Genomic DNA, 144,179 nt, shown 5'->3' on the forward strand with positions numbered 1-144,179 from the left:
AATTAGAAATTTGGGAAAAATGCATATAAATACAAAGATTTCCTTTGGTCTTAAGTGGCCTCAGTTGCTCTTCTGTAAGTGTGCTGTGTGTGTGTGTGTGTGAGTGATGAATGTGAAGGGTTAAAATTCAACTGAAATTGCATTAAATCTGGTTGTATTATACTGCAAGATTTCTTATTTTCAACTACATTTAAGTTCCCTGTTATAGGCTATCCTGCAATTTTAGAAATGCCCAGTGTATTCCCATTATTTCCATTATAAATTTCCATGAAAGGTTTCCTGGAAGAACTTTGCAACCCTGGTGGCAAGGTGCGAGAGAGAAACCTTGAGAGGATCCAGACTAAAAAGAGAACGAATAATCACCTCCAATGTCAATTCATTCCACCCAAGTATCTCAGATGAGTCTTGTGTTGAGGTGGTGGTCACACCTACATGGGCTGGATGGAAAAAATATGATGGTAAGAGATGCAAATGATGCACATGATGTCCTCACTGAAGGACATTGTATACTATGTAGAAACAGAGACAGAGGAATGAAGTGCATTTATTATAATTAGACTACTTGTAAATGGAAAAAAGTACGTTTTTGAGTGTGTAGCGAAAGACTACGCAAGTGCATGCGACATAACAAAGCCTGCCATAGTCAGGACAGATAGTAGGTGCACTACAGGTGTCTCTGCCCCAGGTGATCGCGTGTCACGTGGTCGGTGACGCGTTCCTCCGGCAACACAAACCGGAACTAAAAGACGCTCATGCTCAGACGCGATGTAATCCCGTTCAGTTTGCTGTCCGCGCTTCAGCACCTGGTTTCTTTATCCTGAACCTTGTGCTTTGAGTCTAGGATCAGGAGGTTCACTCTGCTCGTGAAAAATAGTGTGGGGGGTTTTTTTGTGGCGATCATGGAGTTTTGATCATGCGCGGCGAGCTGCACGGCGGGGCTCCGGTGCACAGGGATCGGTCGCGCCCGCGCACTACTTTGCTCTGCCATCGCTGCCTCCAGGCTACTTTTTGATTAAAACGAAACAACCAGCATCCTCAACCTCAACCCCAACGGTAATTGGAGTGTTGTTTCGCCATTCTGGCTCGGTTGACGCGGCATCTGTTAGCTAGCAACGCGCTTAGCTGAGTAAGTAGCGTTGGAAACGTAGACACGCTTGCGAAATGGCTCGCGTACAAATCATGCCATCGCGGAAGTCGTGCGCGTTTATGAAATGATGATCGCTGCAGGTACGTTGCTCATTTGTGTCCCAGGAGACTGGGTGTTGGCGAGGTGCATCTCCATAGTTCCGCTGCTTGTATTGTATTTCAGTGTTGTCCTGTATTTTCTTGCATATGCAGTATTCTGTACACGATCTAAGGACACACACACACACACACACACACACACACACACACACACACACACAGAAAGCTGTTGCATTGCGATGTAGGAGTTTGTAAGTTTCTTTGGGTCTCATGATAGAAATTATGCATGCCCCAGATACAAGAGTCTGATTGCTGGTTTTCCTGTAATTGTTTCTTATCTTACAAGTTAGCTCTTCTTCCAGTTCCCAGAAGATCTTGATGGTTTGTAAGATAAGAGGAGGGGAAAAATGTGGACTGTCAGGGATGCTATTCAAAACCGGTTTTGTGAGGACAACCAGTAAACCTTTTTTTTCAGCAAATGATTTTGATGTGTTCATTTCTTACAGGAGACTCAAGAGACACATCATCTGTGCTGTTCACGATCTGCAATCTGGATACCATGAGGCTGGCAGGTGTGTGTACTTTCTATTTGTTCGCTTGTATTCGTAGAGCTTGAGTATTATAGGACAAAGATTGATATGATTGAGTAAACTGTTTGGATTTGAAATAGAAGATCGAGGTGGAATAAGTTTTTTTAAATTATTTATTTATTTATTTTTTTGTTGGGGGAAAAGGGCGAACAGAGATCCAGTTGTCAGACCAGAAACAAAACCAATAGACCTACGATAGATAGATAGATAGATAGATAGATAGATAGATAGATAGATAGATAGATTCTTTGTCATTGCACAGGATACGAAATTAAGTGTCAGTCCTTATGGTTCATACAAATAAAATATTAAAATGAATGAAACATAAGTGAGCCACTAAAATATTATGGTATTGCACATTAAAAAAAGTCTTCATACAGAACACTGTGCATTTCCGAATTTTATTATACAACTCCTGTAATCTGTAATAATAATAACAAAATAAAATAAAAAGACAATTGTCAGCAGCTTACATCTGTGTAACACACATGACCACAACCCAAATTAATATTTCCTTCCACAGACGTCCCAGTCTAGTGGGAGGTGTTGTGATGTTTTAGGAAAATGCCTTGCAAACACAGGAGAAGCAGGAACTTGGACAGTATAGTTTACACACACACAATGCGTATTTTATGTACATCCGGAAGATATGCGGATGTCTTTGCGGGTTTTTTCTCCTTTTTTTTTTTTTTAACACCTCATTCTCGGCTCATTCTTTCTCAAAACGTTCCACGATCCTCATTTCAAAAAAAAAAAAAAAATCATGGTTTTGGTTTAATAAAACATCTGTGTGGGGACATGCCCCTAGTTTGGGCATTTTTGCACTTGTTGAAAGAGCTGTATTTGCTGAAAAACGCAGGAGACTCGATATTCCTGTCTTTAAGGACACGTAAAAAAAACGTGTTTGCCAGATCTTACCATAATAAGAGGGTGTAAAAAGGTAAAGATGTCATTGTGTTCCAGAGTAACAGGCCATCAATCACATCCTGTAGAAGAGTACAGATATGATTGATATCCTTGATTGATATCCTTGATAGATATGTGTAGTATTCAGGTTTACTTTTTTAAGTTGGCAAAACTCGTTCACATATACATGTGTACATCAACAGCATTACACTGGTTAGTGGTGCATTGTCTTGCTCAGCCAATTCCAGGGTCATAGACAGCAATTCATTTAGAATGAGATTCCAGACCATCATGCGAGTGCGCACACACATACACACACACACACACACACACATACAAAACCCATTCACACCCTTATTTTCATCTAGGTGCAGGTTTGAGTAAATCCAATAAAAATACATGCTGGTAGGTTTATACATGTTGAAAATTCATACATACATATATTTTGTGGAATCGTGTGGTAAAAATAGTTTTTCAATGACATGGACCAACTTTCAACAAGTGAAAAATGTAGTTTGTAGTAGATTGTATTTCCGTGTTTATTTATATATAATGAAATCTGGTTAACCCTCTATAGCAGCAACTCTGACATTATTACAGCTGCCAGGCAAATCACAGATATATTTTATTCTACTTTTCATGCAATTTTCATGCAATTCACAAGCTACAGGTGAGCAAATGCTGCACTGCATTTAAAACAGGTATTGTACTTCAATGCAAATCACTGCATAGGCTCACAGACACCTCCATACCTAAATGTTTGTGAATACTGTTTCTTGTGCTGTTCACAAATGCAGCTTAAAGCTCTTAGAGCAAAATATGCTTCCGTTCGGACAGTTTTTTTTTTTTTTTTTTTATAAAGGAGGTCTAATCCACATACTACATCTATTTTAACAGCATGGCTTTGTAGTAGAAGAGTTCTGGTGCTGAGCTGGCCTGACTGAAGTGAGGACTATTTATCAATTGAAAACATTTGGTGCATCATGAAATGAAAAATATGATAAAGAAGACCCTGGACTGTTATGCAGTTCGAATCTTGATTCAGACACATGGGGCAACATTCCTTTAAAAAAAAAAACAATGTATTCCATTGTTGCAACAGTCAAGTTAAAAATGACTGGATTTCTTCTTTAAAATGTTACATTTCCTCAGTTAAAAAAAAATGTTATGGTTGATTTTTTTTTTTTTGTGTTCTATTTCAAAAAAAAAAAAAAAAGTAATAATTGTTCTTTAACAAATTTGATTGTGCAATTGAAAATATGTTGAAACTGTGTGGAAGTAAATATTTATCTAAAAGCGTGCGGTGATGTTTATTTAAGCTTGTCGGATAGAAGTGCTAGGGTGTACACAATTAGCACGAACTTAATTGGTGCCAAATTAAGTAAACCATAAAAAAGAAGGTTCTTTAAGAAAGCATTGTAGTCAAAGGTAAATTGCTGTGGCATAAGTGAACTCATTTGTTACATTGATTACTTTTCTAAAACAAAATGACAAGTTTTAATTCTTATGATGACATGATTATGCCTTTTACATTGTGTAGTGTTCTGTAAAGGATTGAATCTCCTAATAACCTAATTGGTTTCTGCTCAAATATGCAAATGTCCTGGTGAAAGGTGCTGGAAACCTGATATTCCTGTCTCATCTGCCACCCGGATGTGTAATTTTATTTTTTTTTCCCCACACAAAAAATCATGTACCACAGACTTTACCAAAAGAAGCACGAAAACGCACCTCAATAGACACGTTAAGCATTCAGGTGCTTGTGCTTGTGTAGTTGTGTTCAGATATTCCAGGGTCATGCAATCAGAATGGGGTTCCAGTCTACCGCACACATTTACACACATTCACACACTTATTTTCATCTAGGTGTGAGGTCAAGCCTTCACAGTGTCTCTGGGGTTTTCTCCTGGTACTCCAGTTTCCTCCTCACATCCCGGGTGTCATGTGCCCCAAGTTTTCTGGTTTAGGTTACAGGCTTCCCAGAACCCTATATAATATAAATGTTAAGGAAATTGAATGGATGAAACTTTTTGTTTTAAAGCACTAAATAAACTAAAAGAAACCAACCAGTTCTTAAACTTCATTTCGGGTGATACTTTTTTCCAATAGAAGGCACACACTTATGGCGCGAGCTTTGGAAGCGCCTGCAGGTAAAATCTCTGAAATGGAAATAAGCACCCAATGCACCCACGTTGTGTTCAGCTTTCTATGCAAATGAGATGCGACCTGGTGTGGACCCGACCTCCGGCCTGCCTCTCACATTGTTCATGGTTTAATAATTACTTTTATTTCTATTTACCTCACAGGGCCACTGCGTGCCGTCGCCATCGTGTTCATCATAGGCTTGACCTGGCTTCTAGCAAGTTCCATACTGGGAGGAGGTTCTGTTATGAAAATGTTCTTTATGGGTGAGCAGAAGAAAAACATACCCTTATTATTTTTTTTTTTATTGACTATAGTGTTATCTCTTTGGTTTGTTTGGCGATCGCACTGCAGAACAGGAAATGTACTGTATGTTGAAGCACTACAACAAAAAAAGCTCAAATTTAACGAGGCGTGGTTCTTGTATCCAGCACACAAATTTTTATACGACCTCACGCACCAGTGTTGAAACACACCATCAGTTCCTGTTTGCAGCAACACCACAAACCAGGCTGCTTCCATTTCGATGTTCTTTTGAAATTGTGTATAAAAGTGTGATAAAATCAGGTTGGTGTGACATTGCTATAATCAGTGCTTCCTCCATCTTGTATTTTGGCAAGAGGTCACACCAGAAAAATATCGATCGTGTATAGGTCTTCGCATGATAGAAATGTGTAGAGTTTACCAAGCCTGTTAAACTTAAAAACATAGACAACAATGGCAGGTGTATAAAATGAAACTAGAGTTAGGGCAGTGTCACTGTGGCTACTCACACCGTGATAAGATTTGTTTTGCGCATGCACAGAAAACGGTAAAGAATCCATAGCATTAGCCGCTAACCAGGATGCGACTAGCGGCTAACACTAGTGCTGTGGTGCGTTTTTATGTCTAGCTTCAAGAATTTATCTTAAAAGACAATTCCACATATTAAAGGAGTGAATAAATGAAGGATGGAAGGAATAAAGACATTTATTAAAGTATGCTGAAATAAGTAGAACGGTTAAGTAGATCATATCTTAAAAAAAAAAATATATATATATATATATATATATATATATATATATATATATATATATATATATATATATATATTAAAAGTAAAACACACACACTTGCATACACATTTGTATTACCCAAATGTTTTTTTTTAATTAATTTTATTTAATTGATTTAATTTGTTCAAATTTAATTGATAACTCAGTTTTGTATTGCATTAATGAGATTTATTTTATTTTTATCAAATATTATTTTATATATTATTTAACCAAGAATAAATTATTTAAAATTGTTTTTAAAAAAAAAAAGTAAAATGTGCAAATGTTGATTACAAATGTTAGTAATAATATACTGTGTTAATTAAAAAAAAAAAACACAAGCAATTTTATATTTATATGTTTATATTTCTTCCCCTTAACCATAATACCTTAATACCCAACCATTGCTCTTTGACTCCTCGATTTGGTGTAAATCTGACAATCCTAAAACCTCTTTAATGCGCACATAATTTTCCAAATAATAAACCATATTTAGTTTGTGCTGAACTCGCGATGTAATCACACAGATTTCTTATTTCAGATGTTCATACAGTTCTACTAGTGTTAAACCTCTTAATCATTCACTAATCTTTTTCCATCATCCACAGGTACACAAGAGGAGCCCACTCCAGGTACACACATTTTTACCTTTCAGGAACATTGTGTGTTATATTTGTGAGGCTTGGTTTAACAGTGCAAAAATCTCATTTGTCGCAGAACCGTGGCCTCACAGGTACAAGTGTGGCCTCTCAGCCCCATGTCCTCCGAAACACCTTGCGTTCCGTGTGATTTCTGGAGCGGCAAATGTTATTGGACCCAAAATCTGTCTGGAGGACAAAATGTAAATATATTTGTCTGCTTTTCCGTTGTGTATCGTCCGAATGTCTCAACTTTTTGTTTTCAGCTTCTTTCTTACTACTTTATGCCGTTTTTTTTTTTTTGTTTTTTTTTTTTTTTTTTTTTATAAAGAGACTTTTAATATGTATCTTTTATAGAATTTGTGTACATTATTTTTATTTTATTTTTTTATTTTTTTTATTGACTATAGTGTTATCTCTTTGGTTTGTTTGGCGATCGCACTGCAGAACAGGAAATGTACTGTATGTTGAAGCACTACAACAAAAAAAGCTCAAATTTAACGAGGCGTGGTTCTTGTATCCAGCACACAAATTTTTATACGACCTCACGCACCAGTGTTGAAACACACCATCAGTTCCTGTTTGCAGCAACACCACAAACCAGGCTGCTTCCATTTCGATGTTCTTTTGAAATTGTGTATAAAAGTGTGATAAAATCAGGTTGGTGTGACATTGCTATAATCAGTGCTTCCTCCATCTTGTATTTTGGCAAGAGGTCACACCAGAAAAATATCGATCGTGTATAGGTCTTCGCATGATAGAAATGTGTAGAGTTTACCAAGCCTGTTAAACTTAAAAACATAGACAACAATGGCAGGTGTATAAAATGAAACTAGAGTTAGGGCAGTGTCACTGTGGCTACTCACACCGTGATAAGATTTGTTTTGCGCATGCACAGAAAACGGTAAAGAATCCATAGCATTAGCCGCTAACCAGGATGCGACTAGCGGCTAACACTAGTGCTGTGGTGCGTTTTTATGTCTAGCTTCAAGAATTTATCTTAAAAGACAATTCCACATATTAAAGGAGTGAATAAATGAAGGATGGAAGGAATAAAGACATTTATTAAAGTATGCTGAAATAAGTAGAACGGTTAAGTAGATCATATCTTAAAAAAAAATATATATATATATATATATATATATATATATATATATATATATATATATATATATATATATATATATATATATATATATATATTAAAAGTAAAACACACACACTTGCATACACATTTGTATTACCCAAATGTTTTTTTTTAATTAATTTTATTTAATTGATTTAATTTGTTCAAATTTAATTGATAACTCAGTTTTGTATTGCATTAATGAGATTTATTTTATTTTTATCAAATATTATTTTATATATTATTTAACCAAGAATAAATTATTTAAAATTGTTTTTAAAAAAAAAAAGTAAAATGTGCAAATGTTGATTACAAATGTTAGTAATAATATACTGTGTTAATTAAAAAAAAAAACACAAGCAATTTTATATTTATATGTTTATATTTCTTCCCCTTAACCATAATACCTTAATACCCAACCATTGCTCTTTGACTCCTCGATTTGGTGTAAATCTGACAATCCTAAAACCTCTTTAATGCGCACATAATTTTCCAAATAATAAACCATATTTAGTTTGTGCTGAACTCATGTAATCACACAGATTTCTTATTTCAGATGTTCATACAGTTCTACTAGTGTTAAACCTCTTAATCATTCACTAATCTTTTTCCATCATCCACAGGTACACAAGAGGAGCCCACTCCAGGTACACACATTTTTACCTTTCAGGAACATTGTGTGTTATATTTGTGAGGCTTGGTTTAACAGTGCAAAAATCTCATTTGTCGCAGAACCGTGGCCTCACAGGTACAAGTGTGGCCTCTCAGCCCCATGTCCTCCGAAACACCTTGCGTTCCGTGTGATTTCTGGAGCGGCAAATGTTATTGGACCCAAAATCTGTCTGGAGGACAAAATGTAAATATATTTGTCTGCTTTTCCGTTGTGTATCGTCCGAATGTCTCAACTTTTTGTTTTCAGCTTCTTTCTTACTACTTTATGCCGTTTTTTTTTTTTTTTGTTTGTTTGTTTTTTTTTTTTTTTTTTTTATAAAGAGACTTTTAATATGTATCTTTTATAGAATTTGTGTACATTATTTTTTTTATTTTTTATTTTTTTTTATAAGTACTTAAATATTACAGGGTATACCGCTATAGGGAGCATGAGTTTTATTAATGTTTGAACACCCCGATTTGTCAAAACTAATGCCATACTTTTTTTTCAGTTTAAACACTACAACGTTAAACAATTTAGTTTTATAATGGCAGGTATAAACAATCTGTGTCATCAGCATTCTCTTCTTTTTTTAATTTAAAAAATTTTTTTTATTTATTTTTTTAGCTTAGTTAAAAAACAGGAAATGTTGGTTTGTGCTGACACTGACAGTTTTTGCTTGGGAAGTTTTCGCTCCTTGTAAGTGAGCTGTTGGTATAAGAATCATAACTTGAACCTGTTAGAACTTTGGAAACACCTAGAGTTTATGGTTTTTAAAACCATTTGTTTATATGAAACAAACTAAATCAAAGGCAAAAACAGACAGGAATTGGACAGGGAATGTCTGGAAGGAAATGTAGTCGACAGAGGAGTGCAATATTTGACATTTTTGGCTCAAACGGAAGAACTTGCTTAAGAAGGGGAACAGGAGGAAAGATGTCAGCAGACTGCCTCACACCCTCAGTCAAACATGGAGGTGGAAGCTTATGGTATTGGGTTGTTTTGGAGCAGGGAAATTTGGAGACCTATTCTGGGTGAACTTCACCGTACAACAAGACAACGACGCGGAGCATACGTCTAATCTCTGTAACGGTTATTTACAGAGCAAACAGTCAGCTGGAGTGTTATTTATATCATGGTCTGCTCAGTCACTCCACCTTAATCCTCTTGAACTGCCCTGGGAAGAACAGGATCTCAAGATCATTTTTGCAAAGAGGCATAGCAAAGTATTTCTGTTTGATCAAAGTAAATCTTCATAATGTCAATTTTCAGAAATCCTAGGCGTTTCCACACTTTTACCAGGCCGTGCATTTAAAGTAGCATTAACACGGTTGACAAATGCTGTTTGCTTTGCAGTAATGTAATTGGGTGGAAAAAGAAAGCTTTGCTTGTTCAGTATTTGCCAGTTATACAACTATAAATGCATGCATACACAAAGGAGTTGTGAAACTAAAGGTATATTTACCTATATAGCCATCTACACAAAGCAAATGTGCCAGAGTTGAAACCTTTTGAACGCCTACCTAACTTATTATCCTGTTGTAGACAATGCAACTGTTTTATTTATGTTTCCAACCTTTTACCGCCTGCTCGAAGACCTTTCTCAGCCTGGAACTACTGTGTCTGTGGTATATTAGGAAGCACACAGTGAGACCTAATGACTTTGTGTGTTGCTCTTTTAGCCTCATCAGCAGTGTGAAGAATAATGTCGGCAGAGGACTTAACGTCGCCTTGGTAAATGGTAAGACTTCAAGTGCAGCTGTAATCGTACTATAATAATGATTGCGAATACGATCTATACACTATACAGTTTTGGATACCGATTTGTTTTGAACAGGGTCTCAGTCAGTATTTCAATTCGTCCCAAAGGTGTTCAACAGGGTTCAGAGCTCTATAGCAAGTCATTCAAGATTTTCCACTTCAACCTATGTAAACCATATCTTCATGGAATCTCCTGAGTCAAGGGAAGGGAAAATTTAACGTTATGACATTTAAAGACGTCTTAAATAACTGTATCCCTTCAAGTTTGTGATAACAGTTTGGGGAAGAACCATCCATTGCTGGACAAATAGTGTCCCAATACTTTTGTCCATATAGTGTAGTCACAGACAGACAGACAGAGAGACAGATAGATGGATAGATATTTTGTGTGTGTGTGTGTGTGTGTGTGTGTGTGTGTGTGTGTGTGTGTGTGTGTGTGTGTGTGTGTGTGTGTGTGTGTGTGTGTAAATAATTTCCAGTAATAATGCCTGCATATACTGCAGCGCTTGAGAGCCAAATGATCAAACAAATAGCCTGGCTTTGTTCATTTGCCTCAACCATGCACAACAAGCCACATGTACATGCATAAAGTGTGTGTGTGTGTGTGTGTGTGTGTGTGAATTTGTTTGTTTTTTTCATCTTGTATCATGTCAATTCTTTTATTAATTCAAACAGTAAGTCATACGTTTGATCTGTTTATAGTCATTTAATCTTTTGCAATATCTCCAAGACAAGCTAGTTTCTTTTTGTTTTCTATTTTTCTTGACGTTTATAAAATGTATAAAATGTTGCCAAACCTGAGTGTCTTCCGTCCTGAAGAATTTAGTTACAGCTTTAACCTGTTACTGTTTATAAGCACTGAAACTGAAGATACCTTGCAAAAAAACAATGCATACCTCCATAAAGAAACCTTAATCAACCAAAACTAACTGTTTTCCTTTTTTAAATCCTACATCTGTTATTGCTGAAACTATGAAATAGTGTTAGAATTGGTGTTTTTAATATGGACCTGTGCTGGTAACCAAAATGATTTGAAAGATTCCGACCAGTGGTGAACAGTAACTAAGTAAATGTAATTTGTTACTGTACTTGAGCAGCTTTTTTTTTCCGAATGATTTATGTTGATCATCATGATATTAACACTTTGTTCCTTTTGTCAGGGGTCACTGGAGAGCTTTTGGAAACGAGTTCATTTGACATGTGGGAAGGAGGTTGGTTTGGTCAAATCCTATCTGTATTCATCAGAGTCTGAATGCTGGCGTAACCATCCTTCTTGTGGTTTTCACAGACGTATCCGATCTGCTGAAGTTTCTGCGGCCTCTCCATGAAGGAACCCTAGTGTTTGTGGCATCCTTTGACGACCCTGCCACTAAGTAAGCGCACACCTACCGCATCACTGCTCCCTCTCGTGATGCCCAAATCAATCATGTAATATACGGCTATTCCATAGTATCAGGTCCCTACGTGAGCTAATTATTGTGCGGATTTCAGGATGAACGATGAGGCGAGGCGGCTGTTCGAAGAGCTCGGCAGCACGGCGGTAAAAGAGCTGGCATTCAGGGACAGCTGGGTGTTTGTGGGAGCCAAAGGAATAGAAAACAAAAGCCCATTTGAGCAGGTAGGAGCAGCATTTAATATAAAAAATATATATTTTCCTTTTTTTTTTTTAATTGCTAAATATAATGCAATAAATCTACAGAAAGCAGGTACAGAAACTAATTAAGAAAACTACATGGACTGGAATTGTTTTTAATTACCTTTATTTAAATATACCATGTATGTGAATATAAAATTATATCAGAGGTAACGAACATCAATTAACTTAATTTTTTACTTTCTAGTGTTAATTAATTTTTGTGTGTGTGTGTGTGTGTGTGTGTGTGTGTGTGTGTGTGTGTGTGTGTGTGTGTGTGTATACTGTGTATATATAACTACTGTAATTATACGTCATAGCAGGAACCTACATATTCCACAAAATATTAAACCTTAAATTTATTCAGAATGTTGTAAACTGTTTTATTGATTCATAAAATAATTTGTGGTTGTGGTTTAAAGGGAATAAACCATGTCAGGATCTTTTGGTTGCATCACACCACCCTACTGATGATTTCTTTTCTTTATTTTTTCCTTCTATAAAGACACACCCCCTGTTGAATGAATGATGCTGATATGTGTTTATTCCATTTGAGACATTTACTAGATGGAAACACAAGTAGCTGCATAAAGTCTTGCATATTCTTAGAAGAAAATGCTAAATTTCTGACATTGCTGAAGATGAACTTTTTTTATTGCCTGTCAAGTCTGAGGAAAAGTAAAAATGTTCCATGTTAAATCTGTCAATTTAAACCCCTCTGTTTTTCTGTTCGTTTTTCTTTTCCAGCGAATGAAGAACAGCAAAAGCAGTAATAAATACGAGGGGTGGCCTGAGGCTTTGGAGATGGACGGCTGCATTCCTTTACGTGCCCCCCTTGAGACCTAAGCTCTCGATTAAACGAACAAGGAAATGCACAATGAACTTTACCACTGATTCAAACTGCTTCAGTCAGACACTCAATGAACTTACACTACCTAAACCGTTTCAGAATGCTGGAACACTTCGAATCCAATTCCTGGAGATAATTCGGACAAATCTTTCTCTTGTAAAAATGAGCAAACACAAATGTAAGACTTTAAAAGATGGTTAAATATTAAAAGAAGAAAAACTAATCATGTTTGATGAGGTATGCAAAATACCAGATATGTGTGAAAAGACTAAAATATGTCAGTCAGGACTGCTAAACACTTTTATATGTAAAGCGTTAAATTAACGTTACTAATCCATGCCTCTGTTGACAAATGGCGCTTCATAGATAGACTTATAATGTTTTCGAAAAGTTCCTGGTACCTGGTGTTAGGGTGTACTAGTGTTATGAAATAAAGAGTGGCTGTCTTTTTGATACAATTTTACTTAATTTATTTAAACCAAGATGAGTGTGTGCTCTATGTTAAGTAGAATTGGTCAAATAAAAAATGTGATCATATATAAGTTTAAAAGGTATCATGCAAAAAGTTTTTTAAAAATAATAATATTCACCAGCTTCATAACTAGGTGTGTTATTAGGCCATGCCCAGTAGAGGGCGACAAAGATCCAAGAAAGTATACAGCGTGGAAGTGGCAAAAAAGATTTGAACAGAACCCTTCTTAATTTGTACTGAAAACTGTAATGGTTTGTATGGCGTTTCTACTGGTTGTTTGTTGCCTCCTAGTGGTGGTATAGTTATGTCTAGTGGACACCATTAAGGACCAGTACCATTAACTCTGCTTTGAGACAATGTCTGTTGTGAAACGTGCTCCTGCGTCTAGACGCCTGCTCGAAGAAATAAACTTGACGACTTGACCAGTAGAACACCTTTGGCAAACTACTGGACACTTCAAGACCATTAGAATCATGCAATCTAATCCATTCCTAGAATGCTTTCTTTGATTTGATAAATATGATTTAATGATGTGCACAAATAATTTGTTATTGGTATTAATGGTTAACTGTTAATGGTTTGTAATGGTGTATGTAGTGCAAACGATTGGACTGGCTTCCACGTGGGTTTTTTTTCTCAGCAGGGTTATTTTATACAGCACTATTAAGATAGAAAATGATTGTGATTTGTAGAATCCTTACATATACACACACACGTCACATTAAGTTATTTCGCAAAGAGGATAAATGGAATGCATTTAATCGAAGGATGACGATGAGTTTGGTTTATAGTGGAGTAGCTTTCACTTACTACACATGCTCTTCAGATTCCATATTAGTAAAGCTATAGGAATATATATTTAAAAATTCATTGAATTAGTGTCATTGATGTATGAAGACTGTGTATATACTGTATATGCAGTGTTAAGTTTACTCAAGGATTCCAGAGAAACAGGATGTTTTAGACAATGACTTTCATTAGTTGCGCTTGCAAATTGTGGGCTGGGTGGACTTTTCTGTCTCTCTTACACACCTGGATTTGAACAGTTTTCTCATTTGTTTTGGGTTTTTTTCTCATCCTGACAGACTTTTTGAAAATCAGATTGGAATATGGTCTATTTGTAAATCCTTAACTGTCTACACAGCTGTTCTATATGGTTTAAATCTGGGTATAGTGCACTAAAAGAGACCTAATCCACCGTCTAGGATGTATGATTTTGCATAAGGGTAATGATGAAGAGTAACCTCTCAGACTAGTATGACTTTTTATGCACTTCAGAGCAAGGTTTTTTCAAAGACCTCCCTGTATTCGGGTGCGTTTATTTGTTGTTTGATTCTGACCAGTCTCATAGGAGCACTCTCATAGCATGTGCCTACTACTACAGTTTATCATATTCATAAGGATGGTATTGTCAGTTGATGATTAACGTGATGATCTTTTTCACTAGACAAGCTTAGAGTTCAGCCCAAACTTTAGGATAGTTTGTCTCATTAGATGTGTTGATTATAATACTAATACTGTTATCCCTGCTGTGATCTTCTGAAGCTCAGTTTGAAAGGCCTTTAGGATTAAGTCCCTTCTAGTCAAGTCAAGTTTATTTCTATAGCGCTTTTCACAACAGACATTGTCTCAAAGCAGCTTTACAGAAATCAACAGTTAAGGTGAATGATGTGTATTTATCCCTGATGAGCAGCCGTGGCGACTGTGGCAAGGAAAAACTACCTTTAGATGTTATTAGAAAGAAACCTTGAGAGAAACCAGACTCAAAAGTGGAACCCATCTTCATTTTTGGTGACATCAAGAGTGTGATCATAAATCTTTTAACAATACAGAACACTGAAGAGTGAGAACTAACATGAGTACTGGAGTATAAGATTATAAGTCCAGTTACTGAGTTTAAAGAGATGACCAGCTTTAAGAATCCTACCGATCCAAAATCTTTATTTCACAACAGTGGAGCCCAACATTCTCCATTAAACATTAAAAGCTTTAGAAAATATTCTAGCCCCTTGCTGAAAAAATTAAATCCCTGATGTATGTGGAATGTCCTGTCATGACCTGTTTTTGGTCTGACATTATTGTAAATTGTGGGACCTTATGAATGTGGGTGTGTGCCTTTCAAAATTATATCCAGTCGGTTGAATTTGCCGCAGGTGCACCCAGTCAAGTTCTAAAAACATCACAAGGTAATCAAAGCAAATGCAATTTACTTGGAGTTCTTTAGATTAAAAAAAAAACTTCTAAAATCATACAGTCAACTGTCATATTTTGACAAGAAAGGCAAGAAGATGAAGAGGAAAAAACACAAAGATGGAAGAAGAGATAAAAATGACAAAATAAATGGAGAAAGATGGATGAAGGAAGACAAAAAAGACAAGAAATTTAAAACAGATGGAGGAAGTTGATTATTGTATGTCAATTGATGATCAAAATATACATTTAATTCATTTTAAATGAAACCTAGAAGACGGTTATTGTGCAGTGAAGGGGGTCTGAATGCTTTGTGCACACTGTAACTACAACTCGATATCAACCAGAGGTACAGATTTTCCTTTCGAGTCTGCTGCCTCTGAAAGTTCCCTCCTCGTGTCATCTCAGGGAGGTTTCCATCGTACTTGTTGCTGATAACGGATTAGAAATGGATCCTCTTAAATCCTCATTGAAATCTAGTGTGTCAACATACAAAGTACAGGTTGTGATCTCTTTTAATGATGTGGTTCAATCCACAATTCTAATTGTAAGATTTTTATACACATCCTGCTTTGCTTTAGTGAACCTTAAAAAAATGCAATGAAAGAAGAACTCCTCCAACAAAAACAAAAAAAAAAGTTATTTAGAAGTGATCTTTAAAAAGGTCCCCCTTGTTATCCAAAAGGCCACAAAGAATTTATTGCTTTGAGGCTGCATGGTCAGTTTATGTACAATGACTGGATAAAGTTCAAAATCCAGGCTTCCTTAAATGACCGTAAATAGAACACCACCAAATCATCTTGTACACAATCGAAAGGAGATTTTTAAGTACACCAAAACCGGTAGTCTTTAAAGGCAGGAATTTGAAAGTCAGCTGATAAAGGTGGAGCAGAGAACTTCCTGATACCAACTTTAATAGGCATATTGACACTGATATCATTCTGCACTTCCATTCAGTATCGAGTTTAATTTTGCTAATGCTATTTCAGCAGGACATCTTGATCCTTCTTTATCTTCTCACAAGATAACTATAAAATCCCCACTGTACCCCTTTTTTTCTGGCACTAAAGATGGAATGAAATGTCTCCCCCATTTTTTGTACACACACACATACATATTCACATACACACGTACATTTATTGCATTTGGTACATGGACTTATCTAAAGCGACTTACATTTATCACTTTCATGCAACTGTGCAGCTATGGGGTTAAGGCCCTTGCTGAGAGTCCAAGGAGTGGCAGCTTGGTGTGGCTGGGAGTTGAACTCATGACCTTCAGATCCAAAGTCTAATGTCTTGGACTGGTCTGGTCTCTTAGTGTGCAAGTGTTATTTAAATATGTGAAGTCGAGTCCAATTTGTGACTCGACGACACTGCATTTTAGTAACCGTGCCTGAATTAAGAGGGTTTGCAACAGCACCATAACGCTTTTCTACGCGGGTCTAATTATGCGTCTAATTGGCTTGCTTTCCTGCGCGTTCCCGAGCAGGCGTCTAGACGCAGGAGCGCGCACCTTCAGCCCTCCCCTTTCCTAAACACAGTGGCATGAGGAGTGGCACAGTGCGTGACAGCACCGACTACAATACAGATCCCTCTAACGCCTTGTATTGGTTAAATAGGTTAAAAAAAAGACATGCATTACTCTTGGGAAAAATAATAGCAGTTTCTGCTCAACTACATTATGGATTGCACTGTACGAGGCTCAACACCTCCTGATTGTTTTCGTATTACAGCACTTTCAATAGTATAGCTTATAGTATAGTATGCGAAATCACTGCTTTCTTTTCTGCACATTTACAAAAAAAAACCCCGCTTATTTACTCGCGTGCGCGCTCCCGAGCAGGAGCGCGCACATTCAGCCCTCCCCGTGCCCTGTCTCCCGTCTAGAACGCGCATTGAGGAGAGACGCGGTCCGTCACAGCCCTGCCACAGCGCAGACACCATCACCACCATCTCCGGCTTGTGAATTTATGTAAAAAAAAAAAAAAGAATGAATAAGCAAAGGAAATATGAAATTGTGCACATGTAGGCTTTATTCGGCCCGGCATGGAAAGCAGCAGCGGTAGCAGAATTCGTATGGGAATCTGTGTGTGCGCGCTCCCGCTCCTGCGCCCGCGCCCGCGCTCACTGGGGGATTTAACCACGGCGCTCGAATCAGTCTGACGGTAGACGTTTTATAGCCAAGGAATATTCTTTTTTTTAAAAAGAGCACACATATTGAATTCTTTGGTTTCAGGTGTCTAGTGGAATGTCAGCAATTAATTCATTGGGCTGTTTGGTGTTATGAGGAATAAATAGTAAGCAGCTTTTGTTCGCAGCCGCCGGTGTGTACATACAAAACGACAGCACGGCGGCGGAAGATGCCTCATACCGGGTGAGTAGCATATTATAATAATAATAACAACAACAACGAGCTCTATAAATAATAAATGCGCATAAACATGAAATATATTTGACAGGATAAACACATTAATGCACAGGAATCTTTATCTGGGTAATGTGAACGGGGGTTTATATAAACAAGGTGCGTTCAATTGTGGACATCCAGGTTTTCTTCCGTGCTTTTCCGGACTTTTTTTACTGGAGCACAAAATCCGAGTAGTTTTTTAAGTGATATTTAAAGAAAATGACTCAAACGCATTGTTGTTGGTTTTTTTTTTTTTTTTTTGGTTGGTGTAGTAACAGGTTGGCATCATCCATATCTCCAGGTATCCAATCATCACTATCTCAGGTTCAGGTGATTATTTTAATGTCCACTATAGCAATAAAAAAATACTGACTCCGGGAAACGCCATGATGGTGATCATTTGTCTGTTTTCCATCTTTATTATATTAGACAATATTTACCAGCATGCACTCACACCTTAAAGCAAACATTTTGCCTCCTACAAAAGAGGGAATCGTGAACAATATATGAAAAGTTGCTCCATGTGTTGCTTGTGCAATGTTTTTCCTTATAAAAAATATTCAGAACACGATCCACCCAAATAAAAATGAGATAAGGGAACATCTGGACACAAATATTATTTGAAAAGTATTGACTTCCGTCCGGAAATTGTGTTTGTGTTTGCTCTAAAGAGCCGGTGTGGATCCTGGGGGTGGAGCTATAGGAGCATGGGCGGAGATGTGGGAGGGGCTTAGGAGTACAAATCATTCAATTGTTAAGTAATCCAGCTAATCTTGAAAAAAAAGAGATGACAACAAAACAAAATACAAATCACTAATCCGATCTAGTGAATTTGAGATTGTGGTAGATTGGAATGTAGGCAGTATGTAGAGCAATTGTTTCATGCAGTTTTTCAAGTGAAGTAGGTTTTTATTATCATTCCGTATGGGTGTAATAATGCACAAAATTCGGCACAAAATTCACGGTCCGGGACGTACCTCGGTTTTTAAGTCACAGTTCGGTTAATTTCGGTACAGTTAAGGGGAAAGAAATGCAAAACACAAAACTGCTTGTTTTGTTTTTTTTTTGTTGTTAATTATATTAACATTTGTGATCGTCTACATTTGTACAGTTTACATTTTGAAAACAATTTTAAATAAAATAAAAATTATTTTAAATAATATTTTTATTATATTTTATACAAAATAAAATAAATTAAATTAATTCATTAAATTTGTATTATATTCATAATCCGCACGTTCGATTTGGCTCATGTTTTTACGCTGGATTCCCTTCCTAACGCAACCCTCCCCATTTATCCGGGCTTGGGACCGGCACTAAGAGTGGCTGGGGTTGGTTCCCTGACCGGGGATCGAACCCGGGCCACAGCGGTGAGAGTGCCGCATACTAACCACTAGAACACCAGGGAATATTGATAAAATTGAGTAACTAATTAAATTGATTAAATCAAATAAAATAAATGGAAAAATTTAATTTGTTAGACCCCATTTGGGTAATACAGATGTGTATATGTGTGTGTGTGTGTGTGTGTGTGTGTGTGTGTGTGTGTGTGTGTGTGCGCATGTGTGTTTTACATTTAATATTTAATTTTCTAAAGATATGATCTACTTAACTGTTTTACTTATTTCAGCATACTTTACCGAATGTCTTCATTCCTTCCATTCTCGATTCAGTCACTCGCTCGACATGTGGAATTGGTAGGATTTTCTCCCTTTTTTAAGAGAAATTCTTGAAGCTGGACATAAAACGATAAAGAATCGGTAGTGTTAGCCGCTAGCCACTACCAAAATAAATCTTGTTTCCTATATGGAGTTAGTAGCCACAGTGACACTGCGCTAACTCTAGTTTCTTTTGCATTCCCCTGGCATTGTTACGTATGTTTTCAAATTTAATAATAATAGAAAAATGCACTCAAAGTGCAAGGCAGAGTCTACACAAACATCCGGTCCGACATCAAATACGTTCCTGAGAGAACTTAAATCACGTGTACCGAACAGAAAGCCTTATACGAATACATGTACTGTTACACCCCTAAAATACGGTACAGTAAAGCATAAAACAAAATAGCATTCACCCAGAGCAAATTTGCTACACAAGACAACATTAATTAACGAAAACACAAGATGCAGAGCTACACAAAAAAATGTGGGGCAAAAAAACGCAAAATAAGACACTGAGACAGTAGACACAATGACAGTGTAGCACCGAGCAGTACAGAAGATTTGTGTAAATGCACATTAATCGTCTATATAATAAATACTGAAGATGTACATTTAAGGGATGGACAGACGTTATATAAATAAGTTATGCAGGCAAGTAAAAGATGCAACCTGCAGCACATGCTCGTGTTTTAATTCGATCCTAGTTGAACTAATTAAGTTCAACTGAACCTTTTAAGCTATGAGCTGTGGTGTTCTGTCCTTGTGTTAAAGTCTGGCACGGGTCATTATTGTCGTTTCGTGATATCTTGTGTCATGATGCATCAAGCTTGAGCTGTATATGACCGCTTTGTCTCAAGCTTTATCTTCCAGTCAGAATTGAATAGAATTCGGCCGATGTTTGTAGTGCAGCAGATGGTGGTAGCTTTAGCATTTAGCGGCATCTCATTAGTTCACCGTTTCTTTTCCACCTCCTCAAGCTGCAAACCGGCAGAGGATGTGGATCGAGTAGCAACACGCCGCCTCATCCGTAGCATGCACGCGTTAATGTTTTATGTTGCGTACTTGATCCGATATCCTGCATATGCTTGAACTTCTCATGATATCATCCTTCAGTATCCACATATAATCATTTCAGCTGGAAAAAAAAAACATGCAGTATGAGCTTGTGTCAAAATCTAAAAGACTCCAGTGTGTTATTGAGTTTGGTAGTCTGAAATTGCAAACTGCAACAATGATCTCTTTTCCAGGAGGAAATATGAATAATAACCAGTTGTTGGACTTCTGATCAGAAGTTTGATAGTTCAAATCCCACCACCACTAACCTGCCACTGCTGGGCCTTTGAGCAAAGGCTTTTTAAAACCCTTTAACTGCTCAGTTGCATGAATGAGATAATTGTTAGTCGCTCTGGATAAGGGTGTCTGCCAAATGTCATAAACGTAATGCAGCAGTTGAATGCCAGGTCATTCACTTGCAGTTTGCTTTATAAATACAAATCCAATCTCATTTGACCTCTTAAGGGAACAACATAAAGTGCTTTCATATAAATATATATATTTATTTTTGTTATTATTTTTTTTTTTCTTCACGATTACAAATTATAAATATTCTTGCCCCAGTATGGACCTATAAGCTCAATTGGATGCTTTTTAATTATTGTTGTTGTTGTTGTTGTTGTTTTTATAGAAATCATTGATTAAACTAATTAAAAGTAACTAATAAAGAAAATAATAATTATAAAAAAAATGTAAGCACGTAAAAGTTGACGCATTTATACCTAACAGAAGAAGAAAAAAGTCCCAAAATGTTCTTAAATGCAGAAATGAAGGTTTCTTTTTCTCATTACAGTATAATCCTGGCTAATGGGTCATCATGCCATAGTGACAAATCTGTAAATAACTTATAGATTCGTTTCAACTCTAAGTTAAAGTAAAAAGAAAAGAAAATTATGTTCAAAAAGTTCTAGATTGATTTGACAGCATGTGAGTGTTTAGACAGTTGCAGAAAATATCTTCAGATAAAGATTTTGATTTAGCACTCACAGACAACTGTAGGGGGGAAAAAAAGACCAATGCCTGAGCCATCACTTCACTTTTGTATCCAGGGACATCCAAAATAGACTCTGTGGAGCCCTCAGTACGGATATGCAATACAGAACCCACTTTGGGGAGAAAAAAAATACTGCCTGGGCTCCTGATTTGTCCAACACTGATTCTGTGTTTAGGAATCTCAGTGTTAATCCATCACATACACGGTATGGATGAAAGATCTTTGGACACCTGACCATGAGAAGTCAGGTCTTGATGTAAGTAATATGAGAAGGCCTGGGCTTCAGTCAGCATTCCAGTTTTTTCCAAAGGTGTTCAGTAGGGTTGAAGGCACAGCTCAAGCGCACACCACTCGAGATCTTTTCTCTCCAACCTGTGTAGACCATGGCTTCCTAAAATTGGCCATTGTAATGCTTGAACAGGTTTGGGTCTTCTAGTAAGCAGGTAAAAGCAATACTACTGCACCCAACAACTTCCTGTACAATTGTGTGCCTCCATATTTTTTTTTGCGGAAACAGTTTGGAAAAGAACCACACGTGGCTGGTAAAGTCTGGTGTCCCAATACTTTTGCCCATATAGTGTAGCTTTAAAGAAGTGGAAATTGAAATGAGTTCAGAAAAGCATTTGCAAAATTCAGAAATGGTAAATTTAGTAATTTCTTATGGATTTGTATTGTGTACAATTATAATGAATTGACTGACGGCAAAGCTGCTTTGCGTGATTTGCATCCGTCTGTGAGACACTCCACTATTGTGTCAACACACGACTTCCTGTTCTTTAAAATCGCTTTAGGTAAATACCACATTGACACGTGTAGGATATGCCCTATGTAAGACGTCTCCAATAGTCTCCAGTTGTACATTATGCATTTTATATATTCTACTGTTTTAATTGGCAGCCACCAATTATTTATTTATTTATTTTGTATTTGTATGCGACTAGTTCCCAAATGGTAATTGCTTTTATTTTGCCCCCAACCCATTGAGCCATAATCAATGCTTTTATTCACATACAGACCCCCACAGCATATTTTCTCAGGAGAGAACTCTTTTTTCTTTTTTTTGTCTTTGCCAACCCCAACCCTAATGTCATGCTGTTGTTTTCATTCACACAAATGCACACATTTTTCACACCCTCCCCCCTCACCCATACACACACACACACACACATACAAATATCCTGTCAGCCTTTCCTTCTCTGTGTTGATGTCCACTTTCTCTTCCTAACCATCATCCTGTCTTGTTCCTTTTTCATCAAGCTACATTATGTCTCAGACTGTTCTACTGCCTCCTCTTCACCGTCCCAAAACACACACACACACACACACACACACACACACACACACACACACACACACACACACACACACACACAGTGTCCCCCTGGCTGCCTCTTTGTCTGCTTCAGTAAAACAGCACAGCCTGCTCAGGCCTAGGGGATTAACGTGTGTGTATACCCATGAAGTGAGCGATGATTTGAAAGGAAAAAAAGTGGGCAGAAGCAGGGAGGGCTCATCAATGTGTAGCTCCTGTTGTGTTAGGTTTTTTCAGAGCTCTGTGGGAGCGGGCGACACTGTGCGAGAGCGAGATGATACGAGCCACGCTGAGCGCTTTAAAGTGCCAGGGAACATCATGAGCTGAAGAGAGCCTCAGTTGATGAACGTGTGCTGCAGAGGCACCTGTTTTACCTCTTGTAAGAACAAGTTAGAAGAAGTGTCAATCAAACCAATCTGGCCCAGATGTAATCACATTTCAGACACACCCATCATTCCATTCCGTACCTTCCTCTATTGAAAGAGATGAGTTAGGTAGGGGTGTGAATGTCAAGCAAGTCACGCGTGTGTAGATAAAAAAATATTCGGAGTACGACGGTTGTTTCTGATTTTGATTTCGTTTTTCTTTTGCAAATCACACAATCATGGACTTTTGGTGATTTTTCTTTCCTCGTCGAAGTACTCGAGGACAAAATCCAAACACTCTCAACGCAGCTCATTTATTGAATGCGATGTTTAAATAATCTCAAATATTCCTTGTTGTGTTAGGAAGTGTGACGGATGCATTCGTTGGACTGAAAACGAGGCTTAACGTTCGCCACTAACTCTGGCAAGGGCTTTTACGAGATCTCTTTGTCACGAGGGCATAAACAAATCAGCTCCTGTTTAAACACGAACTTCCTTCTCTGTCACGTGTTGTCGTTTGCCTCGTGCCCTTTTACATGGAGGGACGTTTATGTGCTTTCTCGCTTGCGGTTTTCCCCCCAATGGAGACGGTCATAGATATACAGTATAACTAAGACTGATTCGCATTTTCAAAATCTTCATATTGTATCCACAAGTAGGTGCCTTTAAATTTACATAAACGCAACATTCATACCATTTGTGGGCGACACTTAGCTACCTAATAGTCCCCGAGTCCTGACCTTAGGTTACTGGCTATAGAGTTTCTGTGCATCTTTGTTTTCAACATGTAGTGATAGGCTTCCTGACGGTTCTCTGTTTCCCTTCCAATTCCCAAAACCAGTCTAGTAGTTAGTTGTGAACAAGTGCGTCAATGTGTGTGCATGGTGCACTGTGGTAGATTGGCGTCCCATTCAGAGCGTGTCTCTGAGCCTCCCTCTTCATAGTGTTCCCAGAACAGGCTTTAAATCCACCACAACCTCAAGTAGGATAAAACTGTAGAAGAACGAATAAATACCAATTGTTTTTTATTTTTTTACGTTGTAATTGGAAATTGATACAAATGAAATGCTAAGGCATTAAGAGGCAGAGTTATATTTACTGAGTTATATATACAGAGTTATATTTACTGTTTAACTGCACACTGCCATAAGCATTTTTGTGTATGTGTATATATATATATATATATATATATATATCTTTATAAATCTCTATATCCTTATTTATCTGCCTTCTTTTCTTGTTATTATATTATTCTTTTAAAATTTTGTTATTATATTTATAATTTTTATTCTCCTTTTCACCCCATTTTATTCCCTCATGCCAGACCGTCGTTAAAAGCATTTCACTGCATGTCGTACCCTGTATGTATGTGTATGTGACAAATAAAATTTGATTTGATTTGATTTGATTTGATATGATAAAAGGGTGGTCAGATGGATGCTTATATATGCAGCATCTCGCAATATCTGTGGTAACAATAAACAAATCGCTCTACTATACTGTCACGTCGATTGTACAACAATGCAGTAAAGTGCAACAGTCATTAGAGTGCCATTAATGTCATAAAACACTATGAGACAGTAAAGTCTTTCATTCTGACTCATATAGTTAGCATGAGTTATGAGAAGGAGCCCACGGGTTTCACACTTGAAAAAAGGCCAAACTTTTATCAGCTAAAGCACTATGTTTCGATCAAACCTGAACCTGTGTACAGCTGAGTGTTGTTGACTTTGGATCATTTTCACGAGCTGTAATTTAGTCTTCTTAATCACACTCTGCAAAGTCCAGTTTGGAAAACACTGGGCAACATGTTTTGGTTTCTGGTTATCTTTATGAGGATGCTTTAATGTAAAAACTAGCTTTTTTATTTTTTAAGTTATGATCCGAATTTTGAATTTTTTTTTTTACATTTAAGTGCCATTTGATCTGAAGGTGATATCTGAATAAATCAAGGCTTAATCGTTTCTAGTCGAACCAGAATTGCTGCATGTCCCGAAACCTGAAAGCCCACAACAGCGAGTATAGTGCTTGAGAAAGAGAAAGAGAAAGCAAGTGTGCGCTTGATGTGTGGTATGTGTACCATAAGGAACAGCAGTGATACTTGGTAAATGATACTTGGGCATTGTGGTGAGCCTGATGACATAACCGCAGACATACAATATTTAGCCCAGACTGGCTAGAATACTTAAAATATTATAGCTTAATTAATTATAGCTGATAAAACCAACTAAACTACTGACCGCAATTGTGTACAGGGACATCATCACAATCATCATTTATTAATTTTTTTATTTTCGATAGCGGTCGACCGATTAAACGGTTTTGCTGATGTACGGTTCGGCAAATATCCATACCGATAGTTTTTCCGGGTTGCTTCCGTTGTTGCAGTGGCTAAGAAGGTCAGCTGTCATTACGAGAGCAGCCTCTAGAGGCGAATCACCGATGCCAAGTGCCTTTAGATTTTGCACGAGACTGCACGCTGCATAGATTGCACTATATTGTATGTATTAATTATATAATTATATTTATTAAACTTTCTTTCGGCTTCTCCCGTTAGGGGTCACCACAGCGGATCCTCCACATGTTTGATTTGGCATATGTTTTTACGCTGGATGCCCTTTTTAACGCAACCCTCCCCAATTTATCCGGGCTTGGGACCGGCACTGAAAGTGGCTGGGGTTGGTTCCCTGACCGGGGATCGAACCCGGGCCGCAGCGGTGAGAGCACCGCATCCTAACCACTAGACCACCAGGGAATATAATTATATTTATTAATGAATAAAATCATTAAATGCTTATTTCATTTAGCACATTTTCATGATTCAGTACTGGTTTTCATCTTTGTATTAAAGTTCAGTTCTATTTTACATGGATGGATTTATTTTTTTTAATAGATTCTGGATGTATATAAAAAAACAATCAGGTGATTAATTGGTTATCGGCAAGTACGATCCAACCTAGCTATCGGTCACCCTCTAATTATAGGTTTAATGTTACATAATGGACAAAGGTATAGGGGCACCTGCCTTTTCCATCCATATGTGGTTCTCTCCTAAATTGTTACCACAATGTTAGGGGGTGCACAATTGTATAGGACGTATGTCTTTGGATGTGGTAGCAATACATTTGCGCTTCACTTGAAGTTGGAGACCCAAACCTGTTCCAGCATGACAATGCCAGCTTCATAAAGCTATGGTTCACATGGGTTGGAATGGAAGATATTGAGTTATTGAATACCTTTTTTGATTAACGAAACGCTGACTGCACCCCAGGCCTCCTTACTCTACATAAGTACCTGACTTTACTAAAAACCTTGTGGCTGAATGAGCACAAATCTCCACAAGCACCCTCCAATATCCAGTGGAACATCTTCCCAGGATATTCATTATTATCCATATGGAAGATATTATAACAGCAAATGGTGACTAAATGTGGAATGGCTGTGGATGTTTGAAAAGCACATACAAACCTTTTGTCCATATAGTTTATTCTTTTTTTTCCGATAATATCTTGAGCGAACCACACACGGTTCAGCATTATACTTTAATTATATTTGCACATTGGTATCTGCAACCTCACTTGTTTGCAAACATTCTACTCACTTTGGTTAATTTGGACTCTCCATGTTATTGTGCCAGGGTTTCTGAACACAGCCTGGTTGACAGATTTTGGCCAATTGCCTGACTATTTGTTCATCTCTCATTTCTGAGTATTGCCTAACCCACTGGCTTGTTTTGGCTCCATTTTTTTCTTTTTCGTAATAAACAGAAATCTTGCACCAGCATCCATCTGTCCACTTCATGACACACGAGAGAGGCCGTGAGCATTTTCACAACAATAATAAAAATAAATAAAAAAAATAACACAATAATATTTCTCCCAATAGTATCTTAGAAACCACTCCTGGTCCAAATATGTTCTTTCTAAAAAATAATCACACTGCATTATATTATCAGTGCTCCAAGTGAGACCACGAATACATTAATTTATTCATCCATTTCATTCATTTATTTGTTTGCTTGGTAATTGAAAAACTTAACGCAGAGTACAGAAATCATGTTTGTTTAGCTGGGCTAGACAAATGAATTTTGTCTGCAAGTGCGCATTCATTTCGTTTCACGTCTTAGCATTTGAAGATCATGTCTTCTGCGTCACATGGTACAGTCGCTTTAGTTACTTTTCCAATTGAAAGAGAAGGGGAAATCGTGATTATTGTTTTATACCGAAACTGTTTTTACCTTTTAAAATACAAGCGGTGCTCTCAGTCTGAACTCTAGACTTTCCTCTACGAAGGAGGGAAACCGACAGCAGAAAACCGCATGCTGTGTGAAAAGCTTGTCAATCGATAACTTTTGTTTGTCTCACAAATATTATTAAGCCAACGTGACCAAGCGCTCAGACCAAATTCCACTCGCATTAAAAAAAAAAAAACGTGTTGAGCAAAACCCATGCAAATCACACACTGAAACCCTGCATAGGTCATACACTATATCGGCAAAAGTTTGCGGACACCTGGTTATAAGGATGTTATGCGCTTTTTAAACATCGTATTCCACTTTTAATGCCTCTTATAATCCCGTCCACTCTTTTGGGAAGATGTTCCTCTAGATTTTGGAGTGCTTGTGAAGATTTGAGCTCAATTCTCAAAGGTGTTTGTAAAGTCAGATACGGATGTAGGTGAGGTGAGGAGCCCTGGGGTGCAGTCAGAGTTTCAGTTCATCCCAAAGATGTTCAATAGGGTTGAGGTCAAAATTCTAAAACAGGCTCTAAAAAATATGAAATGAAATCTAATTCGGTTATACATTTTTTTGACCAAATAGACACTTTGGGCCATGAGCTTATTCTAATATGTTGATCATCATTTCTTGAAGTCACTCCCTTTCCATTAGGAATCTGTGCTTCTGTTGTTATCTTGCTAGCATCTGACATTTTTCTATATCTTCAGCTGCCTGTCGGTTCCCTATATTTTCACCAGATCTAGCCCCAGTCCCAGAAGAAGAGAAGTAGCCCCAACAGCATAATGCTGTCACCCCTATGCTTCACAATGCTTTTTATTGGACGAAGAGCTGTTTTTTAATTTCATCTCACTTTTTTTATATTTACTGTAGTCAATAATGGCTTTTACTTTATTTTCTTGGTTTGGACATGTGCAGAGGAGGGACATGGGGTATATCGGTAGGAGAATGCTGAGGATGGAGCCGCCAGGAAGTAGGAAAAGAGGAAGGCCAAGGAGGAGGTTTATGGATGTGGTGAGGGAAGACATGCAGGTAGTTGGTTTGAAAGAGGCAGATGTAGAGGATAGGGGGGTCTGAAGACGGATGATCCGCTGTGGGGACTCCTAATGGGAGAACCCGAAAGAAGAAGACTTACATTATTGATGACCACACAGGCATTAGATACGGAGGCACTGGCAGCTGTTTGTTACCTTGTTTTTTGGGTTTTTTTTCTCGAAAACAGCATGGATCTGATTGTAGTTCCAACTGTAAGGCAGATCACAGGTTTATAGCAATCCACTCAATATTACACGTCCTTGTTTCTGTGGTAACAAAACATTTACAGGGATGAAATTCCTGCAGTATAAAGGTTGCACTGCAGAAACAGTCTGTAAGGAGCCATTTATGTGTAAGGAATCGTGTTGAATATACACATTACATCATTTAGCAACGTCACAAGACCTTTGCGCATGCTTTAGCAATTTCTTTTTATTTAAATGAATCACTAAATGGCAGAAATTGATTTGATGGTTATATAGATATTTAAAGATATGTCTTTTATTTTCCTGACCCACACTGACTTGTTATTGTGTTGTTGTGTGTTTAATACAGGCTAAATGTTACGGGTGTCTGTTGCTATAATTAGCCCCTTAGTTGAACAGTCATATGAGGTTGCACACAGGTCAGCCTGATATGTGCTGTCAGTGTGGAGGACAGAGGCACAACTGCCTCGGACAGATGGACAGCAACAGCAGAGAGTTTTCACCAGAGGGGAGAGAGAAAGACACACACACACACACGCACACACATATATGAGGGGTGGAAAAAAAAAAAACGAGACAATAAATAGACTATCAGAGGCAGACAGTAAAACCTAAGATGGATTTACGCTGCTTTTTTATGACCAGCTTATCGCTGAATCAGTTTTTTACAAGAAAATGATGATTCAGTGGAAACAATCATTCAAATACAGTGCAGCAGGTCGTAATGGACGTGGCGAGCGGCACGGATAATGATGTCGACCATTTCTGAGACTGGTGCTAGACAGCACACAAAGTCCCCAGCCTTGCTTCATGTGAGGATTTTACTTTGAATAAGGAGGCTTCCATTATGTCTAAATGGGACTCAAATATTGCTGACCACCTTTAATATTCTTATTTACCTCACGCATTTCCCTGACAACGATCTATTCCTTTTTGCTTCAGGTCAATTTGGCATTTCTGGTGCTTATGAATTATTGACATCTTAAGGGCTTTAACTGCAGCATCCATTTTGCCATTCTTAAAAGGCATCCTCTGTCTTAGTGTCATGAGGTGTTTTAGCTTTGTTTCAAAGCTTGTGGTTCGAATACTACCTAAATGTGGACTATATTTTAAAGCTAAGCTTCTGACATGATATGACTCCTGAACCATTCAGGGGCTTTCTATACATGCCTAAAGTCCATTTATACTGCTGTACATTCAATTGAACTATTGATCTGCATTAGTATCTCTCTCTCTCTCTTTTTTTTTTAATAATTTAATTAAATCGTCAGTGATGTGTCGGGTTGTGAGTAGCAATTGTAAGCCATTAGGAAGTGAAGGCAATGCCAAGGGAAGTGGAAAGCTGTCTCCTGCAGGTGCTTTAAGAGCAGCAAGGCAGTACCTTTTGACTCATAGAACTAAATGCTAATGGGTTAGAGGAACAGTCTGTCTAAATAAGAGAGATACAAAAACAAAGGTTTGTGGATACCTGACTATAAGATTCGTATGTTATTTCTGTGCATCCCATTCCGCATTTAGTCCCCGTTTGTCGTTATGATAACCTCGCCTCTTCTGGGAAGTTGATCCAATAGATTTGTAGAGTACGCTTGTGGAGATTTGTGCTCATTTAGCCACAAGGGTGTTAACCAAGTCAAGTCAAGTCAGGTACCGAAGTAGGGTGTGGAGGCAGTCAGCTTTCCAATTCATTGTTTAATAGGGTTCAGATCAGCTCTATAGCAGGCCACTCCGGATCTTCCACTCCAACCCATGTAAAGCATATCTTCATGAAGCTGGCTTTGTGCACAAGGCTATTATCACGCTGGAACAGATTTGGGTCTCCAAGTTCAAGTAAAGCGAAAATTGAATGCTGCCAAATCCGAAGACCCCCTATACAATCATGTCCCTCTAGCTTTGTGGTAACAGTTTGGGGAAGAACCACATTTGGCTGGAGAAGACAGGTGTCCCAATACTTATTTTTATATAGTGTTGAATTGCTGTGCTCTGATGTTTATATATGGTGAGCTGGTCGTGGTGTGCGGATGAAACGGAAGTATTTGCTAAAGCTGTTTTTAGTCCACAGCACTACTTGATTCGGAACGCTCTGAAAGTGTTCATTAATTTTCCTCGGCAGCAACTGGGACATTGGTGCCAACTGCAAAGTTTATATTAATGCACTCATTTTTTTTAGCAACAGCTTTCACGGGCGCTTGCATTCGCAGACGTTCCACATAAACGAACTAAAAATATTTGTATCCATTCAAGTCGTGTAGTTTTCTCCAAAGTGGTGCTTGTTTAGGAAATTTCAGTGTCAGCGTTATTTGTAACAGTCTGAAACGGTAACTTAAATTCTCCGAATCGGGGAAAGTCTTCAGGAAAGCTGGCTTTGAGGTTTCTAATGACAAACTGTTTGTTCTAATCGATATCTGTTATGTAAGTGATATTATGTGTCAATTTTGGATGTTCGACAATATTAAACATAATAAATTATTTAAAATGATGACGTAATGTTAATTTATTGAAAAAATGACAATAGATGAAATGGTAAATTACTGCGGTATAAAATGAAGCAGTTCAGGATGCACTTCAAACCATGTCTATTTCTAAATAGCTAATTATGTTTGGCGAGCAATTAAGCAGTATTCGTTCACATGGGACCGTTTTTCACCTTCACAAACAACCATATGATTAAGTCCAGATTATTGCATGATCAATATTATAACACAAAGACCTGCATGTACTTGACACCTACTGAATTTGAATGCTTTGTACTTTTTCTTTTTTTAGGTTTTACCTGAAGCTGTTTTTTTCACCTTGAGAGAACGGCTTTTTCACCTGCTGAATCTATATTACAAGACGGTTAAGCAGAGAACAGTTAAATGGAGATGGATAGAAGAAACATACTAACTAAAAACTGACATAATCAAAAGACACCAGCAAGTGTTTTTTTATGTGCCTGTAAACCAGGCCAAAAAAAGGGACCCGAAAGGGGAGTATATTGGTCATGGCAACCGACCCAGGAGAGCCAACCGGCACGGAGGAGTCATCTGGAGAGAAACCTGACGGAGAGAGGGAGAAAGGGGACGAGTGGACAGGGAACCAGTCAGCGAGCCAAAGGGAGAGCCAGACACAGGAGAGAGGGCCTGGACATGAGGAAGTCTCAGGAGCAAGAGCAGCAGAAGTTGTTGGAGAAGAAGGTAAAGTCAGCAAGGCGCAAGAGGAAACATCTAATCCGAAGCGTGAGAACAAACGCTTCTTTCGGAAGAGCGTGGAGCTCTGTGAGAAGGATGAGCCCGTAGAGGAGGATGGCATCCCTCACCCCGATGCTTCAGACTGTGTCTTTGGTGGTGGAGCTCAGCACGGGGCGACTGATGGAACTCACAGAGGTGGCCTAGAACTGGTTAAAGGTGCTTCATCTGTACCCAGACGAAAGAGAAAAGAGGATGAGTCTGAGCAGGAGGAGGAGGCTGAGATGAAAGCTGTGGCTACGTCACCTGGTGGCCGTTTCCTAAAATTCGACATCGAACTTGGCCGGGGAGCTTTTAAGACGGTTTATAAAGGCTTGGACACAGAGACGTGGGTGGAAGTGGCCTGGTGTGAACTACAGGTAAGTGCTGCTTTGGAATAATTTAATCGATTACATTCTTGCACACAATTGAATTTCATGCAGTAGCATGAAATGTTTCCTTCAATTAGGAGACCCAAAACCCTTTCCAGCATGACATTGCCCCTGTGTGTAATGCAAGCTCCATGAAGACATAGTTTACACAAATTTCCAGTGGTCTTGAGTGGCCTGCTGTAGAGGTCTGACCTCAACCCCACTGAACACCTTTGGTTATGAATTAGAACGCTTATCGCACCAAAGCCTCCTCACCTCACCTACATCAGTACCTGACCTTAACACCCTTGTGGCTAAATAAACCCAAATCTCCTCAAGCACGCTCCATCTAGTGGAACCTCCTTCCAGAAGGGTTGAGGTTATTGTAACAGGAAATGGGGACTAAATGTGGAATGGGATGATTAAAAACGGCATACGAACATCATTGTTAGATGCCCACAAACATTCCTCATCTTTTCCAGCAGGTGTTTTATGTGCTCATAATGCTGGCTGCATTGTACAGTGCGTTCTTTTGTTTGTTTTGTTTTTTTTAAAGTAAACCTATCAAAATTGTATATTTGTATTTACTTTTTAATTTCTCTTCTGTTGCTGCCTTCATTCAATTGTATGTTTTGATCTTTGATATTCACACTTCTGTAAGGCTGCTCGGTTTCTAAACGAGAAACGTGTATGTTGCAATCAAATCTGGTGATCTGTTATACTGTGTCTCTTTAAAAATGTCTCAACAGTGCTAGACCTGAAAACAGCTTTGCACAACGTACCATGTGGTTTCTCAGTATTAGCACCGCTGCCCCCACTGTGATACACTGTGGTTTTTCCTACTAGGAATAGATCTCTACAATCCAGTTTGCTATGTTGATCCTGTTTCCATAAACATTATTACTGATTATTCCAATTAGTTTTGCATCCTTAATAAACTCGCTGTCTCCAACCGGAAGCAGTTTTGTAGCTGGAATGAAACCTCACATTTCCCAAAATACACTTTGTTGGATTTTTCTTGGTATTTAAGTATCTTTCTCAATCACTACTCAAGCCAGATTGATTTAATATTTCATTAGGTTTGGTAAGAAGTTTAAGTAGCCAGTTTAGATGTGAGGAACCATCTGTCTAATAAACCAAATGAAAAAACAGATGCATTATACCAGTGTTATACAACGAGTATTCAAATCATAACAAGACACTCTGTCATGTCTGCTACCATGTTTAGTCAAGGGGAAGAAGAAGGTGCTTTATAGTTGTGGCATATCCTTTACAGCACAATGAAATTCTGGGACAAATGCAGAGCAAAGGGTCAGCCATGATACAGCACCCCTGGAACACTGAGGGGTTAAGGGCCTTGCTCATAGGCCTCAAAAATTACAGCTTGGCGATGCCAGAGCTTGATTCTCCAACCTTCCAATCAGTAACCCAGAGCCTTAACCACTGAGCTATTACCATTGGAACGGGGCAAAGATTATTTAAGAATTTTTTTTCTATCATCACATTTCATGGCGAAAAAGAAAAATGGCGAAAATAGTAACCTTCAATGGATATAAAAAGTCTACACACCCCTGTTACAATGGTGGGTTTTGGTGATATAAAAAAAAATCAGAATCAACTAAGATGAATCAGAATAAAAGTTATGGATCAGGAGAAGTGTACAAAGGATTTCCAAAACATTCATTGTAACATATTATGAATGAATTTTCATCGTCACCCAGATGGAGAGCGCATCTCAGGAAGTTTTTCCTTTCCGCTGTCACCACATGCTTGGCCATTAGGGATAAATGGATAGGGACTAATTTATGGGTTTAAAAATTTTTATTTGTAATCTACCATATTTTCCGGACTATAAGCTGCTACTTTTTTCCCACGCTTTGAACCCCGCGGCTTAAACAATGAAGCGGCTAATTTATGGAGTTTTTCCCGGTTTCACAAACTTTAAGCCAAAAAACTGAGCCCCATAACATTAGACCAATGAAATTGCCGAACGGGTTCAGGGGAACCAATGAAATTCTTTATATTAAATCAGATGCGCTCCCACTGAATCGGGCCACACCACATCATAAATATGGATGAGGTTCCTCTGATGTTTGACCTGCCGCTCACTCGGCCTGTTAACAGGAAATGAGAATCATTCGTCACGCTGAAAACAACCGGGCATGAAAAAACACTTCACCTGTGTTCTGAACTGCATGGCATCGGGAGAAAAGCTTCACCGATGGTGATTTTTAAACGCACGATGATGCCAAAAGAAAAACTCGAGAGAGAAAGTATTGTGAAAGGAAGGAGGAAGACAGTGAACAATGACCTTCTTGGTAGGCGACTGTTTAGATACAAGCCGTGTAACAGACACTGTCTTTCATTAAAGCCTGTGTAAAGTTCAATAGTTTTAGTGTAGACAGTGGCTTATTGACTTATTTATGTTCAAAATAAAAATCTTTGTCAAATTCAGTGGGTGCGGCTTATATTTGGGTGCGCTTAATAGTCCGGAAATTACGGTATTTCTTTCTGGAAAAGCTGCTTAGCAGCATTGTTAAAAGCGCTTTAAAATATAATTGAATTGAACCAAAGAAAGCTTGGAGGCCATGGATAAATAATAAAAATGCAGCGTTTGTGTGCACAATCACATTTGAAACTAGGCTATTGTACGTTTCAAATAGTTTTTCAGTCATTTTTACACATTGAGGCAGGAGAAAGTGAAAGGTTTTCCATCACAGAAACCTGCCATTTCAGCAGGGTTGCATAGACTTTTTATATCTATTGTATCTCGATTGTAATTACTTAAATTGCATTACAATAGTGGCTAAAACTAATCCAAGCCGAAGTTCAATTAGTCTGTCCCCTGAGGTTGCTGAGAAAATATAATCCTACTCTTAGATGTTTTTCTGTGTTGCTGTGTACAGCTTCGTTACACAAAATAGACCGCATGGATATTGGAGGCAAAAAACATATCATACAAAATATAGTTTTATTGTCAACTCACTAACGGCTGAACAGTCTGCAAGTAAACAGTATTATAATCTGTCAGCTGTATCATGTTTTTCTTCCCAAGTGCTCTGGTCCAGCCAGAATGAATCAGGATGCTGTTTCTTGGGACTTATCCTGGGCCTTTTGGAGAAATCTTAGCCTCTTGTATTGTTGTTATTCTTTCGAAAACTTTTTTTTTTCTTCACAGTGGGGCGCCCTGAGACGCAAAGAGAAAAGAGCTTCAGAACTCTAGCTGAATGGCTCCATAGTTTACACGTCGAAACTATCCGTGGGAGAGCGGAGTGAATCCCACTCAGCACGCAGTGAAGTGCAGAAATTCTGTGGTCAGCACAGTACAGCGTCTGTCTTTTTAATGTAGCCGTGGTTCTCTGTTTGAAAGCATTGTGGTACACAATACGCTATTTTCCGGGAATACCGTATTGCATAATGGATTCAGAAGACAGAAGCCGTCGTTGCCGTCAGCGCATGCATGCACAAAGCTGTTTGCATAAAAATCTGTATCGCAGTAGCTCATCAAGCGTGACATGGTCAGGACCGTTCAGAGGTCACGTGAACCAATGTTGAGTGGCAAATTAAATGAGGTGTTAAAGCAGCATTCCGAATTTCAGTGGGATTTTACTTATACAATCCACGCATGCATGTCGATTTCGGGTTCCAGGGATTTCGAATGTAGTATGTATAAAGTAAAAAAACGATTTCTCATATTGAAAATGACAAAAGCTACAAAGTACGAATGAAACATTCCACCAAATAAACATAAAGATGTTCGTTTATACATACGCTCGCCCTTTATTTTTATATGAACCCATGTACAACTCCTTGTATACGCATTTACACAATCAGCAAGTAGAGGAAGTCTAAAGTAACTCAAATATGTCCTTTTTTTAAAACCACAGACAAAAAATTTATAATCTAAGAACATATCTTTGAGGTGGGTGGGTTCTGACAGCAAGAAACCACATCATATCAGGCAGGAACAGCAATCTGAGGCTATAATTATTTTATTTTTTTTGATGGGCCTGTGCGTATTATAGCTTTAAATTCGTCTTCCTGGCTGACAGACATGGAGATCAGAGCGTTCATCTGCTGTTGTAGGCAATCTCTTATCTACAAGGAATTTTCACTCTCAGAACTGTCACTCATTTGTTGTTTTTTGTGTTTTATGCAACTTTCTGTCTAAACAGTTATGTGTGCAAAATCCCAGATCAACTGTTTCTGCAATTCTTAGTCCAGTCCATCTGACACCACCAACCAGGCCACAACCAAAATCACAGTTAGGACACCTTTTCTTCATTCTGATATTGCACAGTACCCAGAGCTCTCGACGTGTGTTCGCATGAATTTATGCATTGCACTGCTGCCTTGTGATTAGCTGATTAGATAACTGCATGAATGTGCAGGTGTACAGGTGTTCATGTATATTCGATGTTGTATACAAAAACATGTGTTCAAATATAGACCTTGAATAGAAAACTGGTGGAACACAAACACACCACATTCATGTTTAAAAGTCATTTTCAGAAATGAATGCAGAAGGAGAAGCGATTAAGAGATATGAGGTACAATGTGTATAAGATATGACATACACTTATTATAAGGGTGAAATTATCATTGGAAAGAAAACAGGCATCGATATAACGGTGGCTTTTTGGTCCATAATTAGGAGCTGTAAAATGCTGTTTGTGAGTGAAGGCAAGTAAAGCAATTACTGTGGATTTTGTTTGGTTTCTCAGCAGGTTTGGTTTGCTTTGTGTGCAAGGCGTAGTATGTCATGTGTTTAGAGCTAAATCCACACTGTGGACCTGGCTAATCTCTGCATTCGAGTGCCGTGCCAGGCTCCATCCTCCTTCCCCCTCGCTCAGCCTTGAGCTTAACCAAGTCATAAGGGAGGAAATTAGCCTGTTAAAGTATCTCTTAACATCTATTAAACATTGAAAGCCTGAAAGTGTTCATAATTCAGGTCTTCATAATTTAGTAAGTACGATGTAGTAAAATTAATAGCAAAAGGAATACATTTACAAGAGTAGAGAATGCAAGGTTGGACAGGCTGACTTAGGCCATATAGAAATAATCCTTTATATCCACATGACTTGGATTAGTCACAGTTGTCATAACTATTTCGAATCAAATGTCACTTTCACTATAACAGGAACGGTGGCGTTGTGACACAAACTTCAAGCGAAAATGAACCCTGGCTTGTCAGTCTGTTAGTTTGAATGTACAGGGCTATGGTTTCAGAGACCCATGCAAGTTGCTTTTGTTTATATACAACAAATTAGGTAATTTAATGGTATGGAGATTTACGTAAAGATGTTACACTTTATTTTCATTGAAAAATCCTCCCTAAGCATGAATAATAGCTTTATATTCTTGGCTTTGGGACAGTTCTCCAGACATTCAGCTGAAATTCTTTGCCTCTTGTTAAACTTGCCAAAGGTGAACTTCTCTTATTGGAGATTTGTTTCCCAGAGCAGTTTAATAGGATTTAGGTCCGGGGACTGGGCAGGCCATTCCATGACAGAGAACACTCCCGCCAACTGTTTGCTCTCCAAATAACGATTACAGAACTTGGACATATGCTTCAGGACGTTGTTGGTTTCAGTTAGATGCAGTCCATATGTAGTTTCACAGGGTTGAAGTATGGAATGGTAGCCATGTTTGTTCAGTATTCCTTACACCCAGAATAAGTCTCCAACCTTCCCTGTTCCAAAACAACCGCAACGTTCTTCCAGTCATTCACTTTCCAATTCTTGTCTGTTTTTGTCTTTTACCTGTTTTTTTTTTTTTGATATAGACAAAGTAACTAGGTTTTCTTTTATTTATATAATAGAAAAAAACCCTTACCTTTATTCTGCTGTGTGGGGAAATTCATTCACATCACATCACTTCTCCATGGCACCTTCATGAAATTTACTGTAGCAAACAAGTGAAATCTACCTGATGTATGATGTCGCACAGCCTCCACCAGGAAGAAGCGCAATACTATGTCTTCAGTCCCCTGTTGCAAGAAGTAATGATAAACCGTGACCAATAGATTCGTGATTTTAGGTTATTTGGGTTTTTTTTTTAGTTCCATTTACTCACACACACACACACACACACACACACACAAAGATTAATTATTTATTAATATCTCTTAATGAAAATATAGCATATTTTTTCAAAATATTTACAAATCAGTCGTTTATTCCTATCAGAATAAATCATGGATGACCGATGAATGAAGTCAGTGAATGCAAATACACTGTTATGGTAATGAATGTGGTTCTTCTTTGTGCTAGTTGCTTATTAGATTTCTATCGTGCCTATAAGGAAGTAAAATAAAACACCCTCTAGCTCAGATTATGTACTGGGAGGTTTGATACCCTGAGATTCCATGTGTGCTTTCATATAATATGACTAAATAAATTTTTTAAAGTGCAGGGGAGGTATAATCACTGTGTCAAAGCTGCAGTAAGGGAACCTGCCATGAGCAATAGGGTGTGGAGAGAGAGAAAAGAGAGAGAGAAGGATGAGCCCTACAGAGGATTATCATGGCATCACTTAGTGTGTGGTTAATTCTAACGTTCCACAAAAAACGTTTGTGTTTTCATGCATGCATAAAAAAAAAAATTATTTAGAGTACAGAGTGAGTAGCCACAGTGACACTGCGCTAACTCTAGTTCCTGAGGGAACTCAGATTGTAACTATGTTCCGCACGTAAAAAGGATTGCATTCAGTACCGAACCGAAAGCCCTGTACTGAAAATTTACCAAACAAATACATGTACCGTTACACCCCTAATTTTAAGCCGATTTTCATATTATCATATATCTAAATAAACAGCTAAACTGGCAAAATTCACAAAACTATGGCCAAGTCACCCCACATTAATCTATCGTGTAACAAATACTCCAAATGCTCACATCAAGGACATGTATGAAGTGAATTAAGTAGAGCCGAGGAGGAGGTTAACAGAGGAGAATGCTGACCTACTAGAAACTTCCATTTCGTAGACTCTCCAGCTGAATGAATACATCTAATCCCTGACTGCGGAAGTCTGTTCTCAGTACTCACTATGCATAGCTGTAGGTGTGTGCAATTATTGACAGCAAAAGCAAGCTCTTGAATTTATACACAAGCAGGAGGAAACAGCACTGGGCCTGGTCTCACTGATTATCTTACTTAGTCATGTTCACATTATCGCCTTTTGTCCTTGTCTCATATTATCTACAGCTAATTTACGAGAGACACAGACATGCAGACATCTTGATATTTTAGTATTCGCTCATTATTCAAGTTTAATTAAACTGTGAAGTGTGGGGTGTGTACATAGTAATATATATATATATATATATACACACAGTGGAACTTCGATACTCCTGACCTTGACACTCGCGACCTCGATAGTTTAATTGACACTCGCGACTTTTCATTTGAATCCGGCCCAAGAGTAACTCGCAAAACTCGCGAAAAATCTAATTGTTTTCGAGAAGCCGCGAGTGGCTCGAAAGTTTGGAGTAACATTTTAAAACAGAGTTTGTACTAATAAATCACACACTAATGTTTGAAAAACTATTGTATTATTCATTTAAAGTAGTAAATAAAACATTTATGACAAGTAATCCACATTTTTTGTTGAGTTTACAGTACAGTACATGTACAATTCCCCTTGAAAACCATCAAAAGGATGTAAAACCTTGCCATTTTTTTGTTACTCGTGAGGGTTCATAGAACATATCCCCTGTGAGTATTGAGGTTGCGCTGTATATGTGTAGTACATAAACTTATAGCATTTTTTATTCTATAATTGTGTGTGTGTGTGTATACACACCCCACACTTCACACCTACACACCCCGCTGTGTTATAATTACACCTGAAAAATGAGCAAATACTAAAATATCAAGATGTCTGCATGTCTGTGTCTCTAGCTGTAGATAATATGAGACAAGGACAAAAGGCGATAATGTGAACATGACTAAGTAAGATAATCAGTGAGACCAGGCCCAGTGCTGTTTCCTCCTGCTTGTGTATAAATTCAAGAGCTTGCTTTTGCTGTCAATAATTGCACACACCTACAGCTATGCATAGTGAGTACTGAGAACAGACTTCCGCAGTCAGGGATTAGATGTATTCATTCAGCTGGAGAGTCTACGAAATGGAAGTTTCTAGTAGGTCAGCATTTTCCTCTGTTAACCTCCTCCTTGGCTGTACTTAATTCACTTCATACATGTCCTTGATGTGAGCATTTGAAGTATTTGTGTTACACGATAGATTCATGTGGGGTGACTTGGCCATAGTTTTGTGAATTTTGCCAGTTTAGCTGTTTATTCAGATATATGATAATATGGGCTTAATGGGGCATTGTAACATTTAAAAATGCTGTGCTTTGTTTATATTTGTGCACAAATGCATTAATTTATTTTCTACTCATTGCAATGGCAGACTCTGTTGTCATGTGGGGAATATTTGTGTGTGTGTGCTCATGCAGGTCAGGAGAGGCATGAGTGAAGGTAATTACAGTGGGTGCCTGTCAGGCTGAAACAAAAGGTCTGCATAGACAGCACAACCCATGTAGAAAGACAACTGGCTGAATGCATTCGACCCAGATTAGACTAGTCTGGCCCAGTTCATCCTCTGACACAACATATACACATCCAGGTTTACACACAGAGCACACAGCAGTCAGTGCTCCAGCAACGTGGGCTAGAGGGGTCCAAAGGGGTCCAGCCAGGAGTTAGTGATTTTTGTCATTTTGTAACAGTAGTGGTTCACCATTTAATATTAGTTATGGGTTAGTTCCTATAGATTTTTTTATAATAGCATTTGAATGATCACTTCAAATCAAGTAGGGCTTTAAATAATGGACTAATGGAATAATGGTCAAGATGGACCTGTTTTTTTTGTTGTTGTTGTTGTTTATTATTAGACTTTTTTCGTCCTGTGCACGAAGTTTATTTATATAAAACATGCAATTCTATTAGTTTGGCTATATTCTTATGTCAAGTGTTGCCATTATGCTCCTCATAATACAGTTCAATACAAAGTATTACAAGCAAAGTAAGATCACTAAATATGATCCATGCAATATTTAATTTACATTTTTTTCTAATTTGTTTTTATGTCCTATAAGTGAACTTGACTGCCTTATCGTGCATTTCACACCCAAGTTTCCTAACCGATGAAACGGTTTGAAATAAAGATTATGATAGGTAAATGTGAAGGTGAGCTTCCACGTCAGCATATTGCATCAGTGATTATCAGCAACAGAAAGAAGTTTTATTCAGAATTTTAATACAGTAGTTGTCATTATTAGTTATACCACATGATAGTGGTGCTTTGATGGAGGTGTAAAATGAAGTGTTTCGTTTGGAAAATGTCACACACCACATGCCTATTGACCTTTTTATAATTCGCTTGATCTTCAGTTTGTTTTGCATGAACTTCATTTGGCCTATTTTTCACTTTATTTGGTTGCTTATGTTTCCAGCCCAGCCCACAATGCGGTTTCAGTACCTGCTGATAGCGGTTCAGAGGGACACACACATATCGGCTTGCAAAGTTTCAAGTTTCACGCTTATACCGACATCAACGCCGTCACCCTCAGCATGTCGCAGATTGCTAAGTAACCAAGCCAAGGCACCGACTAGTCAAGCCGTAGATCCGCGCCATAAAGCCGCAATGCATTCTGGAATTTGGTGTTAAAAGATTTGCTGGTTCACCTGCTTTAACTCGGGATTTCGCAGTGTAATCTTGTGACTTCAGCGTACAGATTTGGTAACAATATTAGAAATATTTTACAATAAATGTGTCTGCAGAAACTAGTAACTAGGACGTAGTGGAATGATGCAGGCAAATAACGAAAAATAATATATTGTGTGTGTATTTTGACATTTGTCTTAAATGGAAATTCTGTTGTCATCAATACCATGTTCATTTCTGAACGATATCTAACTAAAAACAAAACAGTCTGGGAGGTAACAAATATAGTACAGCCTTTCTCAACTTGTACCTTGTTTGTCCGATCGCTCATAGATTATGGTAATTTAATCTTGGAAACCAACTATTAAATTGCTAAGGGACTGTATGCACACACACACACACACACACACACACACACAGACACACACGCTTACACGCACATACACACTTTCACTGTGGATGCAAAGTGTAGAGTTGCTCATGCCGGTTGATATTGTGTTGCTTTCACGACTGCAGCTCGGTGCATGTGGTTGTAATGTGAGCTCCATTCACCCCTCCTTCTTTTTTCTGCAAACCCCTGAAGACATAGATATACAGTGATGAAAGGACACAATTAACTCAGTGATCCCTAAGGAGCCAGGCATTCCATTAAGGCCGAGTGTTTACTGTAGAAGTGAAGATACAAGATCATATTTGAGTGAGAGCAGGAAGTGGGCAAAGTTGCAGAATGCACACCACTCCAATTTTCCTCAGGCTCTCCGGCGAGATCAGTGAGCCAGCTCATTTAAAGAGCACCTGACCACCACAGCTCGACTAAATGCTTTTGTTAAATCATGATGCATAGCATGAAGTGCTTGACTTTTTTTTATTTGCATGAGCTGTGGAAAATAGTTCATCTCTCTCTAAGAAGCCATGCATGATTCGGATCTGAAATGGTATCATTAATGGGATCTTGCTCTGCATGCACTAGTGACCGGAGAATTTTTGTTTTCACTATGCACCTTATGGTACTATTTGAACCACACAGCAGCTATTCTTTTTAGTCCATTTCTCAGTGCAGACACAGGATGATTCTCTGTTTCAACCAAGAGCCCACAGGGTGAAACAGGTCACCACCACAACCCACAATCAGACTGCCTTTAGTGTGACCTGCCATTCCACAAGAAGCCGTCTCATCTTCATTAGCTTTGCTATGCTTCAGGCCTTGAGCAAATCCAGAGATTCTTTGTTTGCTTTGTATTCTTTGTTTACAGTTGCACCCATATGCAATGCAGCAATGAGACACCTGACTTTTCCAGCCGTATGTAGTTCTGTTGAAGGTACACAATTGTATAGGATGTCTTTAGATACGGTAGCATTACATGTTACATAAGACATCTATCTCTCTATCTCTCTATCTCTCTATGTATGTATATAGATATAGAAGTGCAAATTATATGGAATGTAATGGCATGACAATAACAAAACCAAAAACAGAACACCTGGGATAAAACGGAAATGGAAATGCTGATTGCACCACAGGATTCCTTACCCTACATCAATACTTGACTTCTTTACTAACACCCTAATGGCTGAATAAACACACAACTCCTCAAGTACGCAAAGCTTTAGTGACGCATCTTCCCAGAATAGTGGAGGTTATAACAGCAAATAGGGACTAAATGTGGAATGGGATTTTTAAAAAGCAAAGCCAAATCTCATGGTCAGGCCACAAACTTTTGTCCATATAGTGTGGAATTTTCTTTTCTCAGCACAAGAAAATGTTTAGAAACTCCATGAGTTTTTGAAATCACACACACAAAAAACAAGTCAGATGAAGCCCTGGTGTGGCTTTTGGTCTTTGAACCTTTTCTTGATCTTGGTCCTTCATGGGTTTTATAATGTGTCACATGGGAAAGCTAAAGCTGGCTTAATGTAAAAAAAAAACCCCAAACAAAACAAGAACCAAATAACACCAAGTAATTACTTTTATATTTCCTTCGAATTTGTTCCCAGGATGCTGTTTTAACGCTATAATTATAATGGTTTCATAGAGGTGAAATTGTCGAGCCATAGACTTCCATTATCTACAGGAACGTGTCTATCTGAAGGAATCCGGCTCTCTGGCTGTAGTTAGCAACCGTAGTTTGTCGATGTGGATTTTTTAATGAGCTACATACATTTGTCGGAGCAATATAAATTAGGCATGTTTACTAGCTAAGCCTGTTACATTTTTTGTTCATAATTGATATGATAGTTAGCTTGGCTAGTTTGTTGGCTTTGAAAGGTCTGATTCAGTAGCATGTGTTTTTAAAAACATGAGCAATCAACCAATTCTGCCGCCCAACAGCACAACATCAGATTTTAGAAAACAGACTCCGCGTTGCATGACGTCTTTGACTCGCGGGCCTACAGGCTCGTCAAAAGCAATTTATGGCTATACGCGATTGCATTCCTTATTCACCCTGGCGCATGTCCTAATTATGTGTGGGAACGTGATATCTATTGGTCTGCCACAACAACAAAAAAAGCCTTATTCCTTGTTTTCCCTCACTTCCTCAGTGCACCTACTCTATCATTCTGTTTTGTTCATTCTCTGTTACGTCGTCTTAAAGGTTAGCCCTTCATTTCTCTTCCTCTGCTGTCTTTGCCTCCATTCATCCTGTCTGTGCACCAACACTTTTTTTTCTCCCCCCAACCATTACACTGAGTGCATGATGCGTAATCTAATTAAAGGCCATTTGAAAGCAGGGGCCATAAGGATTAGGACGGATTTAAAGATGTCATCAGAAAGTGTCAGTTGGATTCATGAGGATGCAACGATTTTTACTTGAAATCGCTCTCCTGAGATGACGCTAACATCAAGTTAAGTAATCATGTTAACTAAGTGCCTTATGATGTCATGGATGATGAGTATGCGTGTACGTTTGCCTTCATTGAAAAAGATTGATAAACAATACTGAATTTGGTTTGGCAAGTGGATTTTTTTTTTTTTTCTTAGACACTGAACGCTAGGACAAGTTGCTACGGATGGACACGCACGCACACACAAAAACCTAGACACAAAGGCGCCATCACATATATATTCACTGAGTGTTGGGATTGCTCTCACAGGCACTGATAGGACATAACCTTAACACTCAGATAACCTTAAGCTCAACACACACTCATACTTATGCAGGAAAATCTTGGTAACACTTACCGTCCTTGAGGAACCTTAAAGAGACAGTAGACGTCACAGGATGCAGAAATAAATGAAAAACACAAAGAGTCATGGAAACTTCTATAAGGAACTTAAACAATGCCACACTTCCACAACTGGAAGTAAACTGAGATGCTGTAAACACAACATATTTTGTTGGATTTTAGTAGAAAACAAGTAGAATAAGGGCCAGCAAAATGTTTCAGTGGGACTATTTAGAGCATGGTTGTGCATCCATGATCTATTTTTAATTAAAGAAATACATATAAAGTCACCCATGAGTAAAGAAAATTACCTTTTTTTTTTTCCTTTTTTCTTTTTTTTATATACATATATCTAAATTGTACTTTTTCATATATTACTTTTTTCCCCAATTTGCCAAACGTATTGAAATCTTTCTCATATCTGGATCAGGAAGGTGTCCCAAGGTTGCAATGGACTTTTAACAGGAAACCTGGCAAGCACTTCACACCCTATATAGGCTGCCAAATTGGGAGCCAAGGTCGGAAAAAAAATGACTCTGTGCATATTTACAATTACTGTCTTTTCCCCCCTACAAGACACATGTCTAATAAAATAATTATTTATTTATTCATTTAACTCATTTTATATGAAGCAGCAGTTATAGTTTCTAATTAGGATGGAAATAAATAATCGAGAGATGTGCTTCAGAGACCCATAGGAGTCCCAAGACTACATTTAGAGAACCACCATTTTTGAGACTACAGAAGGAGGATGTAGCATTTTATTAATCATTTTATTCCCTCTTGGACCACAAGCAGAAACCAAACTACCTAATGCAGTCCATCACTAAACCCATTGTCCTTCTTTCCCCATGTGCCACAGTACAGAGTTTGTTGTGTTCCTCCTATTTATTCTTGGTTTTAGACAAGGTTTGTCATGGTTATTAGGTTGTGACCTCTTCATCCTGTTGACCTACAGAGGTCAGGCTCAACCACTGCCAACCAATACTAAGGGAATAACAGGGTCAAATAATCGCAATACATTGTGTTCCTTGTATGAATTTGCCAAATGTCCCCTAGACCCCAACAGATGGTATTCACCGCTTTATAGTTGACTGATGTATATGGGATGAGCTTGTGCTCAGTGTTTATGCTAGCATCCTTTGTCTGCTACTTGATGTTTCTGGATGTTTTGAGCAATTATTCTCCATCAGATGGTGGAGCTCTGCAGACCAGTGGTTGGTTCAAAAAGAACATTAAGGCTTTACAAAAAACATTTTTCATCATCCTTTATACACATCATTTCCATTTCAATCAAATCGCAAAATCATTCTGTTTATCAGTAAAACATGAGGAGATTGTGCATGGTGAATATCATATGATGAAGCAATGAAAATGCATTCATAAATTCAAGGATCGTGAAGTAGAAAACAAGGAAGCACCCGTTTTAGGTTCAGTTCAAAAATATTATTAGAAAATATACTTAACCTTATTCGATTGAGCAGTTCTTTTATTAACTTGTTATAAAGGAGTTAATTACTTAGTTCATTAGAAGTTAGAAGATTTCTTTAAATAGGCGACTAGTCGTTTTTTACTTACTAACTAGGTATCATTTAAGTAATTAACACATCATTTCGTTAAGCCCAAGAATTCTATCCTTTCATTGTTGTTATGGCAGTTTCTCTCATGAACAAGTTCAAAACTGACATTCAATTCAATTCATTTTTATTTGTGTAGCGCTTTTAACATCGTCTCAAAGCAGCTTTACATAAATAATGTGGTGATAAAAAATGAATATGTTCTTTATAAGTGTAAGTTTGTCCCTGATGAGTGAGCCGGTGGCGACTGTGGCAAGGAAAAACTCCCAGAGATAGCTTAAGGAAGAAACCTTGAGAGGAACCAGACTCAAGAGGGAACCCATCCTCGTCTGGGTTGCACCGAGTGTCCATTTATTGCAGATACACGATGGGATTCAGTGATGGTGATCAGGAACAAACTGTAGTCCTGAGTCAATGTAGCGGACTGTTAACATTAGCTACAGTCCAAATCCATGACATGACCCTGAAGCCTGATGAGGGTCCTCTGCCATATTGTTCTGCTATATTATAAGTAAATGTCTGATTTCATTTGAATGCATTGAAAGCATCACAATTGATTTGTCTGTGATTTTTGTTAAGATAATTGCCATTTTGTGGAATTTACATCACCCAGAGAGGTTTTCAGGGTATATCGAATATAGGAAAATATAATCACGACTGGCAAAACACAAACATACATCTACCTGCTACGGCTGGGTGTTGCCTGGCCGCATGATTTTACACAACTTTACTCCATCTACTGGTCAGAAGCGGTATGGAATGCAGAGAGGAATACATGGCTTTGAAAAGCATGCACAAATGTTTGAGCCCTCTAAAATCGCCCCGCTCCTACCCCCGGGCTGCCTGCATAACCGAGCATATTTTGGAGGGTTACATTCTTACAGAACAAAAGAATTGGTGCAAAGCATCCAACCTTCGTCACAATAAGCAAATTTTTCAAAGGGCAACTTAAAATTTCATGCTAATCCATGCTGTTCTATCCCTGCACCATGATTACCACAAATTGTTTAATTATGATTTGCTTCCTTTGTTATTGTAAGAGAAAAAATACCTGACCTCACAATATCTTAATAAATTTAAAGTTTGAATTACATCTAATAAAATGCCATCGAATAAACATTATAGTGTCTCATGTGATGCCTTGGCCCAGTCTGAGCTGTGTGTGTATGTACATGTGTGTGCCATGTTCAGGATGGAAAGCTGACCAAGGCTGAGCAGCAGCGCTTCAAAGAGGAAGCCGAGATGCTAAAAGGCCTGCAGCACCCAAACATCGTGCGTTTCTACGACTTCTGGGAGTCGACCGTCCGAGGAAAAAAGTGCATCGTTCTCGTCACAGAGCTCATGACCTCCGGAACACTTAAAACGTCAGTACCCACACGTCGCAATTAATCAGACACTCATGTTATTTATACTCTAAAGGCTACAGCGACAGAGTCGAGGACCTTGTTTTCAGCGAGTTTAGTTTCTATGGTGACGTGCTGTACGCTGTTCTACTATAAACCCATTCTTGATCACATGACTGACTAACACTTGCCAGTTCAAATTCATTATAAACATCAGGATATTTTTTTTTATGTAGGTATTGTGAAAAAAAAAAAAGGTGTTCAAACAGGATGGTAAAATGTTTATTATGCTGTAACCTGTTCTGCCTGATTGCTCTGTTGGCTCTGTGCTTTTCAGGTACCTTAAGCGCTTTAAGGTTATGAAGCCGAAGGTGTTGCGCAGCTGGTGCAGGCAAATCCTGAAGGGTCTGCATTTCCTGCACACGCGTACGCCGCCCATCGTGCACCGTGACCTAAAGTGCGACAACATTTTTATCACAGGCCCCACAGGCTCAGTGAAAATCGGTGACCTAGGCCTGGCTACGCTCATGAGGACCTCCTTTGCCAAGAGTGTGATCGGTGCGTTTCCGGTCTCACTTGTGTCGTAGATTTGTTTTCATTACTGCTGTCGTAACAACCCTACAGCTGTAATCACTGTAGCTGCCACGTATTTAATCTGCGGTGATTATGCAGTGGCTTTGCTGCCGAATTTTCTTGTTTTGTTCGCACGTCTTTTCTGTTTAAATCCAAAGTCCTCGCTCGTTGCTTTTTTGTTCAGCATTTATTCCGGCTCGACATTATCGATTTCTGTGTGCTTGCTCACACTGCTGTCAATAACTTATTGATTTTGAAGCTAATTGTTAGGGGTAGTTCAAATGTTCACAACAGAAAAAGCAATAAATACTTGGGTGTGTATTGTCCATTTCCTAATATCATGTGGAATTGCAAGCTTTCACTTTCAACGAGCGATAGACAAGTATCTGATGTAGAGGGATGGGTAATTATGGTGTATGCGAACGCTATATTATATTTGAATGTGTTCTCACTTGAATTCAATATAGTACTGCTGAGCTCAAACCAGCCAGTAAATAGAAGCTGGCTAAACAGAAGCTCATATTAAAGCGAGTACATGTTTCGTATTCAGCAGATATATTTCTTATAAAATGACTCAAATTCTAACTATGGTTTCGTTGCTCAGGTACCCCAGAGTTCATGGCCCCAGAAATGTACGAAGAACACTATGATGAGTCTGTGGACGTCTATGCCTTTGGCATGTGCATGCTTGAGATGGCTACATCTGAGTATCCTTATTCTGAGTGCCAAAATGCCGCTCAGATCTACCGCAAGGTCACCAGTGTAAGGCTCAATGGAAGCAAATGGTTTTCATTATTGCTTTTGTACTGAATGTTTTGATTTGGTTTAAAATGTTTGTACCAATTCTGCCTAATTCTTGATTACAAACGGACGCCTTCTACCGAAAATGAATGACAGACTTCATGTTTGCAGGGGATCAAGCCGGCTAGTTTTAATAAAGTGAACGATCCAGAAATCAAAGAGATCATCGAGGGCTGCATTCGGCAGAACCGATGCGAGCGGTAAGCACGTATTTTAAAAAAAATATTTTTTTCTTATAGCATGCAGAAATGTTACGCATCATATAAGTAATGCCTTTCCATTATGGCTGTTTTCCACTTAGGCTTTCCATTAAGGACCTGCTCAACCATACCTTCTTTGGCGAGGACACAGGTGTGCGAGTGGAGTTGGCGGAAGAGGACACGGGCAGTCAGGATTGTTTGGCATTGCGCATTTGGGTGGAGGAGCCTAAAAAACTGAAGGGCAAGCACAAGGACAATGAGGCCATCGAGTTCAGCTACAACCTGGAGAATGACAGCGCAGAGGAAGTTGCATTAGAGATGGTGAGGAAGCCATGTAATAAATAGAAATTGCTTTAGTAATACTTTTGAGATATTCGATTTAGCAGCAGCACATTTTGGAGTTAGCATTTATTCTCCTGCACTTTCTAGGTCAAGTCTGGGTTTTTCCATGAGAGTGACGCAAAGGTGGTGGGAAAGTCAATCCGAGACAAGATAACTCAGATTAAGAAATTCCGGGCAACGCGACAACAGCGAACCCTAGAGGAAAGGCGAGATTCTGCTTTGGCTCCTGTTTCCGTCACCACTAGTTATACTTCTTTCCCCTCTTCCTTGGGCCCTGGGGCTTCTGTAGTTCCTACTGCTGCCACTCTGGGCATCACTGGGGGGCACAGGGAGGGAGAGGACCTGTCAGAGGTGGAGCAACACACCCGACAACAGATCCCCATGAACAACACACAAGGCCTAATAGGTGCTGTTCACTACAGACATTTCACTTGTCTTATGAGACCTTGAATGTGCAACTTTATATGACGATTATTTCTTTTTTCAATCATATGACATCAAGTATTTTTTTTCCATGCATTTTTCAGAAATGGAGAACCTCTCTGCAATTAGTGGAGAACCATTTTCTTCTGCAGGAGACTCTGGGATCTCTTTTGCTAACACACAGACCAGCTATCCCACTGGAACATCTGTACGTATTGCCCTAATAAAAGTCACAACACAGGTCACGTCTTGTACAATGCAGCAATTTTCCCTTGTAATTGACTCCATTGTATCCAGTTGTTCTTACTCTTTATTTGCTTCAATTGGAGAACTGGACACAGTGTACTTCAGATTATGTATTTGTCCAGGAAGACTTGATAATGATGAACAGGAACATACATTAGTACAATAAATTATATACATTTGTTGTTTTGTCATATGGGATATATGGTGCCATTTTTGCATACAGTATAAAATATATATTATGAAGTAGTGCTAATGTGTTACGCATACAGCCTCTGTGTTTTGAGGGGTGTATTTAATATTAGTAAAACACAGATTTATTCCATTGAATTTCCATATTGGTATTTTGCGAACAACTCGGGTCTTCTTGCTGCTCTGAGGTTTTCCGTCATGACATAACGCTTTGCAATGCAAAAGTGCATCACGGCAGTGTGTGATGCACACTGTGAAAAACAGCATTCTATTAATTATGCATTTTAATGCGTTTTCACTGTGTGAACACCAGAGGTCCCACTCTGCTCAACCTTTAGAATTCAAATATCCAACGAGCACTCTGGGTCTGATTGCTCTGGGTCATAATGATTGTCATACATTATGCTATATTTGGTTACACAACCATGTTATAACACTTAAAAAGAGCTCTATCTGCAGTCTAACCCCAAGAAAGAAGTTGCAGAACTTTGATATTTTAGACAGCTTTTGAGTCTCTTTCAGAAATATCACATATTTTTCCTAAGTCAAAGACTGTTTATTAAATTAAATTTATTTTTAGTTGATTCAAATTATTTTCAAAGATTTTGGATAACTAAACAGAAACTAATCGAATCGTGAAGCCAATACAGTAATCCAAATTAAATCATGATCAGAATGTATCGTTTACACTGATAATAGTGTCACTTTATTATATATAATGGTGGGATTTAAGAGCATTCATGTTTAAGCAATCCAAACCAAGCCAAATAAACTTGGTATAGTGATTTTAAACATGTATTGACACTGTGTAAGTTCACAGCATATACAGCCATTAGAATTTATTTTATAATCCTTAAAAATATATTAGTTTCTTATCTTTTATACAGCATATGCAGCGTTTCTGCAGGTTTCACTCAAATTCAAGACCTTTTTAAGACCATTAAGAATTAGAGGCCTGAAAGTTTAAAATTTTCCAATTTATTTTTAAATTGTAAACTTTTTTAGACTTAGAAACCTTTTAGAAACCCTGACATATTTTGTCAATTGTATAAAACGTTTATTTTATTGGGTTTATTTGTTTATTTATTTATTTTTTTGCAATTTTAAGTTATCTAAATGATCATGTACATTCAATTTGTACATGCATTATTTAGAGGCCTTGGATTTGTTTTCATTTTAAATGTTTTGATATCATGCACTGTTTTTGATGCATTTTGATAGCATGCACTGAGCCTTAGGTTCTACATTGTCCTCTTACCCTTGGATGATTAATGATCCATACTAATCCGTATTCTTACATTTTTCCCCTTTCCTTTCCACATGCTGTCTCCAATGATTGCCATATTCATACTTGCCTGCAGTCACTGGCCCCATATCCCACAGATATAACACAAGCAGCACTTCCCCAACCAGGCGAGGCAGTCACTTCTCATGCTCCTCTTATACACGCACAGTCATACTTAAACCCAGTTTCACCCCAGGCCTCCATTAGTATTCTTTCTGCAGACCCAATAAGATCATCTTTAAGCAACTTGATGCCACAAAATAAACAAATCCAGCATAACACTGCCCCTCTGCCACAAACTGAAATTTTGCCCCAACAAATGGCAGTTCAACAACAACATCAGGTAGTTTTGGATCTGCAGACTACATTGCTACAACAGCCACCAACATCATTACAACAGATGGAGCAAATTAAAAAACAGGGGATATCAATTCAACAGCCCCCTACTTCAGCTGGAATGTCACAACAGCAGATAGAGAATGCACAGTTAGTTCTGCAGGAACAGCAGTTGCAGTCAAGTGTCTCACAGCAACAATATATACTAACCCATCAACAGCAGACTCTGGTGCACCCTCAGCAGATAGATCCACAGCAACAGGTATATGCACAACAATCAGCAGGAGTACCTAAACCACAGCAGTCTGTAATTCAACAACAGGTCCAACGGAAAGCCTCCATTCAGCAACTCTCAATGGAACAACAGCAGGACCCGCAATTGTTGCAACACCACCATCAACAATTGTATGTGCAATGTCATGCTGAAAACCAAAATGTAGCCATGATGCACTCAACTCCCCCACAGTTACCACTTGCAGAGCAACAACAAACAGTTCAAAGTATACAGAATATGGAACAGCAGAACCAACATCAAATATATTCACAACAACAGATAGGGCAGCAAGAGAAACCAATTCCAATACAACACCAGAATTCTATAGTGGCACAGCAGATGGAGCAACAGAATCCACCATTGTTGCAGCAAGTACAGCAGCAAGCTATTTCACAACCGACAGGGGAGCAGCAGCAGCAGCAACAACAGCAGGCACTAATGCAGCAGCACTTGGAGCAACAAGAAGCTATGTTGCTACAACAGCAAATAATTCTACAGCAACAGCATTTTGAACGGCAGTCTTTATCACAGAAAAATCAACCATATTTAGAATATCAGAACCTGCTATTACCACAACAACAGACAGAACAACAGTCACAACAATTAGAGCAAGAGGCTTTATTACAGAAGCTAGAACAACAGCAAAATCAAGTTTTTTTACAACATGTTCAGCTCCTTCAACAGCAACAGCAATTAGAGCAAAGTCAAAAGCAGCACCAAATAGATCAGCAGCAGAGTTTACTACGTCAGCAAAAGCTTGAACAGCAGCAGCAGTCTGTATTGCAGAACATTTCACAACTTCAGATGCAGCAGCAATCTGAGCAACAAGCTTTTCAGCTACATATTGACCAACAGCAGCATATATTAGTACAACAACAGAGAGAATTACAGATGCAACAGCAGGTTCTTATACACCAACAACAACAGCAAAATACAGAGTCACAGCAGGCACTACCCAACCAAAACCAGGAAAAGGAACGATTTCAGCAAGCTTTATTTTTACAAAAGCAACATAGGGACCAGCAAGCTGTAATTCTTGAGACGGTTCAACAGCAGCAGCCTGCTTTAAATGAGCAGCAACAAGATCAGCAGCAAGCTGTATTTTTTCAACAGCAAAAACAGTTGAGCCAACAAGTACCTCTTGGGCAACATCACGGTGGACAACAGCAAGCTTCTACTATTGACATTGTTCAACAGCAGAATCTACTTAAACAACAGCAGGAGCAACAACATCTTCAACAGCAAGCTTTATTTTTACAACAAAATCAACAGCTGGACCAGCAAGTAGCCCCTGTGCAGTCTATTCAGAAACAGGGTTTGCTCAGTCAACAGCAGGATCAGCAGCTTCAACAGCAAGCTTTGTTTTTACAACAGCCAAGCCAACAAGTAGGCCTTGGGCAAAATCACAGTGGACAACAGCAAACTGTTACTCTTCAGACTGTTCAGCAGCAGGCTCTACTGAGGCAACAGCAGGACCAGCAGCACCTTCAGCAGCAAGCATTGTTTTTACAACAACAACAACAACAACAGTCAAACCAACATGTAGTCCCTGGGCCACATCACAGTGGACAACAGCAAGCTGCTACTATTAACATTGTTCAACAGCAACAGCAGAATCTACTTAAACAACAGCAAGAGCAACAACATCTTCAACAGCAAGCTTTATTTTTACACCAGAATCAACAGTTGGACCAACAAGTAGACCCTGTGCAGCAACATAGTAGGCAACAGCAAACCATAAGTCTTGAGACTGTTCAACAGCAGCAGCAGATTTTACTTCAGCATGAGCAGCAGCAAGCTTTGTTACTACAACAGCCCCTTCAGTCGGAAAAAACTGTTACTCAACACAAAGCAGAGCACCAAACTGTCCTTTCTGGGCAGCAAGATGGAATTTCGGTTATAGAGTCACAAGTAACAACTGGTGCTCAGTCATCATCACAAATGATTAGTTCCCAAATTTCAAGTCAGTTACAAGCCCCCGTACACACTGACCAACATGCACTGACTCTGTCAGCACCTCAGGCTCAAGGTCCAATACAACAAGGTGATGCATTACAAATGCATAGTCAAACTCCTTTACAGCCCCACAGTCTCTCGGCACCACAATCTGCAAGTTCATCTGTAGCACAGACTAGCGCGATTCACATGGCATTTCCGATTCCAGTACAGAGACAGGATTCAGCACAGCCACAAGTACATTCCCAGGCATATGTCACAAGTGAATCACAGACTCAAATGATTGTACAGGGACAGAATCTTCAAGCTCAAGTTATGCCACATCACTCTATAACCCCTGTTCTTTGTCAAGTTCCAGGGATACCAGCATCAACTCAAATATCAAACCAAATTCAGTCTCAAGTTCAGGCCCCTTCTGCCTTGCATACAGTGCAGTATCTTCATACCCCACAACTCGGTCAACACACTATTCAGCCAGTGCAAATTGATTTTACACAAGGTGCAAAGCATCAACAACATCAGTATCGGCGAATGGTTTTGTCTCCAGTAACGGTGCCAACTACCATTGCTGTGTCCGCAGGTACTGTAGCTCCTGCCACAGTACCTACCACACAGCAGTACTTACAGCAGACCGGTCAGGCTCAAAATCAAGTTCAAGCACAGACACAGCCTGCCCTGCAGGGACAGCAACAGCCAGGTGGCATCACTCTTCAGACTGCCATGCAGCCTATATCCCATGTGCAGCCCAAAATGATTCAACAGTATGAACAGCAACCACAGCAAATCCAACAGTTGCAGCAGCAACCAGTACAGCTTCAGGTTCAGGCCCAGATTTTGTCGTCTATTCAGCAACCTCCACCATCCCACCAAACTGCTGTGGCTCTAGATCTCAACCAACAGTCATCTCCTTTATCATCCACTTTGCACCCTGGTGTGGCATCACAAAACTTACAAAGGGAAGCCTGTCAAACACAAGTTCAGACTGCAGCACTTTATAGTCATGCTGTAGCAGGCCTACCACCTTCCCCACAACATCAGCCCCAATCAATCTTGCTTTCCCATGCTTACAGCCAGACATGTACTCAGTCACAGGCACATCCCCACATACAAACACATGTGCAATCACAGGCTCAATCGCATGCAGACATGTACGCTGAGACTGCAGGCACCTCTGTGCAGCCACTGTATTCTCAGGTTGCCCTGCAATCCCTGCAGATAACCTCCAGCCCATCTCATACGTCCCTCAACAGTACCAACTTATCAGGCTCCCACCTTGCCCCCACTGCTTCAGAAGTCCTCGTGCCGGCTGAAACACAGCTAAGCCAGGCTGGGCTAAACAATATAGTTCCTTCCCTTCCTCTTACCAGTGCACAGCTCCCCGGTTCTAATGGCACTGCCCTTCCCTCAAACTTACTGGCAGACTGTGACCCTGCATTGTCGGGCATTGCACAGGTACAAATGCTTATCCTTATCAATGTAACATTTATTGTAACTGTGCTTTAAGACATCTTGTACCAGCAAATATTATAAACAATTATCTCAATTTAAATTATTTGAAAAGCAAATTAACATTTCTTTTTGGTACCCTATGATTTTAACTTAACATCCACTAAATCAAACATATACTTACAGAATCGAGCTTGCTATTTCTCAAAGCTTTGTGTCTATAGATTTTGTAGAGTTTTGGTTTTGCTTTTTTTAATGGAATTTTTATATTAGCAGTTTAGCTGATTGCCTTCTTTTCTGTTGGTATTTTTTTTTTCCCCCTGTATTTATGTTTGTTTGTCTCTTCAACTAAACGAATAGGGGAGCCCAAACCAATCTACCAACCGACATTCTTTAGTAGGGTATGTTTCAGACACTTAAGTTCCTATCTTTTGAACTCATGTGTTAGGATGTTTTCTTTGATATCTGTTCAAAGATTTATATAGAGTTGTTTTTTTTTTTGTCTGTCAATTTTTGCTTCCAGCTCTACTCTAGTCAGTAAAGACGACTCTCCATTACCCTTGATTAATGGAAAGCTGGAAAAGTTAAAGACTCAACGCAGGTCTTCTTACCAACGGCCTGAGAGAGCCACTCACTTTCAGCTGACCATGCTGCAGGTAAACATTTTGAATAATTTTTTCCTGTATTTTTCATTGCAGAAAATGTATTAAATAGCTACAGCAATTATCAGAAGAAAAAATACTGTTTTTGCATTTTCAGGTGTCAAACACTGGCGAAAACATGGTGGAGTGCCAGCTCGAAACTCATAGTAACAAGATGGTCACGTTCAAATTTGATATTGAGGAAGATGCACCTGAAGATATAGCGGATTACATGGTTTGATTTGTATACATTTTGGTTTATGTGGTTTTGAACATATTGTTATTGAGCATGGAATTTTAAATAAATGTTTTTCTCTTTGTTCGATAAATGAAAGCAATTTTTTTGCTATTTCCAATAAGTGCAATAGAAAATATATTTGCTACTCTTCCCGTCAAGCCTGTTTTGCCTTCTTGGTTCCTGGCCATGAACAGCTGTGGCATCAGATTTGAACTTGCAATCTTGCGATGATGCCACAACCATCTGTGATCAGGAGCTAGGAAACAAATTGGGCTCCTCCAAAATTTCTTCTTTGCCAGTCACAGCAACTTTAGCCATTTATGGAAATGTATTGAGCAAATGTCTGTAAAAGATATACTTATGAGAGTTCTTATGTATAAGACTTCTATAAATTCTTAGAATGTGTTATGTTGCCATTTAATGCTGTGACTGTTTCTGAATTCACATGTTCAGGATCACGGACTAGTATCTGTCATTTGATTGGGAGAGCTGGCTGATGAAAATGAATTAGCAGGTGACTTATTTGGTAAAGAAAATGGAATAAAAGTGCGCTAATGAGAATTTCTTTGTAATGTGCTCCATAGGTTGAAGAGGACTTTGTCCTTGAATCAGAGAAGGAAAAGTTTGTAGAGGACATGAGGTCTATAGTGAAGAAATCCCAGGAGATCCTTAGCACTCAGTCAAAGGTCTGGGTTGTTTTATTATTGTACAATTATATAAAATTTGTAAAAAATTAAATTAAAAAAAGAAAAAAATATGTCAAATGAACTTGAAGTTATGTTTTGTTTTATGGTTGTATAGTGGGAGTGTGCACTCTTTTTAAGGGGCACCATATGAAGAAAGAGAATGGAAACGATGAAATAAATAAATTCTATGCTTAGTTCATTTCTTGATTATTAAAATTCATCAAACACATTTAGGTTTGTTGAAGTCAAGTTCCAGTTCTCTTGCAATGCTCCTCTCTTTCTCTTTCTTGACATCACTTTCTCTTTCAGAATGGATCTTCGGAGCAGCTACATGTAAGCACTCCATCAAGTTCTACAGGTGAGTGTATTGAATGTCTGTTGTAGAGTGGGTTGATAGTTCACTTTACTTTTTACACTTTTGTTAGGTTGCAGCCTAATACTACGCTTTCTAATTGAATTTTTATTCATTATCTACCCTCACTTACCCCATAATGACAAAGTGGAAGAATTCTAGAAATGTCTGTACATTGTTTAAGTTAAAAAAAATCTGAAATATCACATTTGAATAAGTATTTGGACCCTATGCAACAAAACTTGAAAATTTGATAAGGTGTCCAGTTGCCTCCTATTAATCTGGATTGTTGCTGAGATGTTTCTAAATCTTCACTGGAGTCTACCTGTGGAGAAGTTTTTTGTCTGGTCATGATTTGGAAAGGCTCACACCTCTCTATAGAAGGCCTCACAGCTGACATTGCAAATCAGAACAAAAAACAATGGTCACTCTGACTGGGCTTCAGAGATCCTCTTTGGAAATAGCACAAAGATCCAGAAGGACAACTATCACTGCAGCCCTACAACAATCTGGGTTATATGGCTAGTGGCTAGACGGAAGCCTCTGCTTTGTTTGGAACTGGCACCTCTCATCAGCTCCCCAAAACCATCCCAAAAGTAAAGCATTATGCTGTGGGAGTGTTTTTTTGTAGCAAGGACTTGGCAACTGGTCAGGGTCAAGGGAAAGTTGAATGCAGCAAAGTACAGAGACATTCTTAATAAATACCTGTTCCACAGCATTCAGGACTGTGCTGAAGGTTCACCTTCCTTCATAACAAAAGCCCAAGCTCAAAACAATACACGAGTGGTTTAGGAACAATTCTGTGAATGTCCTCCAGCAGCCCAGCCAGAGCCCTGAATTGAACCCGATTGATCATCTCTAGAATGATCTAAAAGTGGCTGTCTCTCGAACGGTCCCCATACAACCTGACCCATCTTGAGAAGATTTGCCATTAAGAATTGCAGAATATCCCCCAATCCAGGGGTGCAAAGCTTGTTTCGTCATACCCAAAAACATTTCGAGGCTGTAAATGCTGCCAAAGGTGCTATAACTGAGTATTGAATAATGGCTCTAAATACTTAATTTATTTATTTTTTAACAAAAATATTATAGTTTACTAAATAATATGTTAAATGTCAAATCTAAATAAGAAGCTGAGTCCTCTTGGGCAGGTTTTAATTTAGAAATTGGTTAGCTTAATTATGTTGCTGCATTGTTTCTTTTCCCATTTGTGGTTTTCTGTCTCTTCTATTATTAGACTCTGCCCCTCAGTCTTCTCCAGTGGGTCGCTGGCGATTTTTTATTAATCAGACCATTCGTCATCGTGACTCCCAGTCTAATCGTGAAGTCTCCACTCCATCACCAGCAGAGGAGAACCAGGGCCCGATTGAGCGAGGTACAAAACTAGCAATTTTTATTCTTTAATTGGCTTTGAGTTTGTTTTATAGGACAAGGATTAGAATTACCTAAATAAATAATGAACATGTACAATTTCAAACATTCACTTAAGCCAGTTTTACTGTTTACAATTCACACTGTAACAGATTGTACAGTAACGTATGTCTTTGTTAGATTAAACAATTAAAATAGATTTGTTTAATAATAATTGCCTAAATACTGCTTAAAACCTATTCTTCTCATTTGCTGTAGCTTCAGACCATGAGGATTCGCAGTACTCAGAAGCTCTGCCTGGAGTACGTTTTTCTCCATCCTTACTTCCAGTGTCCTCTGTTCCTCCCTCTACTGTATCTGTACAAACTTTGGGTCCTGCTGTCTCTGTTCCTCCCTCCACTGTGTCTGTCCAAACCTCGGGGCCTGCTGTCTCTATTCTTGGTACGACTACCTTGGACTCCACCAGCTCTGTTCCAGCAAAACTAAACATGTCTCCAGGAGATGCAGTCATGCAAGACATAGGTTTTACAACCACTACCCAAGCCACAGCATCCAATCAAGCCTCTTCATTTCAAGTTACAGCCCCTCCTGTAGCTGATTATATCCATCCCTTTGCATCTAGCAAGGATATGAGCTTTGGATCCAGTTTTGGTGTAGGTTCTGAGGATGCTGCTTCTATAGTGCAAAGCATGCCTGAAGATCAAACACCACTCTCTGACAATTTGTCTCAGACCACTATGCCTTCTTGCATGTTAAATCAAGGGGAACAAGTGCAGCAACTGCAGCAGTTACCCCAATTACCAACAATGCAGAAACCTGAAATGCTGCAGCATGGACTGCAAACTCAACCACTCACAGAAGGCTATTTGCTTCAGCCTCCGAAGGGAAACACTGATCAATCACAGATGCAGCAACAGCTTTTGTTACAGCAACAACAGTTGCTACAGACAAAGCCGCAGGCATCACTGCCTCAGTACACCACCTATGACAAACTTTCTTCAACCTCAGAGCAAAAGACACAGCTCTGTCAAGCTGAGCATCCAGCATCTCATTTCCATCCAGTGCAACAGTCAATTCTACAGCAAATCCCATACCAACAGGCACAGTCAGACCTTCCAATGGATTCACTATGTCAGCAGAGTGTCCACTTACAGTCACAGATGGAACAAATACAGTTGCCTGGTGTTGTGCAGCAGCAGGCGGTTCCACTGCAGCAGTATGTACAGCAACAGGAAACGGTGTTGCAGTCTGAAGAACTGACCATGCAGTCGCAGCAAAAGTCAGAAATGCAAGAACCCACACTAAATAGAGTACAGGTGCAGTCATTGATTTTGAATCAGTCTACTCTTGAGGAAAAACAACCTCAGCCCAAGCTAGAGCAGGTGCCTCAGCCTGCATCCCTGCTTGGCCAGAAGCAGCTCTCTATCCAACATTTTGAATCGGAGCTCACTTTAGTCCAGGGCACTACCACAGATGACACTTCCAGCCAGTCAGCTTCTTTGCAACAACTGTCTGATGCCTCTCTCCCCCCTCTGTCACTCTCGGAGACAGCTTTGCCAGCTCTGGCTCATGTTCTTTCCCCTTCTCCTGCCCAGCCTTCTTCAGTAGCTGAGTCAGACAGTGAGGGCCCCCCAAAAATTGAGTTTGTTGACAACCGTATAAAGACACTGGATGAGAAGCTGAGGAATCTGCTCTACCAGGAGCACACCGGTAGTGGGGCCACAATCTCCACCCATACTCCCGACCTTCCTTCCTCCACATCTACAGCTGCCATATCAACCAAGGGAGAGGAGTCATCAGAGTCTTGCCACACACTGCCACCCTCCACCTACTCACTTCCTCCTGCCTGCTCTTCAGAACCCTCTCCACATTCCTCTTCTAGCACCACCTCCACCACCACTTCTTGCTCTTCCTCCACTTCATCAGACAGAGAAAGGGAGAAAACAGGAGATGATTTCCTCAGCCAGAGTGCTCCAACCCACTCCATTGCTGTGGAGCACCAGCCAGCCTCATCCTTCTCCTCTACATCCCCACCCTGCTCCCTCCTTCCCTCTCCACAGGAGACTGTGCCTGGACCTATAGCCCCACTCAGTGAATCTACAGTCCTTGTAAGTTTGGTCTGCTACAAAAAAAAAAAAAAAGAAGCAGTCTGGTCTGGTTTTGGCTGCCATCTGATCTTATACTATATACAAACAACAAATTCCCTAATTGTTTTTGTTTTTTAAATTAATTCACAATTTGGATTAGTGTACATGTCACTCTTGCTATGCAAACTTCATACCAATGAATACCAATATGGGTGGATATCCTAACTAGTGTAAACTGAATCAAACCTGTCTCTGAAGCCCTCTAGTGGCTGAGTGCAGTACTATTTTTTTTAACTCATCCCATATTCTCCTTGGGTGAGAATACTTACCCAGCTACTTTAATATACAATAAATGTGTTTTTCGCATTGTTTTAATAGATATATTGTAGATGTCAACTATTGTATTGGCAAAGTGTTGGCATAAACCAGAGCAGCTAACACTAACTGAATTTTATTTAAATCAGTTTACTATAGACTGTATTACCTTAGCTAATACTGGAAATTACCTTTTAATATTAACCAGTCAATCTTTTTTTTTTTTTTAATGAAGCACACAGAGCATTAATTAGAACACTTCTCCATTCTAGATGAGAGCCATCACTATATGATGCTGGCATGAAACTTGTGTGTACATCCTGCAAGGCTAACTTGTTTTTGTCTCACTGTGCAAACGCAGTAAAAATTTTGACTTTTATTTTGATTAAGTGTAAAACTGTCAAATAGTACTATGCTGTCCACCCATATATTAATATTAGTCATTGATTTATACTCTTTATCATGTGCATGTGCTTCCAGGATTGTATTTCTGATATCACAATGTCTCCCTCTTCCACCCTTTTACCGTGTATACCCAGGCTGTCCCCTCCCCTTCTGACAGTGTCGCCATAGATGCCCTCCAGCCTTCCTTCTCCCAGCAGTCCCTTGCACCAGCAGCCGGACAGCAGCAGCACAATGAAGGAGGTGGATATTTTGGCCTAAACCTGACTTGTCCTAGTATCAGAAATCCTGTTAGCAAGAAATCCTGGACTCGCAAATTCAAAAGCTGGGCGTGCAAACTGCGCCACTCCACCAGCTTGTTCAAGAAGCCCAGAGTCCAGCAAGGTAGCGTCTGTACAGAGTGCAAGCGAGAGCGAGTGAGGGGTGTGGGTGGGCTACGCCATTAACTGAATGTGCAGATAATATAGCATATATAACTGACCCCTTACCTTGCTAGATAGGGATTGTCTAATCATTAATAATCATTAATCCTAATGACTGTCTAGGATGTGATGTGATTGTCACTGTCACTGTTCCTGGTCGCACTGATACCACTAAATTAATTTAAATTCCCACTACATATTAAAAGAGATTTTCCACCTTTAGAGACACTGTCCTGTACCTTTTCAAATTCAACTAATCTGATTTCTCAGCTCAATGTCTTCATGAATTCCTCATGAGCCAGATCATGTTTTAGAGCAGGGCTTAAGTATGTACAGGGCAGTGGTTGCCCAGCCTATAGCTCCCAACTCCATAATTTATAGATGCAAGTTTGGCTTTTTAGCTATTGCTTATTTTTTAAGTTGGTGTATATTGAATTTTTTGTTGAATTTAACTTCTTTTAATTTGTTTGCATGGGTTACCCAGGTGTAAGAACAGTACAGTGTAGGAACCAGATTGAGTATTCAAGATTCAAGTTCAGCCCACCTCATCCTGCCCCTCACTTGCCTGCACAGTTCGGCTACCCATCTCACAGGTTCTACTATTTCCCCCCGTACATATGATGACACTGAAAAGTTTACACCTGTAAAGAAGCTTGGTTTTGCATCGTCCGTATTCGGTGCCTAAGCGAAGCTTTACATGAACAGCAGCAGGTGTAAACTTCAGTAGTACAAGTAACATTGTAAGTTGAAATCAGTAAGTAAAATCATTTTGGCACAAGTATGTAATGAAACAGTCAGTTCCTCTGTGTAGCACTGAAATATTCATATTTGCTGTGGTTCACTTTCCGTCATTTAATTTCAGTCAACGCAGATCATATGGGATACTACTTCACTGCATGTCTGGTTTAAGACATGCTTGTAAAGTCAGTAACATGGTGACATAAGGGATCACATCAGCTTTATGCTTTCCAGTTATGTGATAAAGCCACTAGCTATTTGCGCTTCTTTCTCAGCAGGTTTTTGTCTAAAAACGTCTCCTAGCTGCATTTAGAAACATCCTAATATTTATTTAGTATAAATGTGTGGTGAAGTCTTTGTATATTATATACAGTATATTGGCAACAAGGCAATGTTTTTATCAAGGCAAATCACAATGCTTGCCCATTTGTCTTAAAATGTGCATACTGGTATGCTGAAATGCAGCCTGGATGCTTATTAATTCCTTTTTGGATATTCATACTCTTTCATGGAAAGTGAAGGTTAAAACGCTTCATTTTTAAAGATAATTTTTAAGAACCAGAGGGGGAGCATAAGCAATTTTGATTTCTCTCCAGAGTAGCCTCTCACAATTTTAATGAATGACCAAGACTGTCGCTTGGATGGTAAGACCCTATTAGAGGCTTACTCTGTTTTTTTTGCTTGGCATTATTCTGCCCCCTTAGTTACAGCTCCAGAAGATATGAATATACTACATGTCCCATACTACCATACTACAAGTGACTACTGTAAGGCAGATGGTGTTGATGGAAGTTATTTAGCTGAAATCACAAAATGTATTGAGTCTTAAAGGCCAAAACAGATGTTCATCCAGACATGTAAAGGTGTAATATCCCATACTACCTGTGTTCTATGTTGTACCTCTCTTTCAAGCTATGATGTTCAGTTGCTAATGCCTTAAATTATTGGCAGTAGACCCTTTACTGATATGCACAGTGTATAAGTCCTTACCACTTTGACCATCAAAGGACCATTGCTGACCAGATATTATGTATTAGCACAAACATTAATAGAGCTTTTTCTGATTCAAATACTCCATGTGTTAATGCAAACATACAGTATATGACTCCTTGAATATATGTTCAAAGTATTTACGTATGTATAGGTGATACTCTATCAAGTAAAAAAATCAAGGGGCAGTTTAAGGACATAGATCGGTATGATGCAGTATATACACACAGCCAACATGCTATGGATCTGTACTGTTTATGGACATCACACACTACATTCGGTTTCCATTTAGTGTTATTTACAGCTGCCATCCCTGTGTGTGTGTGTGTGTGTCTGTGGTTGAAATGGGAGGAGAAGGGAACTTCTGTTGATGCTTATACGTTACTGCTTTTCATAAATTTCCTACACTAATCAGATTTTCTGTTTGAGCGTTTTACTTTTCACAAAGCAACTTTTCAGCATGACAATCTGTATAACCTCAATATTCTTGTAGCAATGTTCTGTGTGTAAAGTAATATATGGTCATTTTTACTGCTTTGAAAATACTTAATCGGTGGTGGTGGTATTGTGCATCTGAAAAGAATTCACAGCACTTCACTTTTTCCACATTTTGTTATGTTACAGCTTTATTCCAAAATTGATAAAATGTATTATATTCCTTAAAATTCTACAATGATCCCTACAAAATCCCATAATGACAACATGAAGGAACGGGTTTGAAATATTTGCTTGTTTATAAAAATGTAAAAAATGTACATAACTATTTACAGCCTTTACTCAATATTTTGTTGAAGTACCTTTGACATCAATTACGGCCTCAGGCCTTTTTGAGTATGATGCTACAAGCTGTAGCTACAAAATGTGAAAAGTGAAACACTGTGAATACTTTCCAGGATGCACTGTACATGGTAGTTCTCATGCTAAAAGTGTGTGCTGAACTTCACAATTTTTTCAACATATACATATATATGTGTGTTGTTTATGGATTGTATGTATTTGTCCTGTTTCACTGTTTTGTATCCATGTGTGTATTTGTTAGAATCAGAGTGTGAGTGTTGGGATTTTTTACATCAGGCCAGAGATGGCATTTTTCTTATCACTTCATATTCTTTCTTTCTCTTCTGGGCAGATGAGAATGCTGGCAGAGTGAAAGAGGACAGCGAGACTCCCTCGGTTACACAGCCTTGTTTGCACAGAGGACGTTTCCAGGTGCCGCCTCTCTCTGCTGTTCAATTTACACATAAATAAGAGCGATGATTAATAATCATGTATTTCCAACTTATTACATTTTTTAATCAGCTTGCCAGTACAAAATTACGAAATTTCTTTTAGTGTTTCACTGTAAAATATACTTTCCCGTCCTGATAAAACCTTATTTCAATACATTTTCACCTAAATAAAGGCCAAATTAACTATCACTATGTCATTCAAATACCGCTTTGCTTAGATGGCAACAATAAGACTTGGCTAAACAGTTCACAGGTTGCAAAATCCAAACACAGATCCATGCCACACCAAGGAAAAAGAGAAGCCAGTTGTTCAAGGATGCCCATATAGCAACAGGAATTCAAGCTTGGGCATTTAAGCAGATGCTGTGTGCTTTGTGTCTCAAGCTGCAACATGTCCAGCCTTGCCAGACTTCTGCGAATGTTGGGCACATCCCTCCCTGAAAAGACCAAGGCGAGGCTAAATTAGTTTGTCGTCTGAAAGCTGTTGTTGGGGACGCCAAGTACACCATCGCGTGTTGTTTTCTATCAGCTGAATGCTGGCACAGCACCCTTGGAGACAGTTCTGTTGGACACTATCCTATCCAGATGTGTCTCTGTGAGGTTTCGGGTGCCACTCATGTAGGCATGGAAGTAACTGGAGTATAGTACTCACATGCAGTCCAACCAAAGAAATGATTTAGAACTCCTGGTATTCCTCCTGGCCCTAAAACAGTTTCTGGAACAAGTGGTGGTCTATTTTACCCACAATGGGAGGATGCAGTCTCATTATTTGTACATTTTGGCACACAGTATGATAGTGTGGGCCCAGTCACTTATATGTCTGGGATTCTCAGTCACTGCTGTTATCAATGGGCATTTTTATTAAATGAAAGGGAAACAGCACAGAAAGGTGGTGAATCATAAATGGATGCCCTTTGCGAAAGGCACCGTGTTCACCACAAGGAGGAGTTCTTTGTTTTGTTTTCTTCTTTGCTCTATAAGGAAGAACTAATGGAAGTGGACGCACTAGCCCACTCATGAACATGAGTTCTGTCATCTTTCAGACTTTTGGCCAGGGTAAGGGACAGGTGGCTTTCAATGCTGACCGAGATCGATTGTGTTTTTCATTGAACCATGTATTGGAAGTTCAATACTCCCCTAGTGTTAGTGCTAACTTCTAAAGAATTACAGAGAAAAACATATCCCATACAAAGTACTGATACTTTTACTGGTACTGAAATGTTTTAATATATGTTTTCATGAGCAATGTCATTGCTTTTTGATGATTTTCATGTTTTTTTATTCCGATTTTAAATTGATTTTGTTGAACAAATGTTTGAAAATGCAGGCTAAATATAGGATTAAAAGATAATAAGCTGCAAAAATCACATTTTAGCCTTGAAGTTGGCAGAAAAAGAGGTGCATGATGTTTGTTCTTCTTCATCCAGGTGACTCCAGTCACTCAGCCCGAGGACCTGACTGCTACAGCAGAGCAGGATCATAAGAACGTTCCCAAGACTGTGGGACGCTTTTCTATAATGAAAGCAGAGGAGAAAGAGGAGCAGTTCACTGACAGCTCGCCTGCTTCTCCAGACCTGGAAAAGAATAGGAGGAAGACAAAAGCGAAGGACGGAGTAAAGGAAGAAAGAACAGTGCCAGTGGGCTTCCACCACCCAACACGTAGCCATACGCACTCTCCGACAGGAAGCAGTGACGATGAGAGTGAGGTGGAGGATGAGGGCCTGAGGAGGGAACTGCAAAAGCTTAGAGAAAAGTAAAGCAGGAATTGTAAAAAATAAAATGAATGTAAAATTCTTATAAATTACATTTTCATTTACATTCTTTACAAGGATTTGTCTAAATCGTGTTTTCATTTTAAGCCAATTTTGTATTAAATATTGCTTTCCTTTTGCCTCTTGTGCTCTTCCTGGTTCTCTCACTCTTCCACAGACACATTAAGGAGGTAGTGTCGTTACAGGCACAGCAGAAACAAGAACTACAGGAGCTCTACAGGGAATTGCGCAGTCTCAAAGATTGCTATCATTCCCCTTCAGCTCCTGCAACATCTCTGGCCATTTCCCCCCGCCGACCCCGACCCCCAAAACCCAAACCCCGCACACGTCCTCACTCCCACATTGACAACAACGGTGTCTCGCACCAAGGTGCTGCTTTTGGAAGATTGTGGTTCATGAGAAGTACAGGTTTAGAGTAATGTCTGGACTGAGAATATTCATAAGCAATTCCTTTACTAGAAAACTACTTTTTAGCTGAGTAACTTTAGGCTAGTTGAGAATGTTAGTGTGATTTTCTCTGATGTGATTATTTATAATTACTCTCAGGTTCTCTTCAGCATTCGAGCAGTTACTCCGGTGAAGAGCAGAACCAGTTACACTCTTACAGCAAATCTGAGAAAACAGCTGCACTGACCTCAAAAACAGGTAACCAACAGAAATCAGCACAACACTAAAAGCTCAGCTGAGCTCAGTGCACAGTAAAGGTTGCCCAAATGCTCATTTTTACTACTCGACCAAAAATAAAATAGTCGAATTACAGTAGAGATTTGTTACAGTATGTGCATTTTATTTAGCTTTAAATGGCAACAAAAATAACACTGAAGGAATTCCTTCTTGTATTCATATATTGGATTCATGTACACTTCTCCACATCATGCTCAAGGCATCGCAAAGTGTTAATGGCTCACTAAGGTTAATTAAAATGTATTTACAAATACATTTACTATACATTTTCCCAGTGCAGTTTTGAGCAGTTGATTTTGTGTGGTGGGACGTTTGACTGTGCAGGTAGGACGTTTTGGATACAAGGTGAGAGAGGCTATATTAAGATGTGCAGAGGGACATGGAGTGTATGGATAAAAGAATGCTGAGGATGGAGCTGCCAGGCAGGAGGAAAGGAAGGCTGAGGAGGAGGTTTATGGATATGATGAGGGAGGACATGCAGGTGGTTAATTTGAAAGAGAGAGATGTAGAGGACAGGGGGTTATGGAGACTGATAATCCGCTATGACGGCCCCTAACTGGAGCAGCCGGAAGAAGAAAAAGCCTTTAGGATACATGAGAGTACTCGGGTGTATTCAGCTGCTTTCTTCACCACTGTTTTTTGCGGCCACATCATTGAGTCTCTGCACGGCGGTGACTAGTTGACTAGTCTATACAGCCGCTAGTGTTCAGTACATGGTAACAACGCCATAATGGTATGATGTTTGTCTACTTTTCTTGCAGCCCAAGGTTTATCCAATAGAGAAAGCACCTTCACAGATAAACTGCACAAGCTTGTAGATGATTGGACAAAGGAGGCCATTGGACCTGCCATCCCCAAACCTTCGCTCAATCAGCTCAAGCAAATTCAGCAAGCACAGGATTTAAGTGGCTGGAACCAGCACAATGAGGTAATCCACCCATTCCACCACACTTTCTTATATGAACTCTCAGTGTTGTAATAGAAATAGAAATGAATCAAAATTCAAACCTGCCCAGCTGTTGGAGATCTAAAACAAAAAAACACGTACGCCGTGTTTAATACAATGATATTTACACAGTATGTTGCGTATGTTGTTCTTCAGGCTTCACCTGCGGCCTGGTTCCCCACGACCACCCTGAACCCCACAGGAGGCCCCATTCCTTCAGCCTGCACTCAGCCCTCCATTCCTCCTGTATCACAGCAGAGCCTTCACATGCAGACCCAGCCCCTTCAGCCGCTTCAGTATGGCCAGCCTGGCATGCCTGTCTCTAGTGTTTCCACTTCTCCGGCACCACAATCCACACCTTCCTTTACATCCACAGCAGCAGCTCCACTGACCACCATCGCCACCACCTCCACCACCTCTTGCTCCTCCACAAATGCATGATATTGCTTCTCTGGTAGGACAACGGTTTCGTAAGGATGGGACAGGAGAGTAAAGATTCCCACTTTTGAGAATGTGAAAGCCAAACACTGAATTTAAATTCTTCTGGGTGTGCACATATATTAAGATTTGAATGAACTTGACAATGTTTTTGTTTGGAATTTTTTTTATTTTATTTCAGTTGATTTTTTTAAAAGAATAATCCTAGAAAAAAAGGACTATTTGAGAATTTTTAAAGTGCAATTAGTAACAGAATTCATCCTTCTGCATCATTGTAATGTGTGTCTGTATAGCCTAATGAGAGATTTTTTTTTGTTTTGAGACTACACAGAAAGCTGCCGTGTTCAGAGAGATTAGAGATCGCACACGCCGCAATGAGCAGCGAGAGCAATCGCATGTTCCCACAACAAAGCATGAAGAGCGTTACCTCAAAGCCATGGCCTCAGCCATGTGACCAAATTTCCACACTGTTTAACGTATGTAATGCACGGCATGTTCTTTCACGTTTCTTCTATTTTCTAACACTTCCAATAATGATTTAATCAGATGTCAAAATTAAAGTGTTCTGCAGTTCTAGAGAAATCTCTTCAAATCGCCCAGTTTACTTGAAAGTCAAAGCAGCATTGATTGCAGTATTTCCTCTTTTTTATTAGCAGACTTTTTTTGGGGGGGTCTTTTAGTAAAATTGTGCAGGACTGGAGGTTTCAGGATGCTTTAAAAAAATGTTTGTGCTAGTGCATCCTATTTAAGCACATCAAACTGTGAGTCTTTTAATTGGTTTTTACATGTAAGCATAATTAAAAAAAGTATATACAGTGTCTTCCTCATCAGACTTAATTTCGTTTGCTCTCACGTTATAGTTTGATGAGTGATATTTTAGAAGAGACTACGGGGTAAATTGAAAAGAAGAAGATTTGCACCTGTTTCTTTCCTGAGTAGCACTAAACTCTTTTACTTTTCATTGAGATGAGGCCAGCCTTAAACCGTAATTGTTTACATCTATATTTACCCTATATCTCATGCAAAAAAACAAGTAAATCAGATTTTATGGACACACAAATCCGACACCAGGAGGGCCTGTTAGCTTGCGCTTGAAGTGTTCGGTTTCCCTGGAAAGTAATTTTTTTACATACATTCTGTATGTCAGTCACGTGGTTTGAAAATATGTTTTTATCATTAGAGGAGTCATTCGTTTCGAGCCGAGTGTAATGTACAGTAGGATTTTGGTTTTAAATGTTTTTTGTGTATTTTTCCAAACGGAAGTTGTCGTGTAATTTTAGTACGGACTACAGGATAAGAGAGAGAGGAAAAAAAAAAAAGGGTCAGGAAAAGGAGAGAAGTATGTTTTGTAATGTTCCTAACTGTTGACTTGTGGATGTTAAGTGAACATAACTGTTGCACATGATTACTGCGATGATAAAATGTCCAGTAAATCTGTGTCGATTCTCTGTTTTCCGGTGGTGGTGAGTTTATGTACCGTCGAATCACTGACTTTTTTTTCCGTCTCATGCCATTTGCTCTTTCTATCCTGAAGTGTTACCAAAATGTAATCTAAAAAGAAAGCATTATTTTTGTATTTTGAACCAGGCTTGTATGAAAACAAAAGAAAAATTTACAATGATATACTGATTGGTGTTTCAGAAGCTGTAGTTGTCTTATTATGGGTCACAATGGTTCTCAGCTCTGTTGCTGGTGTTCCCCTGCTTCAGTTCCAAGATTTCTCCATGTGTTCACTGAAATTTAGTCTTATTTATATGGAAAAGTAAATAAATCATTTTCACTGATCAAGTTTACCAGGGGACCCCAGATTACTGTAACTGAGTACCAACAATTAAAGGTTTGTGATCTAGACTAAGACAAAACCTTTATTGCAGGTTATTTAGCTACTGTAAAACCAGACTTAATACAACTGTTGATTTTCTTTGTTTTGTAACTAATCTGATTAAATGATGGTGTTAAACCCCGACATGTGATTTCCCTTTTCTTTGTGGTAAATCGGCAAAGCAATGCAAATGCTGTGTAATACAACATATGACCAGCAGAGGGCTTCACATTTAGAAGTTGCACACATCCACAATCCAAGTGAGGCAGAATACAATTCAAGGCATGCAAATAGTAAAACTCGCTTAAAATGTATTAAAAGCATTCAAACCTTTTTATTTTTAGCCAAACTAATGTTAATGAGCATGTCATCACGACGAATGGATTCAGTTTGGACATGATACAAGTCATTGCATGCAGAAGGAACATCTGGAATTTTGTTTTGACTGCCGCAATTGTGTTTAGGACTAATACAAGGGACCCTATCTGTAAAAATGTCATTATGATCACCTAAATAAAACCAAAGAAAAGCAAAAGAAAGAACCACAACAACGATTCCATCCCTGGAACAAAGCTCTTTTGAGAACATCTCTCATTTTGTCTGTGTTTAAGGTGTCAAAGCTCAAAGCGTGCCATCGGAGCACAATTTTGTGGAAAAGAACATAACATAATTGTGACTTATTGTCGCTTGATGCAGCCAGTCAGTGATTTCAGATGTGAGCAAGAGCATGTCGCCTGCTCTGGAATATACAGTGGTCAGTTTGTTGGTTTCAGTCATGTTCTATAGTGGGTTCAGAAGTCAGCTCGTTTCTTGACAATGTACCCATTGTGACTGATGGGTCTATATGCATCCATCAATGGGGGGATTTAGCAGTTCGACATGGCTGCAACACAATGATGCTCTTCACAGTGAACAAGAAAGCCATGCAGAAGCTCTGCAGCATGCAGAGGATTCACTGTACTCTCTACAAGGCGAGCTGCAGACAACCCTTCTGCATCTCTGGGACGCTTCTGTTTTGCCACTACAACTGGCTCCAACCGTACCTGTTCTTATATACATATATACATATGTTTAGAATTGGTACCCAATTCGAACTTTTACTATAGTGCCATTATATGCACTAATAATGCGAATAATGGCGTTATGACCCCGATTCACACTACCATTTCATTTTCTAATAACCCTTTGTTCTTCATGGTCAGTGGACATCTGTAATTATTAACACAAAAGGAAGCAACGTTAAAGCTTTCACACACTTAGTGGTCTGTTCCACATATAGAAATAAGTCTGCATGTTTGCATGGCACATGTTATATTGTTCAACTGAAAGCATCTTTTCAGCTCGATGGCAAAACTGATAAACAGGCAATGAATATAAGCAACACAGCACTGAATAATATCCTCTAAGCAAGCAGGGGCACACTAGTGTGAATATGCACGTTATATAAAATGCACGTGTTTGGGTGCAATGTGCCACCCAGTACAAGGTTTATAGCTCTGGGACTTTTCATCTGACTATCAACTATCAACTCGGCAAGTGTTTTTAAAGTCTGAGGCAGTTGCGGAGGATCTATAAAGTAACCTTTTTTCAAAGCACTACCCAGGGGTGATATTATTGATGCAGATATAAAGCTAAACCTTGTGTTTTGATAGTCAATGAGGGGACATCCTAATGGAACGAGAACAGAAAGTGAACAACTGACCTTAAAACTTTGCACCCTAGTGCCATTAAAATCAATACGGGCCTATTAACGGAAGTCCTCGAAAACAACTTTTATCAGTAAACAGTTTACTGACAGAATAAATATTTAAGAATCAGTTACTAGCAGAATAAATATTCGAGGTTGGCTTGAGTTTGGTGCACCTTCATGTGTTTACTATGGGTGTAATGTATCTGAGTTAAACCCGATGCACATTGATTATTAATTGGGAATTTGAAAACCTAAGAACTGAAAAACACTGGCACACATTGAGGAAAAACTCTAAGGTAGAAATAGCAGTCTCTGACAGAACTCAAACTTCACAGTCTGTTCAAGCCTTTGCAACCAGGCAGGAGTTTCTGAAGCATCAGGACCTACACTTTATGGTTCTGCAACAGCTTCTTCCCCCAAGCTGTCAGAGCCCTAAACATCCTGCTGAGCTCCCACCTCCTTAACTGTGCACTATGGACATTAACACACATTCGCACAAAAAGCACATCTGCAGTCTTCTGCACTCAGGGACTTTAACTGTTTACTATAGACATCCAGTCATTCTGATCAAATATTCACATTAAGCATTGAACACACATGCACTCTGTTCTTACATGACTTACATTTCAACCTTATATTTATCACATCTACCTCATATTCATTGCACCTTATCTCCGCTATGTTTAATGTTTACTCCTGCTGTTTACTGTCTATGCACCTTGGTTTGTTAGTAATGTCATTTCATTCTTTTGTATACTGTATAAGTGGAAGAATTAATAAAGCCCAAGTTGAGTTGAACTACATATAATGAACAATTAATGCTACACCCCCACACGTGCACCTTCATATAAACAGCTCACGACGTTTAAATCAAGTAAATCACAACATGCAAACTATACATCAAGTTCTTTCCAGTGTAGAACTCAAGAAAGATGCAGCTCAGCTTACAGGGAACATCATGCTACACCTACTGAGGACTGTCCTACTGATGATAAAACCAGACTATCAAAAGCCCATGGTCATACTTGTTTTAATTTTTACACGAATTAAAAACTCATATGGCAAAGAACATTCATGTAATATCATGTCTTTGTTTGGAACCTATACAAACATCTTATCGAAATACTAATGACGGCCAAAACTTTTATGTAAGAAGGTTTGATTTCTTCTTTCTGGTTATTGTTCTAGTTGTCTTCCTTATGAAAGGTATCAGAAGTGGTAACATTGGGTGATTAGTATTTCTCTTAATTTCACCTAAACATATAGATAATGCCCCTGTGCATAAAGCCAACTCCATGAAGATATTCTCTACACAAGATGGATTGTCAAATCTAAAGTAGCCTGCTATAGAGCTATATATAGAGTACGTAACAAACAGTAAATTCTTTTGTATTATTACACCCTTATAGATAGATAGAACATGAAGCGGGATGAGAGAACGCAAGCACATTTTTTATTGAACCTGGAATAGTAATGCAAATGTACTAACCAATAACTACACCACTAAATATAAATAGAACTGGGACTAAGGAACACAAACGCATTACAGCATGACAAAATACCTGTGTACAAAACTTTGAACAGTGTCCTGCACAGACCCCTTCAAACCCCTTGGGCCAAACTGGAATACCAAACTGTGCCTGTATTCACTAATGCTCTTGTGGCTAGATGAACCAAACAACCAACTCCAAAATCTAGTGGAAAGCTTTCCCAGAAGAGTGCAGCTTGTTATACCAGGTGGTCCCAAAAAGTTTAGAGCCTAGCGATCTACAAAGTGTATGGAATTCATCTCAACAATAATGTGAGCCTGTCACAAAAAATATTCACAGAGTACGCTGACCTGTTTGATAGGCACCTTACCTGTGACTTCATACCCAATGAAAATCAACCCAGAAATCTCGCCAGTGGTCTGGCCCCCCTCGCCAAATGGGGCAATGCTTGACAAAGTAGAAGTGGAACCAAAAAACATGGCACAACTTTTCAGAGTGGGTATCCTTAATGGTGGACACTAATAAGAAAGACGGTGAGAAGATTCACTTGTGCATCGATGTCATTAAAACCAATCTTTACTATCTGAGATGAGTTAACCACTGAGGATGGAAACTGAAGCAACACTTTTCTGTGCACGGTATTCCCCAGAAACAACTTCTTTTTCTTTCGGCTGCTCCCATTAGGGGTCGCCACCGTGGACCATCAGTCTCCATACCACCTTGTCCTCTACATCTGCCTCTTTCACACCAACTACCTGCATGTCTTTTTACTCACCACATCCATGAACCTCCTCCTTGGTCTTCCTCTTTTCCTCCTTCCTGGTGGCTCCATCCTCAGCATTCTCCTACCAATATAACTCATGTATAACTCTGCACATGTCCAAACCATCTCAATCTCTCCTCCCTCACCTTGTCACCAAAACGTCCAACATGCGCTGTCCCTCTAATAAACTCATTTCTAATCCTGTCCATCCTCGTCACTCCCAACGAAAACCTTAACATCTTCAGCTCTGCTACCTCCACCTCCACCTCCTGCCTTTTACTCAATGCCATTCTACCCACTAGACAACCAGGGACCCTGGTATTCCCCAGGACTAATCACTGATAATGGTACCTAGTTTACAAGCCAGATCTTCAAAGACTTTGCAAGTTCATGGAACCTTGGTCATATCACTAGCAGTCCTGAGTCCTCCAAGGAGCCATTTGTAGTGCAAAGCACCTCTATTAAGAGGGATGGGAAAGACTTGTTTCTGAATCTGTTATACATTCGTCATATTCCTTGAGACAACGTATTGGGTTCACCAGCACAGCGACTGATGTATGGGGTAACACGTACCAACATGACTATCAGTAAGCAGATGCTGAAGCCAAGGTCAAAAAGAGACGAATGCACTGCGTGAATCCCAAGTGGTACGAATGCAAACAACAAAAGGACACGACAAGATTGGGGTTGTTAAGAGCACTCTCACTGAGCCCAGATCGTGGAGTCAGATGGTAAAGCCTACAGAAGGAATCGTTTGCATCTACTTCCTGCAATAGAACAACTCAGACACTACACGCAAGTCGTTTGGGAGGACTTGTGGTCACGACTCAAACGTGTCAGACAGCAACAACGATCCTAAGGATATACCGTACACTGATGAAAACATTCCAGCTGAACCAACTGCTCGAAAGTTACTATACCATACCAGATGTATGCTGTTTAACCGTTTCGGGTTGTTGAAAATACGACGTATAGAATGTTATTGCAAGGAGTTCTTTTGATATTTTGCTTATACAATTCAGTTGCAATTTCAGTTCTGCATTATATAGATGTTACATATGTTTAAGATGACTACTTTTTGTTAGAGGGAAGTTCTAAGGAAAGGTGGTGATGATGTGCAATCCAGTTATGATATACTTGGGGTGTGTTTAAGGAAAGCTATGCTTATATACAGTTCTTCTTTATTTTGAAATGTCCCTAGTGGTGAGATCTACAGTTTTGTCATGCATTGTTTTTTGACAGCTAATGAATGCACGGGTTTGACGTTTACAGAGGGAGTGGCTTCTGACTTAGTCACCCTCACACTGTCTCCTCTCCCAAATTACCCTGAAACTGTCGCTGTCACTAAACCTTCACACACACTAGCTCTTCTAGAGGAAAGTTAAATGAGATTATTTCACGTTCTTTTCTAAGCCATGTCCGGTGCATGCTGCTGGTCTCCTTGTAAATATATCCGAAATCCAAAGGTCGCCTTTGCGCGCGTGAAACATTTTTAAACTGGGATTAAATCAGATCAATTTGGACCAAATCTGGAAAACTTGTGGATATTATTGTGCATTGGCGGATTCGGAGATTTTCCTTCTGGATCCCTTCCTCCATCCGTGAAGCACCTGGACTGAAGAAGGGCTCGTGGGGTTGTGAGTGATTGAGTGCGCGCGCGCTCCTCTTCGCTCCTACCGCAGGACGAGATGCGACTGCAGGTGCTCGCGCTTCTCCTGCTTCATCTGCAAGGGTCTCCTGCTCAAGCTCAAGAAGGTATGCATTCAATAGTGGAGAAGACAAAAAGTTTTATATGTAGAGGTGGAGGAAAGCAGATGCCTGCTTTTGCAAACATGCAAAAAAAAAAAAGAAGAAGAAGAAGAAAAGACTGATCAGTTGCTGAACGTGGTAGATTTTTGTTTTGTAAATACAGTTTTACTGGTGATGACGTTTTATTATGAGAAACTCATTAGATGTTGTAGGATTGGCTTGTTTAGAACATATCACCTTCTACACACTAAAACATACATGAAAAGATGAAGCAAATGAAATATTCTTTTATTAAAAGAAAGTGAAACTAAGGTTCAGTGTTTTTTGTATCACTGGTTCTGTTCATGAGACCAGCAAATGTCTGACTGGCAGGCTGAATTGAATTAGATCTTGCTTTACCACCTTAGACAAACAAAAACAAGAATGGTGAAAGTCGGTTATAGTGAAGAAGTATGGATTGCTGTGCCAAAATTGTGGTTAGAGGTGCTGAAAGTGATGAAACTGTTGATAGAAACTAGGCAGAATTACACACTCATAATCAAACAGAGTAAAAACAATAGGCTGTGAGTGAGAGCTTAACGATCTGTACTATAAACACTAGACAGAGTTCAAAAATAACCTAGAAATAATATTATTCAGTGTGAGACACAGGCCACTATAACCTCCATTATATTAGATTATTTTTAATGTAGTATCATTCTAGACCTGAATGCAATCAGAAGAAAGAGCTTTCCATCAAATCCATCATGGTGGGTGTGATGAAAGTGATTTTTATTCCCCTACGTTATAAATCATACCTCCAGTAAACTCCAGTAAATCTCTGATTTTTTATTCAGGTTCACATATGAACTTTTACCGGATTTCTTTTTTTTTTTTTCTTTTCCTGCTTCACCTGAGTAGGTGTGCCATGGTATTCTTAGCACTGACTCATGATCCGGAGAATCTACAGAACATTTCCTACATACCTTCCTTTAGTAAACCCGTCCGGAAAACAGGTTTCTGTTGTTTTTCAATGATTAAAGATAAGCGACTGGCATGTTCTTGATTTTGGAAACTTTAGCAAGTTATTTATTATATATATCTGTTCAAAAAATAATTAAACCCAACAGATCTGGAGAGAAGTCAAGTGCTGAATTCCATCCGATAAGTAATGAAAAACACAAACTTGTAAAAATATATACATTTATTATGTATATATATATTTTTGTATGTTTTGTATATTTAATTATACAAAATATACAATGTATATTCATAAAATGAAAAAATAGACTATATGGCTGAAAGTTTGAGGATACCTGACACCAAATTTGTGTTGTTTTTGAACATCCCATTTCACATTTAGTCCTTTTTTATAATTATAATAACCTCCACTCTTCTCAGTAGATGCTCCACTAGATTTTGAATGTGCTTGTGTAGATCCTACTGATGTAGGGTAAGGAAGCCTGGGGGCATTCCAATTTATCCCAAAGATGTTCAGTAGGAATGAGGTCAGAGCTCTATAGCAGACCGTTCGAGATCTTCCAGCCCAACCAGTGTAAACTATATCTTCATTGTGCTCGCATTGTTCACAGGGGCATTGTCATGCTGGAACAGATTTGGGTCTCCAAGTTGAAATGAAGGGAAAATCGAATACGGTGGGATCCAAAGTCATCCTACACAATTGCAAACCATCATCAGCTGTAGTTTGGGAAAGAACATAAAAATATTTTAAATCAAAAACTATTGAGTTTTTTAGATATAGAACTATAGATCTTTCAATATCCAAAGTATCCTCCAGGAAGTTAGTTTTTCCCTTACAGTGTAGGTTTTGAGTAATTTTTGTCCTCGCCGCAAGATAACAGACACAAAAAGACTTTGAAGAATAATAAAAAAAAGGAATGCATTAGCTTCACTTCTTAATGCCTCTGAACAGAATTTGACTGATAGAAGAATAGGAGATTGACTGATACATATTTAGGGGGAATCAATTTTTTAACACCCTCTGTTTTTGGAAGATTCTTTGCATCAGCGTGCAAGCAAACTACCCTGTAGGGTTCATTAGCAGAACCACCCAAGAGTGAGTCACTTCCAGTGGATATATTGACAGCTTTGGAATGATTAACCAGCCCTCTCCTTAATTGTTCCTCTCCTTTTGCACACAAAACCTCTCGTTGTTTTTTTTTTTCTCCTAAAGAACTTTGCCTCTTAGAATCCTGGTGGGTATTAATGCATTGTAATCAGTGTTCCTGATTGTGCTAATGTGTAACCTATTTTCCCGGTGGTTGCAGTGTGTCAGCAGGGTTGTAAAGTTGTTCACTATCAGAAGCTAGGTGTAAGAATATATTGCCCTATCATAAACCTTTAATTAAATGTCGCACTATGACGCTAAAGTTCATTGGGTCTGTTAGTGAGGTAGACACTGAGATGATCGTTCAATTCAGAAATTATTAATTAAGACTTTAACCCAGGAGCCTATATGGTTGGTGTATTTCCATCTTATAGAAGAACATCAAGTTTGGTCTCACAATAACAAGTCATTGTGACTGAACTTGTTTTACAATCTTAAAGAACCTATAGGTGAAATAGGACGAGTGGCAAAACATCGACAGTGTTGCAACACACGCCTTCATATATGTTCAAAGCTCAGAAGGAGAAATCTTACGCTTGTTTACATTCAGGGAGTGGGTAGACAGCGTCATTTTCCACTCCTTTTTTTGTCTCCATTTCCAAGCACCTACTCCAAGTTCTTCCTGTTACAGTGATTTTTGATAAGCTGAGGCTGAAGTTGATGTATGTTCATGTTTAAAGAGGGTGAATCAGCTGCAGCTGAAGCTGGAAACACAGATTCTTTTCATATCTGGAAAAAAATATTCCAGTAATGAACTATATACAGTTATTAATTATGCATTTTTATTATTTGTGTAGAATGTATATATAGTGTACAGTATGATACACTATATATGTATAGATATACATATATACAGTATGTAATGACCTGTATACAGACAGGTTGTTATATTTGTTATATTCGTTAATATTTTGGCATATAATTTTTATCGTAGGTTTACTTTAACAGAGAGAGAAGGATTCTTTTTTTTATCCAGAAAAAATATTAAATTAAAATTATATATAAATTATTTTGTATTTGATGGAGTGGTGAAATAAGTGTTTGATTTCCCACCAACCAGCAAGAATTCTGACTCCCACAGACCCAAATTAGTCGTGTCCCTTTAAGAAAGATCTCTTAATATCAACTCATTATGTGTATAAAAGACACCTCTCACAGAATCAACCTCTTCCATTCAAACCTCTCCACCAGCATTGGCAAGACCAAAGAGCTGTCAAGGAATGTCAGGGACAAGATTGTAGACCTGCACAAGGTTGGAATGGGCTACAAGACCATCAGATTGTTGCCTTGGCTGTATGTTTGTGTTCATTGTCATGCTGGAAGACCCATCTACGACCCATGTTGTGTGTTCTGGCTGAGGCCAGGAGGTTCTTACGGAGTTATATAAGGAGTTATTTCCCAAAGAGACAGGACTAATTTGGGTCTGTGGGAGTCAGAATTATTGCTGGTTGGTACAGGATCAATTACTTATTTCACTCAATCAAATACAAATGAATTTATAAAGTTTCTTTAATGGGTTTTTTCTGGATTTTTTTTATATTTTGTCTGTCTCTGTGAAAATAAACCTACCATTTAAATTCTAGAATGTTCATTTCTTTGTAAAGGGGATACATTTACAAAATCAGCAGAGGATCAAATAATCATTTCCCCCACTGTATATATATATATATATATATATATATATATATATATATATATATATATATATATATATATATATGTGTGTGTGTGTGTGTGTGTGTGTGTGTGTGTGTGTGTGTGTGTATATAGGAAATGCAGCTCTTATATATACTGTATTCAGCACTATACTATATTAAATTTAATAATGTATCAAAATAAGGGTTAATGAGAAGACAGTGAATAGTTAATTGAGAGTCCAGTGATCACAGCTTTCAATATGCAGGGTTTAGCTGATCATTCTGGTTTCACAATTAGCTGTTTGAAAGCATTACAGGAGTAAAGCCTTTCCTGAGAGCATCTCCTGAACTTCAGAATAAATCATTTAAACTATAGCTGGAATAGCGTGTCGTGTTCCGGTAAAAATCTCGATCATGCACACCATCACCATATTTGACAACAAAATGATGATTGTTGGATAAAACTGCCTGAAGCTTTAGGGCTGCATTGTTTATAGTGATTGGTATTTAATGGTTGCTTATTATTTGTTAGCTTTTCACTCTGGTTTCTCAGAAAGCCTTGTGGGTAGACTAGCAGGCAGCTTTTACTGAAATAAGAATGTTAATGACTTTAAATAGTTAATAAGTTGAAAGAAAAATGTGTAAACACTTTAATAATTGTCAGGATTTTTATGTTTGCATAAGAGATGACTACATACGTTAATTTTCTTGTTTCCAGCATAAAGTTTTCGGGCTCAGGAGCGTATTTGTTCAATTCTTGCTCATTTTCTGAACAATGATTTGATCAAAGCTTTAATCTTTGCGCTTTTATACTTGGCCAATTGGTTTTTTGCACATGAGTGTATTTCAGCACAAAAGCTTGTTGCCTCATCCAAGCTAGACCATAATTACAGCTTTAGAATCTTTCACAAGATGATATCCCAAACATACTTCTAAACCGACACAGTTATAGCTAAGAAAACAAAAATCAGCATTGACCATCTCATTCTCTGGATTAAAACCATACCAAAAGCCTGTAGTCTGAATTGAAAGCGGGAAGTAGACATGCATAAACATAATGTAATGGAGCGTAACATTTTCTGAATGGAGTCATGCAACAAGATCTCTCTACAAGTGATGCTAACATTACTGGAAGAGACTCTGTTCTCCCTTTTCCTTCCACTTAAATGTAAGAATGCAGATAACTTTTATAAAAAGATTTTGTAGAAGAAAACTCGCTTTGTTTTCCTGAATGGTGGCAGTGAAGGGTAGCACAGGATCTGAGCTGCTTATGGTAAAATGAGTGGCAAAACATCCAAGTGGAAATAGAAAAGTAAGAAAAAACAATACCTGTGTAAACATTTAAAGTTAGCTATGCTAACCAATATCGCTGTTGACAGTGTTCAGAGCAAGCAAACAATAGAGATAATTAACTTGCATTGTGTAAAACCAGGGATCAATGGCTCCTACAAGCCTGGTGTAATTCAAGAGCCTTTTATGAACCTTTTCAGGAGTTGAATCAGAGGTAAAAGCAGTTACATGGGTCACAGGTACCCGAAGCCTAGCTCTGAGAACCCCTCACTATTATTAACTCCTAGTAGCGAATTGAAAACCTTTCAAATATAAATTCACCGAGCTCTAATTATCTGTTGTTTGCTGAGAACAAGAGCCAAAATGTGCCAGTTGAAATGAGACTACTGATTATCATGTCGTGACATGGAAGACAAGGTTGCTTTCGGATTCCTTACATTCAAGACTAGATTCCTGCACCAGGCTTCATTCCAACAATAGATCCCCTGCAGAGTGATTCATGAGCCGGTAAATTATGGGCGTTGCAGACTTCAATGCTTGGTAAGTGAAATATTAGAGTAGCCGCTACTACACGCGGGGACTGAAAGAAAGGCCGTAGTGTTGACTATGAGTAGTGGGAGCCTGGAGAGAGAGAGTGGCCACTCATAGATAGTGTCCCTATCTCTTCCTGTCGCCCGGCCCTCCTCCCGCTGTTGATAGACTGCTGTGCGCACACTCACCCTATTGTGCGCTTCTATGATCTCAGCAGTGCTAATGCGGACACAGACACATGCACATGCATTCTCACACACTCACACACACATACACACACACACCAATACCAGTACACACGAACAGAGTTCACATTTATAGCGTTGTGACAATCCTGAGCTTTGTTTATTAGGAATGTCTGTCTGAGGAAGCCAAATTCATCCGCTTTACTCCTTCTAACAGCCACATCACGACCTCAGATGTGTTTATTGGAGACGTATCCATAAAACGTGTGAACGAATATAACTGATCAATACAAAACAGAAAACTATGGTTGGAGCTTTTGTGGAGTTTTTTCTATGACCTAAGTAACAATTAGGACTAGTTTTGTTTTAACCCTGCTAATTATACAAAGTGGGGCAGGGACACACTCTACAGAGTAAGGTTGATTATATAATTGAATTATATATTCACTCAAATATTTAATTTGTTCACATGAATTCGTTCAGCTATTCAAAATATCCAACATAATGAAAAAGTATAGTTCTAATTAAAAAAGCTATTTATTACATAAATTACATCAATTTTTCATTATAGGACAAGGTCAAACATTTTTATGACATGGTCATATATTTTGTTTATTTTTTTAAATTATATTTAATTGTAATTATAATAAAAATAGCATGTATTGCAGAGATCTTGATTGAGATTTTTGTCACATCACTAACCCTCCACTAACACTGAACACAATTTCTTAATTAAAAATAACCAATTGCTTTATCAAAATGTAAACTATATCATTCGCATAAACATTTATTGGCCTTTGATGTACATTTCCACACGTTTTCTATACTTCCTTTAGCACAGGGAAATTCCCTTGTGTGGTATTTACAAATGTGCGACAGGTGCATTGGACTGAGATTAGGTTGAGCAAATGTTGAAATTTGCTAGAAAATCTGGTCTTTACACATGATTTCCTTTTTTCCTTTTAAAACTGATATTTCAGGAAGTATTTGTAACAATCTCTAGTGCAAAGAAAACTTCGATCTGTTGATTTATAGGTCTATTTATGTGGATATACTGTATAATCAGTCATTTAATGCAGCCTTGCTGTTACTGTAGTGATCGCTCCATTGGGGAATAGTGATTTCAATCTACAGTAGTTGAATACAATAGCAGTATATAATGTATTAAAAAAACATATATAATGCCACTAACATAATAATATCAATAGATTCTAAGCCACTAGTTCAGGAAGTGTTCCTCTTTGAAGATGCATACCGTGTTCAACCTCCTCGCTCTTATCTTCTCACTATTTACTTCCTTGCTAATAAGCTCGGGACTGTCACATAGCTATTAATGTGCTAATGTGTGCTGCTAATGAGGTGTGTGCTTCTGGGTTGTTCCATTGTAATGCCACACAGCTCGTCGATAGCATGATACGTAGTCATTAACACACAGTACACGCTCGCAAAGGTCTGTGGCACACGCCAACGCACTGTGGCACTCGCAGGAATTGTGGTTACCCAGTTGACTTGTGTTCTTCTGAAATGCTTTCAGAGAGAGAGAGAAAGAGAGAGACGGAGAGAGAGTGCAAGTGACAGTGTGTCTGCTTGTATGGCTTTTTTGGTCTCTCGGTTTAGAGGACGGTAAATTAGCGCTAATTCCACCCTCAAGCCAGTGACCCTGCTGAGCTTCCAGTGCAGATTGATGCTGTTTCTCGACCCTCCCTCTTCACTTGAATTCATGGCTACGAGCACATTACAAGCCCTTGTACTACCAGCATTAGCCTGTAGCGTTCCTGTGACCTCATTCACCTTTGACCTCTTCTTCACAACGCCCCCGACTTTGCGTCTGAGTGTGTGCATGGATGTGCTTTGTTCTGTGTTCATGGCCTTTTATGATGCCATTTGAGTACAGGGGTTTACAACTGACCCTTAATTTCTGCTATTATTTAATTACTGATTGCTCAATGTGGTGCTTATATAAGTAATGGTGCATATAAGTAAAATTATGTTTTTAAGTTTAGGGATTGGGGATGCATGTGATGGCTCACAAGCGGTGCCTGATGCTGCCTGTCTCAACGCCGAAGTCTACAAAGTTGATTATTTTCCTATAACAGGGAAATACATTTAACATTTTAAATAGAATTGCAATGGGTTCAAAGGCCTAAAAATATCACATCAAATAGCGTTTAATTATTCCACAGTAATGCTAAATTCTCAAACCTGATTGGTCAGATAGTGTTGATTAATTTTCTTTTTTAATTTCATTGGCTTGGATTAATACCTAATATTTGCAACTTTCATATCAACGTTTTTGGCAAACACTCAAAAAATATATACAAAACTGTGTATAAATGTGGGTCAGACATGAATTGGTAAGGATTGCTTGTGATTTCCTAACATGAGTTGTGTTTTTTGAGCTTGATTACTTCAACAGACAGAAGAAGCTAAACTGTTTATGCTAAAACAAAAGTGTTATATGTGATATATGTGTTGCTATTGGACAGGTATACAGCTTTGTACAGTTTTGCTTACCTTTCTAGATGTTGCACAATCATTGGGCAGGGCACTTACTGCCCCAATGAACTTCCTTAGAGATTTTATTTCACCCTACTGTTTTTGAGGTACTAATAAAGGTCCATTGGAATTCATGACACAGTTCATGACAGGGTTGCCAGACAGGTCTGAAGTAAAAAAAAAAAAAAAAAAATCTTGTTTTATTAAAAATAATCAGACCAAATCGAATAGTTTCATGAATAACAGTATACAAGTTTTAATAATAAACCAGAGTATAAATACAGACAGGGTCTCAATAACGCATTTCTACTGTAACATAGCAGATTGGACAGAGAGAAAGGTGGATTATTCTGTAATGTATGTACATAAGAAATGTGGGAAACAAGAACTTCCCACACTGAGAACAGCTGGGAAAAACAAATGAATATCTCCCTTTTTTTCAATGCACAAGTTTTCTTTTGTGTGGTTTTTGAGATGCAGTTGGGCAGGGAATTTTACTGAAAGCTGTCTACACTTGTTAGTAATAATAATACCTTGACCACAGTAACACAAAGGTTCTTATAGAACACACTCACAAAGACTTGCTAGTCTGTGTGCTGGACGCATTGTGTGTTGTCATCTCTCATCTGCCTATTACAGGGTTTCACTGGATTCACTGTAAAAATTCACTGGATATTAGTGTACAGCATGCATCATTAATAGATTCTCAATAAATAAAGTTGTCATGCCCACCACAATCTAGGATCATGAGATACTACTTAAATTTGTTTAATGGACGCTCCTCAACATTACATGTTACTGTAAATGGACAAAAAAAACCATGATTTGTTGCCATTTATTAAGTCTTAAATTCTTTGTGCTGGCAAATGTTGGCAGAAAAAAATAACTGTAGGTGACTTTTACATCATTTAGCATACACTAATATCCAGAGCAGATTACAGTTATCTCATTCATACAATTCAGCATCTGAGGATTAAGGAATTCCAGCAGTGGTGCCATGGTGGTGCTGGGATTTGAACTAACAACCTTCTGAGGGAAAAAAAACACCCTATACACTGAGCTAACACTTTCCTATCTTTTAATGTTGAAAGCAAGGAAATACAATTTTGAACAACTTAGACATTAACATGCGATTTCTAGCAGAGAGACAAATAATCAGACAGACATGGCTGTATGTAATAATCATATATGCGATGTCTCCCACTATGAGTAATCATTTGCAACTTGTTGTGGTATAAGTGGAATGAAACACTAGATTGTGCTGTTAGATATAATTAATGCACTCTGGCTAATAAGAGGCAGGGATTGGGAGTGGGGATGTGGCTTATGGATGATTAGTTGGATGATGGGGGATTGGGGGGGTCAACACATTATTTGCATTACAAACATTTGCAAACATTTTATCCTCTTTTTTAGTTTGCCCAGGGACGAAGAATGGTCTCAGTTCTACAGGGAGCTCTGTGCAGCACTACAGTAACTTGAAGGAACGCTACAATGGCTGTGAGATCATCATTGGCAACCTGGAAATCACCCAGATGGAGCAGGACTTCGACTTCTCCTTTCTAAAAGTAAGAAAGCATTGTTTTCACATATTTCATTTTTTTACCAACTGTTATATTCCATTGCTTTGAATGGATGTTAAAATTCCTTAGGCACAGTCTAAATGTTTGGTAGACTTGGACTAACATAACTTCAAGACTCACATTTACCTTGAGGCAAAACAGTGATTAATATTTAATAGAATTTTGGTTTTAGTAGTGGCTACATTCCAGTGCATTTCATCACACCTCTTTTTTTATTGTCTCTCCTCTGCCTGCAGAATGTTCGGGAAGTGACAGGCTACGTCCTCATTGCCGCAAACCAGTTTCTCCGGCTTCCTATAGAGCAGCTGCGAGTGATCCGTGGCAGCACGCTGTATGAGAAGAAATGGGCACTTTGTGTCATTTTAAACTTTGAAGGCCAGCATGGACTGGTGGACCTGGGGTTTACTCATCTCACAGGTTAGGACAGAGGATAGAAGACTGAAATTTGGATCTCTCTCTCTCTCTCTCTCTCTCTCTCTCTCTCTCTCTCTCTCTCTATATATATATATATATATATATATATATATATATATATATATATAGAGAGAGAGAGAGAGAGAGAGAGAGAGAGAGAGAGAGAGAGACATTTAGAGTCTAAATCTTAGGCCCAAAATACTGGTAAGGCATGACAGCAAAATCGTTGGGAGGTTGAAATTTAGAACTTTGGTTTTGTGTGTGTGTGTGTGTGTGTGTGTGTGTGTGTGTGTGTGTGTGTGTTTGTGTGTACATTTATGTTTGTTTTAATACATGCTATATTTACAGAGCTCTCAAGGCTTATTACGTGTTCAGACTAGTCAGGACAACTGCATGGTAAAAAGATGATAGTCTGAGATTTTCAAGAAGCCCAAGTTTTCACCTTCTCTTACTCTATCTGGGCTATATATATATATATATATATATATATATATATATATATATATATATATATATATATATATATATATATATAGTTTTAATTATGTAAGTAACTGAATAAAGTTGCTCTTTAGAATAGTTATCAGTCACTGACATCTTACTAAATGGGTATTTCTCACCCTGCTGTAATTTAAAAGATGTTTTGATGTCTTGCATTAAAAGCTCTTTTCAGGTTCCCCCACACATCTCAATAAGATTCAGCTTTGTGCTTTGACTTGGCCATTTCATTACATGCATCTTCTTCTTTTTAAGCCATGCTTTCGTGGATTTAATTGAATGTTTCTGATGGCTGTCCTATCGAATCAGTTATGTGTCCATTTTCTGACATTTGTTTTAAATCCATGATATGTCATACAATTTGTGATTCTTTCAATGCCCGGGGTCAAAGTAAGAAAAATAGCCTCATCCCATGCTTGACTGTAGCGATAATATTTTGTTAATAGTAGGCTGTGTTGGCTTTTTGAGAAAGCATGGGCCTCCATATGTACTCAAAGACTTCAATTTGAACTTATCTATCAAGAAAAACAGACTTCCAGAACTTTTCAGGCTTGTCTAGCTAGTCTCTGGAAAACATCAAACAAGCATCTTTGTTCTTTAAAAAAAAAAAAACAGCTTCTTCCTGAGAACCTTTGCATGAATGCAATTTCTGTTCAGGGTCCTTACTTACTGTTGATCACTAGATGACCATATGGAAGTGAACTCGTGATTATAACACTAATACGGTCTTCCTCAAACTTTTCCCTTAGAAACACTTAATTGTCTATAAAACTATATTCTTAATACTGTATGCTATAGTATTAAGAATCCCTTTTAATTATCTAAAGGGCCCTTTGCCCCATTGTACAAAGCAAATACCAGGAAAACATGGTTTGTGGCTGGTGTGGAAGAATGTGTGTTGCCCGCTCAGATCGTTGACTTTAACCTGATTGGAACACTCAGTTTGCCTAAGGCCTTCTTGATAGACCATCACTGGCCAACCTCTTGTGCGCTTGTGGCTGAATTTGCACAAATCTCCACATCGCCAGGGTCAAGTGAAAAGTCTTCTCAAAACAGTGGAGGTTACAATAGCAGCAAAGGGGGAAACTACTCTATTTCTATTGTTTTGGAATACTATAGGATATTGAATACACAGGTGTCTTCATAACATGCATGCAGGGAACGCAGGATTCATCTTCACTAGAACTATGGAAGCTTTGTGGTTGAATGACATTTAAGGAAGGTTTCTTGACAAAATTAGCATTGTTCTAAATGCCCTCCATTTGTGTACTGTTTATCTACTGGTTATCGATTTAGAGTCCAAAGGTTTTTAGAAATGCTTTGTTCCGGCTAATAAACATCTGTGAATATTTCCTCAACTCTAATGACATTTTTTATGACCAGCCAGACTTGTAGGACAAGCAACTGACATGCTTTCTTGTAAATAGCTATTATTTGTTCCTTCCTATCACCTCAGTTCAGTTCTTCAGATTCATTGCTTTGCTCTATCCTATGTTTATCCTGCTGTTAATAACTTACCTGATCCTGTTTTAACCTAATGTTACTGATAATGTTCCTTTTTTTCTGCACTTGAACAATTCCTGTATGCGTTACTTTTCCGTGTAGACATTATCTCTTTAAAAAGGACACACGGTTTCAGCCTCATGTTAATCTTGAGTAGCTATAGAGTTGTATTGCATCCTTCACTGAAGAGTCTTTAGTTGTATCAAATTTATAAAAGATACATATAACTTTACGATTCTTTACGAAAGCAGCCAAGCTTTTGGACGCGTGCAGTGGGCAGGGATAATGAAATGACGGAAACAAACAAACTGCATCCATTGTTCACAGAACGCTGGGTTCTTTGGGAATCTGAACAAGGTTATCCTTCTCTCACATCCAAAAACCTTTTTAAAGACATTCTTTACGAGGAGCCTGTGCAGGGCTGCCAAGACTTCCATAATGAAATGAAGCATGGTGATGGGTGTGCTCTTTGGTTGCTGTGTGTGTGTGTGTGTGCACTTCAGAATATTATTTCAATGCGAAAGAGACAAATTTCTGATTAAGTGTGAGAAAAACAAGCGGAAAAAGTCAAATTATTATTTATGTACTGCTCATGCTCATGCTAGTCTTTGAGTTAGGACTGTAAGAGATGGGTTAGTACAACAATTTCTGTTGTGTGAGAAGTATTTTCATTTTTAATTTTAAAATACTGATGACCCGAACAATTGTGCTGTGTGTGCACTACAGAGATCCTGGTTGGTGGAGTGCAGATTGTTAACAATAAATACCTGAGCTACGCTCCCTGGATCAACTGGCAAGACATAGTGAGAGACAGCAATGCTCACGTTGAGATCATTGACAATGGTCAAAAAGGTGGGTGTGTCTGAGAGTGACCTCATTTGTTTTATTCTTGTTCTTCCATTGGTTGGAATGTCTGTCCACACATATCGAGGCTTTGTGCTGTTTTTGTCCACAGTGCCGTGTCATCCTGACTGTGGTGGTTACTGCTGGGGTCCAAATAAAGATCAGTGTCAAATGTGTGAGTTATACAGCTATACATATACATAATAGAGACATAAATACAACCAAAATACTTTTTACCACTGCCAGTACTTTAGTGTTAAGTATTTCATGGTTTAAAGACCCCCAAACGCATACAGCACTGTGCTTAGGCACATGCAAAGAAAAAATGTATGATAAAAATAATGTTCAAAAGTTAAACATATAATTTACTATTTAGAATGATCTTGTTACACGATTTCAGTAGGAATGCTAAACACCTTAGTATTTTTTGTTAAATATACCATTTAAGAGTGTTTTCTTGTCCAGGATAAGGTCTAAGTCCAGATATTTGGTGGCAAAAGAACATTAAATTAAACATCTATGCTTTGAGTATAATTATTACATTTGAAAATTTTGTAATAAAATTATTACAGTTAGTCTTTCTCAGCAAAAATATCTAGCAAACTATATATGTTTTATAGTATATAATATACACACCGACTATACAGATTATTATACTCATTAAGTATTTGTATCATTGACACCTACTGCAACATTTCACTTTTTCTTCACTGTCTGTTTGTTTCAGTGACTAAGACGGTGTGTGCACCACAGTGTCACGGGCGCTGTTTTGGTCCCAGTCCTCAGCACTGCTGCAACACTGAATGTGCAGGAGGCTGTACAGGGCCTAAGGAAACTGACTGCTTTGTAAGTGTCACTTTCTTCGGCTTCCTGCTTAGAGTTTCTTCAAAAGACAGTGTAAAATTATTATATACACTATTACATACACTATATAGACAAAAGATTGTGGACACATAATGTGTTTTCCCCATTTGCTGCTGTAAGAACCTCCACTATTCTGGGAAGATGTTCCACTAGATTTTATAGCGTGTTTGTGGAGGTTTTGCTCATTCCGACACAAGGGCCACATATGGCAAGAAAGGTCAGGTATCCCAATACATTTGCCCATATAATGTACACCAGGGGTCACAAACCTTTTTGAGGCTGAGAGCTACTTCTTAGGTACCGATCAATGTGAAGGGCTACCAGTTTAATACACACTTCTGAAATAACACATTTGCTCAATTTAACCTTAATTATATGTTATTATTAATAATTAATGATATTAATCTATGTGAAGGCACTTATCATGTTAATGATTTCTCACAATAATTCTCACCAATGATTCAACATGGTAGGAAACAGATAAATATCAATATGCAAAACACTTCTACGTTGCACCATGTTTGTACAAATGATCAATTACGTAACATACAAAAATCAACTTGAATATTGTCTTTTTTTTTTTATTCATACCAATGCAAGTGTGATTTAAAAAAGAATAGCAAAAAAAAAAAAATTAGATGGAGTTTACTGGTGGCGCTATGGTGATCTATTTTTAGAAAAGCCCTGCGGGTGACTCATGTGGTCCTTGCGGGCGATGTGGTGCCCGTGGGCACCATGTTGGTGACCCCTGATGTATAGACTATGGTAGCCTATTTATGCACAAGACCAAACCTTATTTAAAGATAGATAGAGAGATTAATCATTAAACTAATACAAAACTAGTCGATCTGTTAGCATACTAGCGAAGTGGTCTTGGCATGTGTACATGCAAACTCAATTACAGTTTTATTACAGTGAGAAAACGGCAGACTAAATTGCAAGAAGTGAAGCATGCAAACTGTGTATTTACAGATTTTCCTGCTGCAAAATGTGATGAATTCTTTGCAATTTTTGTGTTTTGTTTTGCTTTGTTTTGCTTTGCTTTGCAGTGTTATTTTTTTATACACATTTTTGCTTGACTATGTAATGTCCACCCTAAACATGTCAAAATTAGAAAATGCTATACATGCAAATGGCCTGAATGTCCTCGTCTACACCTTGCTGCAGGCATGCCAGAGTGTGAACTATTCGGGAGCATGTGTGCCTCACTGTCCGCAGTCTCACATTTACAACAAACGCACCTTTCAACTGGAACCCAATCCAGATGCCATGTACCAGTACGGGTCAATCTGTTTGCACAAATGCCCTGGTGAGTACAAACACCAAAGTTATATCTTCTAAACTAGTATTTATCATTTTGTGCCATGAAATCTATGTCTACTTTTTTTAGCCATCTGTAACTTTTGTGCTGTTTACTGGGAACGTTACACAGAAACTCGAGTGTTGTTACGAGAGATGAGTTCTAATAGATGGGGGCAGTTTCATTTGTCTCATATTACAAGAGGATGACATGTTTAGACTTGTTTACACATTTAAATTTGTCCAAAATAAATAAAACATTTACACATTTAAATATATGAAAATACCTAAATTACAATAAGATGCTGCATTATTCAAGTATTTAAGAAATTGTTGAATTATCATTTTCTATTTATAAAGATTTTACTTGTATTCATCATTTTCAATCATTAAACCTCAAAGGGCTTAATAATTGGTCAAGGTTTTTTTGCTGAAAGAATGAGTAGCATTGCCACCATTGCGTACTTTTTTAGACAAACCTTGTAACCTCAGTTATCATCCATTTTATTTGCTGTGGTAATCATAAAGATCATGCAAATGGCTTCAGGTCAATGCAAACAAATCACAGCACTTACTACCACCCTAATATTCCATCGCTGATGGGTGGAATGGATAAACGTAACTAAATATTAAAAGTTTAATATTGCGAGACAATATTTACACACTGTTATCTCATACATTGAAGGATTTTCAGCAATTTAGGAACGATTTCAAAAAAAGCTATATTAAATAGAAAAATTAATTTAACAGTAAAGAACAGAAATGAATCTGTAACTATAGAATTTTCAATATTGAACTTTATATAAATATGCACTGCATGGCTGTTTGCTGTTTGACTGAAAATGGTATTAATAAAATATATACTATATATACACTGACTGAATGTATAACCTTATAAAATAAATCTAAAGTAATATACTGTATATTGAAAATATAAACACTGCTATTTGTTATCAGTTAATGAAAGGAAAATGACATAGCTCTCTGGGTGAGAGGGATGACATAATCTCTCTCCCCTGTCAATCACAGAGACACTAGCCAATTGTGAGCAATCTCCTATGTGGAAGAGGGCAGATAGTGCTTTCCAGCAAGTGTGTTACACTGACACAGCATGGACTTCAGTTTGATGAGATGTTATTCGCTGGTTTCACTTCTCTTGGAGCCTCTATCTTCCCACAGTTCTCCTGCCAAAACCCCACCTCAACCCCCACCCCCAGAGACAGGGCAAACCACATTATATAGATTAAGTAGAATAAAGATATTTCATATATCTTTTTTATAGGCTTATGTCAAGAACTAAAGATCTTTATATTATATATATAGACTATTACAAATAGATTTAAGGTTTGCCAGATTTAAAATGATTATTTTCATCATAATTTGTCAACTGTTACTGATTGTCAACTCATACCAGTCTCTCTTTTTCTGTATCTCACACACATACACACACACACACACACACACACACACACACACACACAGATCACTTTGTGGTAGATGGCAGTGCGTGTGTAAGTGCCTGCCCTCCTGATAAAATGGAAGTTGAGAAGAACGGTACAAAGCACTGTGAGCCATGCATCGGACTCTGCCCAAAAGGTGAAACACTTTACACACAATTAGATATTCTACAGCTGGCAAATGCCATGTAATGTTTTTTTGTTATCAAGACTTCATTTATTTACATTAGAACTAGACTTAGACTAGAGCATGGACTCTTGTACAACACCCACTGCCTCACATTTTTAACCTACATCAATTTAAAAAACTACATAACTGCATTTTAAAAAGTCACACAGTTTCTGCCATGTGAAATAAATACTGCCACATAAGTACATTTTATATTCATTTTCTATTTTGTATATTCTATTTAGTTGTATATAATTGCAATGATAGTTTATATCAAAAATTCGATTGTTTGAAATGATTGAAATATTTGACTGCATGTTGTACTGTCTGTTCACTGTGCAGAAAAAGTAAACTTTCTATCTTTTCCTCCCTCCCAACCCCTCTATTTGTATCTGCAGTGTGTGAGGGTACAGATCCCAGTAAGAGCAACAGGCAGACAGTGGACTCCAGTAACATCGACAGTTTTATCAACTGTACTAAAGTCCAGGGCAACATACATTTTCTTGTCACGGGAATTAATGGGTAAGTCTTTTTTCCTACCTATTTATTTTACTTTTTTATATATCAAATTTTAAAATGTTATGTTATATACTTATATACATAATGTATAAACACTGCATTAAATATACGCTACATGGACAGAAGTATTGGACCCCTGACTTTTCCAGCCATTTGCATTTATTCCCAAAACTGCAACCACAGATTTGGAGCCACACATTTATATAGGATATCTGTGGATGCAGTAGTATTAAACGTTTTCTTTCATTTGAGCTAGGAGACTCAAACCTGTTCCAGCATGACAATGCCCCTGTGCACAAAGCGAGCTGAATGGAGATATGGTTTACATGAGTTGGAGTAGAAGATCTTAGCCTGCTCTAGAGCTCTGATCCCAACCCTATGGAATATATTCAGGATAAATTGGAACCCTGACTGCACTCCAGGCCTCATCACCATAAATCAGACTTTATTAAAACCCTTGTGACTGAACAGGTCCAAATCTCCACAAGCACACTCCAAAATCTAGTAGAATTGTTCCCTGAAGAGTGGAGGTTATATTAGCAGCAAATAGAAACTAACTGTGGAATGGGATGTTCAAAAAGCACATAGAAATCTTGAGGTCAAATGTCCATAAATTTTGTTCATATAGTGTTCGTGAGACATTATTGCGCAAAAATAATGCTTATGTTGAAATTGTATTTGTGTCCTTTTTAACTTTATTTATGAACATATGGCTTAATATTTAGAATTTACATAACTGTCAAACTGCAGCTTTTTAATCTTCTAATTAGTAAAGTAAACTAAAGCTTTAGTCAATACTTTTATAAAGCATCCATTTAGAGTGAAAGTTGTTGCGATGCCACTATAGCGTTCTTTTGAATGTGAAAATGAAGAAGCTGAAATCAAAGTTACTGTTGAACATGGTATGGGCAAGTGGAATTGCATCGTAAAATGTAGGAGCCAATCAAGTTTAAAACCCTTGACATATTAATTGTTCATTATTTAATGTGCTCTGTAATAGTCTCACAATGAATGTCTTTATATCTTTATTACAGGGATCCTTTTAATAAAATACCTCCACTTGACCCAGAGAAACTCAGAGTCTTCAGCACTGTAAGAGAAATAACAGGTAATATAGATACATTATTAACTCTGTTGTATTACAGTATGGCCAAAATGTTACTAAATATTAAGTTATATTGTAAAGTATCGGTCAGAATTTGAAATAACAATGTAATTTCTTTATTATTGTAGGTAAATTAATTTTATACATTTGCAAGCTTCTTCCTCCTTTTCTTCTTTCGGCTGCTCCCGTAAGGGATCACCACAGCGGATCATCCGTCTCCATACCCCCCTGTCCTCTACATCTGCCTCTTTCAAACCAACTACCTGCATGTCTTCCCTCACCACATCCATAAACCTCCTCCTTGGTCTTCCTCTTTTCCTACTTCCTGGTGACTCCATCCTCAGCATTCTCTCATTGATATACCCCATGTCCCCCCTCTGCACATGTCCAAACCATCTCAGTAGTGGCTCTCTCATTTTGTTTCCAAAAAATCCTACATGCATGGTCCTTCTAATAAACTCGTTTCTAAACCTGTCCATTCTCATCACTCCCAATGAAAATGTCAATACATTCTTTATGTAATATGCATTACTATACTACACATTATTATTATTGTTATTGTTATTTGTGGTTATAAAAGTGTTCTAATGCAATATGATCTATCTATCTATCTATCTATCTATCTATCTATCTATCTATCTATCTATCTATCTATCTATCTATCTATCTATCTATCTATCTATCTACAAACGTTTTTGGACACCTGACTATAAGATTTGTATGTGCTTTTTGAACATCCAATTTAACATGTAGTCCTCATTTGATGTTATAATAACCTCCACTCTTCTGGGAAGGTGTTCCACTACATTTTGAAATGGGGTTATAGAGATTTGTGCTCATTCAGCCACAAGGGCATTAGTCTCCATAATCTACTCTCCATAATTATTAATTTTTTTCATTTCTTATTTACTCTAGGGATTTTGAATGTTCAGTCTTGGCCTGCAGAGCTGAAGGATTTGTCATTTTTCTCCAATCTTACGACTATACGTGGAAGGTCGCTTCACCTGTAAGTGTTTCTGTTTCCGTGTTCCTAACATCAGTAGTTTTCGAGTCTAACTGCTACCTGTATGTTTGGCTGCGTGCTAAATATATTAAATTACATCCGTTTTATGCTAGCAATGTGTCACACTTAGCGCATGCATCTCATTTTTGTTCTTTGTATGTGTTTTTTTTATTGTGCATCCCTTCACCTTACCTCACCCCACCATACCCACTTACCCTAACTGTGTACCCACAACAGCAGAAAAAGGTATGTAAACCAAGCCAACTGCTCTGAACCCATGAAACTGCATGGCTTCCTAAAAAATTTCCTTTTGTCTTTATCTTTCCTTGTTTCACCCATATGCACACTTTCACACACTGGTGTCATTTTCGTCTTTGGGTGTCACATTAAGATAGCAATGTGAAAATGGAGCCATGTGCCTTTTTATGGGTTGCAAAATATAGCTGATAAAGATAATGGCTCATGTTGGGGAAGAAGTTTAGACTTGCAGGATGCTTTTTAGGAGGCTTTCAGAAAAGTGTATCTGTGACTACGTTTTCAAATTTCATTTCTCTGACCGAATTTAATTCAACTTTTGAATTAACTGCTTCTTTGTGTCCTAAACACTGTGATCTGTTGAAAATCCCGGGTTCGATGTAATCAGAAACATATTTATGTGTACACAAAGACTGGCATTTAGTGCAGATGTTACCATAGTGATGAGGAGAGCATTCGATGCAGGTCATGTTTTCTAAATGGTCAAATATTGAATGGAGAATTTCAAATGAATCCAGCTCAAAATTCTCACCGAACATAAGTTTGTGTCCCACTGCATTCCTCCTTGAAGCGTGTGCGACCGTTGGGGAAAATAAAAACCCGTGGGTGAATTCTGGCAAATAGCCACAAAAAACAACAAAGAAAGTTTTTGCAAAACTTTATACTGCACTTTACCAGAACTACTATGATAAAAATATATAGTAAGTTGTCAGATGCAAAATAGATAGATACAGGCTATGCACAATATTAAAGAAAATGAGTTTGTAATTGGAGTTGTCTATATGTCCATGAGTTTATTATCATCTTCATCATCAAAACACAAAAGTACACACTCTGTAGGTTTAAATGTCTTAATAAAAAGACAAGAAAATCAGACTGCAGAATAGAAAACTCTGTCCACGTCGGTATGCATATAGAAATAGGCAGTGAGGATCAAAACCAGGAAGTTTTGTTACTAAGAAATAAGACACTAAGAGCCAAAGCTCAGACTTGACTTTAGAAATGCACGGGGAAGATTTTGCAATGCGAGAATGAAAGAGCAGAGTAATACAACAGGCATTGAGTGACTGAAGAATCGATGATAGATTCCAGCTGTAATGATGACTAGTATCTAGGATGCGTTTTTCAAAATGTGTTTTTTCATCTAATTTATATCCAAAAATTGCCAATGTAATGATTGCATTTACAGCATTTAGCAGACTTTTGGCAGCTTCCAGATGACCACACATTCCGAGACCCCACCTTAAAACCCCAATTGTACCATGAAAATGAGACTACCATTCTATTTTGATTGAATAAATGACAATAATCATTTCCTTAATATACAATCCTGATCAAACCAATTTGTCTCTCTTCCCCCTCACTTTCTCGTGATTTTCACTCCATATTTATCCATCTCTTTCTCTATAAAAGCAGTATTTTCCTTGCTTCCCATCTATGTTTTCTGATCCATCACCATCTTTCTCTTTTAGACCCTTCTCTCTGTTGGTGATGAAGGTGGACTCCCTAACCTCCCTGGGTCTGCGTTCTCTGCGTGATATCAGCGACGGCAGTGTGTACATCAGCAATAACACTAACCTGTGTTACCAACACACCGTGAAGTGGGAGAAGATTTTTACGGGCGCCCAAATCAGGCGCCGACGCAATCTAAACGACATCAAGTTCAACAAGCTGCCGAGCGAATGCGGTAAAACAGCATTTCTTTCCTTTCTACATGAACATACTTTTGCAAATTTTGCCATGTACTCAGCAGTACGTTCTGCCTGTGTGTATGTTGTTTTGGGTTTATAGAGGCTGAGGGTTACGTGTGTGATCCACTGTGTTCGAGCGCCGGTTGCTGGGGTCTCGGACCTGAGCAGTGTCTTTCCTGCAAGAATCACAGTCGCCACCATATCTGTGTGGCCCAGTGTAACATCTTCTCTGGGTCAGTGGATTGAGTGTGTTTTTCTCAGTATCTGATTCCTGCTGCTGATTATTTTTTATAACTGCACATTGGTGTCTTCTGGTTTTTATTTTTGTATGACATCTCCACATTCTTGCAGGGAGCCGCGGGAGTTTGCAGGTCCAACCGGGGAGTGTCATGCCTGTCATCCTGAGTGTCTATCACAGGAGGGGAGAGAAACCTGCAGAGGAGAGGTATGGACTTATAGGGGGGCATTCAGGGTATTTTCTGTTATACCATGATCCGTCTGGATATTTATTTCTGATTGGCTGGAGGGTCTACAAAGGTAAAGTACTTCTGGCCAGTTTCTGAATCACCATTTTGTATTTTGAAAAATTAAATTTAAATGTAGACATCCTATAAAACGATGTGCCTATATCTTTGAAGTAACAGTTTGGGGAAGAACATATAGCTGGAAAGGCCAGGTTTCCAGTTATTTTTGCTTTGTGTATCTTTCTTTCTATTTGTTGCTTTCAATCTTTGCATCTCTCCCCCTCTCTCTCTCTCATTCTCTCTCTTTTTCAATGCATTTTCTCTCCTGCAGCATTGTTTATTCACCTAGAGTCGATTTTTCCGCTTTAACGCCGTGTACGTCATAATACTTTTTTTTTTTTTTTTTTAGCAAAAACCATTGCTACGTCCCCTTTACAACATCATCAATTTTCCTAAATGACTCAGAAGGCGACGCTGGTGATATTAAACAGCTTAGTGTTAAATATACATATAGGAGCGTATTTACTCTTTGTCCCTTTTGTGCATGATGAAATATGACCTCCATTATTTTTTCCCTTTCATGTGGTGACAATAATTCAGATTCCATACACGCTAAAGCCTGCGGATTTTCCACTGTTTAGATGAGCACTTTAATGTCAATACAGAAACACCCTGAACTCTCACGATCGGATCATGCTTGCGTATGTGTTTTTATAGTCGTTTTGTCCTGCTCAATGTTGTATGTAGTCCATCTTGCAATGAGTTTTTCGATTCATAATTTGATGAATGTCTTCTTTTGTTATTTCCTCTAATGGTTCTGGTTCGATGGCAGATACCTGAGTTGTGTCGTGTCTGTAAAACTGTCGCATTGTATTGCGTTCTTCCTGATGTTGATTATGACGCAACCTGAACGGATTCAGGATGAAATGTACACACGTATAGGAGGATGCAATTTAAATATGAATGTGATGCTGGAATATGTAATAGGAACGATTATAACAATGTCATTTTAATATTCCATCTACACCCTGTGTAATGTCTTCAGCTAACTCTAAAGTCCTGCCAAACTGGATTTGCTGCCTCTTGGCTTCAACCTGCGTATTGTGTAATAAGGCATCACTAGCACGCCAACATGGTTACGAAGTTCAGCTTTAGATGTTTACAATGGTACAGGTGCTGACAGATTGAACTGTCATAAATGTTCTGTGAAATAATCGCTCTTTTTTTCTCTCTCTCTTTGTCTTTGTATTTGTGTGTGTGTGTGTGTGCGTGTGTGTGTGCGCATGCGTGTGTGTGTGTATGTGTGTGTGTGTGTGGCTGTGGCTGTAAGGGAGCGGATAAGTGTGAAGCATGCTCTAACTTAATGGATGGTCCTCACTGTGTGTCCTCCTGCCCTTATGGAGTGACAGGAGAGAGGGGGCAGGTCATTTATAAGTACCCAGATAATACAGGACACTGCCAGCCCTGCCACCTGAACTGCACAAGCGGGTAAACACACTTTATATATCTTATTAGAGCTGCAGCACGAATGAAACAAACAACTTAAGAGATGTATTGCTTGCACATAAGATTCTCAAAATTATTGATACCCCTTTAATTTTAGCCTGAAGATTTTCAGTAGGAGGCTGATGTTTAAGGGTTTTGTTCAAAAGTCCATCAATAAGATTTTCAGGTTTTGTGAAACAACATCCTGGTTCTTATCACAGTTGTGACGACATTAACCTATACATTTAAAATAAATCAATTTAGCAAAACCACCTCTAATCATAAATGCTCCATTTTACATTGTGTATCAGATGTTTTTTCCATATATGCCATCTATATTTTCCCACAACATCCTTAAGACTTCAAAGATGTTAATTCTTTGCTACATCTGTTTTTAAAAGTATTTGCTGGTTTAATCGATTCATTATCTTTGAACAAATCTTCACACTGTCTTTCTACTCTTGTAATTATGACTTAAAAGTAATACTGGTTAATGAATTATTTTTCAAGATGCACCGGTCCGTCTTTGAGCGACTGCATGGATGCTCGTCTAACAGCAGAAAGGTCAGTGGCTCCCTCTGCTGGTAGGAAATCAAGACTTCATGCATACTGTATTTCCATACATGCACCTTAAGTCCTTTGTGTCTCACTGGCTGATGTGCCTGTTCTCAGTTCACATGTTGCAGCTATAGTAAGTGGAGTGCTGGCTGGTCTCATCGTGTGCTTGGGTGTCGTGGTGATGGCGTTGCTGTACCGCCGCGGCCTGGCCATCCGCCGCAAGAGAGCACTCAGGAGATACCTGGAGAGTGGCGAGGTGATGACACACATTAGTACTGTGCCTTTTGGAGCATATTATAAAATATCGGACAGGACATGGACACTACACAGGATTACATAACTTGTATGAGCAATGTTTAAGTGTAATGACAAATGCAGGATAATTAATACACAGAAGATTGTGGATAACTGCATTTGTGTAATGCAATTTATTTTAATATTGTTGTCACTGATATTCATACAAAACACTGTAATATTTGGATTAATATTTACACAAATATATCACATTAAGCCTGTGGAGCATGAGCCAAGCCACAAGTGATAAGGGTCAAAACCAGAAAGTAGAACTAGGAACAAGGAAACATGGGTGAACAATCCAAAAAACATGCAATAACATTGACAAGACTTCACAACCAGAATATAAAGGCATCTGGACATAGACAGGAAACATGACAATGACAGGACAGAAGAGATTACAAGACAAAAAAAACATCAGAACAGCACTGAATGGAGGTGACATACATTCTGTTAATGGAGCTATCAATAAATCTGCCTAGAGTAGATAAACAGCTGTATGAAGCTGTCCAGGCTGATGTAGTCATGGAACATACCATCCAACATTCGTGACAAGGAAACATTTCTACCAAGTAATTCCTCACATTCACTTGTGTGAATTTGTTTAAAACAGTCTTTTTTAATTACATTTCTACCAAAATCACAGACTATACCTACAATACACATATCAACATGTACTGGAGTAAAAGCTAAACAGCCTGCAGCCTGACATTGGGTTTTTCTCTCTGTCCTGTCGACCTCTTCGCCTATAGAGCATCGAGCCACTGGATCCCGGCGAGAAAGGCACAAAAGTTCACGCTCGCATCCTGAAAAGTTCCGAACTACGCAAGAGCAAGCTTCTGGGATCAGGAGTCTTTGGTACCGTACACAAGGTCTGCATATTTTAAATGCGATCTACTATCATGTGTTTTTGTTTTTTTAATCATGTAATCCAGAACTAGCTTCTGTAAAATGTAAATATGTTCTGAAAACAATCTTCTGTCCTTTGCTTTGTTCTCAGGGTTACTGGATACCTGAAGGGGACTCTGTAAAGATCCCTGTCGCTATAAAGACCATCCAAGACCGCAGTGGGCATCATGCTTTCACTGAGATTACAGATGTGAGACACTTTTCCATATACTTTTCATTAAAATGTAGGATGTTGAAAGTGGCAGCGTTCTTCTTTTTATTCATTCGTACCACAGTGTTGCTTCATTTTTCAATCTGATTGGTCTAATTAAATTTTATAACTGCAGTTCTAGCAGGACTGTCTACAAGGCAAATCACAGGTTTATAATAACACAATTAATTAATAACTGTGTCATGTAGAGGTATCTAGGAACTTGCAAAAAAAAAAAAAAAAGAAAGAAAAATGTTTATTTAGCATTTATGGACATGTTAATGTTTTATCACAGTCTGAGGTAAAAGTATGGTTTAATAAGTTAAAGCTGTTATAATGTATGTAAATATATGTAACAATATTAATATAAAAGCCTTCTTACTTACCTACATGTTATCTCGGAGTTTAGCTTAGCCTTGAAGCCCATGCTTTCTGGTTGCATAGTAACATTGTTCTAAGAACTTTAACCATGTTCCTGTTTGTTGCAATACATTATTACTCTCTTATATATAAAATAAATGTCTCTGTGTACACAGCACATGTTGTCTATAGGCTGTCTGGATCACCCGTATATTGTGCGTTTGCTCGGAATCTGTCCTGGACAAAGCCTGCAGTTGGTCACCCAGCTCAGCACTCACGGGTCGCTGCTGCAGCACCTGCGGCAAAATGCAAACAACCTGGACCCCCAGCGCCTCCTCAACTGGTGTGTGCAGATAGCCAAGGTGAGACTCGGCAGCTCAGTGTCATATCAGAGTGGAATGAGTATGAAAAGCACTTTGCTGCATATCTGTTAGTGCATATGAATGGTATGGTAAACATTTGTGTCTGTGATTTAGGGCATGTACTACCTAGAGGAACATCGCATGGTCCATAGAAACCTTGCTGCTCGGAACGTGCTGATGAAAAGTGACTACATTGTGCAGGTTTCCGATTTTGGAGTTGCAGACCTGCTCTATCCCGATGACAAGAAATATGTCTATAAGGTATCGATCGGTTGTCACTGTCAGTAGTTTGTATGTTGTATGTTGTAAGTTTGTATGTATCTAACTGGCCATGACAGTGCAGCTAAAATTGAGAAAATAGGATCAGTTTGCTTGTTGATCTACTTATTATCCATTAACAGTCTGCTTATTGTGTTTAGACTCCAATAAAATGGATGGCATTAGAGAGTATTCTGTTTAGAAGATTCACACACCAGAGTGATGTCTGGAGTTACGGTAAGACGTGACACACTGTAGTGTACAGATAAATCTCTTTAGTTGTATGAGTCTGTCCTGGATATGAGACCTATTTTTTCCCTGTGTTTTGCTGCTGTCAGGTGTGACAGTGTGGGAGATGATGTCCAATGGGGCTGAGCCATACACGTCCATGCATTCTAATGATGTGCCGGGTCTGCTGGAGAAGGGCGAGCGCTTGGCCCAACCACAGATCTGCACCATCGATGTCTACATGGTCATGGTCAAGTGTAAGTCACATGTTGGGAGGTGCTAGACATTATTCCAACTTTATCTTTCTTACTTGACGCATCCAGACATAAAGATTCTCATAAGCCCAGTTTTACATACTGGATTCAGTCTTTTGATGGCTGTCTGCATTTGGAAAGGAATACAATGATTAGTGCTTTTATACAAAGAAAAATTAACAATGTGGAGAGCGGAGTAACTCGTCTCATACCACAGTATATTGTTTTCCTGCAAAATCACAATTTTTATTAATACCACATTGTTTTGCCACTTTTGATCCATATATAGTTATATTTGATATTGTGGAACATCTTTGAAACTATTTAGTTCCAGTTATCACTTATGTTATAGCAGCTATAAGTAATCAATCTCTAATCTGCCTCTCATTTATTCTCACTCTTAAAGTTAAACTAAACTTTCTTTCGGCGGTCGCCACAGCGGATCATCAGTATTCATGATCCGCATGTTCGATTTGGCACGTTTTACACTGGACCCTCCCCATTTATCCGGGCTTGGGACTGGCATTAAGAGTGCACTGGCTTGTGCAACCCTAATGGCTGGGTTATTCTTACTGTTAAAGTTAACAAGGCAAAAAAGTGCATGTTGTCACTGTTCTCCCCATCTTAAAGACTGTACCGTGTTGGAAAACGTATTTCAGCTTTATCACTGTGTATTACAAGCGCTAATACTGTAGACTCTATATATAAAAAGAAACAAATCAGATTCAGCAGCACTAAATTTGCCCTTTTTACAAGTTACAAACTGGAACTTGCAGTGAGTAGAGTAGGTCCTTTGTTTGTTAGGGTTGTTTTTAACCTTTGGATCTTGGTGCTTACTTCTTCCAGGCTGGATGATTGATGAGAACATCAGGCCAACCTTTAAAGAGTTGGCTAATGAGTTTACCCGAATGGCGAGGGATCCACCCCGCTATCTTGTTGTCAAGGTTAGATGCTAGTGACCTTCAATTACCTTTTATCAAAACCTTCTGAGTGGATCCGACTTACAACAACTTGTCTCTTTAACTTAATGCAGAAAGATCAAAATAGTGCTCCGGCAGAAGAGGCCCATCTGCGAGAACCTCATCTAGTGAAGGTTGACCTTGAAAGCGAAGATGATGAGACATTGGATGATGGCTTTGCCACTCCTCCTCCCCACACGTCTCCTTCGAGGAGTCACTCTCGCATGCGAATCAGCTCCTACAGGGTAAGACTTTTATGACCTCTGATTTGTCTGTCTATGTGCTTTTTAGATGAGGATGAGTTGCCAGGTTTGAAAAATAAGATAACTGCTCTTTCTTTTATGCTGTAGAGAGCCTCAGACCAATCTGTACCAATGGGATATCTGCCCATGAGTTCGAGTGCTGGGGATGATCTCAGACAGGTCAGATACTACATGTTCCACACTTCACTTCACTTTACAGGGAATTTGGGCATCATTACCAGTTAGGACGTCATGACATTATCTCGTCTCCTCACGTGATTGATTTCTTCTCGCTAAACTGTTTCTCAAGAGCTGCATCTTCCTGGAGACAGAACAGGAAAAGATTTAAATCTTCTGGTTTTATTTAATCTTTTTTTTGTTGCACAACAAAGGCCTGTTTGTGAAAGCGCCATGCATTAGAAGTCATAAGTCTTTTAAGTAAATTTATGATTTGCTGTCTGTCTGAACCAAAGAAATGAAACAAATCTGTACCATAATAAATTGCTTAGCATCACGTTTTTTCCATTGCATCGTATTGCATTGAAACGCATTGTGTTGAATCAAATCGAAATCAGATCGTAATCATAATAGGAGTGAATCGCATTCATATGTATCATATGTCTCTTTAATGTATCGTATCATTGGCTATGCATCATAGCCAATGCGAAACATATCGGCCTCAGTTATAGAGATGCACATCCTTAAAATGTAAGCAATATGAAAATATTCATTATCTTTGTGTTTGTGCTTCAGCTGTGGTCCCAGAGGAAACGTCTAGGCTCGGCGAGAACCACGTCTGAAAGCTCAGAAGGCAGGGGCACAATGCTGGACATGGACATGTGTGAGATCACCTCTCAATCTGGAAGTTTACGCAGGGGACACAGCCGATTAGACAGTGCCTATCTGTCCAACTGTGTGTCTGTCACATCTGATCCCCTTTCACCAGGAATAGAGCTGGCTGAGGAGGACCCAGATGGGTATATTCTACCCAGAAGTGCTCACAATTCAGCAAGAGGTGACGTTTGATTTGTTCTTATGTTTGGAGAGTGGTAGAATCTTTCCTCTGTTCTAAATGCCCATTTCTTTTTTTTTCATTCTTTTGTTAAAGATGCTCTGGTGAGCCGATCCAGTTCCAGAGCCAGTCTTCGACACAGCAGGGCATCCAAAAGCAGCAGGAGTCAACCAAACGCTATGGCAGATTCGGTGCAAGAGTACGAGCTAATGAGCAAACAGCCTGCTACACTCCCTCGATCACCAGGAGACGTCAATGGCAGCGGTTCAGCCAAATTTAACGTCTCCCAACAGTCTTCCTGTGCTGATCCGGAGACTTGCAGTAGCAGCCTCTTACCGCATGAGGCTCAACAAACACAAAACCCCACTGATGAAGACAGTGAAGACAGGCCTGCACTCGTTCCACCAGACAATGCTGCAGCATCTGAAAAAGAGCCTTGTGGAGACAGTGCTGACGGTACAGCTCAGGAGGACAGACAGCCACAGCAGGCTGTGGTTGAGTATGAATACATGGACATAAGAAACGATTCGATGATAGAAAATGCCCATGCCAGCTCACGTGAACCCAGAGAAGAAGCCACCTACCAGAACATTAATGAGCTCTCTTCATTTAAAAGAAGGAGCTGCAGGTCAAATGAGGACATAGATGAGACCGAGCAGCTGGACGAATACGAGGACATGAATGCACGAGGGAATGCTTGTGCCTCAGGTGTTGATTTCGAATACCAAAACTTTCCAGCCAAGGGGAGAATGGTGTCAGGAGAAGAGCCACACCTGGTTAAAATAAGGGCCTTCACAGGCGCATGTGCAGGTGTGGATGAAAAGAACAGCAACATGTCTTTTGACAACCCAGACTACTGGCACAGCAGAATGTTCCACAAATCAGATGCAGTATGCACATAATAAAACATCAATGCATGAAGTCTAGAACTGTGGCAGCTGGTTTGCTCACCAGAGACCTTGATTTTTTTTCTCAACCATACATCAGGATTTAAAAATTGACATAGAAATGAACATACATTCTCACACATACTCATTAATACGCCTGTCTATTGTGTGTAATTTAGCATGTAAAAATATGTTTCTTTTTTTATTCAATACATTTGTGATTAAAGTCGAATGTTAACAATATATTGATACTCTAATCAAAGTTCAAGTTGTAGTGAGTGATTTCAGCACACTTTTTGTAATACGTGGGGAAAAAAAGGTGTTCTCAGATTTTGGTAGCTGTCAGTAACATATCTACTTAGTGGGGAAAAGCATGTATTTCTCACATCCTAGAGATCAGGACAGCACTGCTTCCCTTTCAATCATGTTTTTAGAAACTGAATCACCATTTAGACTCTCAGCCTATTTATTTAGTCTCAAAGCAGCTCTGTTATGTTAACTTCCATTCAGGTGTAGTTTCTTGCTAATAATTACATGTGAGTACACTGTTCAGTAAAGTTTTTGTGGTCTTAAAAAGTCATGTATCTGTGATCCTGGACAAATGACAATGAATGTCTTGCTGTTTTCCCCAGATGTAGCTCTGCATTTTAAAGTGTGAAATGAAAAATAATCATGTGTTTTATTCTGAAAAAATGACTCAGGCAATAGACTGTAAGGATGGACTTTGGTGTATCCAGCAGGATTTGTACTCTTATACATAAAAAAAAAAATAGGAGGATTTACAATAAATGGTTACTTTTGCCTTTGTGTGTGTGTGTGTGTGTGTGTGTGTGTGTGTGTGTGTGTGTGTGTGTGTGCACTGTGACCTAGTCAAAAGTCATATGTATCGATGAGGACGGCAGTTGAAATGGTGAACAGAAATGAAAATTTTGCCTTTTATGTGATTGATGCTTTGTATTATGTGTCCAGATTCATAACCAACCAATTTCATATATATATATATATATATATATATATATATATATATATATATATATATATATATATGAGAGAGAGAGAGAGAGAGAGAGAGAGAGAGAGAGAATTAAAAATATGTTGTATGATACAAAGCCTTAATTAGAACGATTACAATTAAGCTCAAACTAATTCCACAATAAAAAAAGGTTTTCACAAACTTTTCTATTCCACAATTGGATTTTTGGATTCTAGACTGTAGATGCCAAACTAGTGCCAAATTGGGGCCAAAGTTGTCCCGCGATAACCTTAGATTATGCCCGCTATGCCATATATAAAAAGAGGAAAAGTGTGCCAGTGAAAATTTGAATTCCAATTTAGCATGTCATTTTGTTATATTTTTAAGCTGCATGAAATGTAAATTGATATTTGTCAAATGTAAAGAATATAAGTGAATTTGTATCTATTTAATGTACACATTCATACATTCTTTAGCTTTCTCAAAGAATGACAACAAGAACCTTTACTTCAATGCAGCATTTATTTTTAGCCCACAGCCTTCAAGGTTGATTTTCTTCCCTTTACAGGAAAAATCCGAACACCTCTAAACTATGGTCTTATCTTGATCCCTTTTCTCAAGGGTACACCAAAATGTAAATACCAGTTGGGCACTCCTAAATGGCAGTGTATATATACAAAAAATATATACATAAAAAAATACAATTAAACATAATAAACCAAATGTATGTATATCTTTATGGATTACACTCGCATAATGTTTGTGCTGATTGAGTTACATTAAAATTGGTCACGGGACACGACACACATTATATGATAAATGTATACCTAGCTAGAATCACTCTTTCCACTTGTACATGTGCAGTGTTCAACATAAAATCAATGCAAAGCTTTATACACAAGACCACAGGTTCTTACGGGTTTATCAAGATGTATGATTATTCATCTAATACTACAGTAAGGGCTCATGTTTTGTGAAAGAGAAAGCAAAAAGTCCAGGTCACAGGAGCCCTACTGTATGTGTGTGTACATAGTAGGCATGAAGTGTAATATTTTTACACTTTGTAAGCTATGATATGTTCAATATGTAATGAAATCATGTGTTTTGATCAAGTATGGAAGTATTGCTCTTTTTGTCTTTTTGTTTTCCACACACAATGCCAATATATTAATAAATGTTTGACTATGTTTTTGATGTATAAAGTGAGCATTTCTACACATTTTTAGTTGAATAGTAACATATGTATGGGCCTGTACATCCAAATAAATACAATGCTAATCTCGCCTCATGCATTGTTGTTCCTTTGTTCCATTGTTGAACTCAAAAGACTGTTGTTTCTCACTATGTGACGTATTTGCTCTTCACTGCCTAATTGTATTTACAAGAAAACAAGTAGCAACAAATATGGATCTGAAAAAAGTTATCAAATAACACCTATTAACACCTATTAACAAAGTTTCTCCAATTTCACTGTCCAGTGTAATAGCTTATGAAACTGAAAACTGCTAGCATGTAGGTAGAGAAAGGCACAACTCAAGCTAAAGATTACTGCTAACATTTCCCTCCAAGTTGTTTCTTATAAAATAAACTCCTACTAATTCCCAGGAACTGTTTTATTTTTGGAAAATGACAATTCACACAGACTTTTAGGGCTCTATTTCCATGCCAGCACATACAAATCTTGTTAGTAAATGCTGGTGTATTGCTCTTGTTATGCCTCTATCACTTCATTTTGGCACTGATCCAAAAGGAATTCTCAATATTTATGTCACAAAATTCATCACAAATTGACTACTCAAATACTTCTTATAAACTCACAATCGGATTGAAGAATTTATTGGGACATTCTAAAGTTTCTGGTTTTGAACCAAACCAGTATAGCTATACTTATGGTTGTTATTGGGAGATGGAGGTAGGCCTCTGTACCAGGCTCAATTCTCTAGCATTCTCTAGCATTCTCTACCAGGTTTTCTTTAGGGATTCCTTTCCTTTAATCCCACCCTTTCAAGGCTATTGTTAATAAATTCACAGTGTCTTACGTCTAAGCATTTGGTCTCCCAAGCCTCTTTACCTACACTTGCCATTGCTTTATTGATTACGGTCCCAATTACCTATATATATATATATATATATATATATATATATATATATATATATATATATATATATATATATATATATGTTGAATAGTGTTCTGTTATACTACGTCTATGTAATATTTATCACAGACAGGTATCTCATACAGTGAATGGCATTACTAAAGCAAGAACCCCAATGAAAACTATTCAACAAGCCTCCTTTCACTGTAGCCACTGCTGCACTGCCTGAATACATCGTCTCTAACAGAAGCATCAATATAAACTTCATAGAATGACCTCAGGTTTTCCATGCATTTTTGCACGTTTTTGTCTGTGCATTACGGTTTTTCTGTGGATTTGAAATGAAGGCAAATTGTGTGTTTTTGTTTAAATTCTACAGAAAATAAAGCAAAAAACTATAAATGTTTCATAAAAAAATTCTTTTTTTTGTCCTTGTTGATGTATCTGCAACAAAATTATTTTTTTATCCTCTGTCAGCTTGTGCATTTTGCTACATCTTTTTGCAATCTCTCAAAATCTAATCAAAGGATGTGAAAAAAACAGAGGTGACTAGACACCTGCTAGGGGGCCTTGAAGTAACCAAATAGAAATCTGATTGTTAAAGCTGCAGCTGATAGTACAGAAATCTGATTGGACAGAAACAACAAAGTAAATTAACACTTGGTAGCACTGCTTCGTGCAGAAGTGAGAGAAATTAGGAGAATAGACTATTGGGAATAATTTAATGCCTATTCATGGACAAAATAAAATGGTAAAATGCAAGTCAGTGATTCTGATAGAGTTTCGTCCAGCAGAGAAGGCCCTGCTGGCCCTGATAGCCCACAACTAGTAAAATTTATTAAAATCTAATCTAGCAAAATATGGCACAACATGTTTATTTTCAGCTTCCAAGAAGACTGAATAGAGTATACTGCTTGCCTGTTTTATTGTTCATTTATAATTTATTCTCCAAATCTAGCCATCAGGGTTGCACAAGCCAGTGCACTCTTAATATCGGTCCCAAGCCCGGATAAATAGGGAGTGTTTGTTAGGAAGGGCATCCAGCCTAAAACATGTGCCAAATCAAATATGCGGATTAGAAACCAGAATTTCATATTGGATCGTTAAAGGCCCGGGTTGCCAACGACCGCCACGGGTATTGTTAGCCAACAGGGTACCAGTGGAAATTGGGTTACTGTTGGCCAAAGGAGGAGAAGGAGAAGAGGAAGATGTCTACAAAAACTGCAGGGAAAGGAGAAGTGGAGAAGAGTGGAGGTTAGGGTGGGCACTTTAAATGTTGGTACTATGACTGGTAAAGGGGGAGAGTTAGCTGATAATTGTACCGGGTATGTACCGATTGGCCAGACAGAGGGACCGAGCTGGGAAGGATGTGGATAGGATTAGTAAGGAGGAAGTGAGAGCAACGATCAAGAGGATGAAGAGTGGAAAGTCGGTTGGACCAGATGACATACCAGTAGAAGCATGGAGATGATTAGGAGAGATGGCAGTGGAGTTTTTAACAGGGTTGTTTAACAGGATTTTGGAAGGTGAGAGGATGCCTGAGGAATGGAGAAGGAGTGTGCTGGTATCGTTTTTTTATGAATAAGGGAGATGTGCAGACCTGCGGTAACTACAGGGGAATAAAGTTGATCAGTCACACCATGAAGTTATGGGAATGAGCAGTGAAAGCCAGGCTGAGAGAAGAGGTGACCATCTGTGAGCAGCAGTATGGTTACATGCCGAGGAAGAGCACCACAGACGCATTATTTGCTTTGAGAATGTTGATAGATAAGTATAGAGAAGGTCAGAAGGGGTTGCATTGTGTGTTTGTGGATTCAAAAAAAGCATACGACAGGGTGGAGAAAGGAGTTGTGGTATTGTATGAGGAAGTCTGGTGTGGCAGAGAAGTATGTGAGGGTGGTGCAGGACATGTATGAGGACAGTGTGACAGCAGTGAAGTGTGCAGTAGGAACAACAGCCTGGTTCAAGGTGGAGGTTGGAGGTTGGACTGCATCAAGGATCGGAGTACATGTGTGTGAATAAGAGGGAAGGCAGTGTAATATGTAAATCTTGGCATACTGTGCATGTAACACATAAGTTTGCATTCATTAGAAAGTGAAATCTGAAAGTGCACTGCATATGGACAAATATTTTGCTTTTCTGATGATTTTTTAGATTTGTTTTTACAAGTTTTACATGGTTAACATTGCAGAATGCACCTACATTTCATCTTTCTCAATGTTCTTACATTTTAGAGGAATTTAATAGGAATGGGTAGTTCATGAATGATTCGTTAATAGTCTTTGATGTGACTCAGAAGTCGTTCGTTCTTTTGTCAAATGACTCCCATATTTAGTTATATATACATATATAAATTATTGCAACTATAGTTATTCTATATAGAAGTCTTGGGGGGCTGCTTATTGGAAATGTAACGTTTTCTTTTATTTTTGATTAAAGGAACAAAATTAACTTTACAAAATCGTTCATTTTGATAAACGAGATTCGAAGAACCGATTCTTCACATCACTAAAATGTAAGCTCTGGGTTCCATTCGGAATGTAATGGTGACCGAGGAAGCTACTTTTATTCGAAGGCTACCGGAAGTACTTTTATTTTGAAAACGGCCGTCGGCCATCTTGGATTTGTAGACAGAATCGAGCGTGGTTAGAAGTGAAGGGGGAGAAAAGTTCCTCGTCGTGCATCTGTCGACTGGAAGAAAATGTCAGGGGACGACGAGCAGCAAGAGCAGACCATCGCTGACGACTTGGTCGTCACCAAATACAAGATGGGCGCTGACATAGCGAACAGTAAGTGCGGCTGGAGGGGACGGAAGTGAAGCTTGGCGGCCGAAACGAGAAAACACCAAAGTCTCGGTGGAAACTTAGCTTCCCGCCGCTGGTGCCTGGCTGGATCCCAAATGATTCAGTAATCCCTATACTAGTGCGCTACATAGGAGGACTTAATGGCTCCCAATCAGGCGTTGTGTGTGGCGGTTTTATTTCTTGAAATATTACAGAATTGGGTTTCTGTGCACGTGAACACGGGGTACAACGTGAGGGATTGCTGTTCCTGCTGCCATTAGACATGTCAGTGTTAATATGGGCTGTCTCAATCTCCATATTCACCCTACACTCTATCTAGGGTAGGGATAGTTTCTGTTAGACCTCATGCAACTCGCAGTCTAACACTGAGCTGCAGAATATATGAGATGCCTGAAAGTCATGGATTGGTGTTAAAATGATCAAGCAAATGTCTTCTGATTGTCCACAGGCACAGTCTGATCAGGATCTCAGCTTGACAGCTTCCATATTGAGCACGTGTTTCATTGTGTATCTTGTTTAACAGCAGGTGGTGAGAGTGGTCTATTACAGGCAGGAAGGATTCATCATTTCAGCTTATTTCAAAAGGTTCTCAGTTATAAAACATAAATTTATGTGTTAGTGCCTGTACGTTTGTCCCTAATGAGTGAGCCGGAGGCGACAGAGGAAAGGAAAAAACTCCCTGAAATGGTATAAGGAAGAAACCTTGAGACGAACCAGACTCTAAAGGGAACTCATCGTCATCTGGGTGGCACCGAATCACCATTTATTATTAGTTACAAGTCTACTGTTCAGCAATTAATATGCAGAAATATGCATGCAAACTGTATTCCCAAGCCACTGTAGTAGACTGCGTATAGTTATTTCAGTCCAAATCCACCTTCATAGTTCTTGAGTGGTCTGGATCTTTTATGGATCTTTAGGTCGTTCATGGGGAACCTTCAACAGGTGCACAGAGTGGTTTCCAATTGAGGAGAAGCCTATCCAAGATAAATCCGGGCTGACCCAAAAACAAGTACCTCAGAAGTTTGAAAGATGTTTGAGTCGAGAGAAATCAGGATTATTAAGTATCCTTAGTGATCCAGTATTTGGCACCTTTAGATTATCTGCATTTAACCAAAGTCTTTATTTTGGATGTTATTCGAACCAAGTGCAGCCGCACCACCAGTGGGCCACAAGGCGGCTGAGAAATATCCTGAAGAGTATGAAGAAGTAAAGCCGGGGCTGATTTTGTTCCAGCCCAAACTGTAGATTCATGCAGACTCTCAGTGACGGTCCTAACCAACGAGGTGGATCCTGTGTCGTCTCCATTCACAGCATGTGTTTAGGTTGCCTTATTCAGAGCGACTTAGAATTCTTAACTACTTTGCGCTAAGGGCCCCGCTTAAGGGCACGCTGAACTCCTGATCCAAAATCTATTACTTACTACTGTTTATAATCACGCTAAGCAATAACCAATCTTATTTGTATTAACACTATGTGTGCGTGTTTGTTTTCTCCACCAGTGGCTATGCGGACTCTCATCGAGGCGGCCAAGCCAGGAGTCTCTGTGCTCAGCCTGTGTGAGAAAGGAGACGCCTTCATCACTGCTGAGACGAGCAAGGTGTTTAAAAAGGAGAAGGAGATCAAGAAAGGTGACGGCGCTCGTACGTTTGCGCATGCTGCCTATGCGACCTTTTAGAAAGCTTTTAAAGGTTGTGGTATTGTTGTGTGCCCAACAGGTATCGCCTTCCCCACCTGCGTGTCCGTTAACAGCTGTGTGTGCCACTTCTCTCCTCTGAAGAGTGACCCTGACTACACACTGCAGGATGGAGACTTGCTTAAAATGTAACTTCCCTCATTTTCTTTAAGAAACCAGGTTTGCATTGAATCTAGATGACTGGACTTCAGTGCTAGTGACGCTGTGAGGCTCTGCAAAAGAATGCTAGAACTTCTTTCTTTATGTTTTGATTATATTTGTATAACTGAAAACATTTCTAGCCATGAGCCTGCTTTAAAGGGTGTGTGTTTCGTCTGCGTTTGCAGTGATCTCGGAGTTCATGTGGACGGCTTCATCTCCAACATAGCTCACAGCCTCGTGATCGGAGCGACCAAGGTTTCTCCCTTCATTTCTGTTACTGCTAGCTGTCGGAGCGATTTAACCGGTTTTTTGCAAACAAGCCGAATCCATGTGACTGTTTTTTTTTTTACGCTTTTCACTCAGGAAGCTCCAGTGACGGGCCGGAAGGCGGACGTAATCAAAGCTGCCTACCTGTGTGCTGAAGCTGCTCTGCGGCTCGTTAAGCCTGGAAACCAGGTGAGTGGACTGATGTTATGGTCCAGGGGTCATCACCTGGTGGACAGTCTTCCAGATACAAACTCTGCAAAGTATTCCAGTGGATGGATATAAGCACTCATCTAATTGTGGCTTGTACATTGCATGCATTTCATGTAAATCAAGGAATGGGCAATAGTTTGCCTAGATTTATTTTATTTTATGATTTAATTGACCATCTCTGGTTTAATTAGTGGGCATGTAAATTCCAAATTATATTTAAAAAAAAGTTTCAAAAGTGCTAACACGACGCATCTATGAAAAAACGAAACACTCCCACCTCAGATTTATTTCTAGCCATAAGGTAAATACTAATGGCCAAGCATTGAATGGTAACTGTTCTGCTGTTACTGGACCATTATTGTCGAATACCATGACTGTACCATGTTATTTGAGGAATCATTGCCTTTAAGGCACAGTCTTTGTCCATTTTTTGTCTCCAGTCTTTACATTGGAGCTCAATGTTTGTCCTGTCCTTTGCACCTAGTTTTTTTTTTTTTTCTTTTTTTTCACTGCCGGCGATAGGGGTCAGTTTGTGTACCGTCTTGGCATTAGTGATCAGTCTGTGACCTGTTCGACAGCTGGATGTCATTTTCAGTAGCATTGACCTTGCATTTGTTCTCTGTAATCATTTGGATGCACAAACTTTTATTTGTGTGCTCCGTTCTTATTTGTAATTTGTTCAGAAGTTGAATATTTTGTCGCGCCGTTGTTCACCTTCTCAGCCACATCGATGGATTATTTCCTGTCTCCCTGTTTCAGAACACTCAGGTCACCGAAGCCTGGAATAAGATCGCCGAATCCTTCAAGTGCACAGCCATTGAGGGTAAGATGCGCACCAGGTGATGGAAGAAACTCAAATGACTGCTGTGCTGTAGTAGTCTTGAGTGCTATTTGTGGAAAGTTCAATAAAGGGGAAATTTTACCATTATTATAAACATGTGCCTCTGTTGTCTGTAGGAATGCTGTCCCATCAGCTGAAGCAGCACATCATCGATGGAGAGAAGACCATCATTCAGAACCCTTCAGACCAGCAGAGGTGAAGTGGTTTTGCGTGGAACATTTTGGGAAGGTTTCCTGTTAAAGCAGGAACAAAATCAATGTCCTGTGATTGCTAATAAAAAATAAAAAAAAACCCCTGACCCACAGGAAGGATCATGAGAAAGCTGAGTTCGAGGTGCATGAAGTCTATGCTGTAGATGTGCTAATCAGCACAGGAGAGGGGAAGGTGAGAACCAGTTTTTCCTCCCAGTCCAGCACCTATGTTAAAGGTTTCTCCAGCATATGATCCTAAAACCCGAACGCTGTGCTTTTGAACTAGGCTAAAGACTCAGGGCAAAGAACCACCGTTTACAAGCGAGACCCAAGCAAGCAATATGGCTTGAAGATGAAGACCTCTCGGGCGTTTTTCAGCGAGGTGGAGAAACGCTACGACACCATGCCTTTCACTCTCAGGTACTTTTGGCCTAATGTCGAATTACTTAGTGTCTGAGTATCTCTGATCTTTGGCAGCTTTTTATTTTAATTTTTTACTGCAGGTAAACGTTTTGTATTTTAGCTTAACACGTGTGCATGAGTAAGTGTCACAACCATTTGTGGATTATAATGGGTTAGAATCCCAGCAAAAGCGAACCATGATTATCCTTGCTGTCCAGGCAACTATCCAAATCTACTATCCAAAACTCGTATACTAATAATAGCACTGTTGAAGAGATGCATAGACTGTGTGACCTGGGGGGGGGAGCACATATTTACACATACTAGACTTTGTCCTGACAGGTCGGTGGTTATTCTGTTTTTATTTTGAATTGAAACCATTTATTAACACTACATAAAGCATCATCTTGTACTTTTCTCGTAATGGCTGAGCAGAACCTAGTTTGTGGTATGATTTAGCTGATTTAGCACTTAAACGTTTGTAATACGTTTGTAATTACGTTTGTAATACGTGTAAGTATTTAAGCTCAAATGGCAGCTACGGTACACTGACACCGTCGGGTCATCCTGTCACGCTGATGGTTTTTCAGCATGCAAGGACAGTTGCCTGGACGGTGTCCTTTTTTGCTAACACGAACAAGAGCTATCTGTGGTACGAACCAAATCCAGTGTGTCCAGTTTATTTCCAGTTTTACTTCCTTTCTTTTTTTTTTTTTCTTTTTTTTTGTGGTTGAGTGTCCTCTCTCTAAACTCCTCTGTTTTTCAGGGCATTCGAGGATGAGAGCAAGGCTCGGCTGGGTGTTGTGGAGTGTGCCAAACATGAGCTGCTGCAGCCTTTCACCGTCCTGCATGAGAAGGAAGGTGAGTTACACCAATTCGATTTTCTACTGTGCTTGATAGAAAGACCATGAACATGTTGTAGTTGACCGTCAGCGCAGAGAGATTTCAATAAATGAAACTTCGAGTAGAGTTCAGAAAACCGTTACGGTTTTGGACACTGGACTTTGATCTTTATAAGACTTTACACATTTCCGTCCGATTTTTCACATTTGTCGATCTCCAGGCGAGTATGTGGCGCAGTTCAAATTCACCGTGATGCTGATGGCCAACGGGCCCCTGAGAATCACCAGCGCTTCCTTCGAGCCGGAGCTCTACAAGTCCGAGCATGAGGTGCAGGATCCTGAGCTGAAGGTAGGGGGGGGTATTATGTCTTCTACTACATACTATTATGTTGTATTATGTATCATCATCTTTTGGTGTAATTTAACACTATTCTCTGTAGCAGCTTGATGTTTTTGGTTGATTGAAGCCTCTTTTCCCCTCCACCTTCTGCAGGCATTGTTGCAAAGCTCAGTCAGCCGGAAGACCCAAAAGAAGAAGAAAAAGAAGGTTGGTGCTTTTTGCTGTTCCGAAATGTCCTAAACTACAGGTGGAATTTTTTTTTTTTTTTTTTACAAATTTATTATCAGCCTTAAATTGTGAGGAGTGCCTGCTGTAAAAAGTGTAAGTCGGTTACTATAGAAACCATATTGTGCACGTTAATGTGGTTTGCAGTGCCGTCAGACGTGACGTGATAGGCAGTTAACCAACACCGTCTGAAACAGCACTGTAATAAAGCCTTGTAACGCTTTATAAATAAGATTAGTTATTGTGTCTTTTTTTTTTTTTTACTCATTTACGTAGTGTTGGATTTGGATTAGTGTTGTATTCTGTCGCTTCTATCTCAGGCCTCCAAGACAGCAGAGAATGCCACAGGACAACCGATGGAGGTGACGGAGACTGCCAAGTAGAAAAAGCCTCCTCTGCCCCCTACTGCCAACAATACTGACCAACGGAGAATAGAAGTGTCCCAGCCTGCCCCACTGAGAAGCCTCCAGCCTAGCCTTCAATCAGCCTGTAACTCTGTATGACAGCTACGAAGTCCAAACCTCAGCTTTGAGTTCCCACAGCTCGTGCACTCTGGTGACTTTAACAACACTGGCTTCTGTACAGGAGGTTACAGATGGGGAAGTGCTACATACCAACTGACTGCCTTTATTTACAGGAGTGTATGTTGAGTGGGGTTGCCCCTCTGATAATAATAATAATAATATTTTTCTTATTATGTCAATGTAAAACCAATCTCAAAAAATAAAAGCAAACTGGCGGCACCAGCGAAGTATCATTACTCCAGTGTGCCGATTATTCTTTTGTACCCGAGACTCCTCTTTGAGTGATTTTGCTTTTGTGATGTGTAACTGGTCGATTGAGAGAACTGGGCTAGATTGTAGCTCCTCAAACTTGAATATGATCTCTTGTTCAGCACTGATTGAAGTGTTAGGAGCTGAAATTTGGTGATGGCTTGTGAGTACCACTAGAATAGAATGGACTTTATTTTGTAGACAAAAAAATCTAAGAAAGCTGTTTTCATTTTTACATCTGACCTGTGTGTCTGACCAAAAGTTCTAAAGAGCCCTGTTAATCTTTTATAACTTCCAAAAGAAGAAATAACCTTGGACAAATATAGTTACCATCATCTGATTTCTATAAGTCTGCTATATATGAACTTATTATAGTAAATACTTTTGGGCTATATCTTTATTTTACATGAAAAAGATTGTTGCTTAGTAACTGCAGTTGTACAGTAGTTAGACTATGTAACAAAAGCCATCGGGATTAGCAATATAAAATTTTTAATAGAGAATTTTCATTAACACTTTTTAGTTACACTATATTAACTGTAGTTTGTACACTAACATTTTGACATTTTTATTATTGGACATAAATTATTACATATATTAATATTCAATATTCAAAAGCAATATAACTACTGCACCCAATTTATAAAGAGAAGTCTGTGCAAATATAAACATGTATTTGATCATAAATAGAACAAATGAAATAGCAATAGTGGAATGTGACGAATATAAAGTCAGGATCAGGGAAAAGTTGGACATCCTTCCAGTTGGTCAAGCAGGTGAAGAACTAATATTAGAAATAACATTTCCAGAGCATTTTCTTTTTCTGTTCAAACCTTGTCTGCCTTCAACAAATATGGGCACCTTGGGATCTGGACATGAAGCTAATCTTTTCCTGCAGAGCAGAGGAAGGACATACAAAGCTATCCAAGCACTTCAGCTCATACTTTTAACTGTCTGAAATGTAATGCAAAAGTCAAGGGAGGATCTGGAAGTCCAAGATTTGTTTCATATGATTCATAGGTATAAAAAGGTGCAACAATATGAAATGCAGCATCTCCAAATTGATAACACAAAGTATACAGATGACAAAGTCAGGAAGAAGAAGGTCTGCTTTAGCCTCTCCTGGCCGTGTGATTTCAGAGGTGCTTTCCTGACCACAGTCATGTGTGGTTGTGAGGGGGTTTTTCTCTGAGGTTTGTACTGGTTGGTCTTGCACTGCCTGATGTAGATGCAATCAGAACCGTGCATATGCAGGCCAGTAAGCACAAGTAAAATCTCCATAGGACACTAAGGAAGGGTTAACTGACACAGCAATGCTAGTGCGGTGTTTGACTGGAAAACTGTACCTTATCACAAAAGTGAATGTCTGGCGTATGTAAAACTATAGCTAAGCAAGCCAGAGGCACTGTGAAGACAAATGCTGTGGACTATTAAAGTAAACAAGAAATTCTTAGGACACAATGTTTAATGGCAAGTGCAATTTGGTATTGTTGTTTTTTAACCATTTCCTACTTTATAGTCAGATTATATTTTATTTATTTTACTTTATTTTATTTATTTTTTATATGACTTTACTCTTTAAATTTTTTATCTTTATATTGTATTTCTTTTTCATGTTTACAGCTCTTATCATTTCCTCCACTCTTCTGGGAAGATGTTTCACTAGATTATGGATATTTGTGTTCATCAGCCACAAGGGAGAAAAACATCATTTTTTATTATGAAAAGCAGGTACTGATGAAAGTGAGGAGGCCTGAGGTACAGTCAGCATTCAAATTCATCTATAGCAGTTCTATAGCAGGCCACTCAAGATCTTTCTCTCCAAAGCATGTAAACCAGATCTTCAAGGAGCTCACTTTGTGCACAGAGGCATTGCCATGCTGGAACAGATTTCAAAGTTCAAATGAATGCAAAATTGTATTACAGCACATCTAAAGACGTCCTGTACAATTGAGGTACTCCAACTTTGGAAAAGAAACACATATAGCAGGAAAGGTCTGGTGTCCCAATTTTTGGGAAGATAGTGTATATAGCCACTGCGTAGTAGTTAAATTACGTCACAGTAGTTTCAGACCAGAAGTGGGCGGAGCTTATAGAGTCAATATAAGAGCGTTGTATAGTTGTATAGCAGCGTAGTACAGTATTCACAATCAAGTCTCTGGTTTTGAGTAATACAACATTCCTATTTTTACGATTCTAACATCTAATCAAGGTGAGATTCCATCCTGAGTAACCTGTTTGTTCTTCCAGCTACAGTATTTAGCCCCTCATTTTGGCACGTTACCCTGGTTGCATAAAAAGTCAACTTCCTGTGTCATAAATCGTCTTTTTTTTTTTCGTAATTTGGTTTAAAAAGATATTACGAATTTATTTTTTTTAAATAACGCTGATCATTTAATTTACTTCATGTTTCTACCTGCACATTCATCCATCACATGCACCCACACACCCACACACCCAACACCCCCTTCATCCACACACTTACTGCAGTGACACGGAAGCCCCGCCCCCTACATGCACTGTCCATTCCTCCGAGATGTAAAAGATTTCTTGAATCCTGCACACAAAATATTTTCAAAAAAATGTCTATCTTGGCAAATATTCACGTAAAATGACATAAATATTACATACATTTTATTTAAGAAGTTAAAAACGTTCTTGTGCTGTGTGTAAGCTGTTGTGCAACACAATTACAGTAACAATTAAGTTGAAAATCTATTTTTTAAATCTGTAAATTGCATGCATATCATTCGTATTTAAAAGCCATTTATTAATATTTTCACCTTCTCTTTCTTTACAGAAGCGTCTTTAACATGAGACAGAAGGTAAGTGGGGTTTTGGTTCATGTTTATTGTTGGATAAATGTGAATTTGTATGTTACATTGTTCTAATTTGGGTAAACTCATAATATCTATCAGTGTTGACATAAGTTGTTGAAACTCCAGGTTCAATATATATTTTTTATAATACTTTTTTCTTGCACTTGTGTTTTTCCCCCTTATAGTGGAAGAAGAAGCGCATGCGCAGGTGTGTACTATGCCTTTCATTATTTCATTCAATTTTACTAGTCTTTTGCAATAGAGGAGAAATCTGACTATTTTAATATCTTCTTTTTCCCCAGACTAAAGCGCAAAAGGAGAAGGATGAGGCAGAGGTCCAGGTAAGCAGCAAGCTGTAAACTGCTGCAGCTGAGATCCTGGTCATCTGTGATCCAAGCCCTGATCCAAAGCACAGTCCATCTCCTGTTTAGCCAGTCGAGCAGTGGCAGAAGCATATGTGTCCAGCCTGTCTGGTTGGATGTTTCACCTGGTCAGACATTCCAGTGCAACATCTTTTTAATAGCTGCTCATTAAAAGCCTGGTAAAATGTACTAGTGTGTGTGCTTGCTAATTGAATAGTTGTTGAAATAGAGGCAGGAAAGAGTAAAGATGCATTTGTGTGTGTGTGTGTGTGTGTGTGTGTGTGTGTGTGTGTGTGTGTGTGTGTGTGTGTATATATATATATATATATATATATATATATATATATATATATATATATATATATATATATATATATATATATATATATATATATATATATATATATATATATATATATAAATAAATATATATATATATATAAAACTTATTATAAATTGTCCTGGCATATGTCTAATGATAACGTGTTCCAGATAATTAGTGCATAAGGTATGTTTTATTTATGCAATGTATGAAATCAAGTTATTAAAATGTAATTATGTTAAACCTGATTTTGAGAACTCTCGTTTTTCATAAGCATGTCTAGTTTTTATCAATCCAAGTCTTCTCAACCTGTGTTACAGATAGCATGTGTGAACATAACCAAGAAGTGCAAACTAAATTCTGTGTATTTAGTTGGAATCAGTCAAACCATCAGGTGCTTTTGTTTGTCACACACTTTACACACTTTGTGGCAAAATTAGCAAAAGCTTTTTATTGGTCTGACAATAGCAAGTCAAACGTACAGGTTGGCACGGGTTGCTCTTAAAATAAAATACATACACTATATACACTTAATAAACAACAGTTTGTGGACACCTGACCACAAAGTTTGTAAGTGTTTTTAGTGCATCCCATTCCACATTTATTCCCTGTTCGCTGCTATAATAACCCCCACACATCTAGGAAGATGCTCCACTAGATTTTGGAGTGTGCTTGTGGAGATTTGTGCTCATGTAGCTGCAAGGATGTTAGCAAAGCAAGGTACTGATGTAGGATTAGAAGGCCTGGGTTGCAGTCAGTGTTCCAATCTATTACAAAAGTGTTCAATAGGGTTAATGTCTGAGCTCTGTAGCAGACCACTCAAGATCTTCCACTCCAACCCATGTAAACCATATCTTCATGGATCTGCAGTTGTGCACAGGGGCACTGTCATGTTTGGGCCTCCTAGTTCAAATAAAGATAAAAAGCCTTGCTAAATGATGAAGAAACGATTGACTCTAAATTGCCACAACACCTGTGTTTTTATGTATTTATTTATTTTTTTTAAACAGTTGCAAAGAAGATTTTGGGCTCATGATAAGTTTAATAGCTATCAATCCATTTTTGACAAATTAATACCATCCTATTAATAGATTGGTGTGCTAAGGGTAACATAAACTGAGTTAATTAAACAAACATTATAATAGGACATAATAAATCATAGTACTTTGGAAACTTAAGCACCTTTGAAGGTAAATACTCTTGTATTTTTACTCAAGTAAAATTTTAAAGGGAGAATTTGACATTTATGAATATGAGAACATGAACATGAAAACATGCACACGTTTCACTTTATTTCACTTTAAGCGTTTCACTAATATATCACACATTTAAAAAATATTTTGTTTTTATATGTATTATTTTGTTCATATTCTTATATCCAATCTTCCCATCTCTCGTGCACAGTCCGCCGCTGCTCTCGCTCGCGCGCGAAGGTTTCTACTATCGCGAGAACGTGACGTGTGCAGTAGTATAAAAGACTCCCTCCGCACTGAGTGCGCTCTCTTGAGGTCGTGAGCTTCACTTTGCGTGGTGAGTTGTAGAATCCTTTTGGACTTGAATCCGATTTAATCGTTTGTATTTAAAAGCCATCCATTAACGTTTTCTCCTTCTCTTTCTTTACAGAAACATCTCCAACATGAGAGCGAAGGTAGGTGCTGCTTTTGTTTTGTGTTTATTGTATAAATGTCAATTTGTATATTGCGTTGTTCCGATGTGGGCAAACTCATAACATACGCCAGTGTGTATGTTTTTTAGTGTTATAGTAGTTTAATAGTAGTTTGCTTAATCCTTAATTGCTGAGGCATTAGTAATGTTTGGGTTTTATATACGTTTAGTTCTTATTTAACGTTTGTATTGTGCGGGTAAACGAGCATGGAGAACAAAATGGCGGCGTTCTAGGAAGTGACCTCACTAGACAACGTGCTGGACAATTTTATTAACTCTAGATTAGATCCTAGAGCATGAAGATAATGCTATTGTTGCGGTAAAATAATACTAAGGAGACTGTATTATGGCGAATTTGCTGAGTAATGGTGACCGGTGCTGTTGGTTTTAGCATGATCCGTGCCGCAGCGTGGTGCTGCTTGGTGTCGGGCGTGTGGATGGATGCATCTTAAAGATAGGATTCTTAGTATTTAGATAATACTATTGCGTTTAGACAATATAAAGAATACACTAGGAGAATTTGCTTGGTAATAGTAAATGGTTCTGGTGTTTGGTGTCGGGCGTGACAGTTTGTGAGGATGGATAAATAATCGATTTTTTTTTTGTCCCTTTTACTTGTTTCTCACCCCCTCTAGTGGAGAAAGAAGCGCATGCGCAGGTGTGTATTATGCCTTTCCTTTATTTTATTTATTTTTGTAAAAGACATCAATAGCAAAATCTGACTTAATCTCCTCTTTCCCCAGGCTGAAGCGCAAAAGGAGAAAGATGAGGCAGAGGTCCAAGTAAGCAGCAAGCTGAAACTACTGCATCTGAGATCCTGGTCATCTTGTTCCCTTTTGGCGAGTGTTACGGAAAAGTCTAATTGAAGAGGCACAGTCCATCTCCCATCAAACGGTCGAGTGCCGGCAAACGAGTTTCCACACTGTGTCCAGCCTGTCTGTTTGGATGTTTCAGCTTTCCTCTTTTGGACTTTTCCAGACATTCCAGTGCAACATCTTTTTGTTAATACTCGTTCAATAAAAGTCTGGTAAAATGTACTAGTGTGCGCTTGCTGAATGATTAGATGGTTCTTTGGGTCTAGGCAGGGAAGAGCAGCATGTACTTTGGAGTCACTTGAAACACATGGCCTTTGGAGAATTACTGTAAAGCTTGCAAAATGTAAAATATTAGTTTAATGTCTTGTACTAAACTACAGGTTCTGTAATTGCATTTCTACCAGTACAGTCAGAAGCAGCCAGTTTAATTCAAGCTTAAGACTAATTTTTAATGGCCTAGGGGCAGGTACAGATTTATTTTAATAAGTGGAGCTTGAAACTCAACACACTTCAGTCTGTTAATCTTTTCTCTTGTGTGAAAGTGACTTGCATTGGCTGTATTTAAACTTAACAAATGCAAATATGTGTTCAGTAGTTAAGATCAATCACAAGAGCAAATCTCTCAATACAAAAGAAAATCAACTAATGTAGTCTTATTGGTTCCTTTTTATGCTTTTTAAATGCCTCTGTACCCTCCTTAAATGCTTAAGAACAAGTCCAAAGGCTGGATTTAAGGATTTTATAGCGTTTCTTTAGCCTGTTGACTGTAACAGGCTAATTTAAGAATAAGAAATTGGGTGACTCCTGGTAAAGCGTGTCTCCACTAATGGTGGAAATGTGATTTACAGAACACCCAAAACAGGCCGACCTGTCACTAAACCCTAAAATAATTTTCTTCTAGACATCTTTGGTTTAGTTGAAATCCAGCAAATTAAAACATTGTCCTGTTGGTTTCCTAAAGCAGCCATTTTTCTACATTTACCAGTATTTAAACAGTTGTAGAAGTTTATGATGACACACCAAAGCTTTAGGTCTCCTTGTTCCATCCTGCACTTTTGACACTTTAAGCCATGTTCTTGCCAAGGAACTTCTATTGTATTCCTCCTATTCCAACCAAAAAAAGTAGGTGGGGTAATGTTTACTAAATTTGGTTTGGATTTAGTGTGGTCTGCAGAAACTATATGAACGGAGCAAATTATATTAGTTTAAACATTGTCTAGGGGAGTGGGTGGGAAATACATTTTTAGGCACAGAATTCCGTTTGCTAATGACTAGCATGGAAGAATGTATGGCAACCTTGCTGCTTACAAAATGTGATCACTAGAGGTCAGTGCAGACACGTTTAGATCACAGCCAGGGTCTTATATGTTCAAATCTCACTGGCATCACTCAATATGCAGTCAAGATCAAGTCATGTTACGTGTATCTTAGAGTGGTTTGGTGATACTGTGGCTTGAACCCCTGACCTTCCAATCAGTTACCCAGAGCCATAACCACTGAGCAACCACCCCGTTACATATGCATTTGTTAAATTATTGAATTAACTATTAATATACCGGTTATACATTTAATACAGCTCAAAGTGGTTCACAGTGTGAGTTTAATAAATAATAAATATATTGATGTAATTAAACATGAAATTATGTGGTATATGAGTAATGGAAGCAAGGGAAAAATGAGAAGTCTATTTAAAAATGTGTTATAATGAGTCATAGGATCAACTATGTACATATACATTATATATCCATCCATTAGAATCAGCATTGGTTATAGAATATCAGAAATTATATATATTGTTAAAAAGATTGTTCTTGCATATGTCTAAGGGTAATATAATTCAGATATTTGGTGCATGAAGTGTGAAGTATTAAACCAAGTTATTAAAATATAACTATTATTAAAAAAACTTCAGAACTCCAAGACTTCTCAACCTGTGTTACAGATAGCATGTGTTCATTCTGGGATCTAAACCTAAGTTCTGTGTACTCAGAAGGCTTGCTCTTAAAATAAAATACATACACAGTATATAGTTTATGGACAAAGGTTTGTGGACACCTGACCACAAGGTTTGTAAGTGCTTTTAGTGCATCCCATTCCACATTTAATCCCTGTTTGCTGCTATAATAACCTCCACTCACCTAGGAAGAAGCTCCACTAGATTTTGGAGTGTGCTTGTGGAGATTTGTGCTCATGTAGCCTTATTACTAAAGCCAGGTGCTGATGTAGCATCAGGTGAGGAGGCCTGGGTTGCAGTCAGTGTTCCAATTCATTCCAAAAGCGTTCAGTAGGGTTAATGTCTGAGCCCTGTAACAGACCACTCAGATCTTCCACTCCAACCCATGTAAAACATATCTTCGTTATGTTTGGGCCTTCTAGTACACATGAAGAGAAAATGTAATGCTCCCACATCTAGAAACGTCATATACAATTGTTTGCAACTTTGTGGTAACAGCTTCTCGAAGAACTATATATGGCTGGAAAGGTCAGGTGTCCAAATATTTTTGCCATTTTAATGTATACTATTAAAAATATATAAACAGATATAAAATGCTATCTAAATTGTAAAAGGTGAGAGCAATGTTGTCCATTATTCATTTAATCATTTTAAAGAAAAAAGGTTTGTAAACCTACATGCAGTGTCCAGAATTTCTCATAGCATTAACAGACCTGCCAGATGTGTTTTTATTTATTTAGCAGATCCTGAACCTACAGGCCTTTTCACCTCCTCACGCACACTTTCCACCCACTGAAAGCATTAACGGTGCAGCTTGTCACATGGTTCCTATTGAGTAAACACCTCCAGGCCACTTCTAATGTGAAGGGAAAAAAACGGTCTCTATTCAGTGTTTCCTGAGGAACTGACAGATTTTCAGTAGGCTTGTTTACCCTTTCATTTACACAATAACCAATGCAGTGTCTCTCAGTGAGATTTCACACATGTTTGGGCTTGGGAAGCTGGTAGGCATAAAAATAGGTGTTGATTTGACGGGGCTGGACTTGTGAAACATTGCATCTGCATGCTGGCAAGGATCCAAGCTCAATGATTAAGTGAACACACTGTCAGTTTCTTTACAAACTGTACAGAAGTCAATATACAATTATGTGGGAAATTGTGTCCTTTGGGTTAAAAAATTTCCATAGAAGTTTATTAGTCATTGAGTTTAGTAAAAAAAAAGTCTCATTACACTGGAAGTCACATAGAAGATGGTTTTCTGTAACTTTTCTAAAGGCCCCTATAACAAAAGAAGCTCTTGTATTGGACATTTGTGCAAAATTTTTTACATGTTACGGCATTTATCCAGAGTAACAATTATCTCATTTATACAACTGAGCTGTTGAGGCTTAATGGCCGTGCTCTGGGGTCCAGCAGGTCCAGTTTGGCGTTGATGAGATAAAAAATTATGACCTTCCCAGCAGGAGTCCAAAATTGTAACCACTTCCTGCTCTACTGGTCCTTAATCTTACTATAAAACCAACACTGAAACCCATCTGCAACAGACCTTTTAATCAACCTGCTCTAGCTTCTTCTGAAAACTCTGTAAACTCAACAAAGATCGTAGAAAAGAAAATATAGGCCTGTTGATGCAAGATCTGTGACCACTCCAAAAAAAAAAAAAAAATTCTGTCTATCTAGTTGTCTATTAGAAATCTGATCAATAATTATTGATCATAATTCTTTCCTCAACACTTGAGCATTGCCATCTCACAGTATCCCCTGTTTGGCACCCAGACTTGGGTTAAAGTCTGTTTGAAGGCATGTTTTCTGTTACTAGGTTTCCTCCACGATCTCCAGTTTCCATTCACTGTCCAAAAACATGCAGATTTTTTTTTACTCAAAATTGCCCTTGGTTGTAAATATGTGCGTGTGCATAGTGCCATGTAATCGAGTGCCACCATATGTATATATATTTCTTCTTGTGCAGAGTGCCCTGGGATTAGAACTGAATTCTACACAAAGAATCATTGGATTTTCTAATAGCACATTTGGCTACTGATGAGTTTTCAATGTTTAAAATGTGTGTTATAGCTTTTTTTTTTTCTCTCACGTTTTTTAGATGTAAACAATAAAATACTTTTACATTATGGTTGGAATCTAATTATATTATACCTAATGCATTACAACTGTGACTTACTTATAAAATATTGCCTGTTCTTATGTCTTAGTTGAGGAATGTGAACAGTCAAATTTGATCCATATCTTGAAGAGCTGTAGAGATCTTGGAGGTCTATAAAATACATATAATATAAATATATATAAATATATATAAAGTTATTTGCCCAAAATATATATCATATATTAGCAGGAGTCCCTTAAATCTGGTGATAAGCAGTAATACACTACTGATCACCAAGCAAACGTAAACAGATTGATATGTTAGTTATCAGCTGCTGTTTTTGTATTGATCTGTTTTGCTGTAGTGTACTGTATATTAAATAGCACTATTTAAAGCAAGAACTGCCTGTTGAACAGACATCAATTCGGTGAGTAATCCGAGTGGTTTTTGCTTTTATTTGATTATGGTTACTGTGCAAGTATTTTATTATGGGCTATGATATTGCTGCTGTCTAGGATAATGTCTTGTTGTAGCCTCGCTGTGATGGTGTTGGATCTGAAACAGGTGTAGACTGTGCTACTGGTCAACACTGGACTATGAGATTTTAAAGGGTGTGGAAAAAATGCACATGCAAATGCTTTATTTGGTAAAGTAACATGAGTCTGGGTCAAATGTAAAGCCTGCAACTGAAAATTAATTTGCATGTGCCTATAGAGGTTCCAGAGACAAAGAACAGCGAATAGTGAATAGAACAATAAATATTGAAGCCCAAATCTAAAAGAAAATTGGGATTTGTATGTGATGTACATAATCTCCAGTTCAGCATGTTCCAAGATGATTGCAGGTCGCTAATCCCCCAAAATATCCTCATCCTGGCTTTTAATATCTACAACCTGATCTCCAGACTACACAAAAGACTGGGAAATCTTCATACGTGATCAAAATGTAAGTATACACCCTGAGTAATACACATCCCTGTACATATACATCACATCAGAATCACTTTCACCTCCAGATTGCATAACTTGTTCATAAACTCGTTTACTGCATTCGATCAAAGTAGAACCATTTCCAACCAAGAGGAAACTTTGGTGAAGGCATAATTACCCAAAAAATGTCTCTTTGCAAACTTGCCAGGTATCCTATCAGTAAAGCTAGCTTTCTAATTACCAATTTAGCATGCTAGTTAGTTCATTTATATTGCGTTGAGAAACCTATGGGACTAAATTTGTTTGCCTCTAGATGCCATTAAAACGTTTTGCTAGGAAAATTTGTCTTTCAGAGCCAGTTCTCTCTCTTGTAATAGTTAATCAGAATCAGGTTTATTGGCCAAGTGTGTTGACACACACAAGGAATTTGGTTCCAGCTGTTAGTGACTGTCAAAGTACAGACATAAATAAAAACTATACATTCAGCTTGGACTAAACAAGACAAAAACAGACAATACAGACAATGGAGACAATATATATAGTATGAATATTAAATAGGGATACAGATTATATGACGGATCAGTAATGTAATAAAATGTGAGTGCATGGTAGTGCAAGTGGATGGAATGTTATACATTTCCATGCACTTAGCTAATTAGCTAATGATCGTACACACACTGTTTTTTTATGGTAATGTATAATAGTACATTGATAACATTCGACTCCTGAATAAACTTCACTTGATTTAGAAACAGGGAACGTAACATTGCTCTGCAGTGTTGCATTTTTTGTCCTGATTGCGTGACACACACATTGCACAAAAGATGCTTTAGTCCTGATCTTGGGTTATGGAGTTTGGCGCGTTTGTTCTCTCTGCCCACATGGGTTTCATCCAAGGCCTCTGGTTTCCTTCGACCTCCCAGAACATGCTTTTACACTATACTTTCTTCCACTTTGGGAATAACTGTCTGTAGAAATTCACTGTGATGAACACAAAATATATACTATATATTTTTTTTCAGTTCACATATTTTATATATATATTTTTTATTTAAACCTTGATTATTATAGTTCTGGAAAAGGCACCCCTTTAAACACAGGGCAAAGCCATGTTGCATTTTTAGTTACAGAAAATGATCTGAGAAAAGGGAAACTTTATAGCTGAACACAGAAATATAAAAAAAAAGATCAGAAAGATCAAGCAACCGCTTGATGAACAGATTTCAACAGATTGCCATATTTTTTTGTAAACACTGGAAAGGAAGCAACAAGCAACCAGAGCTGACGCGCGTGAAAACCCGCCCCGACACGCCCGCGCGCAGAAACTCCACTCCAAATGACTCCTGCGCGGCCACGTAGCGCTCGAACCGACTCCGACTCCGTGCATCAGTCGGGTTCTGTTTATAAAAACAAAGTCCAGACGATCGCAAGAGCGACCCGATTTTATTTGTAAAAGGCAACGCTTTTTTTTTTTCTTTTTTTTCCCCGGTGAAGGATTTGTTACGGCGATGCAGCAGGAGGATGCGGGGCCGCGCACAGGCGCAGAGGACTCCGGTTCTCCCGATCGCGCGGCCAGACAAGCCGTTTCCGTGCTCATGTCGTTTGGAAAGTGCCTCGGCGCACTGCTGCCTGTTTACCTGGCTGGATATTTCGGCTTCAGTCTGACTTTGGTCCTGGTCGGCCTCGCGGTCTACATGGGATGGCAGCAGCACCGCGACAGGAAGCTCCACCGGCTGCACAGCGCTCTGTATTTACAGGAGAACGAGCAGGATTTCACCACGACACGAGTGTTCAAGACCAAACGCGAATTGCCGGCATGGGTAAGGCTCTAAGAAATGCTGGAAAGAGGGATTCGCCTGCATATGCACGTGTTTTCCACTCTGTTTATTTGGGGGATGGGGGGATGGGGGTGGGCTAAACATCTGCCAAACATCTCCCAGACCAACATCTGTACTAACTAGGTCTTTATAGCCAGTCATTCTCTAAGATGCAGGCTTCTATAGATCTGATCTCAGGTTTACACACTGTGGGTAATAATGAAAAGATGAAGCTTAATAACACAGCATATGAATATGCAGAATATGAGCCAAAAACCTCTTGGACCACCATTTGTTTATTCAGTTCAATTTTATTTTTTATGGCGCTTTTAACAATAGACAGTCTCAAATCAGCTTTACAGAGATGACTAGGCTATAAATTCGATTTTTATAAGTTTCCTATTAGTTTATAACTGATTAGAAAATCCCTTATAATCAAACCAGTGCACAGATGTTCCATTTGGCCTTCAACTCATTTAAAGGCTTATAACACAATAGTTATGAATTTATAGTTATTTTAAATCTATTAATACGTCTCTTTTCTTTGGGTAAAGTTTAAAAACCCATTGTCAGGTCAGTTTACATTGATAGTACAACATCATCCCTGAACTGTGTATCAGAACATCTTGACATAAAGCTGAAGGTGCTGACTGTGCACAAAGAGAGCATGCTTTGGTTCAAAACACTTAATTCTACACCTCCATGTCCTCTCCTCCTCTCTGTACAGGGTTCCTGTAAATCCTCCCCCATTCCACATTACATTCCACAGCCTGGTCAGATCTAAGGCTATATTTGGACATCTAAGGTTCAGACCTCTGGGGATTTATTCAACGGCCTATGAGATGCCAGAAGGGTTGTGCATAAAGGACAAATCACAAAATTCTGCTTTAAGAAGGGCGGTGTACCAATTCCTGAAGATCTAATACCCGAATATAGGCAGGATTTGGCCAGACTGTGCAATGTGATGGTGTTAATGTAGAACGGGGGGAAAAGGACCAGAACTGAGAATACATCTCGAAGAGCTAAATGTTGAAATAAGAATACATTTAGAAGAGCAGAGCATAGTAGGATCTGTGCCACAGTGCCACTTCCTTTCTCTAACCATAATCCACTTCTGGTTTCAGTTCTAGTTTAATTTTAAAGATGGGTGTTACAGTACTACTGATTGTACGATACTCTTAGAACAAGGATTAATTTGTGGTTTCATTGTATAGTTGTAGTCTTTCACTCGCAAATATACACTGCGAAGTACTATATTTTATGCTATGTTGTATCTTTAAGGCTGCCGAGAAGGTTTCAGACATTCTAGTGCAGTTCAGAGAAGTGCCACTTTGACTCTTATCATGCTTTCTTACATTTCTGTAGTTTGGTCTACAAATATTTCATCAACTTGATCCGTTTTCAGTTTGGTTAACGGTTTCCTGCAGCGCCATTGATGAAATTCGACTCGCCCACTGAGAACTGTGCCAGGGTGATTCAGGCCCCGCTTTATCTCTACCTAAAGAGGCTGACGTAGCTGCACTTTAGTGCTTTCACCCCCTCATCTGTACACTCTGCTCAAACAGTACAGTCTTAAGGTCAGATGATTTCCAAACCCATGGAGGTAGAAGACTGGATTAAAGTTTTGGATGATTATTAGATTCGGTTCACAAATTTTCATGAATATACACAATATGGGTAACTTGTACAGTGGTTGGTGAAGCATAGCACCAAAATGAAGTTAACCACAACCCAAGTTTAGATTATATATTACATTTATTACCTTGTTGAAATCCCAGTGAAGTGAATAGGTTTCATCCAAACCTTTCTAACCCAAAAACAATATATAGTGACCTATTATGTTCTGTTAATAAAAAACTCGATGGCTCTTATAACAGAGTAGGCAAAATACTTGGGTACACATTTAAATAATGTCCATGAAATAAATCTCTACTAATCTATTCTCCTGTTTTGACTAAGTAATTTCTGGCTACAGAACAATTTGCAACCTCCTGACTTGAAGGAACTAGTTGTTATCTCAAGATTACCTCATGACTTCCTGAGAAACAACTGAAGCTCATCTGAGAGTGTTTATTTACTTTGCTTGTGCTCTGACCCTTTAGTTATTTGAGTGATCACCAAAATACAGCACTTTTTTATACGATCTGATGACACAGGAATGCTTATTTACGAGTTTTCTCTTGTCGTTTTTGTACAGGTGAATTTCCCAGATGTGGAGAAGGTTGAATGGATTAATAAGGTATGTTATACCAAATGAAATGTACAGAAATATGGTAATATATTTCAGTCCTTTGGTAGAGTTTTAATGTCACTATAGTACCCTTGTCGTATTTTTTTTCATTACATTATAATAACCAGCACTCAGAACACATCAGTGCACAGTCAGAGCTCTTTATTTGCACCCACACTCTATTGCTCTTGTCAGAAGATAAAATTAACTGTACAATGCAGTGATTGTTGCAAGGTCTGTTTTTTTCACCAGATTGCTCTAATCCTAGGCCAGTATATCCTTCTCTCTCTCTCTCTCTCTCTCTCTCTCTCTCTCTCTCTCTCTCTCTCTCTCTCTCTCTCTCTCTCTCTCTGGCACATGATCTTTCCAAAATGTCTCTGTAATATAACTCTTTTAGTCCAGCTGCTGTTTATCCCCTACATTTCACACACAAAATACATAAAATATGAGTATAATGTAAATAATTATACTAAATTAATCAAGGCTCTTTTTGAGGATGCAGGAAATCAGCAGCGTAAATGTCACAAGTGGCACGTTTCTGTGTGGAATTATACCACTGCACTGTTGAAATCGCAGTTCATATTGGCCCAAAGGCATGGTTCAACCTTTCTATTTCATCAGCAGGTTCTCACTGCTTGTTCTTTTTTATCATGAGGCTGCCACTAAAATTCCCATTTAGCAGTCTTTAAAGTTTTGACTCCAGTCATGGTCGAAACTGATACGCCAGTATATTTGGAATAACTGGATAACGATTAAAGAGCAACACTCCTCAGAAACACAGTATGAAGGCCATGATTTCTCAGTTCTGTGATGGCATGTGTAGTATGTGGTTCACCGGAAATTTCTTAGAGTTGTCAGTAAGGAAGTAGTCTTTGAGGTTTCACACTAGATATGGCAGTGTTGGTGGTTAAAAAGAAGCACAAGATGTACACTGTTTCTGCCGCACTATTGAATATAGGGTAGTTTTTTAAACGTTATTATGCATTTAGTAGACCATTTATGCAGTTATACAATCAGCCAGTTATGCGGCTGAGGTATTAAAAAGGTTGGACAATTGTCCAGTTTTGTGAACTTCTAGCTTCAGGTTCCAGTTTCTGGCTGACAGGAATGGAACCCTGCTTTTGTAGCCTGTCTGCCAGCATGTCGTTCAGCATGTTGTGTGTTCTGAGGTACTTTTCTGCTTAGCATGGTTCCAAAGAATGCTTGCAAAACTCTCGCATTGACCGCTCTGTCTGCAGAACTGCTACTCCGTGTGTTTTTTTTTGCTTTCACATCATTATGTGTAAATTCAAAACATTTATGTGTGTGTGGAAAAAAAAACAGATCAGCACTTTCTAGCTACAACCATGCCACTCGAGTCACTGAGATCATGCTCTACCTCAAGTGTCTGATCATTGGCTGTTGAAATGATTTCACCACAAATGTAAACATCTTATCAAAGCCGCAAGCTTCTCAGAGACTTAGATATGCCTACATGTACTGAATTTGTAGAATCAGGGTGTGTAACAGCTAAGCATACTATATACTGCTAAATATTTACCTGACAAAAAGCTGATCTCTATTCATGACTTGTCTATCAGCAACTCCACTGTAATCCCAGGTTTATTTCCTACAACATCAAGCCAGCATTTGGTCTCCTATGCATTCCTATTTAATGTCATTTCATGCAAATGTTCATAAGAAACCAGTAGCTGTTTCCTGATAGGCTAATTTAGATAAATGTTGTATTACAGCAATGATATTTTGGACTTTGTGATGTCCATAAGTCAATCCTGAGCTCAGGTCAGGTCTGTCTATAAAAAGTTTAGAATATTCTCCTTTTGTTCATGTTGTTTCCTTTAAATTCTTTCCCTTCCCCCCCATAAATCCTCACAAAAACATGCACTGCTGCACTGGTGACTCTAAATATCACCTAGGTGAAAAAGAGATGTTTTAGACTGGTGTCTTGTCTAAGATGTATCCCTGCCTCACCTCACGGTGTTCTTGGGATAGAAAATGAATGCAAGAATAAGCAAATTATTACAGATTCAGCAGGACTCACAGATATATACAGCCAAATGTGGACAATTGACCCATCACGTCAATATCTGGGGCATCTCACATATTGAAAGCACACAATTGTATAGAATGTTGATGGATGCTGTACTGTAGCATTACAGTTTCCCTTCACTGGAACAAAGAGGCTGAAACCTGCTCCAGCAATGCTCTTGCACACAAAATGAGGTCCATGAGGACATGTTTGGCCAACACATTTTGGGATGAAATGGCACACCAAATGCAACCCAAAGCCTCCTCATCCAAATTCAGTGCCTTGCCTCACTGATGGCCTTAAAGGTATAAGTGAGAGCTCAGATCTGAAATATGCAAGACTAAAATTAACACTGATGCATGCTGCAGTTTCATTAATTATTTGTGACTCCATGACAGTGCTGCTACTACGCAGGTTCTATCTCTTGTTTTTTTGTGTGCGTGTGTTTTTTAGTCTTTTCAGAGACATAGTGGTTGGGCTCATATCTAAATCCAAATACAGATACATAAACAAGCACTGAGCAGATACACATACAGATAGTGACACTGTTTTACACCCCTAATTTATACAACAATGTAAATATGTAACCAATGTAAACAAAGTGTTAATTAAAACTCTATTACAGACCTTACAGACAACAAATAATGGAAACGATGTTTTAAACGCTTTTGGCTGACACTGCAGCATTTCACATCTTTTATTAGCATCCTATCTTAGTTTTAAAGTTAAAGTCTTAAGCTTTAATCTGATATCATGTGATGCAGGAAGCCAGAATATTAGCCAATTTGACTGATGCTGCAGTTTCCTTTTCTCTGAAAATCTCTTTATCAGATATTGTTTGATATCAGAATTTGACTGATGCAGCAGTTTCCTTTTCTCTGAAAATCTCTTTATCAGATATTGTGGTAAACAGAAAGTTGCGAGATTAATTATTATTTTTTTAGTAATCTTGATTGCTTCCTTTTCCAAGTTACTAAGATCACATTTTGTCCAAAGATTTTGTCTCCAGTGTATTACAAAATAAATTATTTCTAAGTAGCCTTATATCTAACTAACCAGTGCTGATGATATCATGTAGATCCTGAAGCAAGCCTGGCCTTTTGTCGGCCAATATTTAGAGAAGCTTCTGGTGGAGACTATTGCACCCTCGATCAGAACCTCCAGCGCTCATCTTCAAACGTTCAACTTCACCAAAGTGGACCTAGGTGACAAGGTGCCACTCTTTTATTGACTTAACCTGCTTTATAATATTCTCATTCTTCCTTAGAGTCATGGCTATTAATTTAAAGTACATCTGACTTAGTCATGGTTAATATCTAAAAAGATGTAATGCTATTTATACAGCCTGTGAAGGTGGTTGGAGTGAAGGCACACACCGAGCAAGACAGACGTCAGGTGATGCTTGACCTTTATATCAGGTATGTCTGTTTACTGACCTTCAGTTGCTAGAGTGAATTATGTAGAGACTTTGTAGGTGTAAACTGCTGTTGCTGCTGCTGCTCTATGTTTTTGTTGTAGCTATGCTGGCAATGTGGAGATCAATGTAGAGGTGAAGAAGTACTTCTGCAAAGCTGGAGTGAAAGGAATTCAGGTAGGAGTCTGGGGAACTGGCAGAAGAACAAACCTTTTATTTGCTCTTTATGGAAGTGCATCTCATAACCAGGATTTTCTCTGCTACTTTAGCTGCATGGAAAGCTGAGGGTGATCCTGGAGCCGTTGATTGGAGATATTCCCCTTGTTGGGGCTGTCACGTTGTTCTTTATTCGGAGACCTGTGAGTTTTCACAATCAGATTTTTGTCCAAATGTAAAGAAACAAGAACAACATAAATTATGTTTAAGAATTATAGGAAATAATAATAATAAAAGGAATAAAACTCAAGTGGTTGTTCAAATAATATACATCAGAGTGGTGTAAGAACAGTTACCACCTTAAAGTTGATTATTGATTATTGCTCAAAAGTCTTGTATTGTTTTTTTTTTTTGCTCTTTCTGCTACAGATGCTGGATATCAACTGGACAGGACTCACCAACTTATTAGACATTCCAGGACTGAAGTAAGTGTTGCATTTCCTTTTCTTTTTCCATTTTTATTTAAACCTGGGACAAATACCATAAGTTTAACGTTCCATTTACGTTTTGTCATCTGTGTGTCATCTACCAAGAATCATTGGGAAACTGGCCTGATTATTTCAACTCCGCTGAGTTCACTCTGGTGACTCGCAGATAATCAGTGTTGCTCCATTTTCCCTCCTTGCGTTCATTTACAGTGCCATGTCGGACACTATGGTAATGGACGCTATCGCCTCTTTCCTGGTGCTACCCAACCGCCTCACTATCCCTTTGGTGGCTGATTTGCACGTAGCGCAGCTCCGCTCCCCTCTGCCACGGGTAATGCAGTATTCAGCAGCTATGCTACAGTCAGACAGCACCATGACATATATTTGTGTGTATTCATGTCTCATTTAACACTAGTAAAGGAATGCCTCATTTTCTCATCAAATCAGAAAATAGCTTTAGAAACCTAGATGTTGTTACTAACATTGTCATTGTGTGAATTCTCTACCAAAAGCAGGGATTATTCAAAAACGTTTGATTGTATATTTTTCAGCAAGTATCACACTAATAGTTATTAGTTTGAGACAGTGCTACACATTATTCAGCATAAAATGAAGCCAGAGATTCAGGGAGCATATGATCACTATCTATAATCTGCTTATGAAACTTAACTTTCCTCTGTATTTCACAATCATGTCTTATGACCAGCTATCAAAGTGTTTACACGTTACAAATAAATGTGACTATGACTATTTTATTTTAATGGCCGGTGTTCTAGAATGTTAATTCACTAGAAATTACTAATAGCTAAAACAGATCTCTAACATTTTTGATACATCCTAACATATTCTTATATACAGAAATGTAATGGGTTCAAGTAGAAATATGTGATAATTAGTGCAACCTAGACAGCTTTTGCTTTTTAGTATAAACCAAACCAACTTGTTCTCATTCTATTTTTTTTTTTTACTCAGGGCATTGTACGGATCCACTTACTGGAAGCCGAGAACCTGGTCGCCAAGGACAACTTCATGAAGGGCGTGATCACTGGCAAGTCGGACCCGTACGCTGTGGTGAGGGTGGGCACGCAGACTTTCACATCGCGCCATGTGGACAACAATCTCAACCCACAGTGGAGGGAAATGTATGAGGTGAGAGAGTGTGTGAAATATCACATCTTGGTGGCCAGCGGAATGTTGAACACAGAAAAATATACTTTTTTTTTGCCAAAACTGTTGCAAAATTTTCTGCAGAAATGTAGGCGAAGTTTCTGTACGGATACGGTTTGATGTTTCGAAGCATACATAAAATTCATTTGTGAATATTCATTAAACAGTAACAGTCACTGTGGAGCTAGAGTCTGAATCTGTGCTTGAGGTAGGAGTTCTGAGCCCGTAGATGGAACATCATTATACATGCAATATTAATATAATATTTGCTTAGTACCTTGTATGAGGACTGGTTTGGGAAATCCTGTTGTGGGCTGGCTGCATTCAGGTGAACACCAAAGAAGACATGAAATCTTAAACAAGCTTTCAGTAGTGGTGATTGAAAGCCATTGTCCATGCAGTCACATTGCAAGCTAAGTGTGATTTTTCCAGCATAAAAAATGTCAATTGCTTTCACATCATTATGTGGAAATTCTAAACATTTATGTGTGTGGAAAAAAAAAAACAGATCAGCACTTTCTAGCTACAACCATGTCACTCGAGTCACTGAGATCATGCTCTACCTCAAGAGTCTGATCATTGGCTGTTAAAGTGATTTCACCACAAATGTAAACATATATATATATATATATATATATATATATATATATATATATATATATATATATATATATTGGTATATATACCAATATATATACATACAATATATATATACACACACACTCACACACACACGTGTATATATGTATATATGTATATATATATATATATAAAATTGTTGGATGTGTGCACCATGGCGAATTTTGGTCACTAGATTTGAGACTTATATGTATGTATATATGGGCGTGAATAAAATAGACATGAGCCAAATAAATTTAGTTTATAATTCGAAATTTCTCCATTTTATTTAAAATGCCAGAACTTCACACGCGTAATTGGCAGTAAAGTCTACAGTTTTCAGAATCATTTACTGCAATCTGTCAATGCTGCATTTTCTCGTTAAATTAAAACCCACTGTTTGTGTGATCACAAATAATTCTCAAATGCTTAATTACCAGACTAATCCCTACTGACTACTGTCTTTGTTTCCCTTTTATTGTTGCTGTTGCTGAGAGAATGTCATGGTTTTAAAAACTCGTAAAGTTTAACAGTAGCTTTGTTTACAGCAACCATGACTTCTTGTTTTTTTTTTAAGATGTGATCATCATGTGCTTACATCAGATCAACAGAGGTTGAGGTTAGGTTTTCAGAAAATGATTGCCCAACATAAATGTTGTATGTCAGGGTTTTCTTCTGTTTCTGGTGTGTGTGTGTGTGTGTGTGTGTGTGTGTGTGTGTGTGTGTGTGTGTGTGTGTGCGCGTATGTTAGGTGATAGTTCATGAGGTCCCAGGCCAAGAACTGGAAGTGGAGGTATTTGATAAAGACCCTGATCAGGATGATTTCCTAGGACGGTATGACTGTTTAGCTGTTTTGTTTTATCACCACTTCCTGACTCAACCCTCCCAGTCTGCTGACTTGCTTTTCACTGACTCCACTTTCTTTTGGTTTTGCTGACAGGATCAAGATGGACTTGGGTATTGTAAAGAAAGCACGTGTTCTGGATGAGGTAAAGACCATTTTTTTTAATCTTCCTGCTATAACAAATCTGAATTGTGTCAACTTTGTTCTCCTTCTCTGTTTTCATGTGAATCTCAGTGTGTTCCGGGAAACGCATGACTCACTTTTCCCTCAGTTAAAATAAAAAATCAGTGGTTTTGTCCGTCCTTTTTTTTCCCCACCCCCTATTCTGATTTTAGACAGTTCAGCCTGATAATATTTCCTAACTTCTACACCCCCATTCTTTCATTTTAGTGGTTCACTCTGCAAGATGCACCAACTGGAAAGGTTCATCTTAAGCTTGAATGGCTTTCACTGCTGCCCTCTGCAGAGCGCCTTACTGAGGTTAGATTTCACTCATCAGTCCAATCTAACCTGATGTCAGACACAGATTAGATTGCCTTCTAGTGGATTGACACAATTTCCCATTATGCATAGAACATTCAATGCCATCTGGTTTATGAGGGTCATGTTTTGTTCCACAGGTCCTCCAGAAGAACCAAAACATCACCAGGTTTGGTAAGACTGCTGATCCTGCCTCTGCAGCCATCTTGACCGTATACCTAGATCGGGCCCAGGATCTTCCTGTAAGTCCCACTGTAATTTTTTAAAGCAATTATTGTCCTACTGCTTCTGGAGTATTTGGATAATCTTAAATGATTAAATCATTTTTTAAATGTAATTGTAAATGTTTTCATACAGATGAAGAAGGGCAATAAGTATCCTAGTCCTTTGGTACAGCTTTCTGTGCAGGATACTACCAAAGAGAGCAGGGTGAGTTTTTTAAGCATAGCTGAAAATGAAATATGTTTTAGGAAAACAGAACATATAATATGTCCTAAACTGATATACAAAATCGTACTTAATTTCATTCCTACTCTACCTACTCATTTTTTTTTGTTTCTTTGATTCAGACTACTTATGGAACCATTAACCCAACGTGGGAGGAAGCCTTTACCTTTTTCATCCACGACCCACGCAAGCAGGACCTTGACATTCAGGCAAGTTGTAATCATTTCTACCTCTGATGACAGATTGCATTAAAAAGTCTTTACTTGCTCAGCAGCTAATGGTGCAGCAGACTTGCTGGTTCCTTAAGACTGTGACGAAGAAATGATCTCACCTTAGTGGTTTTTGTTTTTTAGCTAGTCATTAATTTGCATTAAGATGACTATATGTCTGCCACACGCTTTCTGCCACAGTGACGTTTTTTTTTTTTGTTCGGGCGAAGCACTGTCACTAATCTTGTATGATATAAAACAAAATTAGGGTTCCACTCAAACTATTTATGTGGCAGGTTGGACAGTAGCCAGAGTAATGTCAATAAGAAGGTAGACACCAATTTGCATGATGCAAATTGGCACATCATAACCAAAGGTCACTGGCTGGCACTTGAACTTTTCCCCATTTTGTAGTGTAGCAACATTTAGTTAAATGTGGAAATGGACTTGCGTGGGATTAAATGTCATGAACCTACACAAAGTAGACCATAATTGTAAAGTTGTGAGGGAAAATGTGATATACAGGATTTTACCAAATTATTTACAGTTATTTAGTTGGTTGAAATGTCATGTCTCTGATATTAATTATAACCACATTGAGATCTTACACTGTTCACTGTTAATATATTACTATGTTAGTCTGTATTCACTACATCAAATTTCAATTCCAGTGATAGTTAGCATTAAAAAGAATGAATACAGCAGAGTTTGTGACTCCAACTAACGGTTTTGAGTAGAAAACAACTCTGTGAGATGAAGATGAAAAGGTTGAAGAGAAGTCTGTTTCATCAGATGCACCTTCAACAGTAATGTACAATCAATGAAAGCTTGCTATAACTAGCTAAGCTAAATAAACATACTAGTTAGGATTCTTTATGCATTCCTCCTTGTTGTTGTCATAACAGTCGTAAATTCTTTCTGGAGGAGGTAGTTAACATGTAACCGAAGTTACATAATTAGTTCCCTGATTAGTTTAGTTTCTCTGTGTGCATTTTAAGTATCACGTGATCTCAATGTAAATATTGTCTTTGTGAGTTTCCCCACAATTTGTTTGTTTTACACCTGGTCTCTCTCTCTCTCTCTCTCTCTCTCTCTCTCTCTCTCTCTCTCTCTCTCTATTTCTCTATCTCTCTTTCTCTCTCTTTCTCTCTTGCTCTCGTTTTCTCTCTTTTTAGGTAAAAGATGATGACAGATCTCTGTCTCTGGGCAATCTATCCATTCCTCTGTCTCGCCTGCTTTCTGTTTCCGAACTCAGTATGGACCAGTGGTTCCAGCTGGAGAACTCGGGCCCTGCGAGTCGCATCTACATGAATGTCATACTGAGGGTAAGATCTTTATATCCAGTTGCATGGTGAAATGTAGATTGGTGAATATTTTTTTGTATTGCTGCAGATGTTTTCTAAAACTTGTGAGGTGGTATCAAAAAGTTTAGAGTGTAGTTTTGTAACATGCCAGCAGATGGCAGCACAAGTATGCACGCACAGTCACAGGAAGCACCGACCTTCATAAGTCAGTCTGCCAAAAGACATCATCCTGTGTGCATCAGTAGCTGTGCAGCTGGTGCTATTCTGACCACGTGCGCTACCACGTCTGCAATTTCATCATGGACAGCAAGTCAACAAAGTGCATACGTGAAATTCTGAGTAAAACTGGGCAAAACTGCCACAGAGACAATCAATATAATTCGGCTCTTTATAGTGATGCTGCAGTGATTTGTTTGAGGTGTTTTGAGCTGCCACACGTTACAAGGGCGGAGGAACATCCATTCTGCCATTTTGACACGATTACGGAGATCCAACACGAATCGCAGAAGGTGCTTGACAAGCTTTGAAAAGAAGATTTCAAGGACATATTCAAGAAGTGGCAGGAATGCTGGGAGCACTGTATTGCTGTGCAAGGGGATTATTTTGAAGGTGATAGTGTGTAAACGTAAAAGTATTTTTTTTGCAAACAAAGCTAGTCTCGAAACTTTTTGATACCACCTCCCAAAGCGAATAATGTTTTACAGTTGAATGATACAAAATGTTACTTTGACCAATCAGAATTTAAAACGGGTGAAAACGATACAATAATCTTCGACACATAATCTACAAGCTGTTTGCTTTGTACCCACATCAGGTACTCTGGGTTAATGAAGATGCCATTTCCACCTCACCTGTATCCCCAATTATTACCGACCCATTCTTTGGAGGAGGTGAGGAAGGGACCTCAGACGTGACATCAGGAGGAAACAAGACATTACCCCCACGTCCACAGCACACCAGCTCAGATGCCAGTTTTGCCTCAGAGGTGAGTGTCCAACACAAAAAGCGTAAAAACAAAATATATGGATATTTATGCATTTTATTTACTTAGTAGTCTCCAGTGATTTATATTATTCCTGGAGAATGTAAAAGATGTGTTCCTTTATTTAATATAGTCTAAAAAAGTTTTAACAGATATCAAAAACTAATATGTACTTTTAACAGCTTGATATTTATCTTTTGAATCTATACTAATTATTGTATTCGAACTTTGTTTTCTAGGGTGTTTTGAGGATCCACCTGAAGGAGGCACAGGCTCTCATAGCTAAAGATAGCTTTATGGGCGGCATGGTGAAGGGCAAAAGTGATCCCTACGTGAAGATCCGTGTGGGAGGGACGACCTTTAAGAGCCGCGTCATAAAGGAGAACCTCAACCCAGTGTGGAATGAGCTTTACGAGGTACATTCAAAAAATTTGAAGTTGATCAAGAGTGTTTTTTATTTTTTTTACATAGGAAGGATTTTAGAAAGCATTAGTGATTTTGAATGTCTTAGCTTTCTTAGTATTAGTCCACTTATAAAGAATTTGAAATTGTGTTGGACTAGGGATAAGTTGTAATAGTCTACAGATGATCTGTTAAAAGGTCAAGTAAAATGAAAGGCAAAAGGGATGAGTTGAT

At 38.5% G+C, this 144,179-nt stretch overlaps 5 protein-coding genes and 1 long non-coding RNA gene across 16 annotated transcripts in view; all 6 read left to right on the top strand.

Moving 5' to 3' along the window:
- Positions 1-705: 705 nt before the first annotated feature.
- Positions 706-12,970, top strand: fam3a (FAM3 metabolism regulating signaling molecule A). 2 transcript variants are annotated; one of them, XM_046870132.1, is made up of 10 exons: positions 706-1,053; positions 1,692-1,757; positions 4,988-5,089; positions 6,466-6,489; positions 6,575-6,698; positions 9,956-10,014; positions 11,195-11,245; positions 11,323-11,407; positions 11,526-11,652; positions 12,415-12,970. In XM_046870132.1, the coding sequence occupies exons 2-10, from the start codon at positions 1,745-1,747 to the stop codon at positions 12,511-12,513; spliced, it is 684 nt and encodes a 227-aa protein (XP_046726088.1). In that variant the 5' UTR covers positions 706-1,053; positions 1,692-1,744; the 3' UTR covers positions 12,514-12,970. The 2 variants fall into 2 exon arrangements, with proteins under 2 accessions (XP_046726088.1, XP_046726087.1); XM_046870131.1 differs by lacking the exon at positions 706-1,053 and adding an exon at positions 1,094-1,227.
- Positions 12,971-17,086: 4,116 nt separating this feature from the next.
- si:dkey-151g10.3 (serine/threonine-protein kinase WNK3) lies at positions 17,087-71,128 on the top strand. 8 transcript variants are annotated; one of them, XM_046869322.1, is made up of 25 exons: positions 17,087-17,346; positions 17,500-17,555; positions 31,212-32,031; positions 47,629-47,801; positions 48,118-48,338; positions 48,958-49,115; positions 49,266-49,354; positions 49,456-49,675; positions 49,784-50,102; positions 50,224-50,327; positions 51,916-55,857; positions 56,212-56,252; positions 56,375-56,507; positions 56,611-56,727; positions 57,315-57,416; positions 57,726-57,774; positions 59,006-59,143; positions 59,398-61,247; positions 62,081-62,327; positions 65,223-65,302; positions 66,750-67,075; positions 67,252-67,463; positions 67,641-67,739; positions 68,540-68,706; positions 68,881-71,128. In XM_046869322.1, the coding sequence occupies exons 3-25, from the start codon at positions 31,429-31,431 to the stop codon at positions 69,163-69,165; spliced, it is 9,675 nt and encodes a 3,224-aa protein (XP_046725278.1). In that variant the 5' UTR covers positions 17,087-17,346; positions 17,500-17,555; positions 31,212-31,428; the 3' UTR covers positions 69,166-71,128. The 8 variants fall into 8 exon arrangements, 5 of the variants coding, with proteins under 5 accessions (XP_046725278.1, XP_046725279.1, XP_046725280.1 ...); XM_046869323.1 differs by having other exon boundaries at positions 17,087-17,555; positions 62,081-62,186; XM_046869324.1 differs by having other exon boundaries at positions 17,087-17,555; positions 59,398-59,441.
- Positions 71,129-76,259: 5,131 nt separating this feature from the next.
- erbb3b (erb-b2 receptor tyrosine kinase 3b) lies at positions 76,260-107,388 on the top strand. Of its 3 annotated transcripts, none has more exons than XM_046869698.1 (29): positions 76,260-76,682; positions 86,339-86,490; positions 86,742-86,922; positions 89,647-89,772; positions 89,876-89,938; positions 90,491-90,609; positions 91,795-91,936; positions 93,409-93,522; positions 93,951-94,074; positions 95,106-95,179; positions 96,092-96,182; positions 96,417-96,425; positions 97,907-98,121; positions 98,226-98,358; positions 98,477-98,570; positions 99,920-100,077; positions 100,585-100,638; positions 100,747-100,888; positions 101,679-101,798; positions 101,927-102,025; positions 102,562-102,747; positions 102,862-103,008; positions 103,167-103,242; positions 103,344-103,490; positions 104,334-104,431; positions 104,521-104,691; positions 104,797-104,868; positions 105,442-105,703; positions 105,797-107,388. In XM_046869698.1, exons 1-29 carry the CDS (start codon positions 76,616-76,618, stop codon positions 106,600-106,602), a joined length of 4,242 nt encoding a protein of 1,413 aa, XP_046725654.1. In that variant the 5' UTR covers positions 76,260-76,615; the 3' UTR covers positions 106,603-107,388. The 3 variants fall into 3 exon arrangements, with proteins under 3 accessions (XP_046725654.1, XP_046725655.1, XP_046725656.1); XM_046869699.1 differs by having other exon boundaries at positions 96,420-96,425; XM_046869700.1 differs by lacking the exon at positions 96,417-96,425.
- A 4,880-nt stretch (positions 107,389-112,268) lies between these two features.
- pa2g4b (proliferation-associated 2G4, b) lies at positions 112,269-118,378 on the top strand. Its single transcript, XM_046870211.1, has 13 exons — positions 112,269-112,448; positions 113,966-114,094; positions 114,182-114,287; positions 114,486-114,555; positions 114,664-114,756; positions 115,537-115,600; positions 115,735-115,813; positions 115,924-116,002; positions 116,096-116,229; positions 116,978-117,072; positions 117,275-117,402; positions 117,547-117,600; positions 117,939-118,378. Exons 1-13 carry the CDS (start codon positions 112,361-112,363, stop codon positions 117,999-118,001), a joined length of 1,182 nt encoding a protein of 393 aa, XP_046726167.1. The 5' UTR covers positions 112,269-112,360; the 3' UTR covers positions 118,002-118,378.
- A 4,939-nt stretch (positions 118,379-123,317) lies between these two features.
- Positions 123,318-124,596, top strand: LOC124398648. Its single transcript, XR_006928092.1, has 4 exons — positions 123,318-123,424; positions 123,518-123,542; positions 124,195-124,217; positions 124,303-124,596. It is a non-coding gene; the product is annotated as an uncharacterized LOC124398648 (long non-coding RNA).
- A 5,835-nt stretch (positions 124,597-130,431) lies between these two features.
- esyt1a (extended synaptotagmin-like protein 1a) overlaps positions 130,432-144,179 on the top strand; it is a 21,388-nt gene continuing 7,640 nt past the window's right edge. Inside the window, exons 1-18 of the mRNA XM_046869808.1 lie at positions 130,432-131,178; positions 133,373-133,414; positions 136,513-136,647; positions 136,779-136,852; positions 136,953-137,025; positions 137,118-137,207; positions 137,434-137,489; positions 137,703-137,823; positions 138,465-138,641; positions 140,029-140,111; positions 140,218-140,266; positions 140,512-140,601; positions 140,742-140,843; positions 140,959-141,030; positions 141,171-141,257; positions 142,433-142,582; positions 143,376-143,546; positions 143,783-143,959. Of these exons, the coding sequence (XP_046725764.1) occupies positions 130,867-131,178; positions 133,373-133,414; positions 136,513-136,647; positions 136,779-136,852; positions 136,953-137,025; positions 137,118-137,207; positions 137,434-137,489; positions 137,703-137,823; positions 138,465-138,641; positions 140,029-140,111; positions 140,218-140,266; positions 140,512-140,601; positions 140,742-140,843; positions 140,959-141,030; positions 141,171-141,257; positions 142,433-142,582; positions 143,376-143,546; positions 143,783-143,959 (2,061 nt within the window). The 5' untranslated portion in view covers positions 130,432-130,866. The remainder of the gene's footprint in view (positions 131,179-133,372; positions 133,415-136,512; positions 136,648-136,778; positions 136,853-136,952; positions 137,026-137,117; positions 137,208-137,433; positions 137,490-137,702; positions 137,824-138,464; positions 138,642-140,028; positions 140,112-140,217; positions 140,267-140,511; positions 140,602-140,741; positions 140,844-140,958; positions 141,031-141,170; positions 141,258-142,432; positions 142,583-143,375; positions 143,547-143,782; positions 143,960-144,179) is intronic.

The sequence above is a fragment of the Silurus meridionalis genome, chromosome 16, assembly GCF_014805685.1.
Source record: "Silurus meridionalis isolate SWU-2019-XX chromosome 16, ASM1480568v1, whole genome shotgun sequence".
Taxonomy (NCBI): domain Eukaryota; kingdom Metazoa; phylum Chordata; class Actinopteri; order Siluriformes; family Siluridae; genus Silurus; species Silurus meridionalis.

Coding starts and splice junctions, on each gene's coding strand:
- si:dkey-151g10.3 (XM_046869322.1), top strand. CDS start 31,429: ATGGCAACCGACCCAGGAGAGCCAACCGGCACGGAGGAGTCATCTGGA. Junction 32,032..47,628: donor TGGCCTGGTGTGAACTACAG/GTAAGTGCTGCT, acceptor TGCCATGTTCAG/GATGGAAAGCTGACCAAGGC. Junction 67,464..67,640: donor CAACGGTGTCTCGCACCAAG/GTGCTGCTTTTG, acceptor AATTACTCTCAG/GTTCTCTTCAGCATTCGAGC.
- pa2g4b (XM_046870211.1), top strand. CDS start 112,361: ATGTCAGGGGACGACGAGCAGCAAGAGCAGACCATCGCTGACGACTTG. Junction 115,601..115,734: donor CAAGTGCACAGCCATTGAGG/GTAAGATGCGCA, acceptor TGTTGTCTGTAG/GAATGCTGTCCCATCAGCTG. Junction 116,003..116,095: donor TCAGCACAGGAGAGGGGAAG/GTGAGAACCAGT, acceptor CTTTTGAACTAG/GCTAAAGACTCAGGGCAAAG.
- erbb3b (XM_046869698.1), top strand. CDS start 76,616: ATGCGACTGCAGGTGCTCGCGCTTCTCCTGCTTCATCTGCAAGGGTCT. Junction 102,026..102,561: donor CTTTCACTGAGATTACAGAT/GTGAGACACTTT, acceptor CTGTGTACACAG/CACATGTTGTCTATAGGCTG. Junction 103,243..103,343: donor GAGTGATGTCTGGAGTTACG/GTAAGACGTGAC, acceptor TGCTGCTGTCAG/GTGTGACAGTGTGGGAGATG.
- fam3a (XM_046870131.1), top strand. Junction 5,090..6,465: donor TATGAAAATGTTCTTTATGG/GTGAGCAGAAGA, acceptor CATCATCCACAG/GTACACAAGAGGAGCCCACT. Junction 11,408..11,525: donor TTTGACGACCCTGCCACTAA/GTAAGCGCACAC, acceptor TGCGGATTTCAG/GATGAACGATGAGGCGAGGC.